General features: G+C 47.3%; 7 protein-coding genes and 1 pseudogene across 14 annotated transcripts; 3 read left to right on the top strand and 5 right to left on the bottom strand.

Moving 5' to 3' along the window:
• The first annotated feature begins 4,659 nt into the window (after nt 1-4,659).
• Nucleotides 4,660-10,764, top strand: LOC114511074 (annotated as a pseudogene).
• A 51,210-nt stretch (nt 10,765-61,974) lies between these two features.
• LOC114511357 (cytochrome P450 2F1-like) lies at nt 61,975-80,706 on the top strand. Its single transcript, XM_028530070.2, is given in 16 exon segments — nt 61,975-62,341; nt 62,422-62,584; nt 65,145-65,308; nt 67,578-67,733; nt 68,022-68,058; nt 68,061-68,089; nt 68,092-68,211; nt 68,621-68,742; nt 69,423-69,528; nt 69,530-69,586; nt 69,588-69,647; nt 70,274-70,415; nt 73,305-73,464; nt 79,830-79,880; nt 80,044-80,158; nt 80,425-80,706. Coding segments are annotated over 16 exon segments (1,956 nt in total). The 5' UTR covers nt 61,975-62,149.
• A 122-nt stretch (nt 80,707-80,828) lies between these two features.
• EGLN2 (egl-9 family hypoxia inducible factor 2) lies at nt 80,829-90,594 on the bottom strand. 2 transcript variants are annotated; one of them, XM_028529418.2, is made up of 6 exons: nt 90,346-90,587; nt 88,226-89,301; nt 82,463-82,582; nt 81,961-82,097; nt 81,702-81,769; nt 80,829-81,468 (listed from the first exon to the last, which is right to left on the bottom strand). In XM_028529418.2, the coding sequence occupies exons 2-6, from the start codon at nt 89,060-89,062 to the stop codon at nt 81,413-81,415; spliced, it is 1,218 nt and encodes a 405-aa protein (XP_028385219.1). In that variant the 5' UTR covers nt 89,063-89,301; nt 90,346-90,587; the 3' UTR covers nt 80,829-81,412. The 2 variants fall into 2 exon arrangements, with proteins under 2 accessions (XP_028385219.1, XP_035867840.1); XM_036011947.1 differs by lacking the exon at nt 82,463-82,582 and having other exon boundaries at nt 90,346-90,594.
• A 1,326-nt stretch (nt 90,595-91,920) lies between these two features.
• On the bottom strand, nt 91,921-100,265 carry RAB4B (RAB4B, member RAS oncogene family). 2 transcript variants are annotated; one of them, XM_028529751.2, is made up of 8 exons: nt 100,078-100,265; nt 98,743-98,823; nt 98,349-98,463; nt 96,915-96,977; nt 96,670-96,824; nt 95,512-95,607; nt 95,294-95,424; nt 91,921-92,300 (listed from the first exon to the last, which is right to left on the bottom strand). In XM_028529751.2, exons 1-7 carry the CDS (start codon nt 100,091-100,093, stop codon nt 95,309-95,311), a joined length of 642 nt encoding a protein of 213 aa, XP_028385552.1. In that variant the 5' UTR covers nt 100,094-100,265; the 3' UTR covers nt 91,921-92,300; nt 95,294-95,308. The 2 variants fall into 2 exon arrangements, with proteins under 2 accessions (XP_028385552.1, XP_028385553.1); XM_028529752.2 differs by lacking the exon at nt 100,078-100,265 and adding an exon at nt 99,825-99,911.
• Nucleotides 100,266-100,554: 289 nt separating this feature from the next.
• On the bottom strand, nt 100,555-104,065 carry MIA (MIA SH3 domain containing). 4 transcript variants are annotated; one of them, XM_036011949.1, is made up of 5 exons: nt 103,148-104,065; nt 102,221-102,330; nt 102,002-102,135; nt 101,420-101,534; nt 100,555-101,069 (listed from the first exon to the last, which is right to left on the bottom strand). In XM_036011949.1, exons 2-5 carry the CDS (start codon nt 102,267-102,269, stop codon nt 101,035-101,037), a joined length of 333 nt encoding a protein of 110 aa, XP_035867842.1. In that variant the 5' UTR covers nt 102,270-102,330; nt 103,148-104,065; the 3' UTR covers nt 100,555-101,034. The 4 variants fall into 4 exon arrangements, with proteins under 4 accessions (XP_035867842.1, XP_035867843.1, XP_035867841.1 ...); XM_036011950.1 differs by having other exon boundaries at nt 102,221-102,292; XM_036011948.1 differs by lacking the exon at nt 103,148-104,065 and having other exon boundaries at nt 102,221-103,141.
• A 1,065-nt stretch (nt 104,066-105,130) lies between these two features.
• On the bottom strand, nt 105,131-116,743 carry SNRPA (small nuclear ribonucleoprotein polypeptide A). 2 transcript variants are annotated; one of them, XM_028530280.2, is made up of 7 exons: nt 116,659-116,743; nt 116,108-116,202; nt 112,548-112,720; nt 110,346-110,525; nt 108,225-108,398; nt 107,703-107,791; nt 105,131-105,505 (listed from the first exon to the last, which is right to left on the bottom strand). In XM_028530280.2, exons 2-7 carry the CDS (start codon nt 116,178-116,180, stop codon nt 105,346-105,348), a joined length of 849 nt encoding a protein of 282 aa, XP_028386081.1. In that variant the 5' UTR covers nt 116,181-116,202; nt 116,659-116,743; the 3' UTR covers nt 105,131-105,345. The 2 variants fall into 2 exon arrangements, with proteins under 2 accessions (XP_028386081.1, XP_035867839.1); XM_036011946.1 differs by lacking the exon at nt 116,659-116,743 and adding an exon at nt 116,336-116,433 and having other exon boundaries at nt 105,346-105,505.
• A 266-nt stretch (nt 116,744-117,009) lies between these two features.
• On the top strand, nt 117,010-123,768 carry C12H19orf54 (chromosome 12 C19orf54 homolog). 2 transcript variants are annotated; one of them, XM_028529851.2, is made up of 8 exons: nt 117,010-117,093; nt 117,183-117,278; nt 117,495-118,074; nt 119,609-119,677; nt 120,169-120,293; nt 120,644-120,773; nt 120,859-120,929; nt 121,803-123,768. In XM_028529851.2, exons 3-8 carry the CDS (start codon nt 117,758-117,760, stop codon nt 122,123-122,125), a joined length of 1,035 nt encoding a protein of 344 aa, XP_028385652.1. In that variant the 5' UTR covers nt 117,010-117,093; nt 117,183-117,278; nt 117,495-117,757; the 3' UTR covers nt 122,126-123,768. The 2 variants fall into 2 exon arrangements, with proteins under 2 accessions (XP_028385652.1, XP_028385651.1); XM_028529850.2 differs by having other exon boundaries at nt 117,063-117,278.
• Nucleotides 123,508-139,222, bottom strand: ITPKC (inositol-trisphosphate 3-kinase C). Its single transcript, XM_028530266.2, has 8 exons — nt 137,919-139,222; nt 133,930-134,029; nt 131,852-132,065; nt 130,473-130,677; nt 128,172-128,273; nt 127,321-127,392; nt 123,591-125,232; nt 123,508-123,559 (listed from the first exon to the last, which is right to left on the bottom strand). The coding sequence occupies exons 1-7, from the start codon at nt 139,077-139,079 to the stop codon at nt 125,029-125,031; spliced, it is 2,058 nt and encodes a 685-aa protein (XP_028386067.1). The 5' UTR covers nt 139,080-139,222; the 3' UTR covers nt 123,508-123,559; nt 123,591-125,028.
• Between the last annotated feature and the right edge of the window lie 825 nt (nt 139,223-140,047).

Here is a 140,047-nt window from a genome sequence, read left to right as displayed (position 1 = left end):
GGGCTGGAAAGCAGTATCCAAGTCATGAAAGGCAAGGACCTACATCCAACATTACTCTATCCAGCAAAGCTTTCATTAGAATGGAAGGGCAGATAAAGTACATCTCAGATAAGGTCAAGTAAAGGACTTCATCATGACTAATCCCTTATTATACAAAATGTTAAAGGGAATATAAGTAAAAGAAATAAAAAATAGAACAGTAAAATGACAGGAAACTCACAATTATTAACAACCACACCTAAAACAAAAACAATAGCAAACTAAGCAAACAACTAGGACAGGAACACAATCACAGAAATGGAGATCACATGGAAGGTTGTCAACAGGGGAGAGGGAAGAGGGGAGAGGGGGAAAAGGTACAGAGAATAAGTAGCATAAATGGTAGGTAGAAAAACAGAAGGAGGTTAAGAATAGTATAGGAAATGCAGAAGCCAAAGAACTTCTATGTACAACCCACGACATGAACTAAAGAGGGGGAATGTGGGTGGGGAGGGTATGCAGGGTAGAAGGGAGTGAAGGGGGGAATGGAACAACTGTAGCAGCAAAATCAATAAAATATATTTTAAAAAAGAGGACAGAGTCTCATGGAACTGCAGAACACCATCAAGCATACTAACATACGTAATGGAAATCTCAGAGGCAGAGGAAAGAGAAAAAGGAGAGATACTATTTGAAGAAATTACAGCCTAAGTTTCCTCAAATTGTTTGAAAGACATACATTTATGGATAGCAGAAGCTTAGCACACACCAAACAAGATAAAGAACTCACATGTGGCACCTTATAGTCAACCTTCAGAAAACCAAAGAGAGAGAAAAATCCTGAAAGCAGCCAGAGGAGAAATATGACATATTAAAGGTAGAGTTTATGTCCTGGCTGGTGTGGCTCAGTGGACTGAGTGCTAGGCCTGGAACCAAAAGTTTGTCAGTTCGATTCCCAGTCAGGGCACATATCTGGGTTACAGGCCAGGTCTTGGCTAGAGGCATGCAAGAAGCAACCAGTTGATATATCTCTCATACATTGATGTTTCTCTCCCTCTCTTTCTTGCTCCCTTCCCCTTTATCTATCAATAAATAAATTAATCAATTAAAAATGATAGAGTTCATTATGATTTGAATGTCTGTCTTTCTCATTAGAAAATATAGAGGCCAGCACAGTGAAAAGTCATCTTTAACATACTGAAAGAAATACTCTCTGAACCCAGAACCAGTGTGACATTAACTCCAAGTAAGTTGGAAAAAGTTAAAGCTGTTTTTGTAATCTCAAGAGTACCACTAAAAAAAAAACAACAAAAAAAAACAAAGAAAAGAGGTGTATAGCTAAAATGCAGCTGATAAATTAAAATGTCATTGTATGCATTTAAGTTTTATGTGTATAAAACTTTAAATCACCGAAAGAAAGCAAGTAAGGGAGAAGAGCAATTCATAACAGGATCAAACAGAACCAAGTATTTAATTAGGAACTCTACATACAGATGAATCAATAATTGCATTAAATGTTAATGGCCTAAACGCTCACAATAAAGAGTCAAAGATGACCAGAAAGTATTAAGAAGCAGTCCCTGCTGTATGCTGTCTACAAGGGACTCCCCAAATATGAAGACTCAGGAGGCTTGACAGTGAGTGGATGGAAAGTTATACACCATACAAATAGTAAGCACGAGAAAACTGGAGTGGCTATGTCAACAGAATAAAAACAAAGAGTATGGCCAAGAGTAAAGAGGAACATGTTATAACAGTAAACAGGGCAAGTTATCAGGAAGACTTAATAATCATAAGTGTGTATGTGCCTAACAATGCCACCTCAAAATACATGAGAAAAAATGGATGGAAATGAAGTGAGAAAGAGACAATGCCATGATTATAGCTGGAGATGTGAACATCCATGTTTTAGTATTGGACAAACAACTAGACAAAAGATCAGTGAAGACCATACACACCATAAACTATAATCACATAAAAAAAATTTAAGTTTATTCACCGAGACAGACCATACACTAGTTTGTAAAACAAATCTCAATAAATTAGGACTAAAATCCTGCAGAGTATGCTTCTGATCAAACGGAATTAAATTAGCAGTCAAGTACAACGGTCAGACACACAGCAGTTCCAGGTGCTTCATCCTCTTTCATCACCACCATCAGTGTCTCCCAGGCCTTTTTGCATCAGCCCCAGGGGGACGATGAGGGAGGAAAGTCTGGGGGCCTCCTACTGAGTTATTGCTCCCTGGCATCGTGCTAGGTGTACTAGTTTGCTAGGGCTGCTGGAACTAAGTACAGCTAAGTGGCTCAAACAAAAGAAATGTGCTGTCTCAGGTCTGGCAGCTACAGGTCACAGTTCAACCTTCTGGTGGTTTGCTGGCAATCCTGGTGTATACAAACATCAGCTTGATCTTTTCCTCCGTCTTCACATATCATTATCTATGTATGTGTGTGACTTCTGCAAATTTCTCTTTTTTGTAAGGACATCAGACACATTGGGTTAGGGACCTGCCCTTCTCCTGTATGACCTTGTCTTAACTAATTGCAACTGTAATGACCCTACTAACAAATAAGCCTACATTGTGAGGCACTGGAGGTTAGGGCTTCCCTGTGTGAGCTCTTGGGGAACACAATTTAACCCATAACATGAGTATTCCTTACCCAGTTCTCCCTGGGAGAGCTCTGCTAATATTTCCACCCTCTTCCAGAATTGGCCTTTGGCTGACCTCACTTCACGTGTCCCTCCACTGTAGCCCCAGTGACTGTATCCATATTCCTCCATTTGACTGTGCTTAGGATCTCTCTGGTCCATGCTTACTCCCTTCCTCTGTCTTCCAGTCACACCTCAGAGACTGTGGTTGCTTGCATCTGCCTGTTTTACTTCTCTTTGGCTTATCCTTTCCCCAAATTCTCCTGATACCTATTTCTGAATGGGCCGGTGATCCCATTCAGCCATCACATCTACAATAGATACTGGTGGCATGTCGACTGCTCCATGCACATGCATGAATACACGTGGGAGTCCCCACTCAAGGTGCTGTGGAGAGGGATCTGCTTATCCAGCTTTTTCTGAGTCACCATGTTTCAAATACCCTATTTCTCTGGCCTAACTTTTCTCTTGGCTCATCAGCTCCCCACTCTACTTCTATCCCTTGACTCTGCTGCTCAGATTAGTGAACCAGAGGTGAATAAACAAACCACATGCTGGATTTTATCATGACCCTTTTACAGACTGTCCTAGGGACTGCACGTGGTTGATGTGGTGTTGCAAGTTCCGAGAAGGGAATTGCCCATTTTCTCATCCTTGCCAGGCTGGGATTTGGTATTCTAGGTGCCGGACTGGTGCCTGGATCAACTGAAGTTTTGATCCTTGCCCAGGTAATCTAAACCTTGCTAACTACATTGGAATACAGGCTCAGGATCCCCCACCAGGTAAGTAGACGTTAATCAGAGCTGTGCTGCCTTGTGTTGCATTGTTGGTTCCTATCGAGCTTCTGTTATAGATTTGGCTGGCCTGAGCTGAAAGTTCTACTAGTTAATTAGCATTTAGGGACAGGGCTATAGTGTTTGGGGCCTCCTCAATATCACCCTGGGTCTTTTGTCTTATCCTGGACCTATTTCTGTTTCTTAGAATGAAGCTGTGATTCACACTGAGCTCAGGGCAAAGACTAGCCTGTGACCATCAGTTGTGTGTCCAAACCGACTTTGACCCCTCATCTGTGGAGCACTCGGAGGAAAGACCCTGTGTTGTATAATATATGGACCCATAGGGTGGCCCCTCATGAAAGGTCCTTCTTTAGGAAACTCAGAGGGTGGGGGACACAAAGAAACTTCATTTAGAATGCTGAATGCTAGCATTTAGCTGAATGCTTCATTTAGCATGTACTCCTCGGAGCAGTCTACTCACCAGGACCCATATATACTCCTGCTGCTTCATTGGCTGTCCATGCCATGTTATAGCAGAATATTCAAAATGAAACTACCACTTTGAATTAATACCTTAACTGTGCCAGGAGTGCAGTGAATGTTTTTCCTTATAACCATGGGGATCAGAAATTTGCGGCAGCAGAGGCATGGGCAGCAGCAGCAGAGAAATACATGTATTAAGCTCCTGTTCAGTAGCCCACTCTCAGAAGTCAGATCTCAGCATCTGAAGTTGCTTCTCTCTCTCTCTCTCTCTCTCTCTCTCTCTCTCTCTCTCTCTCTCTCTCTCTCTCTCTCTCTCTCATCCTCACATGTTTAAACCTACATCACCCCTCAGAGGAGCACCCCCAAATCCACAGCACACATTTTGTCTCATTCCAATACCCTTAAATCTTTGAGTATTCTCTCTCCAGACCACAAAACCCACAAGTTTAGGGTTCCTTCTAACTCTGAGACCCAAAATCAGAAGTTCAGGGGCTCACACATGCAAAAAGTCCAGAATCTTGCAGTTTGTAATATTTCTACTATCCCTGCAAGTTCATAGCCCTGGTCAAACACCTCACAAGGAGTCAAAAATTCAATCTTGGGCCCACTCCCTGTTAATCCACCAAGGAGGACCTGCCTCGTACATTGGCAGCTCCCCAAACTATGCTGGGGAGCACAGTGGGGAGTGTAGTTGGAACATAATATGACACAGTTACATAATCAGAACCAACATCCACCCTTCTGTTCCAGGAGGTATAAGGGCAAACCATCCCAGCCATCACCATCTCACCATCACTCTCAGTGCCACTATGCTGGCCTCAGGGCTGCTCCTGGTGGCTTTGCTGGCCTGCCTCACTATAATGGTCTTGATGTCTGTCTGGCAGCAAAGGAAGCGCTGGGGAAAGCTGCCTCCTGGCCCACCCGCATTGCCTTTCATCGGGAACTACCTGCAGCTGAACACAGCACAGATGTACAACTCCCTCAAGAAGGTGTCAGGAGGCAGGGAGATGGGTGGTAGGGTGGGGCTGGGGGCCTCTGCAGGCTGGCTGGGACTTGGTGGCAGGGGATTGGAAAGGGTGGACTGAAATCTTAGAAAACTCTTAGGAAAGGGCATTTTCAATGTTAGCATCAGGGTCCTAGCCAGGAAAGACCAGATCTTGGGATGTCCAGTCCTTGACTGTCAGAACCTGGGCAAAATGCATGCCATTCTGTGAAGGCCGTGTACAGAGCCTGTTGAGACTTGAGGCTGCACACACTCACCACTACCGCCCCTCTCCTTCAGATCAGGGAGCGCTATGGTCCAGTGTTCACAATCCACCTGGGCCCGAGGCCAGTCGTGGTGCTCTGGGGCCAGGAGGCTGTGAAGGAGGCTCTGGTGGACCAGGCAGAGGAATTCAGTGGGCGAGGCGAGCAAGCCACCTTTGACTGGATCCTCAAAGGCTATGGTGAGGGGAATCTTATGTGGGGGAATGTGGTTAAGCAGACTTAATGGCTTCAGTTTCCCCAGCATTCTTCTGCCAACTGACCCACTCACTCAGGGCTGTGTCAGATCCCTTCCTCTCCATCCCTGTCTCCTTCCCTGTTTATCCCTGTGATCCCTCCAACTTGTCTTAGTGTGTCTGCATCTCCCTGCTTCTCTCTACCCCATCTCCCAATTCTCTTCTCTCTGTTTCTCTTAAAAGCACTTGGGATTTTGGCTTTGGAGCTCTGGTCCCATATCTCCACGTTGCTTGTTATCTTATTCTCCTTCTCATTTTTTGTGCTTCTTCATGTTCCTCTCTCTATCTCCCTGCCTCTTTTTTCCTCTGTCCTAGAATCTCACTATTTCTCTTTCAACTTCCTCATAGCCTCCATTTTTTGGTAATAATACTCTCTTGTCTCCAGAGCTTCTCAGTTTCTCCCTGGTATATTTTTCACCATTCTCCACCTCAGTTTTAGGATCCTTCTCAATTTTCACTTCCACCTCCCAGATCTCCAGATATCTCACTTTGCCTCCTTACCTACACTTCTCTCCCTCTCTTCATGTGAGTGTCTCTGTATCTCACTGCTTCTCTAGGCACCCGTCTTTCACCTTTCCTTCTCATTTCCTTCTAACTTGGTCCCTTTTTATTTCTCCATGTGTCATTCTCTCTCTTTCTCTCTCTCTCTCTGGAAGGGCCCCACACCCCTCTTTAAGCCCACTCCCCACCCCTACCCTCCCTCCCTAAGGCATGGTTTTCAGCAATGGGGAGCACTCCAAGCAGCACCGGCGCTTCTCCATCAACACTCTGCGGGACTTTGAGTGGGCAAGCAGGGCATCGAAGACCGAATCCAGGAGGAGGCAGGCTTCCTCCTGAGGCCCTTCAGGCCACACGTGGTGAGCTGGAGACCCCAGGGTACTGAGGAGGAAAACAACCTACTGAGAAAGGTTCTTTCTGACCTGGGAAGGGAACTGGGTTGAGGGAAGGTGTTCCTCAAATTCACAGAGTGGCATCAGATCACCAAGTTCACTCTCCCAAATCCCTTCTCACTCACCGACCCCACACCTCATTCCAGGCACTTTCATAGGGAGGTTTCTTCCTGAGCCGAACTGTCTCCAATGTCATCAGCTCCATTGTGTTTGGGGACCGCTTTGACTACGAGGACAAAGAGTTCATGTCACTTGCTGAGCATGATCCTGGGAATTCTTCCAGTTCACAGCTACATCTACAGGGCAGGTAAATGGTCCCGCCCTGGCTCAACAATGGACCCTACCACAACCAACCATCTACTCTCCCACATGGACTCAGGTGCCCCAAATCCTATCCTCCTACAGATACCACCCACTCAAAACCAGTCTCCTCCTTGCACAAGTGAATGCAGAAGAGGTGCCCTAAACCTGCTCTCCAATACCTGGATATCTCAGCAATACTTGCCCTACAAAAACAGAAAGGGTAGGAAGGGAGGGAGGGTGGCAGCAAGGAAAGGACAGAAGAAGGGAGGGAAGGAGACAGGGAGGGTGAACACGAGGGAGGAATTCCTAGATATGGATCCCAAACCAATTTACCTAAATTCTAGGACAAGGGACTTCAACATTTAACTCACATGAAATTTAGATATATAAGCCATCCACCCCATCTAAATACCTAAACATCGAGACAGGTGCCTTTAAACCAGTGCCTCCCTTGCCCTGAGGCAAGTCCCAGTCCAATTTGATGATGTCCATTAACACATGTCCTTCCCTTCCTTCTCCATGCCCCACCCTCAGCTATATGAGATGTTCCACTCAGTGATGAAACACCTGCCAGGGCCACAGCAACCATCACTTAAGGCACTTCAGGGAGCACTTTATAGCCAAGAAGGTGAGCAATACCAATGCACACTAGATCCCAACACCCCACGGGACTTTACTGATCCTTCCTCATCCGCATGCAGGAGGTACATGTCAGCAGCTAGTGGTGAGAGAGAAGTCACGCAGAGGGTTGGGAGGGAAAGAAGCCCATTATTTTGTCCACTACATCATAATAATCCTCACAACTCCAATCAATTCACCATCACTGTCTCTCTACTGACCCCTTACCCATGGGCTGGAATTGCATGTGCAAATCATAACCCACAAGCACATGTATAACACTGTCATGCAAACAGGCACTATTTTAAACAACTTTATTCTTTTCACCTATTTAACACTCATACCAGTTCTTGTAGAGGCTCTACTATGATCGTGATTTTAGGAAAGAGGAAACTGAGACCCAGAGAGTATAAGTGCCATGCCTGAGGTCACACAGTGAGGAAGCAGTGGAACCTAAGCTCAAACCCTGGCCTCTCAGACTCTAAGGCCAGTCTTTTGGGCCACCATGCTCTTACCTTTCATTCCCTGGTTATAAGGTAACCTGTGTGGGACAGGTGACCTGGCTTTACTATGTGACACCTGAGGGTCCCTACTCCCAGCTGGATGTCAATCTCCTTTCTGTGAAGAAAGGAGACAGGGCTTTATGGAGTCTGAAGTTCAAGAAGAAAGGAAAGGGAGTGGATTCTCCATAGTAAGCTGCAAGGTTTTCGGGGAGGGAATACTGTACAGCTGCTAAAAAGTCTGTCTGTGTTTCAGAAAATATCTCTTCAACTCTCTCTGAGGCAATCTATCATAGTCTGTCTACCTCTCTTTCTCATTCACTGTCTGTCTCTACCCCTCCCTTTCTAATATTTCTACAATTAGAAAGTGGCAACTAAGATGGTAATTAAAGGATAGATAGTCAGCTGGGCAAAGAGTGTGAGAAGAGCATTTGGGACAGAACCAGCAGCCTGGGAAAAGGCCTGGCACAACTGGGGCCATTCTTACCACCTTTGAGAGCAAGGGTGGTGGGCTAGGCCTGAAGCTGCCCTTCCCTGCAGGAACAGAAGAACCCCAACACAGAGTTCTACTTGAAGAACCTGGTAGTGACCACACTGTCCCTTCTCATTGGGGGCACTGAGATGGTCAGCACAACCCTGTGATATGGCTTCTTCTTGCTCATGAAGCACCCAGATTCTGAAAATTCCTCTTAACACACTGTGCATCCTCACCTCTCAAAGCCCTGGGCCCTCAAACACATCCTGCTAAACAAACACTAGGTCATGATATTCAACTGATTAGTAAATAGCTCCTATGCTGAGCCCAGCAATCCTCAAGTTTCCTCCCTCACAGCTTGCCCCATGATTCTGGCACAACCAGGTTATCAGGACCCAGTGCCAACAATGTCTGTGGACACTGTTTTGAATGCTTTCTCAATGTCACACACGAAATCATGCATGTCATATATCCAGTTGTAGAGATTTGGATTATCATCCTGCCCAGACACCCCTAGGTACCTAAACATATTCTCCCCTATCCCCCAGCCAAGGTCCATGAAGAAATTGACCAGGTGATTGGCAAGAACCATCAGCCCAAGTTCGAAGACTGAGCCAAGATGCCCTACACAGAGGCAGTAATCCAGGAGATCCAAAGATTCGGAGACATCCTCCCCATGGACCGGGCTCGTAGAGTCACCAAGGACACCAAGTTTCAAAACTTCTTGCTCCCTAAGGTGCTGCTCTTACCTGGTCTACATGGACCTCAAACCTGATCCCTCTGACCCAACACCCCACACTCCTTACAAGCTTTCCAGTGCCTGTCTGACTCCCTCAACTGCAGACTTCCTCAATCACGTGTCCATTCAACTTTTCCACTTAGAGACAACTGAATCCCATGTCTACCTAAGACCTGTTGCCTTAGGTCTTAGGTACATATGAACTCCATGTCCCCCAAATTTCATTTCTCAAGCAACATTAACCTCACTTCCCAGGCCTGCCTGCCTCTGGGACATGACTCTCATGACCCTCTATATCCTGTCTTGAGAGACATGACCCCATGACCCCCAAATCTGCTGCCCCAGGAGACACAGACCCCAGGCTCCCTGAACTATTGGTCACAGGGACATAAAAGTCATGTCCCACAAAGCTCCTACCTCAGGGAAGACCCGGACTCCCCTGCCTCCCATTTCTCCTCACCTACAGCACTCAAATACCCCCTCTGGCTCCATGAGCTCTCGGCACACACATCCCCCTCCCACTTATCAAATCCCCTTCCACCTCCCCACCAGGGCACTGACGTATTTCCAATGCTGGGCTCTGTGCTGAAGGACCCCAAGTTTTTCTCCAATCCTCTTGATTTCAACCCCCAGCACTTCCTAGATGAAAAGGGGCAGTTTAAGAAGAATGATGCGTTTGTGCCCTTCTCCATTGGTAAGAGTCCACTGTGTGATGCCAAGCCACCAGTCACACCAACAGGGGCCCCTTCATCCCAGTTCCCCTCTCTGAGGTGTAGCCTAGTATCTTCCTCCAGCTCTGAAGTCCCTCTTATGATCGACCCTGCAGCCAACCAACTGCAAACCTCATAAATACCAAGTACCTGAGCCCAGGCAGAAAGAAAGGGATGATTGTACCCATTTCAGAGATGAGAAAAGTCAAGGCCCACAGTGACTCAGAGACTTGTCCAAGGTCACTGAAATTCTTCAGAGTCCTAACAAGGAGATGGCAACACAGTGGCCATATTAGTGTTTCAGAGGAAGGGTCATGTAAATTCCCATTGCTACATCTTGATATGATTCACCACCATACCACATTCAAGGGACACTGAGGATGAGGGATGTTAGGGGCTTCTCTGAAGGTCTCTCAGGCCTCAACAGAACACCCCCTTCTCCCCAGGAGAATACATCAGGAATTGGGAGAGCAGTAGGCCTCACCTCCTCCCACCTGTCTTTTCAGGAAAGCGGTACTGTTTTGGAGAAGGCCTGGCTAGAATGGAGCTCTTTCTCTTCCTCACCACCATCATGCAGAACTTCTACTTCAAGTTTCAACAGTCACCCCAGGATATCGATGTGTCCCCCAAACATGTGGGCTTTGCCACCATCCCACCAAACTACACCATGAGCTTCCTGCCCCGCTGAGCTAGAGTTGCCACTGTCCCCGACCAAATACCCAGGGCTAGTGGGAGGAGAGAACAGGTGAAGAGGGGTGGCCTGGGTGGGGCTAGCAGTAGGGGTGGAGATAAGAATGGTAGGCAGAGGGCTGGAGGAAAGGAAGGTGGATAGGAGAGGAAGAAAAGCAGATAGGCTCTCTGTTCACCTTGCTAGACATTGAGCCTTCAGAGCTGGGATGAAAGGAAGGGAAACCTTACACTGTACCATGAATGATCATAATAACAACAGCAATTAGTTATTAAGCATGTAATCTGTGTCAGCCTATAAGCAAATCATTACCCACTCAAACCCCCTGATGCTCACAAACCTTTGAAACAGAAACTGTGCTTGTGCCCATATTATGGGAGATACAGCTGACACTCAGAAAGTCTCTAACTGAGATCTGACAGAACACAATAAATGCTCAGCAAGTACTTGAACTCCGATCCACACAGGGAGGGCTATCCTAAGTTTGGTAAGAACCTACCAAACTTTGGGTAGGTTCTTAAAAACAAGAAGTTCCTTATGTTTCAGAGTATTTACCTCCCACAGTTTTCAAGGGTCACACTAAGTGGAAGGAGCCTCCATAACACAGGTATGTCTTAAGAGCATTCTGAGGTAAATCACTCCCATTGGATCAATTTAAATATTCTCTCAGAAAATTCTTCCTCCCATGGTATCATCACCCCCCACCCGACTCCTAAGCCACTCAACAAATTTAACAGTCATTCAACCAGTTTTTACTGAACCCTCTACTTTTGTCAGCCCATGCTAGGTGATGCTGAGGACACAGGAGTGACCAAGAGAGTCCTGGGCCCTGACCACATGCAGCTTTTACTCTAGAGGGGAGACAGACCAGTCACAAGGCAGTGACAGCTCAGAATGTATAATGCTGGGATGAGAAGGCACAGGCAGAGAGGTCAGCTTGGGGTAAGGGAGCACAGACAAAAGGATCAGGGCAGGATCAGGGGCATAGGCAGCAGGCTCAAGGTGGAAAGGGAAGGCACAGGTAGAGGGCTCAGGGATTGGGTGGGGCATCTTAGCAGAGAAATCAAGGCAGAATAGTGGGACACAAAGAGATGGGTAAGGACCAGGAAGGGGGACTCAGGAAACTGTAAAAGCCAAGAAATGGCACCTGGTCAACCTTGTAGGTTCAGGGTAAGCCTCTAAAGGGCCAAAAAGGATTTTCAATGGAAGGATAGACAGTGTTGTGAGGGAGAGTTGCAGGCAGAGGAATAAACTTGTATCAATAGGTAAGAGCCTCAAAGAGTAGGGTTGAGAGCTCTTAGAATAGAGATCTGGGGCCTTGTTCACCCTTGAAACTGGAGCCATCAGCAGAAGTCAGACCCTATGGAGCCTTATGCAACTTGGTGGGGAGTTTGCAGTCTGTTTGGAAGAGTAGGAAGCCACAGAAGGGTTTTAAGCAGAGGAAAAAATGATCAGATTTGTGATTCAGAAAGGTTTATTAGATTTTTGAAGAAGCTGAGGCTATAAGCTAAGAGATGAGGAAGTGGCGGCTATATGTAAGAGAGGAGCTGAGGCCATGAGGATGGAGAAGGAGCCAGTGAATTGGAGAATGATGCAGAGGGATGAATGAATTCTTACTTGGTTGTATGTTGGCTATGTGGAGGCAAGGGAGAGAGGGTGGAGTCCAATGTGGATATATGGAAATGTCATTTACTGTTTTGGAGACACAGATCAGGAGCAGGTTTGAGGCAGATAATGACTTCAGCTTTGGACATGGTGAACTAGGCACAGTTCTTGTTCTTAGGGACTTCTTAGTGGAAGAGCAGACCTGAATAAAGTCAAGTCCTCAAGGATATTATTAGTATTAATTAGTAATTATTAGTGATAATATACTACTTTGGGTTGAGGATTGGGAAGACCTTTTAGAAGAGGTGTTATTTGAACTGGGTCTTGTGGGATGAGTTCACCAAGTAGGGGAAAAAAAGAGGGAAGTCCAGGCACAGAGAGCCACAAGCCAAGTCTTGGACATGGGAGATGGGGGAAACAGAACAAACATATTTGACAGCTACCTCCTGCCCCCTCCACCAACCTCACCAACAATGTTCTATCCTCTACTCTCCAGCCTGACTCAAAACTCTCAGGAGAAACTTGGCTCATGCTCAGAAGTGCACCTGAAACTTCTGGCCTTCTTCCAAATGAGAATCTTTCTTATGGCAAGTTCACATAACATAAAAGTAAGCACTTTAAAGCAATTGCTGTTCAGTTACCTTTAGAAAATTCATGGTGTTATGAAACTACCTTCTCTAACCAGTTCCAAAACATTTCCAAATCAGGATCTTGGTGAGCTTTCTTGTTTTAAATGTAAGTAATACTGCCAGTGATGTCATTCATTGAGCATATTACCTAACTGTGTGAAGTTTTCATGAGCACAGCCATATTAAACTCTTCACAACAAGTCTACGAGGTTGGTTTTATCATTCCCATTTGCAGTCAAGTTAAGTAATGCCTAAAGGGTGGGAAATAAATTGCTTTGGATTGTACAGTCAAGGGTAGAGCCTGACATGTCCTTATGTGACTCTGAATTTCATGCTCTTCACCCATTCTGTGGACTGCCAAGCCCTCCCTTTTTTCTTTATGGAATATAAGGAAACTGTCCCTCACATTCTCTTGTTCTTGAAAAACTTCCCTGTAAGCCTGATACAAAAGATTCCAATTTTTTTTAATTTTCTTAAAGGGAGGCAAACTTGCCCTTCTATCATTTCCTCACTTCTTGTAACATTAACTGATGACCTGCTTAACCAATGCTACTGCCCAGGCCACTGGCAATGAGGTGGTGAGTGAGCTGGGAGAACAAGGGATTGAAGAATTGTGATCAAAGTGAAATATTTGTCTTTGAGACTGCAGGGTGATTAGGATTATGGTGAGACTGTTGGAGTCTTGGCTCAAATGGAGTGAAGGAAAGGGCCAAAGAAGACAAGAAAGTCCAGGTACTTTCTAATTGTTTGGACAACTCATGTCCATGACCACTGAAGTGCTTCTTTCCCATGAAAATGGCAGGGTTTGGGGCTGGACAGGGGAAGTTTGGTAGATAACAGGGATGAAGGAGACTTGAAGAAGAAAGGATTTTTTGTATGAGGGTAGAGGAGTCATACTCTAGAAGTGGTCTGAGGAGTTTCTGATTTGGTAATGACTGAGTAACTCCTATTGATCAAGTATCCTAAAAATAACAGCCACAAAGTAAGAATAAAATATTTTTTAAAAACCAATGCCCTGAAATTACTGATGAATGAACAATATCAAGCAGATACTAGAGGGGGTTGGAAGAATGGAATTTCCTGCTTATTATAGCTTTTGGCCTAAAGGCAGGCCTTGGACAGTGCCTTGGAGATGGCTAAAACCCAAGTAAAAACTTTGTGGTTTTGTGACTTGAAGAACCAGGGAACAGAGTTCAGGATGATTATAGCACCTGGTGGTAGTGGTGGTAGAATCTCAAAATTGAGAGAGCTGGGGTTGGGTGGTTGGGGTGTTGGGATCCCTAAATTCTATGTATAAACTCTGTCCAAATTTGTTTCTTTATTTAGTTTTGTTTAATTTATTTATTTATTATTGCTCAGGTACAGTTTTCTCCATTTCCCTCCACCATCCCTCTTATCCCATCCATGCCCACATTTCACCCTTGATCCTACCCCCCTGTGACTTTGTCCATGTGTCCTTTATACTGATAATTGAACTACCAATATGCTAGAAAACTTCACGGTGCCACACAAGGCCAAAAGAACTGAAATGAAATTTCAGAGTTGAGCATTTGAGCTTAGTGAAGTTAACTGCTCCCTGAAACAAAACAAAACAAAAAAAAATAAAACAAAACAAAACAAAAGTCAATATTATTCAAAAGAATATAACAGAATCCAGAGTCTCTATGAGGTATCACTTGTAATATTCAGGATAAAATCCAAAATTTCTAGGAATATGAAGATATTGAAAATGTGACCATATTCAAGAGAAAAAAATAGTTGATGGAGACTGACCCTGGCATGACCCTAAGGCTGGAATTTAGCTGACAAGATTTTAAAAGTACCTACTATGTCTATACTCAAGGATGTCAACGTGATATTCAGGAGCAAGAGGTACTGACCCTATCTTCTGACCCTGAGGCTCACTTTATTTTTTTTTATTTCAATCATTGTTCAAGTACAGTTTTCTCCCCCCTACTCCCGTTCCAGCCCATCCACCCAACCCTCCCCCCTTCCCCCCATTACCCCCCACCCCTAGTTTTTGTCCATGTGTCCTCCAAATTTGTTCCTGTAATCCCTACCCATTCCCCCCTGAAATTCCCTCTTCTCTCCCCTCTGGCCACTGTCAGACTATCCCCTATTTCAGTGTCTTTGGTTATATTTTGCTAGTTTTTTGTTTCGTTTTGTTTTGTTGTTTAGATTCCTGTTAAAGGTGATATCATGTGGTATTTGTCTTTCACTGCCTGGCTTGTTTCACTTAGCATAATGCTTTCCAGCTCCATCCATGCTGTTGCAAAGGGTATGAGCTCCTTCTTTCTGCTGCATAGAATTCCATTGTGTAAATGTACCATAGTTTTTTGATCCATTCATTTACTGATGGGCATCTAGGTTGCTTCCAGCACCTAGCTATTGTAAATTGTGCTGCTATAAACATCGGGGTGCAAAGGTTCTTTTGTATTGGTGTTTTAGTGTTCTTAGGATAGAGTCGCAGCAATGGAATTGCTGGGTCAAAAGGCAGATCCATTTTTAGTTTTCTGAGGAAGTTCCAAACTGCTTTCCATAATGGTTGTACCAGTCTGCAGTCCCACCAACAGTGCACTAGGGACCCCCTTTCTCCACATGCTTTCCAACACTTGTTGTTTGTTGCTTTGTTTATGATGGCCATTCTGACTGGTGTGAAGTGGTATCTCATTGTGGTTTTAATCTGCATCTCTCTGATGGCTAGCGATATTGAGCATCGCTTCATGTGACTTTGGATTTTCTGTATGTCCTCCTTGGAGAAGTGTCTGTTCAAGTCCTTTGCCCATTTTTTAATTGGGTTACTTGTCTTCTTAGAGTGGAGTCGTGTAAGTTCTTTATATATTTTGGAGATTAAACCCTTGTCTGAGGTATCATTAGCAAATATGTTTTCCCATACAGTTGGTTCTCTTTTTATTTTGGTACTGTTTTCCTTAGCTGTGCAAAAGCTTTTAATTTTGATGAGGTCCCATTTGTTTATTCTTTCCTTTATGTCCCTTGCTCTAGGAGACAAGTCAGTAAAAAAGTTTCTGCATGAAATATCTGAGATTTTCCTACCCAGGTTCTCTTCTAGGACTTTAATGGTGTCATGCTTTATATTTAAGTCTTTTATCCACCTTGAATCCATTTTTGTATAAGGTGTAAGTTGGTGCTCGAGTTTCATTTTTTTGCATGTAGCTGTCCAGTTCTCCCAACACCATTTGTTGAAGAGGCTATTTTTATTCCATTTTATGTTGCTGCTTCCTTTGTCAAATATTAATTGACCGTAGAGGCTTGGGTTTATTTCTGGGCTCTCTGTTCTGTTCCATTGGTCCATGTGCCTGTTTTTATGCCAGTACCAGGCTGTTTTGATTACAGTGGCCTTGTAGTATAGTTTAGTGTCAGGTATTGTGATTCCTCCTACTTTACTCTTCTTTCTCAAAATTGCAGCAGCTATTCAGGGTCGTTTATGGTTCCATATAAACTATTGAAGTGTTTGTTCTATGTCTGTGAAATATGCCATTGGTACTTTAATAGGTATTGCATTGAATGTGTAAATTGCTTTTGGTAGTATGGACATTTTAATGATATTAATTCTTCCAATCCATGAACACGGTATATGTTTCCATTTGTTTGTGTCTTCCTTGATTTCTCTCCTCAGTGTTATGTAGTTTTCTGAATACAGGTCTTTTACCTCTTTGGTTAGGTTTATTCCTAGGTATTTTATTTTTCTTTTTGCTATTTCAAATGGGATTTTTTTCTTGATTTCTGCTTCTGCTGTTTCAATGTTGGTGTACAGAAATGCCTTTGATTTCTGGATATTGACTTTGTATCCCGCTGTTTTACCAAATTCATTTATTAGGTCAAGCAGTTTTTTGGTGGAGTCTATAGGATTGTCTATGTACACTATCATGTCATCTGCAAACAGTGACAGTTTTGTTTCCTCCTTTCCGATTTGGATTCCTTTTATTTCTTTTTCTTGTCTGATTGCTGTGGCTAGAACTTCCAGTACTATACTGAATAGAAGTGGTGAAAGTGGACATCCTTGTCTTGTTCCTGTTCTTAGTGGAAAAGATTTTAATTTTTGCCCATTGAGTATAATGTTGGCTGTAGGTTTCTCGTATATGGCCTTTATGATGTTGAGGAATGCTCCCTCTATTCCCACTTTACTGAGTGTTTTTATCATAAATGGGTGCTGTACCTTATCAAATGCTTTTTCTGCATCTATTGATACGATCATGTGGTTTTTGTCTTTGCTTTTGTTTATGTGATGTATTACATTTACTGATTTGCGTATATTGTACCATCCTTGCATACCTGGAATGAATCCAACTTGGTCATGGTGTATGATCTTCTTAATGTACTGTTGGATGCGGTTTGCCAGTATCTTGTTGAGGATTTTAGCGTCAATGTTCATCAGCGATATTGGCCTGTAGTTTTCTTTCTTTGTTGTGTCTTTATCTGGTTTTGGAATTAAGATGATGCTGGCCTCATCAAAAGAGTTTGGGAGTCTTCCATCTTTTTGGATTTTTTGAAATAGTCTGTGAAGGATAGGTGTTAGTTCTTCCTTAAATGCTTTGTAGAATTCTCCTGTGAAACCATCTGGTCCAGGGCTTTTGTGTGTTGGGAGTTTTTTGATTACTGCTTCAATTTCTTTTGCTGTTATTGGTTTGTTCAGGCTTTCTGCTTCCATTTTATTGAGTTTTGGAAGGTTATATTTTTCTAGAAATCTGTCCATTTCATCTAGGTTTTCAAATTTCTTGGCATACAGCTCTTTGTAGTAATTTGTTACAATCCTTTGTATTTCTGTGGTATCTGTTGTAATCTCTCCACTTTCATTTCTGATTGTGTTTATTTGGGTTTTCTCTCTTTTTTTCTTGATGAGTCTGCTTAAAGGCTTGTCGATTTTGTTTATCTTTTCAAAGAACCAACTCTTGGATTCATTGACCTTTAGAATTGTGCTTTTAGTCTCTATGTCATTTAATTCTGCTCTGATCTTGGTTATTTCCTTCCTTCTGCTTGCTCTGGGCTGTCTTTGTTGTTGTTCCTCGAGTTCTTGTAGACGTAGGGTTAGGTTGTTTATTTGAAATGTTTCTAACTTTTTTAGGTGGGCCTGTATCACTATGATCTTCCCTCTCAGGACTGCCTTGGCTGTGTCCCATAAGTTTTGGGTTGTTGTGAGTTCGTTTTCATTTGTTTCCAAAAACCGTTTGATTTCTTCCCTAATATCATTCTTGACCCATTCATTGTTTAATAGCATGCTGTTTAATCTCCATGAATTTGAGTGTTTTGGGTTTTTTTCCTTGGGGTTGGTTTCTAGTTTCAGTCCCTTGTGGTCCGAGAAATTGCTTGGTATGAATTCAATTTTCTTGAAATTGTTGAGGCTTGTTTTGTGTCCTATCATGTGGTCAATCTTTGAAAATGTTCCATGTACATTTGGAAAAAATGTGTATTTAGCTTCTTTGGGATGGAGGGTTCTGTAAATATCAGTAAAGCCCAGTTCGTCTAGGGTATTGTTCAATGCCACAATATCTTTGTTGATATTTTGTTTGGAAGATCTGTCCATTTTTGATAGTGGGGTGTTAAAATCCCCCACAATAATTGTGTTGCTGTCCATATCTTTCTTGAAGTCCTCTAAGATTTTCTTTATGTATTTGGGTGCTCGTATGTTGGGTGCATATATATTTACTATATTTATGTCTTCTTGGTGAATTCTTCCCTTGAGTATTATGAAATGACCTTCTGGGTCTCTCTTTATGGATCTTCTTTGGAAGTCTATTTTGTCAGATATGAGTATTGCTACCCCGGCTTTTTTTTCCTGTCCATTTGCTTGGAAAATTTGTTTCCAGCCCTTCACTTTCAACCTGTGCAGATCTTTTATCCTGAGGCGGGTCTCTTGTAGACAGCATATGTGTGGGTCATGTTTTCTTATCCAATCAGCTATTCTATGTCTTTTGATTGGAGCATTTAATCCATTTACGTTTAAGGTTATTATTGATAGGTACTTATTCATTGCCTTTTATGTACGTGTGATACTCTCTCTTTTCCTTTCTTTCCTTAAAGCAGTCCCTTCAGCATCTCTTGCAGAGCTGGTTTAGTGGAGGTGTATTCTTTTAGACTTCTTTTGTCTGAGAAGCTTCTTATTTGGCCTTCTATCTTAATTGAGAGCCTTGCTGGGTAAAGTAGTCGTGGTTGCAGGCTTCTGGTTCTCATTACTTGTATTATTTCTTGCCATTCTCTTCTGGCTTGGAGTGTTTCCATTGAGAAGTCAGCTGTTAGCCTTATTGGGGCCCCCTTGTATGTTACTTCCTTCTTCTCCCTTGCTGCCTTTAAGATTCTCTCTTTGTCTTGAAATTTTGCCATTTTAATTATGATGTGTCTTGAGGTGGGCCTCCTTGGGTTCCTCTTGATTGGGACTCTCTGTGTTTCCTGTGTTTGTGTGACTTTTTGTCTCATCAAATTAGGGAAGTTTTCCATCATCACTTGTTCAACTAGGTTTTCTATCCCTTGTTCTTCTTCTTCTCCTTCTGGTATCCCTATTATACGGATATTATTACGTTTCATATTGTCTTGCATTTCTCTTAATCCCTCTTCATTCTTTCTGAGCGTCTTTTCCCTTTCTTGCTCTTTCTGGGTGTTTTCTTCTATTTTGTCCTGTAGCTCGCTGATCCGATCTTCTGCTTCATCGATCCTGCTTTTCATTCCTTCTACTGTGTTCTTCATTTCAGAGATTGTATTCTTCATTTCCTCTTGGCCCTTGTTGAGAGTTTCTATTTCCTTTTTTATGCTGATGTAGTTTTCATTGAGTTCATTGTAGCTTCCCTGTAGTTTCTCGTAGCTCATTGTGAGCTCATTGAGCTTCCTGACAATCACTGCTTTGAATTCAATATCTGATAGTTGAATTGCCTCTGTTTCATTTAGCATTCTTTTTGAGGCTTCCTCCTTTCCTTTCATTTGGGGAGTATTTCTTTGTCTTCCCATTGTTTGTGAGACTCTTCTTGTTCACCTCAGCTTATATTGATCTGTTCTGGCTCCCTGGGTTTATGATGTGAACTTCTTTAGTAGAGTAGCAGTGAGTTTCAGTGGTGCTGTTTCCTTGATCTCCCAAGCTCGCTGGTCTTGGGCTGTTGTTTAAGTTGGCTTTGTGTTTGCCTTTGGGTTCTGATTGTTGTTGAGTCTTTCTTTGGTGGTTCCTTCCCGCCAGCTGGTTAAATGTGGGTCACTCTGTCCACCACCTTCTGTATTTTGTTGTGCTGGTGAGGGCAGGTTGTGTTGAGGCTGGTTCTTCTGTGTGTACAAGGTTTAAAGAAATCTTGTTCAGTTGTTTGTATTGGGTACTGTCTCTACTGTTTAGTTGTATTTCCAGATAAGTCCTGGATTGAGGTTTGTGTGGTTGCTACTCCCTCCTTCACCTTCTTCTGCTGTTATCTGTTAGTGGTTCCTTTGTTGTTGGGTTTCCTCTTCCAGTGGGTATCCTGGTGTTCACCTCCTCCACCTATTCTTTTTTCTCATCAGATGGAGGGGAAGGCAAAATGGTTTAAGACAGCAACCAAGAATTCTATGCTATTTACAGTAGTAGCAAGTAGGGAAGATATAGGAGATCCTTTCACTATGTATAGTGTTAACCATGGTCTTCCACCCAGCTAGCTGATTTTTAGAAAGGATGGAAAGAAGATAAGACTCTTGTTGGGGGGAGGAAGGATTGTGAGTTGGATCTATAAAGCAGAGAGGTTGTGGGCAGTCAGATTCTGGGGTAAGGTGAGAGTAAAGGATAGTAAATAGGTGTAGTGTGTGAGAGAATAGAGTTAACCACTACAGTAATAGAGTTCAGGAAACTTTGAAATGGGCTAAGATCTGGGGCGGGGGGGGGGTGTTGTGAAGTAATTACAATTGCATGGAACAGCAGTTATTTACAATAATATTATGGCAACATTCATATGGCAGAGTCTATGAAATCTAGGTAATAAGGATAGGGAGTACAGAACATTGAGTAGTATGCTGATAGGACACAGGTGAGTTAATGGACAGTGGATTAGTAATACGGTATAGAAAGAGATATCAGGGGAAAGCTGTCAGGTCATACAATAAAACCAGCCTAGCAAAGCAGGCTATACAAAAATAAGAGGGATATAAAAATACTGTTAAAAAAAAAAAAGATGTAGGAACACTGGAAAAATAATAATAATACAAATATGCAATAACTTGCAGGTTCTCTGTAATAGCAGAGTGACATTTATCTCATTGTCCCAGCTGTTGTGATGCCCCTTCTTTGGGTTCAACTTTGGTCTTTTCACTGATCCAGGATTTTGTCTCACTTGTAGGTATTTAGGAAAAAATTTAAAAAAGAAAAAAATAGAAAAGGCAGACGAAGGCAGGAAGAAGAGATAAAATTGGAGGACAGGAAGGAGGAAGGAATAAAACAAGAAATCAGGTAAGAGAGGAAAAAGAAATCAAAAGAGAATAAAAACAATAAAACTTAAAAAATTAAAAATTGTTAAAAAAAATAGAATCAAATTAAAAAGTCTCTTGATTTCAAAGTGGCCAAACCGGTTTTTCTGCTCTTGCTGCTTGAGACAGGCTGAAGGATGACTTGTTTGGCTTTTCTTCCTAGGCCCGTGGGGTTCACACTCGCTCCTCAGCTTTGGGTCCTGGGTGTGGGAATCAGGTCTTTCCCCAGGGTTACTGCTGTGGGCTGGTGTGCGGGGATGCTCCCCCCACAGGCACCGCCCCCGAGCCGGCGCTCCCGCGAGTGGACACGGCCCGTCCACCCCGGCGCGACCACAGCCCGTCCACTGCCAGCGAGACCCGCGCTCCTGTGAGCGGGCGCAGCCTGTCCACCGCCCGCGCTCTCACAGCTGGGGAGCAGACAGGCCAGAGCCACTGATCACTTCAGGAGAATTCCCCAAACAGTGTCTGTGTCCATTCACTCCTTCCTCTTGAGAAATTCCTCCCGATCGAGCCCGCCGCTCTCCACAGTGGCCCGGCTTCTCTCACTGCCAAAGCTCCAGCCAGAACGGTGACCCTGGGAGTCCGGGTCCCAGTGCGACTCGGCTCTGGTGTTCACCGCCTCCAAAGCTGCTCGCCACCTGGTGTGTTTGCCAGCACCTGGATTCCTCCCAGAGCCGCTCAGACCTTGCTCGGCTGGGGAGGGAGCAGTTGGCCTGGCTCTCTCCCAAAAACCCTATGGTAAACCCAGCCGCGGCCCCCGGGCCTGGGGCTGCAGCCCCGGGACCACACGCCTGTCCTGGGAGCCTACCTCGATGCAGCACTCCCCCTAGGATCCGTTCTTTGTTCTTTTGGTTCTGCCACAATCCTTGGTCCTCTGTTTTCAAAAATGCTGAAATATGTTGGTTGCTTGCCTTTCTACTCCAAAGATCGGTCAGGACTCTCTCCCCTCAGCAGAGGAAAGCCAAATCTGCTCCTTCCTACTCCGACGCCATCTTAGATCCCACACTCATATATATTTGAAACTTCAAACTTCTTTCTAATGAAGTCAAGATGGCCTTGAAAAAAATAGATGTGTACCTCGAGTGGCCCCCACTCGGCGAGGCCTCCAAAGTCAACGGATGCAAGATGCCCCTTCGACGCAGGGCCGATCTGGGTCCCGCAGTCTCCGGGTCCCGTGGGCTCCGAGCACGCCAGGCTCTCAGACTAGCCTCGGCACTCGGACAGGCCTCTAGGCGGACGGCCGTGTGCTGGAGAAAGCGCTGTGCCGAGGGTTCGCCCGCGCGCGGCAGCTGCCAGGCTCCCCTCCGCCGCCACACCCGAGGCTCACTTTTAATGGCTGAATGAGTAACCTTAATTAGAGAGAGGGTTAGGGAAAGCTGTGATCTTGAAAGGAGAGCTTACTCTGAGTAAGATTGGAAAGTAAAGAGAAAACTTGGATAAGTGGTTCATTTACTAAGCAAAGGTTAACAGACACCTACTGTGTACGAGGCACAGTTCTAAGCATTGAGGATATAGGAGTCAACAAGACTATCCATTCTCTGACCCTATAGACTTTACATTCTGAATGTGTCCAGGAATTTAGGCCAAAGACATTCTTCCCAGGAACCTACTTCCTACTTGGGAATGGAGAATGGAAGCAGGAAAAAAAATAAATAGCCAGCTATTAAAAATAACTATATTTATTACTGTAGTTAATGATTTATTAAATACCATCTGCCAACAACTATGCTGAGTGGTCTACATGCACCAGCTTGCTTAATTTTCCCAACAACTCTGTAGATATGCTATTATCTAAAGCTTCAAAATGAGGTCACCAACTAGGAAGCCTTAGAACCAAGACTGAAATCTCAGTTTGTTTACAAAGCTAAATCTCTTAATCACTACATAATATTGTAGCCTACCAGGCAAGGTGTTGGAAATATTAAGAGGAAGAACAGACTGGTTTGAGTGAAATCAGTTCACATAAAGCTCAATTTGCTAACAACACATTCGCTTAACTTTAATCCTTATATAAACTGAAGAACTCATTTATGAGAATGATCTCACCAAAAATGGCTTTGGGATCTATTATAAGGAGTTTGACATAATTTCTGGTATCTTTTGTACTTTGTCTTCTTTTTAAAAAATTTATTTTATTGTTGTTCAAGTACAGTTATCTGCATTTACCCCCAACTACTCCCCCCGACCCCAGCCATCTCCACCTCCCTCCCCTGATTCCACATCCCCCTTGGTTTTGTCCATATGTCCTTTATAGTTGTTACTGAAAACCCCTCTCTCTTTTTCCTCATTATCCCCACCACCTCCCCTCTGGTTACTGTCATATTGTTCTTAATTTCCGTGTCTCTGGTTACATTTTGCTTATATGTTTGTTTTGTTGATTAGGTTCCACTTAAAGGTGAAATCACATGCTATTTGTCTTTCACTGCCTGGCTTATTTCACTTAGCACAATGCTCTCCACTTCCATCCATGCTGTCACAAAGGGTAGGAGCTCCTTATTTTTGCTGCATAGTATTCTATTGTGTGAATGTACCATAGTTTTTTTTTGATCCATTAATTTACTGATGGGCACCTAGGTTGCTTCCAGCAATTGGCTATTGTAAATTGTGCTGCTATGAACATTGGGGTACATAGGTTCTTGTACACTGGTGTTTCAGAGTTCTTAGGATACAATCCTAGCAGTGGAATTACTGAGTCAAAGGCAGTTCCACTTTTAGTTTTCTGAGAAATTGTATGCTGTTTTCCACAGTGGCTGCACCAGTCTGCATTCCCACCAACAGTGCACTAGGGTTCCCTTTTCTCCACATCCTCTCCAACACTTGTTGTTTGTTGATTTATTTATGATGGCCATTCTGACTAGTGTGAAGTGGTATCTCATTGTGGTTTTAATTTGCATCTCTCTGATGGCTAGTGATGCTGAGCATCTTTTCATATGTCTCTGGGCCCTCTGTATGTCCTCCTTGGAGAAGTGTCTGTTCAAGTCCTTTCACCATTTTTAATTGGGTTGCTTGTCTTCCTGGAGTGGAGTCATGTGAGTTCTTTATATATTTTGGAGTTTAAACTCTTGTTTGAGGTGTCATTGGCACATATGTTTTCTATACAGTTGGTTCTCTTTTCATTTTAATGCTGTTTTCTTTAGCCGTGTAGAAGCTTTTTATTTTGATGAGATCCTATTTATCTATTTTTTCCTTTATGTCCCTTCCTCTAAGGGACATATTGGTGAAAATACTACTGCATGGAGTATCTGAGATTTTCCTGCCAATGCTTTCCTCTTGGACTTTTATGGTATCACGTCTTGTACTTACTCAATTTATACATTCAATACAATACTAATGTGGATCCCAGCTTGTGGGGTCTACAGCATTATGGATGAGACAAGACAAATTCACATGGTCTACCAAGTCCTGTGGAGGAAAAGGAATGGTGCAGCTTCTCCCTCAAAAGGAGAAAAAGCCTCTGCCCTTGCCTTGACAAGCTTTTATTGCTTTTCTGGGCACATTACCTGATGGCCCTCATTTACTATGCACAGGCTCACTTTAGGTGGTTACCTTTTACAGAAAACAAAGGAGAGGATGCCACTAATCTCATCACAGAAGAAGGATATTTGCAAATGCAAAGAGAAAAGTGGTTGAACTGGTTACACTCATCCTTGGAAGGTATAGCATGGATTTTAGGAAGTTACTTTAAAGATATGCAGTAAACGTTTGCTGCCTCAATTCAGGGTGAGGGAGTGTTAGCAAAAGCAAGTCTCATAGCACTCTAGGTACAATGCATGCCTAATTCCCTAAAGTTGAGCCTGTCTATGGGCGTGGGTCCTGTCTGAGTCCATGCCACACAGAATGGTCTCTTGTACAATACCTATTAAAGTACCAATGGAATATTTCACAGATATGGAACAAACATTTCAAAAATTTATATGGAACCATAAATGACCCTGAGTAGCTGCAGCAATTTTGAGAAAGAAGAACAAAGCAGGAGGAATAACAATACCTGATGTCAAACTGTATTACAAGGCCACTAAAATCAAAACAGCCTGGTACAGGTATATGAACAGACGAACAGACACATTGACCAGTGGAACAGAACAGAGATCCCAGAAATAAACCCAAATCTCTGTGGTCAATTAATATTTGACAAAGGGGGCAGAAGCATAAAGTGGAGTAAAAATAGCCACTTCACCAATGGCATTGGGAGATCTGGACAGCTACATGCAACAAAATGAAACTCAATCACTAACTTACACCATGCTCAAAAATAAATACAATTTCTGAGCCATATTTCAAATCTGAATGAGCGTTGGTTTTAAGGAAAGTCAGAGTTTGGAGACCTTGGAATCTTATAAAAATGCAAGTGTACTCCCTGTAATTTGAGGATTAGGAAGGTCATTTTATCTCTCTCTGTCTTTATGTCTTTTCTGTTGGTCCCAAGGAGATGGGTAGAAAGAAGTCAGGGGCTGAGAGAGAAACAGTCCCTGGATGGCATAAAGTTAAATATTAAAAATCTAATTATAAGACTCTTAAGAATCAATACTAACATGTTTAAAGGATGTATGGAGAAAGACAAAGGGGTAAGATGGAGGGTGAGAGGTGGGCCAGGGAGGTGTGAAGGAGTGGTGAGGGGGGAAATGGAGACAACTGTACTTGAACAACACTAAAAAAAAAAAAAATAACATTACCTTGAAAAAAATCACTAATAACAAAAAAGACAAACCAGGGTTAAATAGGGCAAAAAACACAAATAATCATTTCACAGAAAAGACAATATAAATGACCAATAACATGTGAAAATATTTAACTTCATTAGTAATCAGGGAAATGCAAATTTTAGTCAAATTGAGATACCATTCTGATACCCAGAGAATCAGCAAAATCTAAAACTATCTCATAATAGCAACTGTAGAGAGGATGTAGAACTCTTTCCACTGATAGAAACTATAAATTATGTGATATGGTTGGAAAAGCTTGTCTTTACTGAGCTAATTTGAATCAACAATATCCCTTCTAAATGTGTATACCTTAAAGATATTCCTGCAAATTTACACCAAGAGACGTAAAAATATCATGAAACAACTCCAAATGCCCATCAACAATAGAATGGACAAATACACTCTGGTGTTTTCATAAACTGGATTCATTCACATGACATATTCATCCATGAAACAAAATGAATTATAGACACATACATCAACATGGATAATTGCAGATACGTAATATTGAGTGGAAAAACCCCAAATCACAGAAGCATATATATGACATGATTCTATTTATCTAAAGCTTAAAGACAGGCAAAGCTAAGGTAATATAACAATGTATTGTTTAAGGATGATTTATATTTGGTAAAATTATGAAGAAAAGCAGGAGAATGATAAAAAATTCAGAAGGGAATTTTTTCTGGGGTAGACAGGGGCTATAACTAGAAAAAGATAGACAGAGTGGGCCTCTCCAATATTCATAATGTTTTATTTCTTAGGCTAAGTGGTGAGTGTTCATTTTCTTTTCTCAAAACAATTCATATACATTTTATACACTCACTTGTGTGTATGATAAGTATAGGGACTTGAATGGTGGCCTTGGGAGAGAGTCCAGCTCTGATGACTTGATTTAGGACTTCTGGCCTGCAGAGTTGTGAGAGAATATATTTTTGACCCAGTTTGTGGTAATTTGTTATGACAATCTTTGTTTCTGGAAAGATTAAGCATTTAAAAACTGAACAATAATGTGTGTGTGTTATGTACTATTGAGTCGGCTCTGAGTCCTGGAGACCCTGTGAATGAGTGATGTTCACAGCATCCTGTCCTCAGCAGCCCTGCTCAACTGCTGTAAACTCATGCCATCATGTCTTTTGTGGAATCAGTTTATCCCCATATTTGGCTATCCTCTTTTCCTGATGCCTCTACTTTTTTCACCTTTATTGTCTTTTCCAGAGCCCTGCCTTCTCATAATGTGCCTGAGGTAGGACAACTTCAGTTTTGTCATTTTGGCCTGCAGCAACATTTCAGGCTTAATTTGCTCCAGGACCCATTTGTTTGTTTTTCTGGTGATGCAGGGAAGCTGTAGGGGTCTCCTCTGACACATTATCTCAAAGGAAGCAATTTTTTTCTCACAACTTTCTTCACTGTCTGACTTTCATATCCTTACATAGTAATTGGGAATATGAGGGTGTGTATGATCTTAATTTTGGCTTTTAATGACACATGTTTGCTCTTAGTGATCTCTCCCTAATTCTCCCATTGCTGCCCTTTCAAGCCTCAGCCTTCTCTGGATTTCTTGACTGCTGTCTCCATTTGAATGGATGACTGAGCCAAGGTAAGCAAAATTGTTAGCAATTTAAATGTGTTCATTGTCTATGTTAAAGTTGTGTACTTCTTCTGTGGTCATGATTTTGTTTTCTTGATGTTCAACTGTAGTCCTGCTCTGAAACTTTCTTCTTCACTTTCATTAGCAGTCATTTCAGATCATTGCTACCTTCTGCCAGTAAAATACATCATCTTTATATCCTAAGTAACTGATATTTTTTCTACCAACTTTCACTTCGCCTTCCTCTGAACCTAGCTCAGTTTTTCAGGTAGAATGTCAGTCCTGAGTTCAGATTAAATAAGTGGAGAAAAACACACCTTGTCTGACACTTTTGCCTAGAGGAAACCATTCTATCTCTCCATATTCTGTCTGCCTCCTATCTACAATACAGGTTATGCATCAGGACAATAAGGGCTGAGGCACACCCATTTCTTTGAGGCACACCCAACTCATCACTTTTCTTGATTCACACAGAGGCTTTATTAGTCTATAAAACAGACTATTTTTTTGAAATTCTTTGGAGCAATCCAGTGTCCAACAAATGTTTGTCATTAGTTCTTGAGTGCCTCTTCCTTTTCTGAGTCCAGCTTGAACATCTGGCATTCCTTGCTCCATCTCAGGTAGAAGTCTTTGTTGTATCACCTTGAACATTGCTTTACTTGTGTGAGAAATAAGAGCAATGGTCCTACAGTTACTGCACTCCTTGGCCTTTCCTTTCCTGAAAATTGGTATGTATATTAAACATTTCCAGTCTGTAGGCCATTGTTTTGTTTTTCATAGTTATTGACATATTCTTGTTAGGATCTTGACAGATTTAGTCTCTGTGGCTTGAAATAATTCTCTCAGTATCCCACCTACCCCTGGTGATTTATTTCTTCCCTATACTTTCAGGGCAGATTTCACTTCACATTTTAGAATTTCGGGTTCTTCCTCATAGGAATCTTCTTCAAAGGTATCTGTCATCCTTCCCCCTACTCTTTTTCTTTATACACAATTCAATACACTATTTCCACCTTTTCTTTGTTTTCTCCTGTATAGAAGCTAATGTGCTTTCTTTTTGGTCATTCAGCATTCCTCATCTAGGTTTGAATTTCTCCTTCATTTTTTTCATTGTTCAAGTACAGTTGTCTTCATTTTCCCCCCATCACCCCACTCCACCCCACCCCACGCATCCCCACTTCCCACCCTCGATTCTACCCTGCTTAGGCTTTTTCCATGGGTCTTTTACACATGTTCTTTGAGGACCTTTCCACTTTTTAACCCCCATTTTCTGTCTCCCACATCCCCTCTGGTTACTATCAGTTTGTTCTTTATTTCCATGTCTCTGGTTATATTTTGTTTGTTTGTTTGTTTGTTTGTTTGTTTGTTTTGTTGATTAGGTTCCACTTGTAGGTGAGATCATATATTATTTGTCTTTCACAGACTGGCATATTTCACTTAGTGTAATGTTCTCCAATTCTATCCATGCTATCATGAAGTGTAGGAGCTCCTTCTTTCTTTCTGCTGTGTATAAATGTACCATAGGTTTTTGATCCACTCGTTTATTGAATGGCACTTAAGTTGCATCTTCACTTGGTTATTGTAAATTGTGCTGCTCTGAACTATGGGTGCACAGGTTCTTTCGAGTTGGTGTTTCAGGATTCTTAGGGTATAATCCCAGCAGAAGAAATGCCAGGTCAAACAGAATTTCCACTTTCAGTTTTCTGAGGAAATTCCATACTGTTTTCACAATGGTTTCACCACTCTATTCAACATAGCATTGGAAATCCTAGCCACAGTGATCAGACAAGAAAATGACATACAGGTATACAAATTGGAAAGGAGGAAGTAAAACTGTCACTGTTTGCAGACGACTTGATGGTATACATAGAAAACCCTACAGACTTCTCCTTTATTTTTTGAATTTTCTTGTAGATAGCTTGTGTTTTTCTTTTGTGTTTTTCTCTTCTGTCTCCTTACATTGACCATTATAATAGTTCTCTTTCTCTGCAGTTGTTGAAAAACTGCATTTAGGATTCTAACCCTGCTTTTGTCACCTTTTACTTTGGTCTCTCACCTGTTTTTAACAATTCTTAGCACTTCTTCTGTCATCTATTTCAATTTATCTTTCCTTTTTATTTTTGTCTTTTTGCATTCTTCCCTAATAATATTTCTGGTTTCAGTTCATAGTTCTGATTCTCAGTCAATTAAGTTAAACAGTGTGCATCTGTTTTTCATATGGACTTCAGGCTGATCAGGAATTGTTTTAAGGCAAATTTTCACAGATGTGATCTCACCTAGAAGAGGAATGTTTTTTACATTGTATTTTGGTACTATGATGCTTTTGGTGCTCTTCCTCAGCTTTACTCTAATATTTTTTATTAACATCTAGTGGTCAAGTTCTGGCCAAGATGGAGGTGTAGGTAGAAACCCTTCACTTCCTCACACAACCAAAAGGAGGATAACAACCAACCTAAAAACAATAAATAATCAGAAGTGCCAGAAAATCAAACTCCATGGAACTCCAACAACCAAGGATTAAAGAAACAGTCAACCAGACCAACCAGACTGGTAGGAGAAAGACAAGGGAGATGGACAGATGGAGATGACAGCTGCAAGGTGCAGACCTTGCAAGCAGGGCTGGCTGAATGGGAAACTGAGACTCAGAGCTTACTATGGACTACAGTGGGGGGTGCCATGGTGGGAGAAACTCCCAGTCTCACTCAAGAGTTCATTGGAAAGTGGGGCTAGAGGTGAGCAAGCAAGCTTCATTGTTCCCTCTCTGACCCCTTCCCCACAGACACCACAACAACGCAACAAAGAGGGTTGCTCTGCCCTGGTAAATACCTAAGGCCCCACCCCATTACAACTTAACAGGTGTGCTGAGACAAAGAAATATGGCCCAAATGAAAGAGCAGAGCAAAACTCCAGAGAAAGAGCTAAGTAATGAAGAGATAGCCAACCTATCTGATGGAGAGTTCTAAACAGGATGCTCACAGAACTGATTGAGCTTGGTCGCAAAATGAACAAATGAAGGATATCCAAAGTGAAATAAAGCAAAATATTAAGGGAACCAACAGTGACAGGAAGAAAGCCAGGACTCAAAACAATGATTTGGAACAAAAGGAAGAAATAAACATCCAGCTGCAACAGAATGAAGAAACAAAAATTTGGAAAAATGAGGAGAGACTTAGGAACCTCTGAGACAACTTTAAATGTTTCAATATCCAAATTATAGAGGTGCCAGAATTAGAACAACAGCAAGTAATTGAAAACTTATGTAAACAAATAATGAAGGAAAACTTCCTCAATCTGGTGAAGGAAATAGACTTCCAGGAATTCCAGGAAGCTGAGAGAGTCACAAAGAAGTTGGACCCAAGGAAGCATACACCATGGCATATCATCATTACATTACCCAAGATTAAAAATAAAGGTAGAATCTTTAATGCAGCAAGAGAAAAGGAGAGCGTTACCTACAAAGGAGTACCCATAAGACTTTCAGCTGATTTCTCAAAAGAAATCTTGCAAGAAAGAAGGGGCTGGATGAAATATTCCAAGTCATGAAAGGCAAGGACCTACATGCAAGACTACTCTATCCAGCAAAGCTTTCATTTAGAATGGAAGGGCAGATAAAGTGCTTCCCAGATAAGCTCAAGTTAAAGGAGTTCATCACCACCAAGCCTTTATTACATGAAATGTTAAAGGGAATTGTCTAAGAAATAGAAGAAGATCAAAAACTATGAACAGCAACGTGACAGCAAACTCACAACTATCACCAGCTGAACCTAAAATAAAGAAAAAACTCAAAAACAAAAACTAAGCAAACAACTAGAACAGGAACAGATTGAGAGAAATGGACATAATATGGAGGGTTTTCAGTGGGGAGGGGGAGAGGAAAGATGGGGGGAAGGTACAGAGAATAAGAAGCATAACTGGTAGCGTTAACTAGATGGGGAGGGGTTAAGAATGGTATAGGAAACAGAATTTAAAGAACTTATATGTCCAACCCATGGACATAAACTAAGTGAGAGGGATGCTAGAGGGTTGGCAGTACAGGGTGGAGGGGGGATAAAGGGGAGAAATTTGGGAAAGCTGTGATAGCACAATCAATAAAATATACTTAAAAAAAGTTAGTGGCCAATACTACAACCTATTCTTGGTCTTGCTTTGGCAGAGGGAACACAGGAAAATAATAGATATTGTCTCTTCTCCTTTGTTGTAAACCCAAATGGTGGGTTTATTATTTTTTCTGATGCTAAAATCATATATACTTGTTATTAAAATTAATAATAATCACATAAAAGTATAAAGAAAAAAGTAAAAGTCACCTTTATATATGATTATTGTTTAGAAATATTTGCTTTTTCCTCTTCTCAGTCCCCATGGACACTATGCATATCTTCACACCTTGATTTTGGCCATAGACCTTTGACTTGCTTTGACTGATGTGGAGAAACCAGAGCCATAAAAAAGCACTTGTACAATCGGGCTTTCCCTCTTACCCTCCTGCCATCACTGCAAGAACAGAACTAGGTTAGGATATAGACAAGAGGAAGACGAGAGGCATGTAGAGGCATGTAGAGATGCAACCCTAAATCCAACCCATAAAAATAAGACTTTGTACTTAGGATACTTTTTCTTTCAGACATTCTTGAATGTAAATAAATAAACATATGCAACTACATTTACTGTTCTCTGCCTCCCCCCATATTTTGTGAAAGGCTATTTTATAACATTTAATGATTAACAGAAGTCAAGTTTCACCACAGCTTTGTTGAGATATAATGACATGTAACATTGTAAGTTTAAGGTGTACAAAATGATCATTTAATACACATATATTTCAGTATATTGTAAAATGATTATCACAATAGGGTTAGTTAACACTTTTACTTCTTTTTCCTGTTTAACTGCTCTGGCTAAGACTTCTAGTACTGTGTTTCATACAAGTGGTGAGACTATTGGGCATCTTCTCTTCTTGAACTTAGGGGAAAATCTTGTTACATTTATGATATTAGCTATGGGATAGTCATATATGGCCATTATTTTGTTTAGGTACACACCTTCTATGCCAAGATTTTTGAGAGTTTTTATCATGAAAGGGTGTAGAAATTTTATCATACATATTTTATCTTTCTGTTAGTGTGGTATATCACACTAATTGATTTATGTGAGTTTTTATTTTCTAGAGTTAGGAGTTGATTTATTAAAAAATTTCAGCCCTGGCTGGCGTAGCTCAGTGGATTGAGTGTGGGCTGCGAACCAAAGTGTCGCAGGTTCGATTCCCAGCCAGGGTACATGCCTGGGTTGCAGGCCATAACCCCCAGCAACCGCACAATGATGTTTCTCTCTATCTCTCTCTCTATCTCCCTCCCTTCTCTCTCTAAGAATAAATAAATAAAATCTTTTAAAAAACTTCAGTTACAGTTGACATTCAATATTATATTACTTTCAGGTATACACCATAGTGGTTAAACACTTATATAACTTATGAAGTGATCCTCCCAGTAAGTCTAGTACCCACCTGGCACTATGCATAGTTGTTTCAATATAATCGACTATATTCCCTATGCTGTACTGCACAGCCTCTGGATGTACCTGAGTTGCATAAGGTGGATACAAACTGAGTCACCAGGTAGGGGTGAGTGGTTGTCCTGTGAGGGGGAGGTGCTGGTTAAGCAGGCACTGTTCTAGGAGCTGGAGGTGCAAAGGTGAACAGGCTGGTGGGTCACAGATTCCAAATCAACAACAGACCTATTTGTTACTCACTCAGCAAATGCCAAGAGTCACAGTGGTAAGGATAACACACTCAATGCACATCCTGTGCCAGATGCTGCACCAACTATTACCTCATTTAATCCACTTCTCCTCACTGTCTCCAATGGAAGAAAACACAATTTTAGCAAACTATCACATTGTGGCTTATTTGTGCAAGAATAAGTCACAAAAATGTTTAGAGTTTTATATTTAAAAATAATTTTCATGATGGTTAAGGCTAAATACAAGAAGTACATTAATTTAAGGCTCATGTCTAATTTGCTTTTTAAAAATATATATACTATTGAATATGCTATTAGAGTTGCCTCAATTTTCTCCTGCTTCTCTCCTCCACCCAGCACCCACTACATACTGAAGCAATTCCCACATAATTGTTCATGTCCATGGGTCATGCATGTAAGTTCTTGGCTACTCCATTTCCTATACTCTAATTTACATTACCATAGCTATTCTGTAACTGCATACTTGTACTTCTTAATTCCCTCATCTCTTCACCTATTCCCATCCCATCTGGCAACCACCAAAAGGCTCTGTATCCATGAGTCTGTTTCCATTCCAGTTTGCTAAGTTTGTTTTCGAAAGATTGTTGAAAGACGTGTATTTATTGCCATTGTATTGTTCATAGCTTTTATTTTTTTAAAAAATACGTCTCTTTAACATTTCATAGAACAATGGTTTGGTGATCATGAAGTCCTTTAGTTTTTTCCTGTCTTGGGAGTTCTTTATCTACCCTTCGATTCTAAATGATATTTTTGCTGGGTAGAGCAATCTTGGCTGTAGGACCAACCCTACTGTTCATGACATTGAATATTTCTTGCCAGTCTCTTCTAGCCTGCAAACTTTCTTTTGAGAAATCAGCTGACAGTCTTATGTGAACACCCCTGTAGCTAACTGCTTTTCTCTTGCTTCTTGTAAGATTCTCTCTTTATATTTAACATTTGGCATTTTAGTTATGATGTGTCTTGAAGTGAGCCTCTTTGCATCCATCTTGTTTGGGACTGTCTGTGCTTCCTAGGCTTGCATGTCTATTTCCTTCACCAAATTAGGGAAGTTTTCTTTCATTATTTTTTCAAATAGGTTTCCAGTTTCTTGCTCATCTCCTTCTGGCACTCCTATAACAAGAATGTTGGAATGCTTGAAGTTGTCCCAGAGGCAACTTACACTATCCTCATTTTTTAAATTCTTCTTACTTCTATTGTTTTGATTAGTGGGTTGTTGCTTTTTTTTTTTGCTTCCATATGTTCTGAATCATTGATTTTATTCTCAGCTTCATCCACTATACTGTTGTTTCCCTGTAAATTGTTCTTGAATTTAATTAGTGAATCCTTCACTTCTGAATGGATCTTTCTTTATACTGTTGAGGTCCTCAACCTTGAGTAACCTTATAACCAGTATTTTGAACTTTGTATCTGATAAATTGCTTATCTCATTTCGTTTAGTTTTTTTACTGGAGTTTTGATCTGTTCTTTCATTTGGGCCATATTTTTTTGTCTCATTGTTTTGGCAGCTCCCTGTGTTTGTTTTTATGTATTAGGTAGTGGTGCTATGACTACCTATCTTGGTAGCATGACCTAATGTAGTAGGTGTCCTATAGGGTCCAGTGGCACAGCTTCCCCTAGCACCCAAGCTGAACATTCTAGGTGTGCCCTTCATGTGGGCTGAGTACACCTCCTGATGTAGTTGAGCCTTGATTGCTGTTGGCAGATCAGTGGGAGGGATTTAGCCAGGTCAGTCAACTGCAATGACTGGCGGTGACCACTGACCACCAATTGTCACCCTCCATGGAGGATCAGCAGTGCAGGGGCAGGGTGGTGGTGCTCTGATGTGGTCTGTAGCTATTCACTAGATGTCCCTGCTCTGGGGTTTCCTGGGTGGTGCAGGCCAAGGTCAGCCCCCACCTGTGTTTGGCCTGGGGCCACCCTGCATGAGCTGTAAAGCAATCTGCAGTTTGTGCTGGGCTTGGAGATTGCCAGATGAAACACACCTGTGAAACTAATCTGGTTGCTGCTAATGCTCTCCCTGGGGCTCACTGAGGCCAGCTGTTGCTTGTTTGATAAGATTTAGGAAGCTTTGAAGCCTGAGCCAAGACCAGTTATTCGTATGTAAAAGCACCTTGGGTGGGCCTGTAAGTTGGGTGAGGCAGAGTCTCTGGGGATCTCCAAGGCAGGTCAACAGTGTTAGCCAGGTTGATGGAGTCTCAAATATGGCATCAGCCTGCTGGTTGTGTGGGTCTGTGGTGAGAGGACTCAGAAAATGGACAATGGCTTCTGTTTGCCCCAATGCCAGACCCTTTAGTCTCTCGTGGTAGGCCACTGGAGAAGTAGGCACCTCTTCTAGTCTTCACAGACTTAGAAAATCCCATCACCTGTCAGCCCTTGCAGAGAGTCTGGGTGGGCCATCTGTGGTGTCCCATGGGTGGACTTGCGACTGGAGTTCTTAGGCAGGCAGGTCTGGTTCCTGGGTCAGCAGGTAGGAGGATATGATGCTAGGGTTTATGGACGCCACTCTGAGATCTTAGTCTGTGGGTTGTGCCTAGATTCACAGTACAGAGGACATGCAGTTGTGGGGCAGGCTGGGAGTTTGTGGGAGCCAGCTTGGTGCAGGCCAGTGTTGGGGTCCATGGGAAAGTTAAGCACTCACTTCACTTTCCCTCCTCCATGGGGAGTGAGTCTCTCTGTCCAGTGGGCTCCTGAGATGATGTAAAACTCTCTATCATACTCACCTCAGTGCATCTTTTTTTTATTTTTCTGCCACATCCAGGTGCTATAATATCTTACTTGGAATCCTCAGATCTTGTGAAGATATTTTTCATGTGTGGTTAGCTGTTCAAATTCGTATTTCTGGGAAGGAACACGCATTAGAAACTCTTAAACCACCATCTTGCAGAGTTTCTTCCAAGAGCTGTTCTTTTGGCTACCCTTTCATTCTTCTACTGTAAGCTTTTGTTGATGTGGGGTTTTTTAGTATATTTTATTGATTATGCTATTACAGTTGTCCTGTTTTTTTCCTCTCCTGTATTCCCCTCCACACTGCAACTCCCTCCCACCAACATTCTCCCCCCACTTTAGTTCATGTCTATGGGTCATACATATAAGTTCTTTAGCGTCTCCGTTTCCTATACTACTCTTAACCTCCCCCTGTTTCTTCATTCTGTTCTGGTTGAATAGTTATTTCTACCTTATGTTCCAAATCATTGATCTGAGTCCTAGTTATTTCACTTTGCATAGCCTTCACTTTTTCCTCTATTTTGCCACCATACTCAACTATTTCTGTGAGCATCCTGATTACCAGTGCTTTGAACTCTTCATCTGATAGGTTGGCTATCTCTTCATCATTTAGTTGTATTTGGGGGTTTTGATCTATTCTTTCATTTGGGACATATTTTTTTGTCTCAGTGCACTTTTTATCTTGTAAGAGGCAGAGACTTAGGTATTCACCAGGGCAGGGCACCCCACATTGATGCGTTGTGGTGCTGTATGTGGGAGAGGTTTCAGAGGGAACAATGCTGCTTTCAATGCCTCATGTCCGGCTTCCAGTCACTTCCTTTGCTATCCACAAGCAAATTGGGCCCTTCTGGTGCTAATTCCCAAGCAGGTAGGTTTGTGTACATTCTAGGACCCCGTGAGTCTCTCCAATGAACTCTCCTGTGAGGCAGGGAGTTTCTACCACCACTTCAACCCCCACAGGTTTTAACAGCCAGAGGTTTTGAGGCTTTTTTTTCCCCATGCTGGATTCCTAAGTTGTACTGTCTGTCTCACTCTCCAGTTGTCCCTCCTGGTTTATCCTTACACAAATATGGAACCTCCCTGTCTGCCATCTGCCACCTTGCCTGAACCTGTCCACAAACTGCCTCCTTGTCCTCCTGGTCCTCCAGCTGCTGCCTTGCTGTGTGTCCTCTCCACCCTGGCTGCCTATCTCTGCCCCATCTACCAGTCTCAATGAATATTTCTTCTTTAACTCTTTGGTTGTTGGACTTCCATAGAGTTCGATTTTCTACCAGTTCTGGTTATTTTTTGTTTTTAAATTTGTGTTGTCCTTCTTTTGGTTGTGAGAGGAGGCAAAGTGTATCTACCTATGCTTCCACCTTGGCCAGATGTCCTGTTTATATGTTAATTTGCATTAATTTGTCTCCTGATCTCTTACTGGAATGTATCTCATTCACTCCCAAATCCTCAGTGCCTGAAACAGAATGAATACACAGTAAATAATGGATGAATGAATGAATTAATTAATGAGTACAACTTTACATACATTGGAAAATATAAACGTGCAGTTTTGGTGTCTTGGTGAATACATGCACTCTGTGATATTTTTCTTTATCTGAAAGAATACATGTTTCATAAAACTTAAAGTAATATTCTTAGGGCAATCTACTATAAGGCTGAGCCATTCCTTTGCCCACATTTAATTTATATAACTTATGAAAAAGGGAGGAAATAAGAGCATGATGTACTATGAAATTTTTACATATTGCTCTCTGTCCTGAGAAAACATGATACATATTGGCTTTTCTGTTATAGTTCTTCTAGAGCAGCTATTGTTCAATAGAAAAATAATGCAAGAAGCTTAATCAGGGACTTCCGGCAAGATGGAGGAATAGGTGGTCACACCGTACCTCCGCGTACAACCAAGATTAGAAAACCAATAATTTACAACAATAATTTACTATCAGAATAACACCCAGATCCAGCAGAGGATTTATCTGAATGGAAGTCGGGCAGCCAAGAAGTCGAAGTAGACGCGTTCATCTGGACTGGTAGGAGAAGACGAGCCGGCGGGCGCGGGGCTGGCTCGGGTCGGCAGCGGGCGGAGGTCGGGGGAAGGTTTGGCGCAAAATCGGCGCAAAAGCCATCGGGCGCGTAAGAAGGCAGCGGTGATCCCTGAGTACGCAAGCTGCGGCTGGCAGACCCAGAGGGGCAGCAATTGTGGACCAGGGCAGAACTCGCGGCCCAGACAAGGGTCTGAGTCCAGGGGAACGGAACTACCGCCATTGTTTTCTCCCGCCCCGCTCCCGCTCCCACCCCGCCCCGCCCCCACATATAATGTCACAATCTAGCAACTGGGGTGCCCAGCCCCGGTGAGCACCTAAGGCTCCGCCCCCCACCGTAACAAGAGCAACCAGACGGGAAAAAAAAAAAAAAGGAGAGAAAGAGGGAAAAAAAAACCATGTTTTCAACAGAGCAAATCAGTCCCCCAGGACTCATCCTTTTGAGCGACCAAGAATTAGCCAATCTATCAGATGCGCAGTTCAAAACACTGGTGATCAGAAAGCTCATGGAACTGGTGGATTTTGGACGAAATTTAGATGAAAGAATGCAGAGTACCATAAAACAGATGCAGGAAGACACGCGGAGGAGAGCCAATAGTGAAAGGAAGGAATCTGAGTCTCAAAACAATACAGTGGACCAGAAGGAAGATAGAATCAACCAAGCAGGAAAGCATGATGAAATAAGAATTCAAAAAATTGAGGAAAAGATTAAGAGCATCCAAGACACCTTTAAATGTTCCAATATCCGAATTATAGGGTACCAGAATTGGAAGGGGAAAAGCAACAGATTGAGCACGTATTTGAACAAATAATAAAGGAGAACTTCCCCAATCTGGCAAAGGGAACGGTCTTCCAAGAAATCCAAGAAGCTCAGAGAGCCCCAAAGAAGTTGGACCCAAGAAGAAACACACCAAGGCACATCATAATTACATTAGCCAAGGTAAAAATGAAGGAGAGAATCCTAGAAGCAGCAAGAGGTAAGGGGACAGTCACCTACAAAGGAGTTCCCATCAGACTGTCAGCTGATTTCTCCAAAGAGACCTTACAGGCAAGAAGGGGCTGGAAAGAAATATTCCAAGTCATGAAAGACAAGGACCTACATCCCAGATTGCTCTATCCAGCAAAGCTCTCATTTAGAATGGAAGGGCAGATAAAGTGCTTCTCAGATAAGGTCAAGTTAAAGGAGTTCATCATCACCAAGCCCTTATTTTATGAAATGCTAAAGGGACTTATCTAAGAAAAGAAGATAAAGAAAAGACATGTATAGTAAAAGGACAGCAAACTCACAAGTATTAACAACCACACCTAAAGCAAAACCAAAAGAAACTAAGTAAACAATTAGAACAGGACCAGAACCACAGAAATGGAGGGCACATGGAGGGTTAGCAGCAGGAGGGTGGGAGGAGGAGAGAGGGGGAAAAGGTATAGAGAATAAGTAGCATAGAATGTAGGTTGAAATTAGATAGGGGGAGGGCAAGAATAGTACGGGAAATGTAGAAACTAAAGAACTCATAAATATGACACATGGACATGAACTATAGGGGGAAATGTGGGTGGGAGGGGGTACAGGGTGGAGGGGAGAGAAGGGGGGAAATGGGACAACTGTAATAGCATAATCAATAAAATATATTTTAAAAAAAGAAAAATAATGCATGCTGCATGTGTAATTTAAAATTTATTTTTTTAATTTACATACAGTAAAACCCATTTTTTTCACATACAGTTTTATGAGTTTTGGCAAATGCATAAAGTCATGTAATTATGATTACAATCAAGATACAGAACAGTTATATCACACCCTCAAATTCTGCCTTCCACACCCTCTGTGGTCAAATTCTCTTCTTACTCCTGATCCTGGGTACCACACATCCATTTTCTGCTCCTATTATTTTTTTCTTTTCTGTAATTTTTATAATGGAAGCATATAGTGTGAAACTTTTCAGTCTGGATTTTTTTCACATGGCATGCTGGATCCATCTCATAAAATGTATCAGTACTTCATTTTTTTTATTGCTGAGTAGTATTCTATTATATGTCTATGCTAAACTCCATTCACCCAACTCAAACAAGGGTTTGATCTACAAAATATATAAAGAACTCACAGGACTCCACACTAGGAAGACAAACAATCCAGTTCAAAAATGGGCAAAGGTCCTGAACAGACACTTCTCCAAGGAGGGCATACAAAGAACCCAGAGACATGAGAAGATGCTCAGCATCACTAGGCATCAGAGAGGTACAAATTAAAACCACAATGAAATACCACCTCACACCAGTGAGAATGGCCATCATAAATAAATCAACAAACAACAAGTGCTGGCGAGGCTGTGGGGAAAAGGGAATCCTAGTGTGCTGTTGGTGGGAATGCAAACTAGTGCAGCCACTGTGGAAAACAGTATGGAATTTCCTCAGAAAACTGAAAATGAAACTGCCTTTTGATTCAGAAAATCCACTGCTGGGATTATACCCTAAGAATCCTGAAACACCAACTCAAAAACTGCTATGCACCCCAATGTTCATACCAGTGCTATTTACAATAGCCAAGTGCTGGAAAAAGCCTAAGTGCCCATCAGTAAATGAATGGATCAAAAAACTGTGGTACATTTACACAATAGAATACATGCAGCAGAAAAAAAAATAACTCCTACCCTTTGCTACAGCATGGATGGAACTGGAGAGAGTATTATGCTCAGTGAAATAAGCCAGGTGGTGAAAGACAAATACCATATGATCTCATCTACAAGTGGAAACTAATCAACAAACAAACAAATGAGCAAAATAAAAACAGAGACATGAAAATAAAGAACAAACAGTCACCAAAGGTGAAAGGTGAGTGGGATAATGGGTGAAAGAAGGGGAAGGGGAAGAACATGAATAAAGGACCCATGGGAAAGACAATGGGGCAGGGAGTGGATTGAATGTGGGAGGTGGGGTGTGGGTAGGGCAGGGGAGAGTAATGGAGGGGAAATGGGGATAACTGTAACTGAGTAACAATTAAAAAAAAAGTAAAGTCCATTCACCAACTGAAGGACAGTTGGGTTGGATTTGGTTTTTGGCAACTAAAAATAAAGTTGCTTTAAACATTAGCATACAGGCTTTTTATTTAATTTTTAAAAATCCATACCAGAGGACTTGGGGTTTTTTTTCTTCATTGCTTGTAGAGGGAGAGGAATGGAGAGAGAGAACCATTGATGCAAGAGATGAGCATTGACTGGTTGCCTCCTGTACACAAGCAGATGGGATCCCACATGCCAGGACCTGGGGTTCAACCTGCAAACTAGGTATGTGTCCTGACAACAGTTGAACCTGCAACCTTTTGGTTACAGGACCAAGCACACTCCAAGCAACTGAGCTACACCATCCAGGGCATCATACAGGCTTTTGTGTGAACGCAAGTTTTCATTTACCACGTGTAAATACTTACGAGGGGGGTTGCTGGGTCATTTCATAAATGTATGTTTTGCTTTATAAGAATCTAACAAACTCTTTTCCAGAGTGTCTATACTACTATGCTCCTCCTCCTTCATCCAAAATAGGACAAGAAATTTTGTAATTAGGTGTCATTAAAGTCACTTACTTCAGTGCTTAAAAACAGAGTCTTGATAGATTACCCCTTGTGAGCAGTGGAGTGCTCATCCTCCTCCCTTAAATAGGAGCCTGTTTTGCACACTCCTCTTACATTGGGAGGCCCCCTGCAATGCTCAGATACTTGAAGCCAAGGGAGGAAAACCCAGAAGCAGAAAACTAAGAAAATTGTGCACTTACACCCTGGCTCATGTAGCTCAGTGGACTGAGCACCAGCCTGCAAACCAAAGAGTGAGGGGTTCAATTCCTAGTCAGGACACATGTCTGGGTTGCAGGCCAGGTACCTAGTAGGGGACGCAAGACAGGCAACCACACATTGATGTTTCTCTCCCTCTCTTTCTCCCACCGTTCCCCTCTGTCTAAAAGTAAATAAATAAAATCTTTTTAAAAAAAGAATAAAGAAAGAAAATTGTGCAGCTAACATCCAATTTTACTTGATTTTATATTAAGTAGAAAATGAAAGAGACTTCATTAAAACATTTCTAGTAATGTCTTTCTCAAGTTTGGAATTTTTCTCTTATTTAAGCAAAAGTATCAATTTATTTAGGGCCTGGTAAGAAACATAGTCTTCTATCATGTTTGTCCAAATATTTCCAGAAGGTAGTTTTATAACACAAATATTTCACCAGAGATCATTGTGTAATTCTATGTATCTAAATTTCAATTTTGATTTTTTATTGGTTACATAGCATCTCATTGTATGACATACAAGTCCCCAATAGATGGATGTTGGAAAAGGTTGTCTTGTGTGTACACTCTTTCAAACCCTGCTTAGCCACATTAGAATGTTTCTTGGACACTTTCTTATTTTTAGTACATTTTATTGATTTATACTATTATAGTTTTCCCAATTTTCCCCTCTTATTCCTCCACCCTGCACTTCCCAATCTTCCAGCATTCCCCCCTTAGTTCATGTCCATGGGTTGTACATAAAAGTTAATTGAATTCTGTTTCCTATACCATTCTTAATCTCTCCCAATCCATTTTAACCCTACCAATTATCTTTCATGTCCCTCTCCCCACTGAAAACCCTCCATGTGATCTCCATTTCTCTGATTCTGTTCCTGTTGTTTGCTTAGTTTTTGTTTTGTGTTTTTTTCTTTATTTTAGGTTCAGCTGGGGATAGTTGTGAGTTTGTCATTTTACTGTTCATAGTTTTTTTTATCTTCTTCTATTTCTTAGATAATTCCCTTGAACATTTCCTGTAATAATGGTTTGATGATGATGAACTCCTTTAACTTGACCTTATCTGGGAAGCACTTTATCTGCCCTTCCATTCTAAATGATGGCTTTGCTGGATTGAGTAGTCTTGGATGTAGGTCCTTGCGTTTCGTGACTTTGAATATTTCATCCAGCCCCTTCTTTCCTGCACAACTTCTCTTGAGAAATCAGCTGATAGTCTTATGGGTACTCCTTTGTAGGTAACTCTCTCCTTTACTCTTCCTGCTTTTAAGATTCTCTCCTTATCTTTAATCTTGGGAAATTTAACTTTGATGTTTCTTAGCTTGAGACTTACTTATCTGGGACTCCTTGAGATTCCTGGATATCCTGGTAGTCTATTTCCATTGCCAGATCGAGAAAGTTCTCAACTGTTTTTTCAAATAAATTTTCAATTTTTTGCTCTTCCTCTTCTCCTTATGGCACCCCTTTGATTCAGATGTTGGAAGGTTTAAAGTTGCCCCAGAGGTTCCTAAGCCTCTCCTCATGTTTTTGAATTCTTGTTTCTTCATTCTGTTCCAGCTGAATGTTTGTTTCTTCCTTCTAGTCCAAATTGGTGATTTGAGTCCCAATTTTCTTCCCTCCACTGTTTGTTTCCTGTATATCTTTCTTTTTAAAAAAATATATTTTATTGATTATGCTTAGTTGTCTCATTACTCCCCCTTCATTTCCCTTCACCCTGCACACCCTCTCTCATCCACATTCTCCCCCTTTAGTTCATGTCCATGTGTCATAAGTCCTTTAGCTTCTACATTTCCCATACTGTTCTTGCCCTCCCCTGTCTATTTTCTACCTACCATATATGCTACTTATTGTCCATACCTTTTCCCCCCCTCTCCTCCTCCCACGCTCCTGTTCCTAACCTTCCATATGACCTCCATTTCTGTGGTTCTGTTCCTGTTCGAGTTGTTTGCTTCATTTGTTTTTGTTTTTATTTTAGATGTGGTTGGTAATAATTGTTATTTTGCTGTCATTTTACTATACATGTTTGTTATCTTCTTTTTCTTATATAAGACCCTTTAACATTTTATAAAATAAGGGCTTGGTGATGATGAACTCCTGTAACTTCACCTCCTCTGAGAAGCACTTTATCTGCCCTTCCATTCTAAATGAAAGATTTGCTGGATAGAGTAGTCTTGGATGTAGGTCCTTGCCTTTCATGATTTGGAATACTTCTCCTTCCAGCCCCTTCTTGCCTGTAAGGTCTCTTTTGAGAACTCAGCTGACAGTCTGATGGAAACTCCTTTGTAGGTAACTGTCTCCTTATCTCTTGCCGCTTTTAGGATTCTCTCCTTCATTTTCACCTTGGGTAATGTAATTATGATGTGCCTTGGTGTGTTCCTCCTTGGATCCAACTTCTTTGGGACTCTCTGAGCTTCCTGGACTTCCTGGAAGTCTATTTCCTTTGCCAGATTGTGGAAGTTCTCCTTTATTATTTGTTCAAATAACTTCTCCACTTGTTGCTCTTCCTCTTCCCCTTCTGGTACCCGTATAATTCAGATGTTGGAATGTTTACAGATGTCCTGGAGGTTCCCAAGCCTCTCCTCACATTTTTTTTATTTATTTTTTATTTTTTTTAAAGATTTTATTTATTTATTTTTAGAGAGGGAAGGGAGGGAGAAAGAGAGAGAGAGAGAAACATCAATGTGCGGTTGCTGGGGGCCATGGCCTGCAACCTAGGCATGTGCCCTGACTGGGAATCGAACCTGCGATGCCTGGTTCGCAGCCCGCACTCAATCCACTGAGCTACACCAGCCAGGGCTATTTTTTATTTTTTTAAAGATTTTATTTATTTATTTGTAGGGAGGAAAGGAAGGGAGAGAGACAGAGAGAAACATCAATGTGCGGTTGCTGGGGGTTATGGCCTGCAACCCAGGAATGTACCCTGGCTGGGAATCGAACCTGGGACACTTTGGTTCCCAGCCCGTGCTCAATCCACTGAGCTATGCCAGCCAGGGCTTCTCCTCACTTTTTTGAATTCTTGTTGCTGCATTCTTTTCTGTTTAGTTGTTTCTTCCTTCTGGTCCACACTGTTGATTTGAGTCCCAGTTTCCTTCCCATCATGTTGGTTCCCTGTGCATTTTCCTTCATTTCACTTAGTGTAGCCTTCATTTTTTCATCTAATTTGTGACCAAATTCAACCAACTCTGTGGGCATCCTAATCACCAGTGTTTTGAACTGTGCATCTGATAGGTTGGCTATCTCTTGGTCGCTTAGTTGCATTTGCTGTGGAGCTTTGATCTGTTCTTCCATTTGGGCCATTTTTTTGTTTTGTTTTGTTTTGTCTCGCCTGTTACCTATGAGCGGGGAGCCTTAGGTGTTCACCAGGGTGGGGCAACCCAGTCGCTGGGTTCTGACGTTGTATGTGGGGGCGGGGTCCAAAAGGGAACAATGGTGCTTGCTCCTCTCTCCGTCGGACTTCAGTCCCTTCCACTGCTTCCCCCAAGCAAACTAGGCCTTTCTGGTGTTTTCCCATGTGGGTGGGCTTGTGCACATTCTAGGACCCCGTGGGTCTCTCCAATGAACTCTCCTGTGAGGCTGGGAGTCTCTCCAGGCCTCAATCCCCACAGGTATTTCCAATCAGTGCCCAGAGGTTCTATTTCCCAGTGCTGGAACCCTGGGTTGCATGCAGTGCCTTGCTTCACAATTGCCACCTTGCTGGGCCTGCTGGTTGCCAACCCATGCCCAGGGTCTGCCCACTTCAGTCTTGTGTGCCCTGGGTGCCTTATGCACCTGGTCCCACCACTCTTCATGCCACCACACCTCTCCTCCAGGTTGCCCGACTCCTCCCCTCCTACCGGTCTGGATGAATGGGTCTATTTTAACTCATTGGTTGTCTGACTTCCATACAGTTCAATTTTCTGTCAGTTCTGGTTGTTATTCTGTTTCTAAATTGTTGTTGTCCCTATCTTGGTTGTGCAAGGAGGCACAGTGTATCTACCTATGCCTCGATCTTGGCCAGAAGTGTGTCCTGTATATTTTTCTTTATTTCACTTGCATAGCCTTAACTTCTTCTATTTTGTAACCATACTTAGTCATTTCTGTGAGCATCCTGATTACCAGTATTTTGAACTCTCCTTCACATAGGTTGGCTATCTCTTTGTTGTTTAGTTCTTTTCCTGGAGTTTTGATCTGTTCTTTCATTTGGGCCATATTTCTTTGTCTCTGTGCACCTGTTACATTGTAAGGGATGGAGCTTAGGCATTTGGAAGGGCAGGGCAACCCACTTTGCTGTGTTGCGGTGCTGTATGTGGGGGAGGGGTCTAAGATAAAATTGCAGCTTGCTCGACTCTCACCTCACTTTCAGTCACTGCCCTCACTACCCACAAGCAAACTAGGACTTTTTGTGCTGATTCCAGGATGGTTGGACTTGTGTACACTCTAGGTCACCATGGATATCTCCAGTGAACTCTCCTGTGATACTGGGAGTTCCTCCCTCCACCACAACCCCCACAAAATTTTTGCAGCCTGAGGTTTTGAGGCTTTAATTTCCCATGCTGGAACCCTGGATTGTGTTGTCTGTCTCACTCCCCAGTTGTTCCTCTGGCTTATCCACATGTGAATATGGGACACCCCAGTCTACCAGCCACCGTCTCTCATGGCTGGTCTGTTGCATTGTCCCATGCCCTCTCCATCCGGATTGACTGTCTCCACCCCTCCTACCAGTTGAATGAATGTTTCTATTTAACTCCTTAGTTGTCAGACTTCCATATGGTTTGATTATCTGGCAGCTCTGATTGTTTCTTGTTTTTGAATATGTTGTCCTTCTTTTGGTTCTGTGAGGAAACAAAGTGTATCTACCTATGCTTCCATCTTGGCTGGAAGTCATCCTTGATTTTTGAATTGTTTTTCCTTCTTGCTGTACTGATTGGTTGTTTTTTTTGCCTCCTTTGTTCCACATTATTGAGTTTATTCTCGGCTTCATCATCTCCACTGTTGATTGCCTATAAATTGCTCTTTATATCAGTGAGTAAATTCTTCATTTCTTACTGGGTCTTTTTTTATGCTGTTCAAGTACCCACTGAGTTTCTTGAGCATCTTTATAACCAGTGTTTTGATCTCTGCATCTGATAGATTGCTTATCTCCATTTTGTTTAGTACCTTTTCTGGAATTTTTATCCGTTCTTTCATTTGAGCCATGTTTTGTTGTATCCCTGTTTTGGCAGCCTCCCTACATTTGTTTCTATGTATGAGGTAGACCTACTTTGATTCCATGTCTTGGTAGCGTGACCTAATGAAGTAGGTGTCCTGTAGGGTCCAGTGGCACAGCCTCCCCTATTGCCCAAGCTGGATATTTGACATGTACCCTTAGTAGGCTTAGTACACCCTCCTCTTATAGTTGAGCCTTGGTTACTATTAACAGATCAATGTGAGAGATTTCTCCAGTCCACTAAGCTGCAAGGATTGGCTGTGACCACTTAACACCAATGTGCACCCTCCATGCAGGATCACCTGTGCAGGGACAGGGTGGCACTCCTCCAAAGTGGTCTGTAGCTGTCCACTGGGTCCTCTGGCCCTGAGGGTTTCCTGAGTGGTGCAGGCGAAGGTCAGCTCCCACTTGTTTTGCCTGGGGCCACCCTTTCTGAGCTATAAAACAATCTGAAAAGGCGGCTGATTTGCTGGGCTTGGAGATTCCCAAGTGAAGTCAAGTTTTGAATGTACTCTGGTTGCTGCTAGTGCTAGGCCTGGGGCTCACTGAGGCCAGCTGTTGCTTGTTTGGGAGTGTTGAAAAAGAGGCTTGGGTGGGACCCTCAGTTGGGTGGGCTAGAGTCTCTGGGGATCTCCAAGGTGGGTCAAGCAGTGTTGGCCAGGATGATGGAGTCTAAGATATGGCACCAGCCTGCTGGTTCTGTGGCTCTGTGAGAGGAAGGCCCAGAAAATAGACAATGGCCTCTGCTTGCCTGGATGCCAGACACCTCAGTCTCTCCCAGCGTGCCACTGGTGTCTTCCAAGCTGCTACCCCAGTGCCAGAGCTTAGAGGCACTGAATCTGAGCAGGTGAGTCCTTGTGTGAATTCTTTCAGAGGAACTGCTTGGAGCTCCAGAAGTTTCTTCCACCAACTCAATCCCCACTGGTTTTTGCAGCCAGAAGTTGTGGCGACTTATCTTCCTGGCACTGGAACCCTGGAATGTGGGGCCTGGTATGGGGCTGGGACTCCTCTCTCCTAAGATATCCCTCCCAGATTTTATCCTCCACATTTATCCTTTCCTGATAGGAAATCACGAACACCTGAACATAGACACTGGTGGATAACAGGCTGGTGTAAGTGAAACTAGCCTGTCCCATGTCTGAACCCCTTCTACCAGTCTGCATGGGTGTGGTTTCTTTAATTCCATAGTTGTCAGACTTCTATTCGACTCAACTTATGAGTGATGGTTGTGCTGTATTTTAGCTGTAATTTTGATGTGGTTGTGTGAAGAGGTCAGTCATATCTGACTATGCCACCATCTTGACTGGAAGTCCAATAAATATGGACTCCCATGACCTGCTGGCAGCAATCAAGACTAAACTACAAGAGGAGGGGTGTCCTCAGCCACACGAAGGGCACACCTCAAGTACCCAGTAGGTATTAAGGGAAGCTGTGCCACTGGACCCTACAAGACACCTACTACATTAAGCCACACTACCAAGACACAGAGTCAAAGCTGCTCTACCTAATACATAGAAACAAACACAAGGAAGCTGCCAAAAATGAAGAGACAAAGAAACATGGCCCAAATGAAGGAACAGAACAAAACTCCTGAAAAAGAAATAAACAAAATGGAGATAAGCAATTTATCAGATGCAGAGATCAAAACACTAGTTATAAGGATGCTCAAGGATATCAGTGAGTACTACAACAGTAATAAAATGATCCTATGAGAAATGAAGGAGGCACAAATAAAACTAAAGAACAATTGACAGGGAATCAACAGTGGAGTGGATGAAGCTGAGAATCAAGTCAATGATTTGGAACATAAGGCAGTGAAAGACATCCATCAGTACATCAAGAAGAAAAAGAATCCAAAGAACAAGGATAGTGCAAGGAGGTTCTGGGACAACTTCAAGCATTCCAACATTCACATCATAGGGGTGCCAGAATGAGAAGAGAGAGAAAGAAATTAAAAACTGTCATGTTTGAATAAATAATAAAAGAAACTTCCCTAATTTGGTGAAGGAAATAGACATGCAAGTCCAGGAAGTACAGAGAATTCCAAACAAGATGGATGCAAAGAGGACCACACCAAGACACATCATAATTAAAATTCTAAACATTGCAGAGAGGATAAGGGGACTAAATGCTCATGGAAAAAAAATACAATAAAGATTAAATTTTTAGGAAAGAGAAGCTAGTCAGCCTCACAGATAATCAGGTATATGCAAATCAACACAATGTGAGATGCCACTTTTCACTCATCAAATTGGTGAACATTTCTGTAACTGATCTCAAGTGTTGGAGAGTATATGGGAAAACACAACTTGTTGAATATACTATCTTAGTATAACTATTGTGAAATTTTTGAGATTTCATTTTATTTTTTTAATTCCTCTGCTTTCCAGCATCTTCCCTCACACACATATAGAACAAATAAATACCAGCAGCCTAATAATTAAGTAAATAAAATGCCAAAGGTTGCTGATAAAGGAGAATCTTGAAATCAGCAAGAGAAAAGCAGATAATAATAACCTATGAAGGACTTTTCATAAGACTGTCAGCTGACTTCTCAAAAGAAAAATCTGCAGACTAGAAGGGACTGGCAAGGAGTATTCAAAGTAGTGAAAAGTTAGGATCTACAACCTAGATTACTCTATGCAGAAAAGCTATCATTTAGAATTGAAGGGCAGATAAAGTGCTTCCCAGGCAAGATAAAACTAAAGGAGTTCATCACCAAAATATTGTTATATGAGCCCTGGCTGGTGTGGCTCAGTAGATTGAGCACTGGCCTGCAAACCAAAGGGTCACTGGCTTGATTCCTAGTCAGGGCACCTGCCTGGGCTGCAAGGCCAAGTCCCCAGTAGCAGGGAGCATGAAGGGCAACCACACATTATAGGGAATCATTTCTAGTGACACAGGAATGTAGCCCTACTCCCACTAGGAAAAGCCAGTGGGAAGCGAGGTCCAGCACACAGGAGCCATGCCCACAGATAGATTCTCCCGTGGGGAATCAGGCTGCATTATACCTAGGCTGCTATGAGGCTTGCTTTTGCTAAAACTTCCTCACCCTGAATTGAGGCAGCAAGTGTTTACCGTAACTTCCTAAAATCTGAGTTAAACCTCCCAAGCCTGGAGTATAACCAGTTCAATCACTTTTCCCCTTAACTCTGTAACATCCTTCTCTGAAGTAATTAGCAACATTCTTTCCTTTGTTATCTGTAAAAGGTAATCACCTACAGCAAACCTGTGCATAGTAAATGAGGATCATCCTCAATGTACCCAGAAAAGCAATAAAAGCCTGTCCAGGCAGGGGTGGGGGGCCTCTCTGCTGAGAGAGAGAGAGAGAGAGAGAGGGAGAGAGAGGAGTCATGCTGCCCCTTTTTCTCCACAGGACATCTGTAGGCATGTGAATTTGTTCATTGTGGCCACAACACACGGACTTCTCAGGCTGGAGTCCACATCAACACTTTGCTCTTTTTCTCCCTCTCTCCTTCCCTTCTCCTCTCTCTAAAAATAAAATCTTTGAAACAACATTGTTGTATGAAATGTTAAAAGAACTTCTTTAAGAAGAAGAAGATCAAAACTGTGGACATTAAAATGTCAATAGACATGTAACTATCAATAACTGAATCTAGCCCTGACTGGTGTGGCTCAGTGAATTGAGTATCAGCCTGTGTACCGAAGGGTCCCTGGCTCCATTCCCAGTCAGGGCACGTGCCTGGGTTGTGGACCAGGTCCCCTGTTGGGGGCATGATGTATCTCTAGCACATCGATGTTTCTCTCCCTCTCTTTTTCTCTCCCTTCCCATCTCTCTGAAAATAAATAAAATCTTTTTTAAAAAATTGAATCTGGCCCTGGCTGGCATAGCTTAGTGGATTGAGCTCAGGCTGTGAACCAAAGTGTCGCAGGTTCGATTCCCAGTCAGGCCACATACCTGGGTTGCAGGCCACGGCCTCTAGCAACGGCACATTGATGTTTCTCTCTCTCCCTCTCTCTCTCTCTCTCTGTTTCTCCCTCCATTCCCTCTCTAAAAATAAGTAAATAAAATCTTTTAAAAGAATTGAATCTGAAAAACAAACTAAGCAAATAAGGAGAACAGAAACAGAATCATGAATATGGAGAGCATTGGTATTGTGGCCAGTTAGGATGGGTTCTGGGGGAATGGGGGAAAAGCTGAAGGGATTAAGAAGTACAAATAGGTAGTTACAGAATAGCCATGGGGATGTAAAGTACAGCATAGGAAATGGAGCAGCCAAAGAACTTATACACATGACCCACGGACATGAACAAAGGAGGAGGGATCACCAGAGGGACTGGGGGCTGCTGAGTAGAAGGAGGAAAGGGGGGAAAAATGGGACAACTGTAATAGGATAATCAATAAAATAAAAAATAATATTTTGTTTTAATTAATAGCAACATACTTTATGGGCTTGAGACTTGCATGAAAACATTATATAGCCCACTCAAACATTCCTGCAATTTTGAAATCATCCCACAGCAGTAACCATAAAACCAACTGTAGTGTGGCAGCTGAGCAGTGCCAGGACTGTCACTGACATGGATCTGACATTTCAGAACAGTAGTGAGTTGAATGCCTTGTAACACAGTAGTTATCTGTTCTTTCTCCCTGTGTTAAAGAGGCCAGCCAACGCCCCTTCTCTTGTGATTCTTAGAACTGCTCCTCAAGAACTTCACTGGGTCTCTGGGGCAGTGAGGAGGTCACCATCCTCACAGGCAGATTTCCCTGCATGGCTTACCTGTGAGTAAAAAGCTCCTACTAACTGTATTCTAGCTACATTGTTATATTACATAGTAGAATGAGGTGATATTAAAAGTGAACAGGTAATGATGATACATGTTAACATTCTCATAGCAGTGGTTAGAGAAGCTGGTGCCTCATTGCTACATTTTGTCATTACCTATTATCATCTAATGTTTCAGTGTATCCTTACAAAAATAAAGCATCATATTAATTAATTAATCTTTTCAACCTAATTAATTAATAGGTTAAAAAAAGACGGGGCATGTCAAAAAGAAACAGAAGCCAATCTGAAGGAGTTCCTCATGATCAAACCTGAAACAATTTGAGCAAAACAAAAATAAAGTGCTGAATTACAACCCATAGAATAGGTTATCCATCACACTATAGATATATAAATAAATATCCATCAGACTATAGATATATAAATAAATAACTGGATAACTAAATAAGGCAGGAGAGACCATTCTACACTGTGAAAGGACTCTAGTTATAGATGTAGGGGATGAGGGAAGTCGAAGCTGACTGTGAGGACGCCACAGCAACAGCTGTAGGCAAGGCCCACAGATGGGCGACAGCACTGCTGGGCAACAGTTTGAGGAGAAACAGAACTCTGTAGTCTCAAATACAATGTGTTCTTAAGCAGAGGGAAAACTAGTAATTTTACATGAGAAAATAAGTAAGCAAGTAATCAGATTTCACCCTGTCAACACCACGACATACCAGAGGTGACATCTTATACCCCTTGACAGGATGCGTTGAAGAAGGCAAAGCACTTCTGTGCTATTCTCGCCCAGACTGAATGATCTCAATATAATCACAAGAAAACACCAGAAAAACCCAAGTTGAGACACAGTCTACTGATTAACTGGCCAGCACTTTTTAGAAGTGTTGTGCTCATTATTCAATAATACTGTAACAACGTGCATGTTGCCAGATGGGTACTAGACTTAACGGGTGATCACTTCCTAACTTATACACATGTCTAATTGCTATGTTGTCCACCTGAAACTGATATAATATGGTATGTCAACTGTAATTGAAAAATACAAACATAATTTTTCAAGTATCAAAGTCATGAAAAAATGAGGAATTGTCCCAAATAGAAAGAGCTTTAGGAAGACATAAAAACTAAATGCAACGTGAGACATGGGATGGCATCCTGGAATGGAAAAGGACACAATGGAAGAACTGGTGGAATCTAAATAAAGTCTGTAGTTCACTAACAATGTTGTACCAATGTTAATGTTTTAGTTTTGATCATTGTACCATGGTTATGCAAGTTGTTATCATCAGGAGAAGCTGAGTGAAGAATAAACAAAACTGCACTATGTGCAACTTTTCTGTCCTTCTGAAAATATTTCAATATGTATGATATTTTTTTTAATTCCAGAGAGAGAGTGAGAAACATCCATGTGAGAGAAATCAATCTGTTGCCTTCTGCACATGCCCCAACTGGGAGCCAAACCCACAACCCAGGCATTTGCCCTGATGGAGATGGAAACCATGACCTTTCAGTTAATGGGGTAATGCTCCAGCCAACTGAGCCATGCTGGCCAAGCTGAGCCACACTGGCCTGGGCTCAGTCTATGATTTTTAAAGGTTTTTCAAATACCTGCCATTTCTAATTCTCCTCTGAAACGTTCCATGGATGGCATTTTTTAATCAGATAATAAAAAGGTATTCCCAAACTCTTTACCATCACCCCTCACTAATTACCCCAAGCCATAACTCCTCTGTGCCGTGTGTATTAACCATCCTTCACTGTACTCCTTATTTGCAACTTTCCCCTGAACTCCCATCATGGTACAACAGCCTGTAGGTAGGATGCAAGAGAGACTTCTGTAACCTCTTAGAACCCCCCTAGCTTCTATCACAGTCAACCTCTAATTTTGTTTTCAACATTAGGGAGAGATCATGTGGAGATAGGTGAGCAAGGCTTAAGACACTCCCACCCCAGGTCTTCACCTTTCAACATGTGAATGAGTATGAGATTTTTTTTAAACCTTCACTTTTACCATAATCTTGATCTAGATTCTTACAGTGAAATAAACTATAACAGCTAATAATAAAGACTTCTGAAATCCTCTAAAATCTACCACAGACACCAGCCCTTTGTTGTAAGCTCTTTGTGTGTGTTGTAAATTTTTCTAATGCCCCCATTTTAGTTGCTTCTCCTTGGGTCTCACTGCACCAAGCCAGTCTCCAGTTAGACCGAAAGATGAACTCTACACTCTTTAAATTGAAGTACACCATACATAAAATAAAATGTGTCTTTAAAGTGTAAAGCTTGAGGAATTTTTATATCTCTATACACCCCTATAACCATTACCCAGATCAAGATATAAAACATTTTTAACCCCCACAAAGTAACCACTATTGTGACCATTTTCACCTTTGTCTGGTCCTGAACTTCATGTACATGTAATCAAACAGTATGTTTTCTTTTTAATCTGGTCAAAGACATTTGAAATTCCTTAAAATTCCAGTTCCCATGTAACTCCAGCATTTTTTGTTTATTTTTTAATAATTGTTTCTTTTTACCTATAACTGACAGGTAACTGATTATGTTTCAGGTGTACAACATAATGATTAGACATTTGCATAACTTATGAAGTGATCACCTCAATAAATCTAGTACCCACCTGGCACCATACATAGTTGTTACAATATTGTTGACCATATTCCTTACACTGTACTTTTTCACATCCCCATGACTAGTTTTATACCTGCCAATTTGTACGTCTTAATCCCTTCTTCTTTTTCACCCATTCCCCCAAGTCCCTCACGTCTGCCAACCATCAAAATGTTCTCTGTGTATATGACTTTGTTTCTGTTTTGTTTATTCATTCTGTTTTTCAGATTCCACATATAAATGAAATCATATGGTATTTATCTTCCTCTGACTTTTTTCACTTAGCATAATACCCTCTAGGTTCATCCATGTTGCCAAATGGCAACATTTTATTCTTTTTTATGACTGGGTAATATTTCATTGTACAATATACAAGGTGTGGAGCAAAACACTAGAATTTGTTTACAAAATATTGTGTACTTATACTAACATGTTTAAACTTCAGCCACTTCCAAGTATTCTCCATTTGATGCAATCCACTGCCAAAACAGTTTTTGAACTCATAGATTTTTATGCCTTTTAGTGCTTCTGCCATTTTTTGTTTTACCTCTTCCACATCAACAAAACATTTTCCTTTGAGGATGTTTTCCACCCTAGGAAACCAAAAATATAGTCACTTGGTGTGAGACCAGGTGAATAGGTAGGGTGGGTCATGCCATTTTTGATTTAAAAAAATACTGAACATTCAGTGTGGTGTGCACAGGTGTGCTCATAAATCACCCATCATGAAATGGGCAAATATATTGAAAGTCTTCAAAAAAATTCACTGGAGCCAAATGCAACCTCTCACAACAATGCCAGTTGGTACACTGATAGAGATGGATTCTTAGAACACTCACCTAGCAGGGGAAACCAGTTTTTTGGGGTCCCCCTCATACTTTCTGTCCAGAAAATATCCAGCCATGTAATATTGGGGGGGGGGGCATTTATTGAAGAAGAACCAAGATACAAGAATCATTATACATAGGACAATGATAGCTCAGTGCCCTTCAAAGTAGGCTCCTTGGGATGTCAGTTCTCCCAGTGTCTCTTCCACTGGTCAAAACACTCAGAAAAATCCTTTGTTAGAATCACCATCAGATGCCCCATGGTATTTTCCTGTATCACATCAATGATCTGATTCTCTTCCCTTTCAAAGGTGACTTTAGTTTTGGGAAAAGCCAGAATTTGCAGGATGCCAAGTCAAGGCTGTAGGGGCCTGAGTCACCTGGATGATTTGATGTTTGGGCATAAAACTCTGCATGAAGTGTGATGCATGAGTGGGCTCATTGATGTGATGAAGCTGCCAATCAGTCCCTGCAATCATCCCCAAAAGCTTTCTGAATCATCCAAATAGTTTCCACAGAGGAATGTCCAAGCTTAATGAAAAATTTTAAAATCATTTTTAAAAGATTTTATCTATTTATTTTTAGAGAGAGGGGAAGTGAGGGAGAAAGAGAGATAGAGAAAAACATCAATATGTTCTCACCTCTTGAATACCTCCTACTGGGGACCTGACCTGCAACCCAGGTATGTGCCCTGACTGGGAATGGAACCAGCAACCTTTTGGTTCACAGGCTGGTACCCAATCCACTGAGCCACACCAGCCAGAACCTAATGCAAAATCTGATGCACATTCATTACTCTACTTGCTCAGTCATTTTTTTATTATTTTGTATTGATTATGCTATTACAGTTGTCCCAATCATTATCCCTTTGTTCCCTTCCACCAGCACCCCCACTCCCTCACAATCCCCACACCATCATCCATGTCCATGGGTCATGTGTGTAAGTTCTGTGGCTACTCTATTTTCTGTACTGTACTTTACATACCCATGACTATTCTGTAACTGCCTATTTGTACTTCTTAATCCCCTCACCTCTTCACCCATTCCCCAACTCCTCCATTCCATCTGGCAGCCATCAAAATGCTCTCCATATCCATGATTCTATCTCTGTTCTTGTTTGCTTAGTTTTTTAAATTTATTTTTATTTTTTTTGTTTTTTTGTTTGTTTTTTGTGTTCATCATTGCTTTTTTTTATTTTTTTAATATATTTTATTGATTATGCTATTGCAGTTGTCCCATTTCCTCCCTTCTCTCCCCTCCACCCTGTATCCCCCTCCCACCCATGTTTCCCCCCTTTAGTTCATGTCCATGTGTCATACTTACGAGTTCTTTACCTTCTACATTTCCCATACTATTCTTGCCCTCCCCCTATCTATTTTCAACCTACATTCTATGCTACTTATTATCTATACCTTTTCCCCCTCTCTCCTCCTCCCACCCTCCTGCTGCTAACCCTCCATGTGCCCTCCATTTCTGTGGTTCTGGTCCTGTTCTAATTGTTTACTTAGTTTCTTTTGGTTTTGCTTTAGGTGTGGTTGTTAATACTTGTGAGTTTGCTGTCCTTTTACTATACATGTCTTTTCTTTATCTTCTTTTCTTAGATAAGTCCCTTTAGCATTTCATAAAATAAGGGCTTGGTGATGATGAACCTCCTTTAACTTGACCTTATCTGAGAAGCACTTTATCTGCCCTTCCATTCTAAATGAGAGCTTTGCTGGATAGAGCAATCTGGGATGTAGGTCCTTGTCTTTCATGACTTGGAATATTTCTTTCCAGCCCCTTCTTGCCTGTAAGGTCTCTTTGGAGAAATCAGCTGACAGTCTGATGGGAACTCCTTTGTAGGTGACTGTCCCCTTACCTCTTGCTGCTTCTAGGATTCTCTCCTTCATTTTTTACCTTGGCTAATGTAATTATGATGTGCCTTGGTTGTGTTTCTTCTTGGGTCCAACTTCTTTGGGGCTCTCTGAGCTTCTTGGATTTCTTGGAAGACTGTTCCCTTTGCCAGATTGGGGAAGTTCTCCTTTATTATTTGTTCAAATACATGCTCAATTTGTTGCTTTTCCCCTTCCGATTCTGGTACCCCTATAATTCGGATGTTGGAACATTTAAAGGTGTCTTGGATGCTCTTGAGCTTTTCCTCGATTTTTTGAATTCTTATTTCATCATGTTTTCCTGCTTGGTTGATTCTATCTTCCTTCTGGTCCACTGTATTGTTTTGAGACTCAGATTCCTTCCTTTCACTATTGGCTCTCCTCCGCGTATCTTCCTGCATCTCTTTTATGGTAACCTGCATCCTTTCATCTAAATTGCGCCCAAAATCAACCAATTCTGTGAGCTTTCTGATCACCAGTGTTTTGAACTGCGCATCTGATAGATTGGCTATTTCTTGATCGCTCAAAAGGATGAGTCCTGGGGGACTGATCTGCTCTGTTGAAAACATATTTTTCCCTGTCTCTCCTTTTTTTTTTTTCTGGTCTGGTTGCTCTTGTTACGGTGGGGGGGCGGAGCCTTAGTTGTTCACCGGGGCTGGGCACCCCAGTCGCTAGATTGTGACATTATATGTGGGAGCGGGGGCGGGAGTGGGGGCGGGAGGGAACAATGGCGGTAGTTCTGTTCTCCTGGGCTCAGACCCTTCTCTGGGCTCTCGGGCTGCGAGCTCTGCCCCGGTCCACAATCGCTGCCTCACTGGGTCCACCAGTCGCAGCTTGCATACTCAGTGATCACCCCTGTGTTCTTGCTCCCCGGATGGCTGTCGCACTAATTTTGTGCCAAATTTTCCCCGACCTCCACGTGCTGCCGACCCGCGCCATTCCCGCGCCCGCCCGGCACGTCGTCTCCTACCAGTCTGGATGTACAGGTCCACTTCAACTTCTTGGCTGCCCGACTTCCATTCAGATAAATCCTCTGCCGGTTCTGGGTGTTATTCTGTCTGTAAATTATTGTTGTAAATTATTGTTGTTCTAATCTTGGTTGTATGAGGAGGTACGGTGTGTCCACCTATTCCTCCATCTTGCTGGAAGTCCTAATTTATTTTTATTTTATTATTGTTCAAATACAGTTGTCTGCCGTTTCCCCCCACCACTTCATCCCCCACCCCAGCCATCTCCACCTCCCTCCCCTGATTCCACCGCCTTTGGTTTTGTCCATGTGCCCTTTATACATGTTCTTTGACAACCCTTCCCCCCCCCCCCCATTATCCCGTCCTACTTCCCCTCTGGTTACTGTCAGCTTGTTCTTAATTTTAATGTCTCTGGTTATATTTTGCTTGCTTGTTTGTTTTGTTGATTAGGTTCCACTTAAAGGTGAGATCATATGGTATTTGTCTTTCACCACCTGGCTTGTTTCACTTAGCATAATGCTCTCCAGTTCCATCCATGCTGTGGTAAAGGATAGGAACTCCTTCTTTCTTTCTGCAGTGTAGTATTCCACTGTGTAAATGATCCATAGTTTTTTGATCCATTCATTTACTGATGGGCACTTAGGTTGCTTCCATTACTTGGCTATTGTAAATTGTGCTGCTATGAACAATGGGGTGCATAGGTTCTTTGGGATTGATGTTTCAGGGCTCTTATGCTAAGTGAAATAAGCCAGGTGATGAGGGACAAATACCATATGATTTCACCTTTAACTGGAACATAATCAACAAAAGAAAAAAGCAAACAAAATATAACCAGAGACATTGAAATTAAGAACAATCTAACGATAGCCAGAGGGGAAGGGTGAGGGGACAGTGGGGAGAAGGGTTTTTAGGAACTACTATAAAGGACACATGGACAAAACCAAGGGAGAGGGTGGAAGCAAAAGAGGAGAATGGGTTTGGCTGGGGTGGGCATGGAGTGGTGGGGAGAAAATGCAGACAACTGTAACTGAACAACAATAAAGTAATTTTAAAAAATTAAAAATAAAAAAAAATGTTAAAAAGTTGCCTTACAGCCAATTAGTTATGTGGCAAAATGTCTGCAACTAAAATGTTTGTGGCAAAGATGTCTACAGCAAAGATGCTACGGTGAAAATATTGGACATATGAGGGAGCTCCTGGCCTCCCAGACATTTTGCAGACACTCAGGGGCTCACTGCCCAGGGCACTGGAGTCCTCACCCAGCTCCATGTTTTGGCATCCTGCCCTTGTGACCTTGCCAGGAGTTAGGTAACTAAGTCCAGTTTCTCAGGCAGGGGCCAACAGCAGACACAGCTGGTGGGGGCCAGGGAAGCACTGTGTGTGGGCAAGGGGGAGGGTCATTCAGGTCTGATATTCTTTCTCCTGGGGCTTCCACCTGTCCTGTCCTTCTCCCAAACCCTGCTTCAGACTCTGCCTTCAGTCCTGCCCACTGCAGTCACTGGTGGAGGCATGAGAGACAGAAAGAAAGAGAGAGACCCTGAGAGTTTGAAGGAGATGGTGACTGAGAAAGTCTTACAGAAAGAGAGAAGCAGAGAGGAAGAGAAAGGGCGCAGACAGGATTAGAAACAGAACAGAGAGTGAGAGACAAAGACCCGGAGACACAGAGTGAGGGAGAGATAGCGACCTAAGCAGAGCCAAACAGACAGAGAGAGACAGAAGCAAAGTGAGACATACAGGACTTCAGAGACAAACTGTGAGGACCAGAGAGCAGTGGGACGAGCTATGGAAACAGGCCCTGGGGAATGAGAAACTCCTGCTCAAGACAGAAAGGGACTTGCCCAAGGTCACACAGCCAGTTGGGAAAATAGAACCAAGTACCCAAAACACCAAAGAGACCAGGCCCCCATCCCTGGTCTATCACTTTGCCACAGCCCCACAAACATAGCCCCCCAAAGCCAGACCTGGGCCCCAAATGGCAAAAGTGAAAAAGCCTTTTCCCCACTTCAGGGCAAATGACCACCACTGACCACAGTGAGAGGAGCTAAAGTCAGCCTGCTGGCCAAACTGGTCCAGGAGGGCAAAAGTCGTTCCCCAGAACAGCATGGCAGCTGAGTATGAGCCAGAAGAATGCACACAGGTAAGGAGGTAATGGTAAAGGTAATGGTAATCCCTTCCCATCTCTATGGGAAGGGATTAAAGATCACAGGAAGAAAAAGGGAAGGGGGCAAAGGAGCATGGAGAGGGGTGATTTACAAGCAGCCCCTGCCTTCCCCCACCTGCCCAACCCACCATTCTCACAGGCACAGGGCATGCCTGGAGCAGCCACAGGCAGCACGGGCCAGAACACACCTCCACTGCTCCTGCACTCTCCAGGTGAAGGGCCAGGGGCAGCTCCCAGGAGAAGAGAGGTGGCTCTCAAGAGAAGGGTCCCTGGCTCCATCTCCCTGTCTCTAGGACTGGCTGGTATCTCCCTCATCATCTCCTCTGAGGGCTGACTGGGTCTCTGGGTCAGTCTTTCTGGGGCTTTTTCTGGGAAGCTGTTGCTTCATTTGACCAGTGTTTTAGTCTTAGCCCTGGGGTTTCCATACTGTCATCTTTCTCTGGACTGTGAAGCCTTGGTTCAGACCCCTGATTCTTTTGTGTCTGCTAGTGCCCTCCCTGTCTCTGTCTAATGCTCCCTGTGTCTCTCATTCTCTCTCTCCCCATGTCTGTCTCTGTGCATCTCTCTATTCTGTCTCTCTGTTAACCTAAGAATAAAAGGCCAAAATGAGAGACAACAAGCATCTATTTGAGATCAATGAGAATAACTATTCAGGGACAACTGATTCAGCCAGGGCCCAAATGGTGTTCCAATTACCAGACAAAACCATGGGGTATTCACGAGAACAGCAAGGGGAACAATTATATCAATAGAGGGAAGGTGTTTCTAGATTGTTTGTTTTTTAATCCGAGGACATACTTATTGATTTTAGAGAGATGGGAAGGGAGTGGAGAGGAGGGGGAGAGAAACATCGATGTGAGAGAGAAACACTGGTTGGGGGACTAAACCCGCAACCCAGGCACGTGTACTGAAAGGGAACTGAACCTGCGACCTTCCTGCTGGTGCAGATTACACAACAGAGTGGTGTTAGTTCTAAAGAATCTATTTAGTTTTCAGTCTAGTCTTCATAATATCTGCTTTCTTGTTGTCTTTGCAAATAGTTCTTTGGGACACAGTGTGCAAAGGTTATTTTTCTCTGTGTTAATATTCTGGAGGTCTGAGGCATAAAAGGTGTGAGGCAGTTCCTCTAGGATGGCAGCTCAGATTCCATTTTATTTTCTTATTTTTCATTAGATTTTATTTATATATTTTTGGAGAGAGGGCAAGGGAGGGACAGAGAGAGGGCAAGAAACATTAATGTGTGATAGACACATGGATCAGTTGCCTCTCACGCGGCCCAACCAGGGACCCTGCCTGCAACCCAGGCATGTGCCCTGACCTGGAAAGGAACTGGTGCTTTGTGAGCTGATGCCCAGCCCACTGAGCCACACCAGTCAAGGCTCTGATTCCCTTTTAAAGTGGCTCTGTTGGTATTGTTCATTTACATCTCTGTCTCTATGTATCTATTCTTCCTTTCTCTGTCACGCTTGTCTCCCTCAGCTGTGTTTAGCTCTGTCTCTTCCTCTCTGTGTCTGTCTCTCTCATTCTTTCTCTCTCAGTGTAGACTTCTGTGTCTCAGGAAGTATATATCTCTGTCTTGCCATCTCTCTCTTCTGCCTTTCTCTAGATCTGTGTCTCTACTTCTGTCTCTTTCATTCTCTTGTCTCTCTGCCAACCCTCTTTCAATGGTTTTTCTCGGTCTGGCTCTCTATCCTGTGTTTCAGTTTGCCTGGCTCTGTCCCTGTGCCTGTCTGTCTTTACTGCTGTCTCTGTGTGAGGGTCAGTCTCATGAGTGATGATGGCTACATAGATAGACAGATGCCGGACCAACACCTAGAGATATTTAGATATTTCACTCTATTTAGATATCTCACTCTATTTTTCTGTATCCCTCATTAACTCCATGTGTATCTGTCTCTTAGTCTCTCTCTCTGTCCATCTCCATCTGTCTCTGTTTTTATTTCTGTCTCTCTTACTGTCTGTCTCTCTGTATTTTGACTACCTCTACCTCTGTTATCTGACTGTCTCTGTCTCTCTCCTCTTCCCTCCTTTCCCCACTCCCCATCCTCCAGCCTTTCCTTGTCTCTTCTACCCAGTACCTCCTTTCTTCTCTCCATGTGCCCACATTTCCAGGATCTGGGGAAGTGTGTTCCAGAGGAAATGAGGAGTGAAGAGATCCTACTCCCTCCCCGGCCCTACCCTCTCCCACTTTGCCCCTCCCTCAGATGCCTGAAGCTGCCTTCACCATGGACAGTATAAGCACAGCCATGCTGCTCCTGTTTCTGGTTTTCACCTGTCTGTTCCTGACCCTCAGCTCAAGGGGCAAGGGGCAGCTGACGCCAGGCCCCAGGCCCCTCCTATTCCTGTGAAACTTGCTGCAGCTTCACTGGCATGGCATGCTGACCTCTCTCACCAAGGTGCAAGGGCCTAGGCTTGGGAGAGGGGAGGGGTCCCATGGCCCCAGACACCCCTGTGACCTCTGGCTTCCCACTCCCAGCTGAGCAGGGAGTATGGCTCTGTGTATGCAGTGCACCTGGGGCCCAGGCCAGTGGTGGTCCTCAGCGGGTACCAAGCCATGAAGGAGGCCCTTGTGGACCAGGCAAAGGAGTTTGGTGGCCATGGCAGCTACTGCACCTTTTTCAACTTTGTTAAGAGCAATGGTAAGCCTGCTCCCCATCTCCTCCACCCCCAGCCCATGGATACAGGGGATAAGGCAGGAGACTGTGCTCCCAATTTTGGTGGCACTCAGAATCACTGAACTCACTGATGACACCAGATGGGGTGGATCCAGGCAGTACAAGTCTAGGGTGAAGTATGGCCTGCCTCTCCCACCCCCAAATCCTATCACCATGACATTGAATGGCACTTCTGTACCAATCCCTATCTCCATCCGACTGCAGCTCCACTCTCCTCCCAATCCCTGTCTCTACCCCAATCACATCACCAACTTTTCATCTCAGTCAGGTGACCCAATGATCTGGCCCTAGTTCATGTTGTCCACTTCAACCTAAGTCCAACAATCCTGCATCTGTGTCCCCCATTTCACCCTTAACTCTGTCTCCACCTGCAAGACTGACTGCATCTCACTCCAACCTCCATTTCCATTATGAACCCTCTCCCAACCCCCATGTTAAAGTATATCATCAACCTCACCCTAATACTTTAGTCAAACTGAACTCCACTATCATTCTTCCCAGCCCTACCCCATCTTCTATCCCAATCACCTACTGAAGTTGTCAGTACCCAGTTCCCATTTCAAACCTGAATCTTGCTACCATCACTCAAAACAACCCCATCATATATCTATCCAACCCCAAGCTCAGTCTCAATCCCCATCTACCAATTCTTATTCTACCAAACTCCATCCCCACCACCAAACTCAAACCAAATCAATCATCAATTCCCAGACTCCCTCCAAGCCCCACTGCCAGACCCATCCCAAGCCAAACCCAATTCTATCCCCATCCATCCAGCAGTCATATCATTAACTACAAACCCATCCTGTCTCAATATTCTGTTCTCCTCAGGCTTGAAAATCACTTCGTCTTATGGTTTTTCTTAGATTTTATTTATATATCTATTTTTTTAGAGAGGGGAAGGGAGGGAGAAAGAGAGATAAATATCAATGTGTGATTGCTTCTCACATGGTCCCCATTGGGGACCTGGCCCACAATCCAGGCATGTGCCCTGACTGGGAATCCAACCAGTGACCCTTTGGTTTGCAGCCTGAGCTCAATCCAGTGAGCTATGCCAGCCAGGGTGGTTTTCTTTTCTTTTTTTTTTTTTAAACATAAATCTTTTAGTCAAAGGAAGACATATAACAAGGATCAATAAATGAGGGGGGTGGGGAGAGGGAGAGAGAAAGAAAGAAAAAAAGAAAGGAAAGGAAGAAAGAAAAGCTGCTCTGATTTTAAAAAGGGGTCCTGGAGCCCTGCATCCTGTACTATTCTTCTCCTCCTAAAGAATCCCCAGGAGCTAGCATCTTCACTAGATGGGTCCCAGGTACCCCTGGATTTTGAATTGAAGAGCTCTGGAAATAAATAAATAAATCAATAAATCAATAAATAAATCTGCCACCACTTATGGTATATTGAATATACTTTCCTCCCTTATGTCCCCTTCCCTCGGCTTGATCTTATGACCTCACCTGTCCAGATATACCAGATGCAAGGAGGTGAAGACAAGGCAGTTGAGAAACTCACCTTGATACTTTTGCACAGAAAACATCTGTGCATACATCATCCATTACTAAAAATAACTACCATCTAATGGTTTGATACAGAGCACAAAGGGTAACATTGAGGTCCAGCCAATTATTACCTGTGTACCTTTGGGCATGTGTGTCGTCCCCCCCTCACCTGTGCTACCATGAGAAGGTTGTTATAAGAAATTGATGTGATAATGCAATTTTTCTTCCTTACCATCTAGTTCTCTACTCGTTCCAAAGGAATTAGAAATAAACATACCCAAGGCCTTATCCCATTGTAGCTCCCATCCAGTAGGAGACACAGCCCCAATACCAGACTGCTGCAGCCCAGAGCCACAGGCAGGGCAGGGATGGGGGAGGGGGCGGTGGGGGGGGGCGGCGCATCCAAGAGAAAGCACCTGACCCAGCGGGGAGGGAGGGCCAGGAATGGCTCCCTGGAGAAAGAGACCTACAAGCTGAGACCTAAAAGATGAACGCGACCTGTCAGGGGCTGACAAGGGACGAAGAGTGCTGTGGGAAGAAGAGCCGGCCTATGAACAGACCCTGAGACCAGGGAGAGAATGCAGTAGGGTCTTTTTAGCTTCCAGATGAGTTCAGAATGTCTCAGTGTTCCTTTTTCTTGCTTCTTTCCCTAATTCATACATTCATTAATCAATAAGCTATCAACAGCACCTCCTGTGTGATAACTCCTGCCCTGGACAATGCTAGTAACACGGTGGTGACCAAGGTAGGCCACCACTGTGCTTTCACAGTTTAGTGAAGGAGGCAGCCCCATCACCTGACCATGACAGCCCAGGGTGATCAGGTCTGTGATGGGAAATGCCCAGGATCCTATGGAAGCTCAAAGGAGGCATTGGACCTAGCTTGGAGGCTCAGGGAGGGCTTACCAGGAGGGGCAGGGAAGATGGCAGATTCATAGTCTCTCTCCTAGCAAACAACAGGAAAGGAAAGTCAGATGGCAGTGGTCTCAGAGACAAGTCAGAGGTTGAGTTGGCTCTTCCTCTTCTCCCCAGGTATCACGTACTCCAATGGGGAACAGTGGAAGGTCCTCAGGAAGTTCTGTATCCAGATTCTGTGGAACTCCAGGATGGGGAAGAGGAGCTTTGAAGAGCAGACCGTGGAGGAAGGCAACTTCCTGCTGGTGGAGCTGTGGAAAACTGGAGGTCAGGGTCCCAGAGTGCTGTCGTCCATGTCCCTCAGTCACATCTATCCTACTTAGTGGCCAAGACTGTCAGATACCATGACTTGGGTGTGAACAGGAGGCTCCTCGCTTAGCCCTCAATAAGTGGTGACCCCTGGAGGTGGATCAGCTTGGGGTGCTGCGTTTCCCTGAAGCTCAGGGACAGAATATGTTACAGTGGTGGCCACTCTGCTGCGCTTTGTGTGGTACTTTCAGCACAGCTGGTGGGTGATCATGATGATGATGCTCATGAGACTCACCGAGCGTGGGGCCCTATGTGAAGCACAGTTCCACACATAGGCCCCTTAAGCCTTGGAACAATCCGTTTTCCAGGTGAGGAAATGGAGGCATGTGGAGGTTTAGTGATAGGCTTGAAGTCATAAAGCTAGTAGGTGGAGGAGCCAAGATTTAAACCCATGTCTCACTGACACCAAGTCCACACTCAACACACTCATGCCCACTTATCGAAGCACTTATTGGATACCACACACTGTGCTAAACTCTTCACACATGTTAACCTGCATCACCCTCCCCACAAGCCTTGGCAGTTGTTATAGTGACAAAGCTGAGTCCCAGAAAGGTTAAGTCATATGCCCAGGAAGTAGCTGAGCTGGGATACAAACCCATGGGAAAAAGTTAATAAAATTTCAAGCATTTACACCATGCCTACCATATGCCAGATCTGTCCCAAAAACTTGATGTATATTACTTCCTTGAAAAATCACCCAAGACTAAGAAGTAGATCCCATTATAAGCCCCATTTTATAGAAGAAGAATCTGAGGCAGAGAAGTAAACAGCACTCTTGCCTAATCTCCAAATCCTGCTGGTTTGGGGTGAGGGGTGAACTGTGGTAGGTGATGCTGCAGAGGTTAAGTGATGTGAGGTAAGTAAAAGGATAATTGCCTGTATTCGTTTCTTATCGCTGCTGTAACCAATTGTCACAAATGTAGCAACTTAAAACAACACAAATTCACTGTCTCGCAGATCTGGAGTTCCGAAGAATAAAGCAGGTCAGCAGGGCTTGTTCTTCGCGGAGGCTCTAGGAGAAAACCTACTTCCTCGTCTTTTCTAGCCCCTGGAGGCTACCTACATTTTTTGGCTCCTGGCCTCTGTCTCCATCTGCGAAGACAGCAACATAGTATCCTCCAATCTCTCTTTCTCTCCATCATCCCATCATCTTTTCTCACTCAGACTCTTCCACCTCCCTCTTGTAAAGACACTTGTGATTACATTAGGCCAGATAATCCAGAATAATCCCCCCGTCTCAAAAGCTTTAACTTAACCACATATCCACAGGTTCTTGGAGATTAACACATGAACATCTCTGTGGAGCCATTACTCAACCTATTGCAACCCCCTGGTCTGCAACAGGCTCACGATGCACTTCCCCACCACACACTCCATTGTAACAGCCCCATCAGAAAACTGTCATCAAGCCCACCTCACAAATGAGAAAAATCAGGTTCAGAGAAAGGCAGTCAGTTCACTCAGGTCACACCAAGACAAAAAGGCCAAGCCAAGATCCACACTATACCTACTTAACTCCAGCCCTGGTTTTCCAGGCTCTGCTGTTATGTAGTGACTAATGTGTTGGAGTGCGTGTTGTTTTAGTATTATCTCCTGTGGTCTAAGTTTGGTTGTCGGATCACGGGTGCCAGGTGTGGTGTTGCTGTGTGGTGTTGCTGGGTGAGGTTGTGGTGCTGCCAGGTCCTGCATGTAACACTGTCCTGTGCTGTCTCTGTAGCACAGATGTTGTTACGTTGCTGTATGCTGTGTGTCAATCTATTCTCTGCCTTTATTGTACGTGTTGTGATATCGCACACAGCATGTTCTGCGCTATCTGCTGGTTTGTTGTTGTTTGTGTTGTGAGATAGTGTAGTACTATGCAGGTGTTACATGTCAGTGTCTTTTGTTGCCGGGTCTGTTTCTGGGCCAGCTATTAGGTCACTGTGTGTTATGTGTGTTGGCATGAACTGGGGTCATATTTACTGGGTGTTTTGCCATATGTTATGTGTTCTACGATGCTTGATGATTGCCATGCATTGGTGTACTGTGCGTTACGTCAGCAAACACATTTTGGGTGTTGCTATGCTTAGCGTTGGGCAACCAGCAGCACACGTTCTGTGCTGCCAGTCACCGAGTCCCCTTATCACAATTGGCTGGATGGTGTGCAAACTGAGACTGTAGCTGCATGGGGCCTGGTGTGTGGCTCATATGTTTCCTAAGTGTACCCCGGACCCCCTTCACCCCCCACCTTCACGGGAGCCCTTTGACCCCACATTTGCACCCAACCGCTCAGTGTGCAACATTATCAGCTCCGTGGTCTTCAGCAGCCACTTCAACTACAACGTCGAGCGTCTGCTCACCATTATCCACCTCCTCCATGACACCTCTCAAATCCCGAGCAGCCCCTGGGGGGAGGTCAGGAGGCCTAATTATTTGGGGGACAGGGAGGCGCGATGGGGCAGCATTTAGCCCTGCCTGGCTGGTCCCTTCTCATCTGACCCCTGCCCCAGGTACAAGGTCCCGCCCAGCCACACCCAAGCCCGCTCCACGGCGTCTCCACCTACATACACAGCCCCCCATCCCCAACCAGCCTCCCCAGAACTAGCCCGTCAAGACCCCGTCCCTGCCTCCCGACCACCCTGACCTTCACTCGCACACACCCTGCCTGCTCCTCCAGAACCCCCGAGTCCGCCCCATCCCCAGTGGTATATCTCTCTGAGTCTCCTGGACTGGGTGCCCGGGCGCACCGAGGCCTTTTTCAGAACTTCAGGCGCGCATGAAGGACCCCATTGTCCGCAGCGTCCGCGACCACCAGGCCTCTCCGGACACCAGCTCTCCCCGAGACTTCATCGATTGCTTGGAACAAGATGGAACAGGTAAGCTCTGCCTGAAAGTCCCACCTTTGGTCTGAACTGCTTCCCTTACCTGAAACCAACAGGGATCCCAGTTGAGCGGGTTTGCGTGTGACCTCTCCGCATTGGGATGCGAAGCTGAACAGCGGGTTCTGCTGCGCTGGAGCCCGGAGCCATTCCGCGAAGCTGCCAGTTAAAAGCTCGCTGAGAAGTCATTAGGGATCTGTTGATTGTGGACCCTGCGGCTGAGATTTTTCCCTGCCCCGCCCACCCGCGCTCCCAGCTCCCCCGAGAAAGAGAAGTTAAACAGAGGAGGGACTGAACTGACGCCCAGTAGCATCTGCATAGCTCTGGGGGGAATGGGGCCCCCAGGCTCCGAGCGCGTGGTCAGTGCGGGGCCAGGGTCTCCAGATTCTGGCTCATATCTCCACTGATTTACCCCCGCAGGAGATGCAGGATCCGCTGAGCCACTGCCCCACGGATACCCTTCTGATGACCACACGTAACCTTCTCTCTGGTGGCACCGGGACCGTGAGCACCATGCTGCGCCACGCACTCCTCGCGTTACTGAAGTCCCCAAAGTGCTAGGTACGCGCGCCCTCCCTCGCCAGGAGATGCTCCCGCTGAGCCGCGCCGCCCACACACAGCGAGCCCAGCAGGCCTGAAAGTCCGAGCCTCCTGCTTACCCTTGGTCCCACAAACCCACACGGAAGCTGGCCCCACCCAAGCGGCCCCCACGGACCACACAACCTGCCTCACCCCTGGCCCCGACCGCATGGCATTGCTTTGTGGGCCACCTCTGACCCTGTCCACGCTGCCACCGAGCCCGTTCCCACGCCCAGAGCCGGCCCCTGAGCCTCAGCCACGGTGCCTGCCCGAAAACTGACCCCTCCCACACAGTCTGGCCCGGCCACACAGCACTGTCTGCGACCCCTTCTGCCCAAGCCCAGCCTCCAGGTCTATCCCGGGACCTTGGCCTCCAGGACTGCGTCCAACGGGGCTCTCGCCATCTGCCGCACCCCGATCTCTGAATCCCAGCGAGTTCTGGACACCAGCCCCCACACCCCGAAGTCCCGACTGCACCAGTCCCTGCACAAATCCGACTTTCTTTCGCACTTACCGCCTTCTCTGAACCCAACCCTCCCGCCGCCCCAAGACCTCGGCTCGCCCTCACAGGCACCCCTGTGGTAGCCCCCGACTGGGGAACGTGGACTGCTCCCACACACGCACACACCTCTGCCCAGCCAGGTAGAGCCCGCTGGTACCCTCGATTACATGCCCGTCTCCCTCGCCAGCCCGCGTCCTGGAGGAGATCGGTCAGACGCCAGCGGCTGCCGGCTCTGGAAGACCGAAGGGCCCACGCCTTACACAGATGCTGTGATCCCCGAAGTGCAACTCTTCACAGACGTCATCCCGCATAAACTTGCTGCGCCACATCACGCAGGACGCGACCTTTCGAGGCTGCCTGCTACCTGAAGTTCGCTGGGTACTCGACAAACGACATTTGATACCGTAAAAAGAGGAGTCCCAGGCTCTTGCAAGAAGGATATCAGACCCTAGCAATCCACACCACAGACCTTAACAACTGGCATCCTCACCAAGCCCTAGCAACAGACATCTGAGGCCTTAAATCCAGAACTTCAGCCCCTGCCCAAGACCCTGCCCACACTACAGTGGGTCGGACCCTGTCCTGAATCCCAGACCTCTTCCCCATAACAGGTCCCCTTCCTAGGACCCCTCTCCAGAATCCCCAGGGTCTGAGACTTTGTCCTGGGGATCCCTTGCGCCTCAACACTGTTCCCAGAGACTTGATTCCTCCCCAGGAAACCTAAATCTGTTCCCTCAAGGTGGGTAGGGTATCCCACATCCCTGCCTCAGACTCTAACAACACAGCTTTCAGCGTTCATCACTGGAAACACCATCGCTGGGAACCCCAGACACCCAGACACATTTCCCAGACGCTGATGGAGTTCTATGCGCACGCGCGCGCACACACACACACCCCTCCCCCGCATCAAGTTCTCAGCCCTGTAGAGTGGGAATCCTAGTTGGGGAACCTCCCAGCTCTCTCTGCACCATTAATCCTGCCTCCCACCCACACACGGCACCAAAGCCATCACCCTCCTCCACACAGTCCACTACAACCCTAGCCAGTTCCTGACACCCCAGGAATTCAACCCTGAGCATTTTCTGGATGCCCATCAGTCTTTCAAAAAAAGCCCTGCCTGCATGCCCTTCTCAGCCTGTGAGAGTGGTGGGGACACGAGTCAGTCATTCAGACCCTTGATTCCCAACTACACTACCCAGCCCTCCAAACCCTCTCACTTCATCCCACCCATCCTCAGCGTTGGATGAGACATCCCTTCCCCCTCCCAACTCTGCTCCTACAGGAGCATAATGACTGAAATGCTTGTGGAGGGAGGTAGAGAGGAAGAAGAGTAATTTCACTTGAAAGCAGTCACTCAGTTTCTCCACTGGGTGGCGCAGACGAGGTGGTTCTAGTTTTTCTTGGCTTCCATCTTCACTCTGCTAAAGAAAAATCTTTCCTATGTAAGTCAGCATTACAGAGGGGAAAAAGTTGGGGGAGATAATAATAGGTAACTTAGCCTATTGCATATTGTGTGCCAGGCACTGCCTCTGAGAAGGACTTAAGAGTGGTGGTTAAGTACTGGGCTTTGCAGCCAGACTCCAGCTCCATCATCTCCAAGGTGTATGGCCTTGGAGATGTTATTTCACCTCTGTGCCTCGATTTCCATATATATGAAATGGAGATCATAATAAGGCCCACCTGTCAGAGTTATGAGGGTTAAGTTAATTAATAACTGTATAGTGCTTACAGTAGTGCATGGCACATGCTAAAACCTACATAAGTATTATTTTCTCGCCGCTTTATCTGCATTTACCATTCACAACAACCTACTGAGTCACTATTATCCCCATTTTAAATACCCAGAAACTGGACTTCCAGCCAAGATGAAGGCATAGGTAAACACACTGTGCCTCCTCGCACAACCAAAATAAAGACAATAAAAATTTAGAAACAAAAAAAAAACAGTACTGACAGAAAATTGAACTGTATGGAAGTCCAACAAACAAGGAGTTAAAATAGACACATTCATCCAGACCAGTAGGAGGAGAGGGTACGCGGCAAAAAGAAGTGGTGGATGGCAGATCCCAGGCATGCAGGTGGCAGCTGGCGGACCCAGTGAGGTGGCAGATTGTGGAGGGGTGTGACGCACAAGGTGGCTGGTGGACCAGACTATCTCACATTCACACACAGATAAACCAGGTGAAACTGGGGAGTGAGACAGACCACACAACCCAGGGCTCCAGCAAGGGGAAATAAAACCTCAAAACACCGATTGAAAACACCTGTAGGAGTTGAGGTGCTGGGAGAGACTCCCAGCCTCACAGAGTTCCTTGGAGAGACCCACAGGGTCCTAGAACATACACAAGCCCACCCACATGAGAATCAGCACCAGAAGGGCCCAGGTGTTTAGGGGAAGCAGCAGAAGAAACTGAAATCCAGCAGAAAGTGGAGCAAGTGCCACTGCTCCCTCTCAGACCCCTTCCCCACAAACAGCATCACAACACAGCTAAGTGGATTGCCCCGCCCTGGTGAACACCTAAGGCTCCGCCCCTCTCTACATAACACACGCATCAAGACAAAAAAAAATGTCCCCAACAAAAGAACAGATCAAGGCACCAGAAAAAATACAACTAAGCGATGAAGAGCTAGCCAACCTATCAGATGCACAGTTCAAAGCACTGGTGATTAGGATGCTCACAGATTGGTTGAATTTAGCAAATTAGATGAAAAAATGAAGGCTATGCTAAGTGAAATGAAGGAAAATGCACAGGGAACCAATAGTGATGGGAAGAAAACTGGGACTCAAATCAATGGAGTGGACCAGAAGGAAGAAGGAAACAACCACTCAGAAAAGAATGAAGAAACAAGAATTTTTTAAAAATTAGGAGAAACTTGGGAACCTCCAGGACACCTTTAAACGTTCCAACATCCGAAATATAGGAGTACCAGAAGGGGAAGAGGAAGAGCAACAAGTGGAAAAGTTATTTGAACAAATAATAAAGGAGAACTTCCACAATCTGGCAAAGGAAATAGACTTCCAGGAAGTCCAGGAAGCTCAGAGAATCCCAAAGAAGTTGGATCCAAGAAGGAACACACCAAGGCACATCATAATTACATTAGCCAAGGTTAAAATGAAGGAGAGAATCCTAGAAATAGTAAGAGATAAGGAGACAGTTACCTACAAAGGAGTTCCCATCAGACTGTCAGCTGATTTCTCAAAAGAGACCTTGCAGGCAAGAAGGGGCTGGAAACAAGAATTGCAACTCATGAAAGGCAAGGACCTACAACCAAGATTGCTCTATCCAGCAAAGCTGTCATTTGGAATGGAAGGGCAGATAAAGTGCTTCCCAGATAAGGAAAAGTTAAAGGAGTACATCATCACCAAGCCCTTATTATACGAAATGTTAAAGGAACTTATCTAAGAAAAAGAAGATAAAAAACATGCATAGTAAAATGACAGCAAACTCACAATTATTAACAACCACACCTAAAACAAAAACAAACTAAGCAAACAGCTAGAACGGGAACAGAATCACAGAAATGGAGATCACGTGGAGGGTTAGCAACAGGGGAGTAGGAGGAGAGAGGGGGGAAAAGGTACAGAGAATAAGTAGCATAGATGGTAGGCGAAAATAGACAGGGGGAGGGCAAGAATTGTATGGGAAATGTAGAAGCTAAAGAACTTATGACACATGGACATGAACTAAAGGGGGAGAATGTGGGTGGGAGGGAGTGTGCAGGGTGGAGGGGAGTGGAGGGGGGGAAATGGGACAACTGTAATAGCATAATCAAAAAATATATTATAAATAAATTAATTAATTTTTTAAAACCCAGAAACTGTGGCACGCCCAAGATCACAAAAAATAGGGCAGAACCGGGATTTGAATCCATAAAGTTGCATTTGTACAATATCAGGCCATTCTGGTTCAGGACTTACTTAAAGCTTTCCCAGATCTTTGTCCTCGTATGCTTTCCCCTGGGAATTTGGGGCTGGAGCCCCTCACCTCCTCTTATGTCATCGCTCCTCCACTCCCACCTCTGAAGGATGCCAGCAGTGCCTGAGCGAGTCCTTGGTGCGCATGGAACCCTTCCTCTACTTCATCACCATCCTGCAAAACTTCTCGCTGCAGCCGCTGGGGGCGCCAGAGAACATCGACCTCACCCCGCTTACCTCTGGCCTGTGCAATTTGCCACGGCTGTGCCTGTGGGCGATGACACCCTATTCCCAGTTCTGGTGCTTCAGGCTTAACAACCCAACTTGGGGTTTAGATTCTACACTTCTCAGGAGGAACCTCCCTGCATCTGCTACATCTCTCCAGAATTTTAGCTACTGTCCATGGGAACCCAGCCAACTGTCATGCACCTCCACACTTCCTACCACTCTTGATGTGGCTTCTTCTGTCATTCTTTGGTTGTAAGGCTTCTCTCCAGCTAGTCTTCAGTTAGTTATTCAGGATGGTTTTTCTATAATTTCATTGTGAGCCCTTCCAGATTCGCATGTGGGAGATGAGGCCCGCCCCTAGAGGTTGTTCTGCTCCTCTTCTCCGTCCACTGTGCCCCCTCCCTCTCGCTGTCACACTTGCTTTCCCTCACTCTGTGCCTGCCACATGCCCATCCCTCATCCTCCCATCTTTCCCCCTCTGTGCACCCAGAGGCAAAGATTTGGGGAAGATGAGGTGCATGCCTTGTTTTACCCACAGAACTCGCTGTATTACACACCTTTTGGGGGGCTCTTGTATAATTTCCTAGTAAATTACCCTGCTGTGGTGGAATAAAGGGAGGAGGACAGGTCCCTAGGATGGAAAGAAGGGAGAACTGGCGGCAGAGAAAGAAGGCACCAACAAGTTTCACGCTTACCCTTGGGGCAGCTAGAAATTGGTAGAAGTTGTTACCTGGACATAGGCTGGAATATATGGGCCATGACGGCCCAAAGACAGAGAGACAGAGAAGCAAACAGCACCCAGAAAGACACTGAACAGCTCTGCAAGAGATGCAGGGCACTGCACCAAGATGGAATGTAAGCAGGGAGGAGGGGAGAGATGGGGAGATATAACAGACACAGAGACTGAGAAATAACAGGGTACTAACACATAGTGCCTCCCATTCACACAGTTCTAAATTCCTCATTTACATCTCCCTATGAGACAAAGCAATGTCATTATAGCGTTTTTATAGTTGAGCAAACAGGCTCAGAGAGGTGAGGTGACTTGCACAAAACAAGACAACCAAAGACAGGCAGAGCTGGGAATGAAACACAGACCATCTGGCTCCAACACTGCTCCTCTCAATCTCACAAAGCGGAAACACAGAGGAAAGCACCGAGATACACAGACTAAGAAGGGGGGGGGGGGGGGGCAGGTGCAAGAAGATTGAAGACAGAGACAAGGAAAGACACAATGACCAGAAAAAGACAGAGAGGAAGGGCAATGAACGTGAAAGTGAAGCAGCAGAAGACTGAAACTGTCCATTTCTCACCCTATTCCTTGGATTATTCCTTTGTTTGGCAATTCCTCCCTTTGGGGTTGGGTAGCAGGCCCAGTCCTGGGGGCTCCCAACCTGGGACTGAACTTAGCGCCCTGACACCCTGCTGACAGTAGCTTTTCTCCATAGGCTTTCCTGAACCAGAGTCAGGCAGAGCGGGGCTGGACCCCCAGCCACGGGCAAAGGTGGCCTGAGAGTCCCTACCCTGAACAGGGTCCCCCCAAGGCTGTCCAGAAGCAGGGACATGCTCTGTTGAACACTTGGCCAGCTAGGTGAGGCATATATGCAGTCTCCACATGGGGCATTCTCTCCCTGATCCCCATGCTGTTCCCACCATAGGCCAACCAGGGTCTGCCCTAGGGCCCAGCCATGGGAAGGAGAAACTCGGAGGTCTTGAGAAGGATGGAGAGGTGGCAAAGAGAAGCACATAGAGATCCCAAAAAAGAGGCAGAGAGGTGGAGAAAGACAGGAAGAGACTGAGAGACATGTAGAGACAACAGAAAGAGATCCTGAAAACCAAAGACAGGAGGGAGTCAGACAGAAAGAGAGACGGGGGGGGGGGGGGGGGGGGAGGAGAAGCACTGGGAAAAAGGGAGAGACAGAGATGCCCAGAGAGAAGACAAGGAGATTCTAAAACAGAGAGAAATTAAGAAGGAACAGAGAGAAAGAGAAACAGGTCTGAGAGGGAAGAAAAGGGGGAAATAGAGACACAGAAATCTCAAGAGATGAGACACAGAGACAGGCAGGAAGAGCGACAGTCACAGCAACTGAGCAACAAACAGAGACTGACCCCTGGCTGGTGTAGCTCAGTGGACTGAGCATGGACTGTGAACCAAAGGGTCACCAGTTCAATTCCCAGTCAGGGCACATGCCTTGCAGGCCAGGTCCCCAGTGGGGGCCATGTGAGAGGCAACCACACACTGATGTTTCTCTCCCTCTCTTTCTCCCGCCTCTCTCTCTAAAAATAAATAAATAAAATCTTAAAAAAAAAAAAAGACAGAGACTGAGAGCAATAGAGACAGAGACAGAAATCAGGATGACAAAATCACACATTCATTGAACAAACATGTACTGAGCATCCACTGTGTGCTGAGCACTATTTTAGGTGCAGAGGATGCAGGCGTGAACAACACAAATGCCTGCTCTTGAAGACACCCTAATAAATGAAAAGGATTCATTAGAGAGCCCAACAGACTGGGATGGGGTGGGGTCAGGGCAGTGCATGCTTGCTGTGCTCCCCTGTACCCCAACTGTCTGTGGAGTCGGCACCCCATCCCACAACCCCTCCCAGTCACCAGGTTCCTAGACTGAGGAAGGGTGACAGGCAGAGGCAAGGAGACAGGGAAGCACAAACTGGAAGAGTAAGGTAAAGACAAATTAGGAGAGTTACAGAGAGATAAAAACATATTCGAAAGGAGAGAGCAAAAGATAGAAAACAGACATGAACAGAGGCAGACACTGAGAATGAAACCAAGACAGAGAAAGAGAGAGATGAACAGAAACAGAAACACAGAGAATGAAAGGGAAGAAGACACTGAGGGATGAAACACGAATCAATGAAGAGACACAGAGACACTGAGAGGCACTCCTAGAGACAAGCCCAGTCCTAGACTCTGCACAGCACCTCCTACCCTCTACTCAGGTCTGGGCCCTGTGCTAGGCACCTGGCAAAAGGCTGGATCTGGCAAGGCAGGGGCTGGCAGGTGGTTGGGCCACATTTCTGAACAGTCTATTCCAAGTATTGGTTCAGCAATGGGCATGGAAATGACAAGGACTCAGGTGTGAGTCCCTGGAATCACAGTCACAGGCCACAGGAGTGCCAGCCTAATGACACATCACCAGGGGTGGTTTTTATGAGTTTAGGACTCAGGAGTGTATTTAGCAATCTGAAGTACAGTCATGCACCAATTAACAATGGGACACATTCTAGGAAATGAGAAATTTGGTGATTTTATCATTGCAAGGACATCACGAAGTCCACTTACACTGACCTAGATGGCACAGCCTGCTATACACCTTGGCTGCATGGGACAGCCAGTCGCTCCCAGGCTAAACGCCTGTACAGGAAGTTACTGTAAAAAACAACATGAGCTTAAGTCAAGGGCAAGAGAAAATGACGTGATCAAGAAACACAGTAAACACGTCTGCAGCTGCTGCTGGTGTGACTTGGCATACTGTTCTACAGTGGGTTGCTTCTAATACAAGTAGAAAGCAAGCACTCTAAAATAATGATTTTTAAAAGTGTAGTAAATACATAAATCAGTAACAGGGTCATTCATCACCATCACCAAGTATTATGTGCTTGCATGTGTTATGCTTTCAGACAACTGGCAGCACAGTAGGTTCGTTTACATCATCACTACAAACACGTGAGTGGTGGGTTTGTGCTACAGCTTACCACGGGCAACAGGAATTTTCCAGCTCTATTAAAATCTTGTAGGACTACGGTTGTATGTGTGGTCTGTCGTTGACCTAAATGTCCTTATTGGGTACATGACTGTACAGGGTACAGTTTTCAGGGGTCATGGTGCAGAGAAATTTAAAAATGCACTCCTACAGGCCAAATAAGAAGAACCCAAAGGTGCTAGGGGCTCAGGAAGGTGCAGCTGTTGGCTAAGTGTAATGACACAGAAATGCTGGTGCATGCAAATTGCCAAACAGGGCAAGCTGAAACTGGTACAAAAAGTCTAGGTGTAGCCAGGCAGAGCAGTGCTAGGTCTTTGGGGGCGGAGTGACCTTGGGTTGGAAAATCTGGGGAATAAGAGGCCACAGACGCCCAGCCCTCCCACTCTGCGTCCCCACTCCGAGACTCCAGGGGAATCAAATAGAGGCGAAGGCGTGCAGGCATCAGAAATCGAGGGCATGATGGCAACAAGAATCGCAGCACTGCTGTTTCTGCTCCTGCTGCTGGCGCTGGGCAGGCAAGGTTGAAGTGCGAACACTCAGACACAGAGAGCCCTATCTCCACCCCCGCCCCCACCTGGGGACCCAACGCCCTAACCCCCTGCTGGGGAATGTGTGCAGCGGGAGCCTGAATAGTGCACTCGAAGCGTTAGTCTTGACAGGGGGTGGGGTACAGAATTTTGGATTCATGGAGGTGGGCCTGGGACTGGAACTCCTGGTTCTCTGAATGAAGAGAACTGAGAGCTCCGAGTCCTGAGGAAGGTTAAGGGGCCTGGAGTCCTGCATTCTGGGAAAGGATTCTGGGTGGGGTGGGAAGCTGGGGGCCTGGACTTCTGGTTGTTTGGGAAGAGGAGGTGGTAGAATGGAGAGTGGAATTGTGGGGGAGTCAAATCTCCAGAGAAGCACAGTGTAGGCCTGAGCTCCCGTTAAAAGCAGAGTCGCACTCACTGCCCTATCCCCAACCTCCATTTCTGGGTCCTGAGGGAGGAGAAGCCTGGCGTAGGTAGTACAGTGAGAGAACGGGAAGCAGAAGGGTCTGTTCTCCTGGTTCAAGGCTGGGAGGGGGGATACTGAGAGTCCAGATGCCTAGTTTTGTGGCTGCAGGGGGCTGAGGATAGATTTCTAGATCCTGACGGAAAAAGAAAGCGTGAGCCTGGACTCCTAGGTCTGAGGCAGGAAGCTCGAGATATGAATTCCTGAGCCTGGAATAAGGGGCTGAAATGGGAACTCCTGGGTTTGAAGGGGGAACGAGTTGTGAGCGGGGCTCTGGGGTCTCTATAGAGGAGGGTGTCGGGATCTCCCACCCGGAATCCAATGAGCACCCGCTCTACGTAGCGCTCTGGCCGCTGGGCTCTCCTGTTCACAGGCAGCTGGGCCAGCGCCCTGCAACGGTGCTGCGCCGCTAGGCAGCGCTGTGAGATGTCTTAGTGCCCTTGCAGATACCTTTTATAGTTGCCAGCCGCCTTTTCACGAGCGGAAGTGACAAGTCCCAGGAACTGGAAGAGCAGACGTGAGCATTCCCTTGGGGTGCTAAAAGGACTGGGGCCAGGAAGTCGGGGCGGGGCCTAACAGAGACTCAGCGCTAAAGAGAGCACGTGGTGAGGGGAAGGTGGGGCGGAGCTAAAATGTAGGGAAGACCGGGGTTGGCTGCTTGTGCGGTGATGGAAGAGCCAGAGAGAGCAGGCGCTCGTCAGTGATCGGGACCAGCAGAGGTGGGGCCGATGTGTGCAGAGGGCGGGGAAGGCTGGGATAGCAACCAAGATGGCTGGGAAAGAAGTTGAGCGAAGGAGTTGCAAGGGAGTCTAGTTGGTGGCTGGACGCTTGCCTGAAGGGGCGTGGCCAGCTCCTGGCCTACCCCTTCTCTGCCTCACCCCCTGGCTGCTCGTTTCCCAATGGGCGGGGCTGGCGGAAGCTGAGCAATTTTGCACTTGGAATGCTTACGGAGTTCGGGTTGGGTGCGCAAGGCTGGAAGAGGCGGCTTTTCTGGCGAACTTGAAGCCACCAGTGGTGGGGCTTGTTCACAGAGGAGAGGGGCTTGGTGTGGGTGTGGCCAACGGACGGGAGGGGCTGCAAGAAGGCCTTTGAATGGAGCGAAGTAAGTCCGAGAGCTAGATGGAGGCGGAGCCAGAGCACTATGACCTAGTCATGCGACCCCCGGCGGCTACTATTAATAAGATAATGCTGCCTCTAATGATATCTGCTCCGTGGTCCTCGGGAACCCCTAGGGCTACAAGGACCCAGAGTTCCTGAGGCTCCTGGACCTCTTCAATGACAATTTCCGCTTGAGTTCCAGATGGGGCGAGTTGAGAGGACTGGCCCCAATCCCTCTTGCTGAGCTCAAAACTATGCCAAATCCTGAGTACTTAGACCTACCTAGAGTGGATCATTAGGATAGGACTTAGAATGTTGGAATGGGAGAGTTCTAGGACTTACATCAAGATCCTGTTCCCCCCAATGTACATTTCCCCTCCATCCTGAAACGTCTCCTGGGCCCACACCACCTAAACGTCGCGGAGCTTCGGATCTTCATCTGAGCCAATCCAGGAGGCACAGCAGCCTGGGGAGCCCTGCAATTTAATTGATTGCTTCCTAGATCAAATGGATAAGGTGTAGTCCCCTGCCATCCTAAATTCTATCCATGCTGCCCATGAGGAGGCACCTAGCACCCCTCTCCTCTATCCACAGAAACAGAAAGACCAAGTCACTTCCAGAAGGAAAATTTGGTGATGACCACAGGTAACCATTTCTCCCACAGCACGGAGACCACACACACCACCCTCATTCTCCAGTTCCTAGAGGTGGCATGTCTGCCAGCAGGAGCCCAAGTTGAGGGGACTGGGCTGTGGGGATGGCTAGGGGCAGGGTGTGCGTGGCTCTCACTTTGTTGGCCCCAGCCAAGGTGCAGAGGGAAGCTGGACACCACAGTGGGTCAGGCATGCCTCCCAGGCCTGGAGGACCACCAGCGCCTGCCCTACACCAACACAGTGCTGCAGAAGACCCAGCGCTTCATCAGAGTGCTGGGACTGTCACATACCTTCGCCTGTGCAGCCACTTTCAGCCCAAGGTATCCACTGAGTCTGGGGATTGTGTGCAAGACTCAGGAGCACCTAGTAACTGAGATCAGCAGGCATCAGCATGTGTGCAAGAAATAAGACCTCACCTTCCCCATGGCTTCTATATGGTGTCTTGGATGGATGAAAGGCAACCTTACCATGTTCGTTAACACTTGCAAATCCTCCTAGAGTACCTTCCTGATTTTTCTGCTTGTGCCTGCACACAGGGACCCTATCCAAGAATCCATACTGCTTCAACACCCCCGGCCAACTTTCTGAAGGGCCAGTTCCTAGGGTACATGGGGTTCTCCCCCCGAATCTGTATCCCCAAGAAAGTGGATGTGCTTGGGTACAGGCCTGGCCTGACTGGAGATCGTCCTCTTTGTCACTATCCCGCAATGTTCTTCCTGCTTCTTGTAGGGAGCCCCACCAACATAGACCTCACCCCGCAGTGCACCGGCCTGGGCAATGTCCCCTTAGCTTTCCAGCTCTACCTGGTGACCCGTTGAGGTTAGGCTCAGCCACCCTCTGCCCACCGATCTCAGCCCTCCATACTTTGTTTAATAAAGACCCTAAACTGTAGATGGAGGAATCTCCTTGCCAAATAGAGGGGGAAGGAGAATCAGATGCGTGCACCTCTGAGGTAAACTTATTTATTTCTTGGCTGACAGGACTTTCACACCCATGCTCCTCCCAGCACCTATTATCCTGCCCAAGCAGCGGCAGCCTAGTCATAAGGATGCCATGGCCAAAGGGGTTGGGAGTCACTTCACATTCCAGGCTGGAGGAGTGGGGGGCTTGGGGATACTAACCCCCACAAACCTTTGCCAGCAAGAGGCCATGACTCACCTCAACCCCAAATCCTGCATGCTAGTGGGAGGTGGCAATGCCCCCTTCCAGCTCTCCACACCTGAGAGGAGCATGGCCAGACAAGGCAGGACACAGACCCCCAGCTCCAGTAATGGTAACCCCCAAGTCACAGCCCCAGCCCTCATAACAGGGCAGCACAGGTCTCTCCTCCTCCTCCTCCTCCTCGGTCCTCAGCAACTGAGGAAACCCTCCACACCAGGCAGGACAGAGGCAAAGTCGGAAGCAGCAGCGGTGGCAGGGAAGGAGCAGACACTGAGACTGGTGGGCTGCTGGCTGGGCAGCACCGGCCCAGGGCTCTCCCGAAGTCAGGGCAAGCTTTCTGTCCATGCAGCTCTGCGATGGCCACTAGGTGGGCGTAGCTGGCTGAGATACAGGTACTTGGACACCTTTCTGTCCTGATGCTGGTCGGGGGGAGAGGGACAGGAGACAGTGAGCCATCCAGGAAGGGACAAAGAGGCCACAGAAAAGCTGGGGTACTGGGAGAGTGGCTGTCTGGGGAAGGTGGTCAGAGGTGAGAAAAAAGGGGGCAGAATTTAGTAAAAGACTGACAAGGTGGACGAGGCGACTCAAGGCCTGGTGAGGTCATGGAATAGGAAGGACTTGAGGGAGGGGACACTGTCTGGGAAGCAGGTACCTAGCTGATACTTGTCTTTGGCTGCTGCTCGCTCCTTGGCATCAAAATACCAGACGGTGATGGCGTACCTAGGAACCAGAGCAGTGCCAGAGGGCAGTGAGAAACCACTTTTCTCCAGTTCCAGCCACCATACCCACAGTAACATTAGAGTCCACCCTCCAAGCCTGATTCTGTTCCCACCTAGACCCCCCTCAGTACTGATCACGTCATAGTCATTCAGGGGGAGCACCTGGGCATATCCTAGAAGTATGGGTCATACCTGGTAGCATAGGCTGGTTTCACTTCATGGGGGTTCCGCCGGTCAGACCAGAAAATGAGCAGCCGGTCAAAGAGTGGCTCGATGTTGGCTACCACAGGCCGGCCCTCAGGGAAGATCTGCAGCAGGCCACCATGCACCTGAGGGCAGACCAGAGGATGAGGCAGGAGGCTGGCACTGCCTGCCCTCCAGGAGCCCACCAAAGGCATAGCAACAACACAGATCACTCTCCCACCACTCAGCCTCTTAAAAATAAATGACAGCCCAGAGTCTGTATCCCCATGGAGATGGGCAGGAAGCTACTAAAGAAGACAGGAAATGGAGGGGAGGGTTCATCAGGCCAGGGGATGGGCAGACAGTGCCATTCCCAGGGAAGAGCCAGGGGACAGACTGCCTCACCCGACTGTGGGCTGAGAAGAACCAGAGAAGGCCAGAAGCTGAGCTGGAAGTGGAAAACGAAGTGGATGCACAACACCCCACCTCCACCCTCAACCCCACACCCTACCTTGATGTCCCAGTTCTGATTCAGGTAATAGATACACGTGATGCAGCGCCCATCACCGTGGGGATTGTCAACGTGCCTCACGTACCCCAGCCCGTTGCCTGGGTAACACGCCACCATGGCCTGGCAGAGACAGATGGAAGTGGTTTATTGGAGCTAGGCAGAGACATTTGGGGAAGCAGCCATTACCTCCTCTTTCCTATCCTCCCTGCCCCTCATCTCTGACTCCTCAGGTGTCCTAGGCTCCAAAGGCTCGAGCTCCCAAACGTTCACCTTTTTTAGCCAAGCCTCTACCCACTGGAAATCTCAGCTCCAGGGGCTTAACAGCCCCTCCCTCACCCCATCCCCCAGATGCTGGCCCTCAGGGAAGGGGCCCAAGGAGGAACTGCGTGTTTCATTTTTTAAAGATAACCGACCCCACCTCAGACATTTCAGCAGAATAAAGCCAGTGTAAAGGCTGTCTGGTGTGCAGTGGTGTGGCCTCACAGTCCTACATCAGGGGTTCTTGCCCTTGGCTGCAGAGTGGAACCACCCGGTATGCTGACACCCAGGCTCACCTTAGAGGTTCTAGTGTACTTGGTCTAAGATGGAACCTGGATTTTTTTTAAATCACCCGTGGATGTGTTTATTGATGTTAGAGAGAGAGGAAGGGAGAAAGAAACATCAATGTGAAAGAGAAACATCAGGTGGTTGCCTCCTGTATGTGGCCAGACTGAGGATCAAAGCATCTACATAGATATGTGCCCTGACTGGAGATCAAACCTTTTGCTGTACAGGATGATGCTCCAACCAACTAAGCCACCAGCCAGGGCTGGAGTCTGGAATTTATTTATATTTTTAATCTTCACCCAAGGACATGCTTACTGATTTCAGAGAGAGGGAAAGAACAGTTGCCTCTTGTATGTACCCCTACCAGGGACCAAATCCACAACCTAGTCAAGTGCCCTGACCAGGAACTGAACCCTCGACCTTTCAGTTTACAGGAAGATGCACAACTGAGCTACAATGGCCAGGAATTCCAGGAGCCTCCAATTTTTAAAGGTTTACAAGGTAATTCTAATGCACAGCAATGTTGAGAACTGCTGCCCCTGACTACAAAGGGTCTCTACAAAGAGAACATCTGAACAAGTTCCAAAACCTACAGTGTAACTAGAATCTGAGATCTAATCTCAACTCCAAGGATAGCCTGCTGGGTAGCCCTCAACAGTCCCTATCACCTGAAGAGTCCTCAACTATCTAGTCTATAAAATGGGGCCAATAATACCTGCTCTGTTTACAGCAGTGGTGTTAACCCCTCTGAGAGCCTAACTTTGGATGTGTTGCTCCTGACAACACAGATCTAATAGGACTCATTCAAGGTCTTGGCTTCTTTGTGCACAGGTCTAGCCACAAGGTTCTCGCCTCCTCTCCCTGATGGCTGCCACTGCCCTGGCCAGCCCCACCCATACCAACACCTGGGCCTAGCCACTCAGGACCTGTCTTCTTATCAAGAACCTGACAAAAAGGTGGATGTGGTGTGAGGAAAAGGGCCCAGGTGTCCCTACAGACCTAACACCCAGATTCATTTCAGAGTAGCCACACGAGCATTACATTACAGCTCGTGTGAGGGCTCGTTTGAGGGCCTTCATGAGGGCATGAAGGCCCTCAAACTACTATCCAGCTGGAGACCATCTGTCTTGACACCCGAAACCAGATGGAGGCCAGGCCACTGCTCCCCACTAACAGGCCTCATGACTGTTCTCTGACCAGACCAAGCTCATTCCCAAGGCTTTGCAAAGGACTGGAACATTCTTCCCCCGTCCTTTGTTATTCCCATCTCAGGTCAAGGGGCACCTTGAGTACTCTAGCTGAAGGTACCTGGGCTGCTTTTCCACTCCACCCCTCAGTGTGAAATCAACACTGTAGGAAAATGACTTAACTTCCTGACTCAGGTTCCTCACCCATGACATGGAGCTGACAGCTACTTCGCAGGTTGTTGTGGGAACTAAACGAGATATAAATGGGAAGGCACCCAGCATGGTGCCTGCCACATGATAGAAACCCAAATCACAGGCTGAAATAAAGAGTTCCAGTCCTACCCTCTGCCCAAAGCCACTGGATGAGACAAATAAGGAAACACTGACATGAAGGCCCTTAAACTACTATCCAGCTGGAGACCATCTGTCTTGACACCCGAAACCAGATGGAGGCCAGGCCACTGCTCCCCACTAACACTCATCTATATCTGTGGGGCACAGTCCGGCAAGATAACCGTGAGATAAACATTACTGATCAAAAAGATCAGTGTCTCATGCCCAAATAGCTTGCTAAGCACCCCAAGGCAGGCCTGGTGGACTCAATCCCAACGCATCATTCCCGGGGCTCACCCTAGCACGGATGTAAACCACTCTGCCCTAAACGTGCGCACCTGATCCACCACAGCACCTGCCCTAGGACAGAGGCCAGGAGAGCTGCCCCAGGGTGAGGCTGCCAGGGAGTGGAGAGCACTCCTCTCCCCGGCGGCACCAGGGCACAGGTTGTGAGCAGCCCCCACACCACCAGGCTCGGAAGGAGCCCCTTCTTTGCACTGTTCATACCCTGCACATGGGTCAGCACTCTGAGCAAGCGCCTCACCAGGAAGAAAGAACACACTGTGGCCCAAGTGGCCTGGAATCAGTGAGTCACTGATTAGGGATGGGCAAGGCCTCCCAGTTAGAGTGAGAGCAGAGACTTTGCTGGTTCGGCATGAGGAGGGTGGCGAGAGGGCCTAACGCTGGGACCATTTCCCAACAACCCATCCCCAACACAGCAGTCGGAGGCCTTTTCTTCACCTCTTCATTATTCAGATCCCTTCCAGCACCCAATGCATCCCAGAAACATACAAAATACAAAGTCCTGACCACAGCCTCCAAAGTTACCAACTTCATCTCTAGCCCCGTCACTCTGCTCCAGCCTTTGGGGCCTCATGACTGTTCTCTGACCAGACCAAGCTCATTCCCAAGGCCTTTGCACAGGACTGGAACATTCTTCCCCCGTCCTTTGTTATTCCCATCTCAGGTCAAGGGGCACCTTGAGTACTCTAGCTGAAGGTACCTGGGCTGCTTTTCCACTCCACCCCTCAGTGTGAAATCAACACAAGTGCTTGTTTACCTAGTAATGGCCCCACAAGCAGCCCCATGGAAGCCCCAAGGGCAGGCCTGTCTCCCTGTCGCCCAGGAGGTAGCTGCTGACTGAAAGCACTCCTCTGGGCCTCTGGGCCTTTGGGCCTCCATCGCATTCTGCCCTGGGCACCGTGCAGCAGGGGTACCCTCTGGATACTGGTATGGAATAGGACTTGTACACAAAGGCTGGGCACAGAAGCAGCCCCTTTAAGGCCACACCCTGCCCCCACATACACATACCATAGGTAGTGGAGGGTGGAAGCGTACTCTGGCCCCAGAGAAGCATCTACTTCCTCCGCCACAAGGGAAAGGCACAACAAGCAAAGTGACATGGAAACATGGAAACTTGTTCCTCACCCTTCACCTCAGGGAAGGGACAGCTGGGACCAGAGCCAGCAAACTGAAGAGTTAAAGGCTATTGGTGACAGTGTGCCCAAAGCCACACACACACACACACACACACACACACACACACACCTGAAGCTGGAGACTGAGCCAATGACAGCAGGCCCCATCCCCAGGCTACTCTTAAAGGGGCAAACCAAGCCTGCCAGGCCCTCTCAGAGGTCCCTAATGCATGAAGGTCAACCCTCTCCCACCTATAGGCCAACTGAGCAAAGGGACCAGGGAAGAGGAAGAGCTCTACTCAGAACCACCGAGACAGAGCAGGCTGTTGCTGGCCCTAGTCATACAGGTGATCAATGTACTCAACAACACTATGGCCACCCACCCCAGCACCCCACACTATCTTGCTGCAGAGCCTGGGGAGGGAGCCTAGATGCAGCCCTTTGAAGGCAGAGAAGCCTGGAGTTGCTGTTTCATTGGGGCAGGGGAAGGTCCGAGAACTCCAGTGATTGGGTGGCTCCTCTCCTCCCTTCTCAGTCCAGCCTGGCTTACCTCCCAGGGCAACAGAGGTCACCAAGGGCTAAAAAAGTCCCCCCCCTCAAATCCTAGCCAGGGCCCTATCCCCAACCACATCCAAGGCACCAAGGAGGACAAGATCTGCTCTTCAACCCTCCTCTTCCCTCTAAAATGCTACAGATTAGCTGGGGACTTAACCTGGTTTTCCTACCCTGTGGATGAGCAAAGGCTCAGAGAAGTGTCCTGCCCTAGGCCATTCAGCCTTTGTGGTCTACCTCCTGTAAGGATAGGAGATCCTGGGGTGAAGCTGCTGAGCACCCTGTGACCAGGGAAACTCCCACTAATCTCTCCTGCCCTTGCAGGCCAGCCCAGGGATGGGCCCCCTCTGGCTCTCCAGCTATCAAGTAACAGGAGGGAGAGGGAAGTAGGACAAGTTCCAGCTGGGGTGGGGAGGACACTGGTCCTGGCCCCAGGGGAGCCGTGGTCCACAAGCCAGCTCCAGCCTGCAAGGGATGCTGCACAGAGGCAGAACCCGAGATGCGATCTGAGAAAGCAGGGAGGGGATATCAGGAGCACAACCTCATGCCTGAAGGGCAGAACACAGCCAGTGCCATCAGCCCCGCATCAGTGGTGGTGTGCAGCGGGCGCTCACTACAGAGCTTTTCCCAAATGACACCAAGCCTTGGACTCCAGGCCGGGGCCCTCACACCCCTCAGTGAAGAGCATTATTGTGTCAGCAGGCTGGAAAGGCCCTATGGACCATTGTCCTATGTGGAGCTCCTGGACCAGGTTCTTAAACAAGCAGAGCAGCTAGAGGCCCAGGAAACTCTTGACAAACTGCCATAAACTCTAATCAAATCAGTATTTTTCTTAAGAAAATAATATAAAATGGTAGACTTTCAGAAAAGCCCAGGGCCTTAAAAAAGATTAGTAACTACTACTTGAAAGAAAAAGGGACCATGATGAGACACAAAGGGGTTCAAGGAACAGACCATAGTCAGACAGGAAGGATGGAGAACAGAGACTAGGATGGGGAGGAATTCGAAAGATGGGGACATGACCTCCACCCCAGTCAGCAGACAGCCACCCAGTGCCACCCCCAGGAAGCTGCCCTTGACGCAGATGCCATAGTACGGCACACAGAGCACAATGCAGACCAGCACCAGGAGCCGCAGGCAGCACCTCCTCCCTCAGCCTGGCACTGGCCCCACTACTGCCACCCTCCCCCTCCTGCCTAGGAGACAACAGACAGACCAGAAACAGACAGGGGACAGGACAAACTAGACAGACAGGCCAGCAAATAGGAACGGATGAAAGGATGGGGCAACAGGGACGGATGAAAGCATGGACAGACAGGTGCACACAGACACACAGAGGCAGAAACATGTGCCTATCTGCATAGACCCTTCTTGGTCTGGGGCCCATAAACAGACATCAGGAGGCTGTGAACCCCAACATGGCCCATGCACAGATATGGGGCTATGAACATCAGCACCTCTCCTCGGGTTCTTCAAAAGGATCCTTGGAGATCAAGGAGCACTGTGGCTACAGGCCAAACCCCTGGTATATAGGTGCACAAGCTATGGCCCACAGAAAGAAAACACACAGAGCCCTAGAGTCTCCACAGGGAGTGAGAGCCCAAAGCGAATTCCATCATTCCCTCCACCAGAGCTGCCTAAATCCTTCTGTGACCCCAGAAGCATCTCCAAACCCACTGGTGCTAAGACCAAAAGGCATCCAACAAAGGCGTGCTGGGCAGCCTTACCTTGGTGCGCCCGTTGATGACGTAGCCGCCCAGCCGCCCAGCGCAGTGCCGGATCACAGTGTCCACATGGGCCATGAGGGCCCCGATGCTTCGGCAGCCTGGCTCATGGCCTTCCACCCAGGCAATCTGGTCCCCACGGATGCTGCGTGGCGGGATAGCCCGCTGGCTCACTAGCTGCCCATCACGCAGGCGCCCGCCCCGCTTCAGGGCCTCTACCTCAGCCAACACACGGCTGCCCAGTGCCGCCCCCAGAAAGTTGTCCTTGACACAGATGCCATAGTACCGCATGCAGGGCACAATATAGTCCAGGGCCAGGCGCTCAGGTGCAGCAGGCAGCTCCTCCTCCCTCAGGCCAACACTGGCCTCACCACGGCCACTGCTGCAGCCTATGCCACCCTCCCCCTCTTCCTCTGCTTCCTGGTTCTCCTGCCTGGCCCAGGGACGCTTGCTGGGTGCAGGCGCATCCCCACCATCCTCTGCCCATTTCCTCTTGGGGGCCTCAGGCCGAGCGCCCTGAGCTGCCAGTCGCTGGCACCCCTTGGTGACCAGTGCCGCAGCACCCTCGCTCTGCAGTGGCCGCAGCTCGCCACCATCCTGCCCACCGAAGCCTTCTGGCAGGGGGCTGGTTGTGGTGGAAGTGGCTGTGGCTCTGGGGATCCCACTCCCTGCCGAGGCCTCAGCAGGTGCTCCTGGACGGTGGTAGGAGGGTAGCAGGGGACATGGCAGGTACCTCTCCACCCCCATCCTGGACCGGCCAAGCTCCAAGGGCTCTGACACAGAATTCGGCAACTGAGGGAGAGCCTGACTCAGGGTCTGTGGCTGGCACGGGCTGTCCATGGCAGCAGCGTCTTCATCCCCCGAGCATGGAGGGCACGGCCCAGGCCCATGGTGCCACCCTCCTGCACTGCCTCCTCCTCCTCCACTTGATGCAGCCGGGGGCCAGGACGGCCGGGCCGGGTGTGGGGCAGGGTGAGGCAGGGCAGGTGGCAGAGGCTCTTCTTGTGCCCTGGGGGTGCTCGCTGGTCCCCAAGTCCTCTGCTGTCCCTAGGGGCTTGGGAAAGGACCTGTCAGGATGCCTGGAGGAAGAGAGAAAAAAAAGGGGATGTGCAAGGAGCTAGAGGCAGGCTGGCTGGTGGGAAGGGTGAGGAGTGGAGGGGCAGTAGAAAAGCAGACAAACTTGCCTTCTGAGACACTAAAACCTGAGCCAACTTGGGGAGAGAAGACCCTGGGAATTCTGGGGGAAATCACTGACAGACAAGAGTCAGTGAGAGGAACAGATGGAGGAGTAAGGCTGAGGTGACCCAAGACAGAGCACTACGTCTCCGCGGGGGCTGGAGAAGAGATCATCCTCAGACTGAGACAAACAGAAAAGAGGGAGGGGCCTGAAGTAAAAAAGAAACGGTGAAGGAGTGGGGAGCAGAGGTGAATAGGGGTGATTTTCCTGGGGGTTCCAGAGCAGCAGGAGAGGAGGTGGGGGCGCACAGAGGAAACTGGGGAGTTCAGAGACAAAGAGAACAGGAGGGGTTGTAGAGGTGGGGTGGGAACAGAGACAGAAAAACAAATCGGAGAAAAGCTGGGAGGGAGGGCCTGAGACGGTCCTGGGGTGGCGAGGTCGACTCTACCCCAACGAGAGGAAGCCTGTTGGGGGCTGACACACACCCAGACGGAAGGAAGGTCCTGAGACAGACAGACGGACGGAAGGGAGTCGCGGGAGGAGGGTGCACAGAGACAGAAAAGGCGGAGATGGGTTCACGCAGTCGGGGAAAGGACTAGGGAAAAAAGCACCCCCCTCCCAACTCCCTTCGCACGGGCACTAAGGCCCCGTCAGGACGCAGCGGGCAATGGAGGCAGGACTTAGGGGCCGCTAAGACCCCTGTCCCTCCCCTCCCCCTCCGCCAGGCCTGCGCTCCCCGCTGCCATCTCAACCTTCGCTAAAGCCGACACTCGAAGTGCCCTCGCGCGATCCCTCCCCCACGCCCCACCCCCATTCCCCCCTCCCCAGGGTCGCCAAGCTCTACAACTGCCAGCCCAGCGCCCCCACACCCTGGCCGGAACTCGCCGGCATCCTGACTCGAACACCTTCTCAATCCTGCTCCCTTCCCTTCCTGAGCTCTCCTCACCGAGCTTTTTCCTCCGACCCCGGCGCCGCCGTTTGTGCCAGCCGCCCAGCGCCGCACAGCGCGCCATACCCCGCCCCCACCATCCGTGGTGCTCCGCCCCCGCCTCTCCTGGTGGGTACGTGACCGCGCCCGAGCGGAGGACACAGTGCGCAGGCGCTAGCGGGGCGGGGCGAGGACATTCAGAACAGTCCCAATTGAAAAAGGGGGGGGTGGGACTGCAGACACAAGGCTCATTTGCATTCTACGCTCTGCCCTTTTTCCTCGCGAGGGAACACAGTAAAGAAACGACTGAATCAGGGAAAGGGAGCTGTGCGAACGTTATGCAGACGACATGGGAGGGGTATGCAAATAAGGCTATTTACATGGACAAGCCCATCCCCTCACAGTGAGAACGCTGTGGGATGAGTAGCCGGGTTGGGGTGTGGCCTGCATTTATTGGTGTAATTTACATGGAAAGCTCCACCTTCTCGCAGATCAAAAATAGGAATGAGATATTGAGAAATGTCAGCACAGGTAGTTGGGAAATGTATGTAAATTAACACATCAATGATAATTTACACAAGGCATTTATATAATGGAGGGAAAACGTGAGAAGCATCATTGAGAGGAGGGAGAGTGCATTGAAAGGGATGTACAGATATATCATAAGCCACTCTGTCCCTGCCCCTTGAGACAATTGTGGGAGTCAAAATAAAGCAACCTAGGAAAGCTATTGCACAGAAGATATTTGCAGGATAACCTCGTGTCTTCTAAGCACATTTTTGGCTACTAGAAGTGGAAGGACTGTGCTGATGAGGTCATTTAAATGCCCCGCCTCCTCCACCTCAACCTAGGCTGAGCAGAGATTCAGGCCTCTTGGGTGTGGGTTAAAGCTGATTTGGGGATGACAGAGCAGTTGGGAGTGTCCGGAGGGGACTTCACATGTCCTCAGCCGAGCATTTGGTGTGTGCGGTTCACCCACACAAAGATAACATGCCAGACTCTAGTATGCACGAGAGTCCAGGTTGCACAAAGGCCCACACAGTGCTGAGGGACACACACAGAAAGGGTTCATGGTCACCCACAGGTGTATCAAAGGAGCCAAATTTACATCAAAACACCGAGACCTCAGGTGCATACATGCACACTCACACACACAAGTCAGACACTGCCTGGGCTGTTCAGGCATTAGACCTGCATAAGTATTACGCACAGGCCTGAATTCTTAATTCATGTTGTTTGGTGTCCCAAGCAACACCAGCCTCATGAATACAATCACTGAAAACACAGTCATCACAAACAACAGTGTTATACACACAAACAACACACATGCCTACAGATACCATTAATCATGGCACAAACACAGGGACATCCATGATACACATGCAGGCCTGCAGCGCACATGGTCACAAAATGTGTACACAGAGACAGACTCCCTCTACAACAGGCACCTGAGTCACAGAGTCAGCGTGTACCTCCACACCATGTCCTACCCAGAAACATGGCTCAGAACATCAGGACCCTTGATATTCTTCTATCAGGAACCTCTTCTGCCTCCCCTCCCTCCTGGCCACCCCAACATGATGGAGGCCAAGACACAGGTATAAACAATGCTTTATGGGGGTGGGGTGGGGGGGACAGGCCTCCAGGTAATAAATAACTTGTACTCACAATGGCAGGGCCAGGGGAGCTGGGGCCAAATGGCCTTGGTCTCAGGCTTTGGGAACTCTTTGAGAATGGTTAGGAGTTCAGGGAGGACAGGGGGTAGCCAAGACAGAGGAAGCAGCAGCAGGTACGGATTCCCCCTTCCCCTGTGGCTCAGTCTTGCCCCTCAGCCAGGCCCCACCAGGCAAGGGAAGGAGGAGAGGTGTCCGGGCAGCTTCTGTGGGGCCAGGGCAGGTGAGGGGCTCAGCCTCCAAGGGCCTGGGTCTGGACCCCAGCTGGAAGGACAGGGCTGGTCCTGGAGAACAGGTGAGCTGAAAGAGAAGTGTAAGGTGAACTGGATATAATCTGGCTCTGTCCAGCCTGTGTATCTGTCTCATTTCTGGGTAGCCTTCTGCCCTCCTATCTGTACCTGTCTCTCCATACCTTTCTTTTTCCCCGAGTTTCTACATTATCTGTGTATCTTTCTATTTCTTATCTGCATGTAATTCGTGGCACTCTCTCTTGAGGGTTTCTCCCTGATTGTTTCCCTCAGAGAGCTGTCTCTTTGAGTCTGTCTCCTTGTGTCTAAATATCATATCTCCACATTTGTATCTCTGTGTCCTTCTACGGTCCTGGATCACACTGGGTCCAAGTTTCATCCCAGGGTTTTTCAAACTCAGGAGACACATTGTTAGTGTTTCTTGTTTTGCTGCAGATAGCATTACCTGGGAGCTTCCAGAAATCCTGAAATCACTTCAGAATCTCTGGAGTGAGGCCCAGGCTTCAGCAGCTTTTAAAGCTTTCCAGGTGATTCCAATGTGCATCACTGAACTAGTGGGGTAGGAAATCAGTTTGATGGGCCTTGACCAATGTTTTATTGAAAAAGAATAAAATGGAATACAAAGAAAATATCAGAGTGCATCATATGTAATAATACTGGTCCACAGAAATAGAAAGCAGATGAGCAGGTGCCAAAGGCTGGGGGAAATAGGAGTAACTGTTTAACAGGTGTGAGGTTTCCTTTTGAGGTAATGAAATGTTCTGGAACTATACAGAGGTGATGGTTGTACAATCTTGTGAAAATACTAAATGCCACTTAATGATACACTTTAGATACACTTTAAAATGTCTATATTTATGTTATGTGAATATCCCCCCAATTTTTTAAAAGAATATTGGTGCTAGGAAAACATGTGTATCGGTTTTATATGTGTGTGACTATGAGATTAATGCATATTTCCTCCTGCAGGTGGCAGTCAACAAAGTTTGAAAAAGCATCATCTTATATTTGATTCCCTGAGGGCAAACCCTGAAAACAGACCCTGTGCTAAGCCCTGGAGTTGAAGAGTATACACTCATCCATTTCTGCACAGCCAGAGTCTTTAAATAGATAAAAAGAAGAAAAATAATAAACAGCCCTTGTTTATGAGTCTTTACCAGTGTCAGTCCCTGTTCTAAGCACTTTACATGAATTAACTATTTATCTTCTCTCAACAGCCACAGAAGGCAGGTACTGTTACTGAGGAAACCAAGGCCCAGAAAGGTTAAATGATTTGCCCAGAGTCACCTGGCTACAAGTGACAGGGTTGGAGTTTAAATGCAGACAGTCTGACTCTGGACTCTGTGATCTGTCACACTGTACAAATAATAAATTGTGAGAACACAAAGAGATGGGTCTTGCAAGAGGGAGTGACCCCATTTGGGATAAAAGTTCTTGCAGCAGGAGTCATATTAGCAGAGGCCAGATGATGAGTGGGAGTTGGTGTAAGAAAGGAGGCAGGAGGCCAGGTGCACCCAGTGGAAGCACAGCAGATGGAAAAGCATGGAAGTGAAAAAGAGCACTGCCCAAAGAACTCACCCTGGACTCCTCTCTCTCAAATTCCATGTTCATTCATCAGGAAATCATGTTGGCCCTGCCTTCAAAGCATATTCCAGTATAACCCCTTTTCCCCACAGCCACTCTGGAGCTGCCAGTGGCTGTGAAGGGAAGTGGACATGAAGCACAGAGGGGAGAACTGGGAAGATATTCACACCCCCAGAGAGGTAAGGAAGGGACCAAATCCTGTAGGATCTTGCAAGCCTGTCAAAAAGTTTGAAACAAACAAAGGGCTCTGAAGAGACGGGAGGAGGTTAGCAGGAAAGAGAGGGAAGGAATGGTGTTCCTGGCAGAGGGAACAGAATGAGCAAAGACCCAGAGAAATATAAAGAGCTTCACTGTGGCTGCAGTGGCCTGAGAGGTGGGGAGAGATACAAGTTGAGGCAGGTGAGGGAGGAAGAGGCCAGCCCTACAGAGTCAAATATCAGGCTGAGGAGCCTTAGCTGTGTCCCATGGACCCTGGGAGCCATGAACAGTTTTAAGTAGGGGAGGGACAGGATGGGATGTGCTTTAGAAAGGCCGAGTAGGCCTTTCTAAGAAGGGACAAGACAGGCCAAAGAGAATAGGGAGGATACAGAACTTACCAACATCTCAACACTTCCTCTGCCCCCACCATAGTCCTGTCCACCATTGTCTCTCACTTTGACTTTGCAGTAGCCTCCTCTCTGGTCTCCTAGCAACCACCCCTGACCCCCACAGTACCCCGCTACATGCAGTCAGAGGGACCCTATGAACACCGAATCAGGTCCTATGGCTCCCATCCCACCCAGTGTTTAAGCCAGAGTCTTCCCTGTGGTCCAAAAGGCCATAATTGATCAGCTTGCCTCCACTCCTGACCTCATCTCCTGCTGTACCACCCCCTCGACACACACACTCTACTCCACTCACGTTAGCCTCCTTGGTCTTCCTCACCCATTCGAGGCATGACCCTGCCTCAGGGCCTTTGCACTGGCTGTTCGTTCTGCCTAGAACATTCTTCCCCAGGCCCTCATATGACCCCCTCCCTTACCTCTTTTGAGTCTTTGTTCAAATGTCACCTTATCAGTGAGGCCTTGCCTCATCATCCTGTTCAAAATTCCATTCCTCCACCTCCCACCCCTCCTTGCCCTCCAAAGCTTTTGTCTCCCTAATAACTATGTAATTTACTTATGTATTTGTCTGTCTTCTCCATGAAGGCAGGTACTTTTGTCTGTTTTACTAGTGACTTGAACAGAGCCTGGCACACAGTAGATGCTCAATAAATATTTGATACATTATGAATGGGAGGTCCAGGACAGAGAGCTAGCTACGGGATGGAAAGGACTTCCCTGTGGCTTTAACTCAAGTATTTTTGCAATTTTCTTTCTCCCTGTTTCTCTTGTCATCTTTCCTTTTCTGTCTCTGTCTCTGCTCCACATTTCCCCTTGCCAGGAGACCACCCCTGCAGTCCCTGAGTCCCCAGTATCCCACCTGGCTCCACAGGTCTCAGCAGCCACAGGGCTGAGGGGCCACAGCCTGAGCACTCCGAGGCTGCCGCAGCTGGCGAAGAGAAGCATCACCGTACTGAATGCCTGAGCCCATCCTCTCAGGGTCGAGCTCACCTAGGTGAGAGGGGAGAGGTCAGGACTGGCCTCTTAGAAACCTCTAGCTCCTGCCTTCCATTCCCACTCTGGTCAGTCAGGCCTCACCTGAGTCAATCTTGTTCAGGATAGTGCGGGCACACTTCAGGAAAGCCTCTTCCACGTTCTCCCCTGTAAGAGCGCTAGTTTCCAGGAACATTAGCTCTGGGGGCAGATACTCAGAAGGTCAGGGCCTCAGAATGTCTCCATTCTCCTCTCCAACCATAACCTGCTGCCTCTCACTCTGTTCCTCAAATGTGCCACTTTTGCCTTCATTCCCTGCCTTTGTAGGCACCATTCCTCTGCCATGAATGCCCTTCTCCCCACCTAACTCTTCCTTCATAGTTCTGCTTATACATCTTCTCCTCCAGAAAGTCCTCCCTGACCTCCCAGAATAGGTCAGGTGCCTCCTCAGGGCTCCCATGGGCCCCTGTGTCTCCCCCCGCCTGTGTCCTGACCCCTCTGGGCTGTCGCTGTCTGGAAATGGGCCTGCCCACCTATTCCCCACTAGACTGAGATCTGGGCCCAAGCCTATCTTCATCGCTGTGCCCTCAGCACCAACTAGCAAGGCATAGGTCCACCAAAGTCCACCTATCAGTCATGTGACAAGGCCTCAGAGTAAGTTAAAAGCCAGGATCAAAACCTACATCTTTCTGAGGGTAAAACCTCCTCTAAACCTGGAGGTTGCAAACAAAGAACGTGGACAGAGCCTACACAGGCAGACATCTGGCCAACAAAATGTCTTCAAATGGGTTTGTACTTGCATACCTTTTAACATGAGTGTGAGTCTTGTCCACTCCCCTAATGCCAGAGCCTGCTAACATGAGGTCAACCCCGTCCTATCTCCCTTATTCACCAAACATGCCTGTCCCTTAGGACCATTAGAATTTGCAGTCTCTACCTTAACACCAATACCTTGCACCTCGCCACAGTGGTTGAAACCTTCTTAGCAGCCATCATTATCAAGTACCTGCTCCATCCAAATGGTGCTGAAGGCTTTCCATGAACCATGTCCCTCACCCATCATGCAGGATGAGAGACAGAAACACTGTGAGCCCCACTTTCTAGATGGGGAAACTGAGGACCAGAGCAGTCACATGGTGCACATTTGAATGCACACCTCTAAATGTCCACATTCCCCTGCTGGGCACAGCCATAGAGAGCCAGGAGGTCCATGGACCCAGTGGATTGCCCTCTGTCCCTGCAAGCCCACCATATGGCTCTCACCATTCTCCTGGGCAAAGCGGGAGGCCTCCAGGAAAGTGACCTCACGCTCAGGGTCCAGGTCCTTCTTGTTGCCACAAAGGATGACCACAATGTTGGGGCTGGCCAGTGTGCGGGCATCAGTCAGCCAGGCAGCCAGTGAGTTGTAAGTCTCCCGGCTATGGAGAAGGGAAAAAGAGGGAAATGGGCACAGGAGTGGGGCTGCCCTGGCCCCACCCCACCCCACCCCACCCCTTTCATACACCCACCTGGTAATGTCATACACCAGCAGGGCTCCAGCTGCCCCTCGGTAGTAACTCCGTGTCACTGACCTGTGGGGCCAGGAGGACCCAGTCACCCTGGAGGCTGGGGTCTGTCCCAAGACTGCCCCCCTCTGCGGAGAGAGACTGGTGGTTCGAAGGCCCCCTTTCACTGCTGGCCCATCCCTCCAAACCTGGCATGGTCTGATCTCACTACAGTGCCTCTCTACCTTGCAGTCTGTCTCCCTCAATCTCCATCTCACCTAGTTCTCCATCTGTTTGCCTCTGAGTCTCTCCCTATCTTTGACTCTCTCTGTGTACCTGCTTTCTGTACTTCTTTACTGGTGTGTATGTGTCTTTAAATCTCTATTTCTCTGTCTGACTCTGGCTCTCTCATGTTCACTCTTGGTTTCCCAACCATTCATTCATTCATTCATTCAACATTTTTGGTCATCTCCTCTTTGCCCAGTCCTGGCCAGATGCTATGCAACTACATCTGCTTGTCCCTCTCCTGCTGTGTGGTCCTTTCCCAGTGTGGCCAACTGTTTGTATCTCCCTGTGTCACCATCCTGGGTCCCTCTGGAACTCATGCAATCATTCCACAAGCATTTAATGAGCAGTTACTGCAAACCCAGTTCATGTCAAACACCCGTCCTTCCTTTGCCCTCTCCCTGTCTTTGGCCTCTGTGCACCTCACATAGTGGACTAACACATGACTATTAACTTAGCAGCTCTTCTTCATGGATTATATTCCCTTATTCTTCTCTATCTGTTGCTCAGACTCAGGGTTTCTATGTGTCTATCACCTTTTCCCCAGACATTTCCTGAGACATTCTGTGCACTGAGCCCTACTCCTTTCTCTCCCCTGCCCACCAACACAGAAAGATTTCTCCATCTCTCTGCTACATCTGTTCACTTCTCCATCTCTGTCTCTGTCCTCTGTTTCCTTGTCTCCTTTTTCTTTATCTTCTTCTCTCTCAGTCTTTGTCTCTCCTTCTTTTTCATGTGTTCCATGCTCTTAGTCACTCTCTTTCCATCTCTACATTCTCATGCCCACCCCAAGTGTGTCTTTCTTTTCATACATGGTCTCTCTCCCTGGGCACAAGTCTCCCTCCATCCCTCCAGCCATGTGGCTCTAACTACCATAGACTCTCTGTGGCCTGTTAGTCTCTTTCTGGCTCTCTCACTCTTCATTATGCTTCTTTCTCCGTCTCTTTTCCTCTTTCTATCTCTGTCATACTCTCTCCAGGATTCCTTCTTTCTTTGGATATAAGTGCCTGCTACTCAGTTTCTGCCTCTCTCCCTCTGCCTTGCCTGCTCTCTGTGTCTCCTTGCTCCCACTGTTCAGCCTCCAAGTGTCTCTGCACACCTCTCTCTCCCATTTTCTCTCCTCTTTCCTCCCTCCCCCAATCCTCTCTCTCCTTGAAAGCCCAACCCACTTACCGAAACCGCTCTTGGCCAGCCGTGTCCCAAATCTGTAGTTTCACAGTCTTCCCTCCCACATTGACTACCCGAGATCCAAATTCCACACCGATCGTGTGGTTGGAGTCCTGTTTGACTGGGAGTGGGAGGGCAAAAAGAGGCAGTACAGAGGCTCAGAGGATTCCCTGTCCTCCAAGGCCTCCTCACCATATACAACCCCATTCTCATTGCTGGGGTGACTGAGGCTTAAGGAGGATCTGACATAGAGCATATACCATGGCAAGGACCAGACAGCCAGCACTGAAGTTGTACCTGCAGCCAGCCCTGCCCCTGCCCACCCCAACCGCTGCCCACTTGCCCACACCATGCCCATGCCCACTGTTCAGTACTCCCAGGATCACTCCCAGACACTCACATTTATTCTCAATGAACTGATGAAGAAGACATGATTTGCCAGTTCCTGCACTGCCAATCACCAGGAATTTGAAGAGGAAGTCTGAGCAAATGGAGCCAAAATCAGGAAAACCCAGGCAAAGAGAAAGATACAAGAGAAAATACAGAAACCAAGAGGCTATCAGAATTACAGGGAGCGAAACAGACGCCGTCAGAAACAAAGCAGTACATAACAAACAGCAACAGATAATTCTTATATAATGCTTACAATTTACCAGCCATAGTTCTAAAGTTCTTTACCTACATCAATAGCTCACTTAATCCTCAGGAAAACTCTATGAGGGAGATGCACCGATTATTATCCTCATTTTCCAGATGAGGAAACTGAGGCCAGAAAAGTTAACTGACTTGCCCAAGGCCCCACAGCTAGGCAGAGCTGGAATTCAAACCCAGGCCAACTGATTAGAGTCCAAGATCTTAGCTATTACATTGCTAAGGCCTCTTTTATTGAGGACTACACGGAGGATAAATGCAGACAACTGTAATTGAACAATAATTTTTTTAAAGGACTACAATCTTGCCCTTGCCCCTCACAGCTTCACCTCCTACCACTCTCTAACTTATTTACTCCACTCTAGCCTCTGGCTTTCAGTCTATTCCCTGAAGATGACAAGCTAGTTCCCACCTCAGGGTCTTTGCATTTGTTCCCTATGCTTTTCTCTCTTTTCTGAATGAACGTAGCTCCCTCTGACGGCTAAACTAGTGCTCTTTCTACCGCACCCTGTCCTCCCACCTCCTATCCATCCATTGTGATTTTCCAATTCTAAATCCCTCCTTCCCCTCCCTCTATCCAAGGCCCCTTTCCAATTCTCAAGCTTAAGTCCCACCCCTTGCTGTTGCCACTAGTCCCACCTTCTAATTCAAGGACAACTGATCCCCAACCCTATTCCAGACCTCTCAACCATAGCACTCCCAGAGCCCAGATCATCCCTTCAGGCGTCCCTCAGCCCATAAAATTACAGTCCTGCCATTCAGTCAGCTCCGCCCCATCCACGCAGGCTCCGCCCCGACATATTAAGGCCCACCCTCTTACTAAATGCCTACCCTGGTCCATCATGACTGACTCCTTCAAATCCCGCCCCAAACTATTAAACCCACGACCAGATCCTCAGTCTCCGCCAAAATCGATTAAGTTCAGCATCAGACCCACTAAGCCCCTCCCAGCATCCACCAGGCCCTACCCCATAATACCAGACCCCGCCCCCTAGCATAAAGTCCCGCCCCATTTCCACAGGCCGCATCCTTCCTGGGCCCAGACACCAGACCCCGCACCCCAGCTTCGGCCCACCGCCCTCACCATATGTTTCGGCCATGACTCGGTCGCGGCCGCTTAGGGCCGCAATATGGCGCCGCAGCCAAGCCTGCTTCTCAGTTAGCAGCCGCTCCACTCCGGCTGCAGCCCCGGCTCCTTCCTACTCCCGGGGCCCGGGCCGCCACTTCCGCCTCCACCCGTCCCTGGCACTACCCGCTAGGCCTGCGGGATACCCGGCCACGCTTCGCAAAGGCAGGGATTGGTGGACTTGGCGGCCAGGGGGTGGGACAAAAGGCACAGATTGGCGGTGTGAGGGAACCAGCCGAAAGGGGCGGGACTAAGGTGAGCGACTGGCGGAGCAAGTGGGAAGGGGCGGTGCAGAGACGCTTAGCGGAGCAGAGAAACGGATTTGGTTGAGTCCGGGGACAGAGTGGACACTCCGCATTGGGTAGCAGCGAACCTGGGGGCGGGCATACAGATGCAAAGAGAGGAGGTATGTGCAGAATTGATGAAGAGCCTAGCGAGTGCGATTTCTGACCTCAAAGGGAGGACGGATGAAAATTGGTATGATACGCTCAGTTTAACAACCTCCCACCTCCCTTTGCAGATAATCTTACAAGAAAATTTTTGCCGTGATTTGTCTTCCTCATGATCTGATTGGCTTATTCCCAATAGTTCCACTGTCTTCCTTTGGTCTTCTAAACATCACAATCCCCTACTGTGCTGTTCAGATTATTGCATCTTCCCAATTCGCTTGTGTGCGATATCTAAATTTAGGAGCCCACCTCTGGAACCCAGGTTAGAGCAGAAGGCATTTAGTCAGTGAAATTCTGCCTAGCAACCATTGACGTTTTTTCCGTCTGTGAGTTGATTGGGTAGATTCAGGAACCCGGGGACCCATTTCCTTTATAGATCCCTACCACAAAGACCACAGAGACTTGCAGTTTGCATTTGGCTGATGTATTTGCATAAAGCTGGGGGAAAAAAACAGCAGGGACGGCGTTAGGCGGAGCTCACTGACAGTAGAAATCCCATTTCTGGAAAAGAGAAAGGAAAAACAGTGGGGACAAAACCAGCAGTCACGCCGGTTTTGGCGTTGACCTAGGACCTAGTTGGCTTTAGCAAAGACTGCAGCTGCAGGGGCCAGGTTTGGCCACATAAACGCTATGCAAAATAGCCCAGAACCCTCTAATCTTACACCTCTCAACTGCAGCAAAACTTAGAAATCACATCCCATTTTGCAGATGAGAAAACTGAGGCAGAGAACTTGTCCCAGTGCACACAGCTAGACTGCCAGGGAGCCAAGGATAGGAGCCTCTTTGCCCCTCACCGAACCCAGGGGTCCTCCCTCCACATCCCTGCCACCCGCCCCCATCCCTCGACACACTCACATCTGTCTTCACATCGATTTTGCCAGGTTTCACGATCTGGTCCTCCCGTACAATGCTACTGGGGAAAAAGCCCAGGCGAGCAGCCAGGTCTCCATAGTAATCTCCCTGAACCTAGGCGGGGGAAAGGGTTAAAAGCCAGGGTCTCAGAAGATAGCAAGCTCCTGCCTGCCTCAGACCTCTAAACTAGCTCTTCGCGATCTCCACAAGTCTGGCTCATCCTTGTCAATTACGTCTCAGCTTAACATTACTTGTTCTGAGGCCTCTCTGACTGCCTGATGTAGTCAGTCACCCAGTTACGCTACATTAATTTTCAAAGATATCACATTTGCTGATATCTTTGATGGCTTCTCTTCTTCCATTAGAATAAAAGGGATTATTCAATAGTGTATCTTTGGTGTCTAAAATGGAACTAGGTACCATAGGAAGTGCCCTATAATTATTGCTAAACAGAGTGAAAATATCACAATAGCACCCCAAACTCTACTTCAGTTCACCCTGATTTTCCCTTTAGGTGGAAAATTAGGGTGTACTCCCACCCTACCCCATACCCTTTCCTCTTCTGTTCTCCCAAGACTCACACTGCCTCCCCAGAAGAGCCGACCCCGGCCCTTCAGCTTGGAAAAGACATACACAACTTGGCCCCTGTGTATGGTCAGGAAACGGCAGTCAGGGGCCACATAGTCCTGAAGGGCCACAGCCATGGAGATGGGGTCTGGAGAAAAATAGACAGGAATGACAGCATCCTCCACACAGGCTGGCAGCCCAAGCCCCCAGCCACCCCAGGCCCCAACTCTTACGGCTGCATTCCTCATCAGCACACAGCTTCCGGTCAGCAAGCTTGGGCATGGGGCGGCCCCCAATACTAGGTCCTAGTAAGGCAGACAGCAAGATGATACCGAGGAACACCCTGGACCAAGTCATCATGGACTATGAGCAAGAGCAACTAAGGCAGAAATGGGGTCTCCAATTTCCTCCTGCCCTCCCTCTCTCCAGCAATACAAGGAAACCTGTGTTCTCAGTCTTGTCCCCGCCCTAAACCAGTCCCATATTTTGCCCATACCACAGAGGTTGCTACCCAGCCTGAACCATTTCAAGGACAGGGTGAGGGCTACCTACCCAAGGAAATGCCCAGATAGAGCCAAAGCTGCTCAGGCCACTCCAAGTGACTGCTACCCCCTCAAGAATTAGTGAGGCCCAGACAGGCAGGCTGATGATATTCAATTCTCTCTTCTCGGTTACCTGGCTTGGTATTTCCTGTGCTGAGGGACAGAACAGACAGCCCTTTGAATGCCAGGAATAGCCCCAGCTCTCAAGTACTGAGTGAATGTTATATGTTGGACCTCAGGCTAGGTGATACCCTGCCATGACTATTTATGCTCACCAGCCACTTCCTGACTGAGTGACCTGGGCTAAGATATATTCTCCTCTTGGAGCCTCATCTTTCTCATCTGTAAAATAGGGACAATAAAAGCTAATCATTATTTATAGTCATTTTTATTATGTATTTTTATTTTACTAATTCAAAGGAATACTTTGCATCACTTCAAGAGGGCCTCTCAAAACCCCATTTTATGTGGAAATGGAAGGAAAGCCTTAAGGAAGTTGTACAAGGTTACAGAGCCAGAAGTGGAGCAGCTAGATTTGGTTCCAGGCCCACACTGAGCTCGGAGTTCAGTTGCCCAAGGTCAGAATGAGAAAGTGGAGGGTTTGAATTCAAGTCTCACCTCTAAAACTGCTTCAAAGAGAGCACCACATGCTGAGATCCTTCTCCTGAGCATCCACCTCTTTTTCTAGGCATTCTTTGCCTCTTGGACAGCAAGTCCAGATTTTTTTAGGGGGGGAGAGAATGAACACACACAGGTTTGGGGAGGGGAAGAACTCACAAAGGGGCATATAAACCATCTCTGCATACCCACACTCAGCACCAAGTACCATGAGAATATTAAACTAAAATGTCAATTCCTCTGAAGGGTCTTTCTGAATCACCCAGTCTGTTGCCCAGCCTTACCCTCTCATCACTCCACAGAATCAGTTTTGATTCTATCAGAACAGTGTTTGAAACTAGCCTGTCTATTCACCACTGCATATCCTATACAAGAACAATATTTAGCATATAAAAGGTACTCAGCAAGTATCTGCTGAATTTACTGAGTGCCTGCTAAGTGCCTGGCAGTGCAGGTGTATGTAGGGAGGAGTGACGGTACAAACAAGACCATAGTACTAACACAGATTTTTCTTTACACAAGAAGACTCTCGAGTGGGTGGGGGAACAGCTAGGGAGCCCCCTATGCAGACAGCAGAAACCAAGATCTGCTGACCTCAGAACCAATGTAGTGGGTAAGATGTTTGCACATGCCATCTGCAATAACACCATGTATTTTAGTGAAAAGGGCAGCCTCTTCCTGTTTCTAATCTTTCAGATCTCACAGGAGAAAAGTCTGCATTTGGTGCTACAAGTCTCATTTCACTGATGTTCTTTAATGGAAGAGCACAGCAGGGACAGGCCTATGCTTACTTAGGCTTGGCAGGAAAAAGCATTGAGTCTGTAACACAGAGTAAAACAGAGTCGGGGTTTTTTGTTTTGGGGTTTTTTTTTTAGATTTTATTTATTTTTAGAGAGGGGAAGGGAGAAACATCAGTGTGTGATTGCCTTTCACGCACCCCCTACTGCGGACCTGGCACACAACCCAGGTGTGTGCCCTGACTGGGAATCCAACCAGCAACCCCCTTTGGTTCACAGGCCAGGACTCAACCCATTAAGCCACACCAGCCAGTGCTTAACACTGTCTTACTGTATTTATTTTTGTGGCTAATTTTCTACTTCTGGCAAACAATTGAATTTTCCCACCCATATGGTACAAGAAAAGGTCTTAAGTAATATAAAATTCTCCATTAGGTGTGTGACAGATGGCTAAGGAAGGTCCCAAGTTCCATCTACCCTTATCCATAGTTTTAGCTGGAAACATAATTATCTAGCCCCAAAGTGCATTTCCCAGGCTCCCCCGCAGCTAAAGCAATGAAGATGAATTTGGGTCTTCTGGCTAGCGGCGGCAGGCAAGAGAGGTCAGCTGTGACTGAAGTGGCCACACTCCTTTACTAGTGTCGGGTCTGTACCTTCCCATGTGTGATGGAATCAGTTTGGGCCTCCTGTTAGCAGCAGCAGTGGCACCTTTCTGAACTCCAGACTGAATGAAGCTCAGTCAGGGGTTACAAACCTGAACTCAAGTGTCTCAAATCTGGAGTGCTGTTCCTACCACCCTTCCAGTGATTTCATGAGCACACAATCCCCTCCCTTCTCCCTAAAGTACCTAGAATGGTTGCTATGGGATTGTTGCTATAACAGAAGGTACTTCTGTGAGGACTAGAAAAAAGTGAAGGGTAATCTCTTCCTTACCACTCTATGTTAGACAATTACAGGAACAAACATACAAGCCCACAAAGTGAATGGTGTGCCATTCCAGGTAGCATTCTTACGTAACAGAAAACCTGCCCAACTGTACAAGGCAGCCTGGATTTCACTTTGCTACACTGGATGCTGACTGAGAGAAAACAGAAATCTGCCAAAGTAGTAAAGGTGACTTCGGCTTGGACAATATTACTACTACATACTCTGTTTTCCCAAGGTTGAGAGGTTCAAAAATTCAGGATATTCTGATATGCAGAAAAGAGAACCATAAAGAACAAGAAAATAAAACGACAAATGGTTGTAAAAAATCAAACATCAAAAAAACACTTTAATTCCAACCTAACAGCACCAGGTGCAATGTCTGGGGACAGACTCTGGGTACAATGCTGTGTGACCACTCACTCACACATGCGGCTCCAAGAAGGCCCCAAAGGGGGACTTACCTTCAGGGGGCCGAGCCAAGGGGAAGAGGGGAGGTCCCAAATAGGGGAGGGGGGCAGGCATGGGGAAAAGGTGCTACTTCTTGGCAAAAGATATCTTCATGGCATTGTTCTGGGTGATCTTGAAGCCCTGTAGGGCATCACGAGCTGCCCCTGCCTGAACCTCATTGTCAAACTCCACAAAGGCGATGTCGTGCCGCCCTGGAACCAGCCGGACCTCCTTGAAGCCAGGGAACCTGAAAGGAGGGGACAGACCGAGAAGATTTACAATCAGCATTTCCCTCTAATGTTGTGGCATCTGGTGGACAGGACAGGACATTTGCAAAACATCCTACAATGCAGAGGACGACCACAATAACAAAGAATTACCTGGCCCAAAATGTATATACCACTAAGTCGAGAAATCCTAATAAAAACAAGTGTATACAATATGAACATTATCACTTAATGAGAAGTTTTAACACAAATACCCACCAACCATAATCTAGGTCATGCTACCAAACACTGCTCTCCCCACCACCTACTCCAACTGTATCCCACCTACCTCTGCTCCAGAAACCACCACCACCCTTTTAGAATTTGCTTTTTCTTTCATCTCCCTCTTCTCATTCCCTAGTCCCTTCCCTAACCATTAGGCAACCACTCTCACCTTGACTGGGTATCCTTTTTTCCATCAGGGTTCTTACAAAATGTTTTGTTCTGTGGACGTGGTAAATGTGTGTGGTATTATGAGGTCTGTCTGGATAAATTCCAGCCATTGTTAATATAACGAGAACTATTTGTGAAACATCAATGTAACCTGGCAGCCAAGGAGAGTGGACTGGAATGTGCATGCATGAACAATGACAACTTCACTGTACTAGCCAGTGTGGGTGGCAGACCCCACTGAATGAGCACGTGCGCTGTGTGGCTGTTGTATTCAAAATAACTGAGTAGAACAACACACCTGTATCAAATTATGCATTAAACTTGAACATTCCTCCACAGAAACTATTTGGATGATTCAGAAGGCCACAGCTATGTACAACTCGTGATTGGCAGCTTCAACAAGACAACACACACTCACGCATCATGTCTTGTGTAGTCTTTTGGTGAAACATCAAATCATCCAGGTGACTCGGCCTCACTACAGCCCAGATTTGGTGCCCTGTGATTTCTGGCTTTTCCCAAAACTAAAGTCACCTTTGAAAGGGGGGAGATTTCAGACTGTTTGTGAGGTTCAGGAAAATAATACAGGGCAGCTGATGGCAACTGGGAGAACTATGTGAGGTCCCAAAGTGCCTACTTCGAAGGGGACCGAGGTATTATTGTCCTATGTATAATGTTTCTTGACTCTTCTTCAATAAATGCCACTATTTTTTTCATATTAAATGGCTGGATACTTTCTGGGCAGACCTCATATTTTTGTTTACCCAGTTTCTCAAATCTCCTCTCAGAACTATTACACCATGCCCGAGGCACTCTCTGTTCCCTCTAACTGCAGCACAGGCACCACGGTGAGGATCACCCTGACCCGAGCAATCCTCCATCATGACCACTGTGAGGAAAGTCCCCTCTACACCCCCTCGGGGCTCATATTAATAATTCCTTTAGTGCCTTTCTGGTAATAACACCCCCCCATGACAACACGCCGCTCCTGAAGGACCTCCTTCTTCCCCTTCCAGAAGAGAAGAGGAAACACAAGCAGCACCTAGTGCAGAGCCCCGGTTCCTACTTCATGGGTGTGAAAGCCCAGGACGCTGTAAAGTCATCACCACTGTCAGCCGTGCACAGACGGTGGATTTGTGTGTTGGCTGCTCCACTGTTCTGTCGGCCTCCAGGAAGAACAGCAAGGCTGGCAGAGGATGCTCCTCCAGAAGGAAGCAGCACTAAAGCACCTACCTGAATCAAGATGAGTGGGCAACCATTCCCATAAACACATTTTGTATTCATACACTATATATTTCTCTAGAATATACAATCAGAAGCAGAGCGAGCAGGTGAAAGCACGCTCCTAATTCACTAAGCAGTGAACAGTTACCCCAAGCAATGCCCATAGGGTATGTGTGCCATTAGCAGAGTATGGGGCTCAAACCTCTCCATCTCCCACACTTGCTGTTTCAGTGTGCTGACTTTTGCTAGTCTGGCCAGTGTTCAATGAGGTCATATAAGTCTTCTTTTACATGTATTTTGCATCCTACAGACCGGAAAGATGAGGCCCTGAGTCTCTCCACCCCTACCCCCATGAGGGTGGAGGATGGCACATACACCCTGGCCACTGCTGACCCCCAACCTCATCACCTCCACACCCCATGGCTGTGGGGTCTGGCCTCAACCTCCTCCTTTCTTGCCTGCAAAGCCTTAGCAGGAGCCAGGCTCCATCAGCAGAATTCTGAGGCCTGTCCCCATGGTGCCACCTCCTGGCCATCGGCCTCTGGCCCCAGCCCCACTTACTGGTTGAAAAGCATGGAGAGCATAAGCTCATTGGTCTCCTCTGGCAGATTGGTGAGGAACAAAATGTGATTTGGTGGGTTTTCTGAAAGCTGTGGGAAAGAGATAGGAGCCCATAAGTCCAGAGGGGGATCTGCAGCCTTCTTATTCTCCTCCTGCAACCCTGCTCAATTGCTTCCTAGCCCCCCACCTCCTGGTACTGCCTGTCTTACCCCGCTCTGCCCCCTCTAGACTGTGAGCCACATGACAGCACTGCTACACCCAGAAGCGGCTGCTTGGCAGAAGTTCAATGAATAAGAATCGAGGTGCTGGCCTCTAGTTCAGCCTCATCCTGACCTTCCGAAGCTCCTCCAACAAACATGCCTGTCACTTGCTGCCCCAGGGCCTCATCTCTATCGCCCAGCAGCAGCTCCTGAGGAAGGCCTGCCCTGACCACCCAACCTACAACAGTGCCCCGACCGGTCGGTCCCCTTTGATTGCCATGTCCAGACTATTTATGAGATCCCAGGGGGACCAGACACTCACAGGCTGAGCAGGTGGCATCTGTCCTGGCATAAGCTGCTGTGGTGGCATGGCGCCCGGTGGGATCTGGCCAGGTGCGAGGCCTGGAGGTGGGATCATGCCAGGGGGTGGCATGTAGGGAGGCTGGCCTGGCATGTGGTGCATGATGCGGGGCGCCTGCGTCATCGGTGGCATGCCCTGCGAAGAAAGGGAGTGCTGGACTGAGTGCAGCGGCCAGCAAGTGGGCGGAAATGTGCTTTCAGAGTCACTAGGAGGCACAGAGAAGAGGTTATTAGAGGAATGAGAAAGGGAGAAAGGCCCAGACAAAGGATACCAAGAAAAACAGATAGAGCAAAGCAGACTCAGGGTCAAGGACATCAAATTAGAAAGTTAAAAAAAAATCTAATATACAAAAAATAGCCAGTATGACCTAACTTTGTTTACAAATATGAGTGAGGAAAAAAACTGGAAAACTTCTAATTATTAACAATTGCTAACTAAAAAGAGTAGAAATAAACACTATAATGAGAACGCTATACTTTTGCTTCTAAAAATAAATTTTAAGGTAAAACCAAAGAAATGGATCCAGAGACCTACAGAGAAAAAAAGAAAGAACAGAAAGCAGAGATGGGCCCCAGCTGGTGTGGCTCAGTGGACTGAGTGCCGGCCTGCAAACCAAGGGTCACTGTTTCAATTCCCAGTCAGGGTACATGCCTGGGTTGTGGGCGAGGTCCCCAGTGGAAAGCACACGAGAGGCACCACACATTGATGTTTTCCTCTCTCTTTCTCCCTCCCTCTCTCCCTCCCCTCCGTCTAAAAATAAATAAATAAAATCTTTAAAAAGAAAGCAGATATGGACAGGGAGGATCAAGGCAGGTATAGAAAGAAATGAGAGGGGCAGCAGTGAGGGGATGAGGAGACAGCCCAGTGGCACACAGCACATACATTGAGGGGATGGAGAGGCCAGAGCGAGAATCACACCTGAACAAAGGTGGACAGAAAGCTGGGTGAAGAGTGGCGACAAGGTAAGAGTGGGGAAGCTGGACAGTAACCTGGACACCATTCCGGATGCCAGTGTGTGAGTCGGCATCAGTGCATGCCTAATTCAGTGAGCCCCAGAGACTTGGGACTGAAGTGGATACGATTCATCCATTTCTTCTTTTGTACATGTTTCTGTATCCTGTTTACAGAACACCCCTACTTTTCATGCCCTCACCAAGGCCACAAAGACATTTTCCTCTACAGCATTTATTGTTTTAGCTGTCACACTCAGATCAATCTCAAATTAACTTATATCTAGTTGAGGTAGAGCTAATTTTTTCCTTATAGACATCCAACTGGCCCAGCATCATTTACTAGGAAAAAAACGCCCTTTTGCCACCAGACTGCAGTGTTAGCTTCATTTGTTGAGTAGGCACACATGCAGAGCTGTGTCTGGACTCTTTCCTGTCCCACTGGTCCATCTTCCTACCCGTGCGCTAATTCCACACCATCCTGGCCACTGTAGCAGCACCCCCCACCCCGATTTATTCTCACTTATCTTGCTTTGCCTTTCCACAGACACGGAGAAACAGATGTCAGTGTCCCCAGGATTCCTGCCAGGGGTCTGATTGGAACTGTGCTGACTTTTCGTCAGTCTGGGAAGAACAGTGGGGAGTTTCTCAGGCCCTCTGCAGAGCCCACCTGCAGTCTCTCTCAGCAGCGTTCTGCAGTTTCAGAGTGGGGGGTGGGGGGTGCTCACACCTTTTGTTGGATTCACCCCTCAGCTATTTTTCGGTTTGCAACCTACTTGTGTATGGCTAACATGTAGAAATAAAACTTTTTTTTCCCCATATTGACCTTATACCTAGCAACCCTGCTAATCAACTAAACTCACTTATTAATCCTAACTGTTGATTAAGTAGCTTCCTCAATTTTCTACACAGAGAGCCAACATCAAGGTCAAGGAGAGAGAAACCAGAGACTGAGACACAGAGAAAGAAAGATCTTAAGAAAAGAGTCTGGCAGGCAGGGACAGGCACCCAATCTACATAAGGAAATAGAAGGGGGAGATGTCTGAAACCCCAAGCAGAGACCCCTCCCCACCCCACCACACAGCCAGGCCTCCTAGCAGAAAAGTGCCTGACGAAGAGGGCCCTAGCTTACCGGGACAGGGCCTGGGACAGCCCCCACTACAGGGGCGGCTGCCCCACCCTGCACAGCCTTCTTGGCTGCTGGGGTCTCCTGGCTCTTGGGCTTCCTCTTCTCCCGCTTACGGTCCCGCTCCACGAAGGTGCCCTTCATCTTGGCAATGATATCCGAGTCAGTCTTAGCATACTGGATGCGCTGCCAAGAGAGAGCCAAAGGGTTCATAGTGGCTATCAGAGCCAATTGCTTGGGTGTAAAAGCAGACCTTACCGGGAGCTCAGTGAGTGATATGAAAGAAATCACTGACCTTCAACATCTGTAAAGTGGGGTTGTGGTATTTCCCACTTCAAAGAAAGACTACAAGGACTACTTTAGTTAAAGTGACCTGAACAGCACCCGACACATGGCTAATTGGCGTTCAATGAGTGGGTTATTAAAATTTTGAAGGGAAAATGGGACAGCCCTGAGCATCAGGCCAAAGGCGGACTCACCAGGCAGCAAGCCAGGACAAGAGCACTTGACAGGGGGTTTCCAGTCATCCCTGCATTTAGTCTCCCAATCTAAACTTCATCCACTCAGCTGTTTGTGGGAACTCAAAAAGCCCTGCCCTCATGGAGCTTCTTCAGTGGGGAAGAAAAGACAAAGATTAAGAAGTGAACTGGAGAAACATTAAGTATTGAATTTTCCAGATAGGGTGTCCAGGAAAGGCCTCAACGAGGTGACAACAGTGTAAAGACAGAGCGTGGGAGCCTTGCAAACATCTAGGGAAAGAGCATGCTAGCAGAGGAAATAGCCATCAAAGAGCTAGGGTTTGTGCAGGGTATTCAAGAAGACCAAGGAGGGCAATGTGGATGAGGAAGAGGAAAGGCATAAGGTCACAGAAGCAACAAGGACCCTGAGGACCATGGGGAGAACTTTGTCTTTTCCTGAGAAAGCCAGGAGCTGTTTGAAGCAGGGGAGTGTTTCACAAAGCGTGCTGTGGCCACTGTATGGATGGAGAACAAACAAACTGTGGGGAGCAGGGGCTGAAGCAGGAGGGCCAGCGGGCAGGCCACTGCCACAGTACTGACAAGGAATGGTGGTGGCTGGGACCAGGTCGGCAGCAGGGGAGGGATGAGAAATAGGCAGCTAGTGGGTGTTTTGAAAGTAGAGTTAACAGGACTCCCTGACAAAATTCACACATACCTAGGTGCTCAATATGGTTCAAGCAGTGACTTGGGAAGAAAAGTGGGGGAAGGTCAACACAGAAAGATTTAGGGTTTATTAGCTCTGACCAGTATGGCTCAGCTGGTTGGGAGTTGTTCCACAAAGTGAAAGGTTACTGGTTTGATTCCCAGTCAGGGCACATGCCTGGGTTGTGGGTTTGGTCCCAGGTCAGGGTGCATACAACCTGGAAGCAATTGATTGATGTTTCTCACCATCAATGTTTCTCTCCCTCTTTCTCCCTCCCTTCCCCTCTCTCTAAAAATAAATAAGTAAAATCTCTTAAAAAAAAAAAAGGGGTTTATGCTTTTTTAAACTTCAAGAGCTAATTCCTATCAACTCCAGAAAGGTCACTGGAGATGTGGCAACTCTGGGCCTACAGACTCAGAGGTGGCAACAGAGGAGTCAAATCAATGGGGATGAGAGGGCTGGAGGCTGCTCTGCTGCCCCAGGGCCCACACTCACCCACCTCCCCCACTGAGGTCACCTGCCTAAGACCTGCAGGCACTGATGCTTTGCTGTCATCTCCCCAAGGAAATTGGTTCAGGGAGGCACCTTTCAAAATCTATTGAAGAAAAGGCCCAAAGAACCAGAGATGTCTGCCAGTGATCTGGCAGAACTGCAGCTCAGGGCAGGGACTTCAAGCCACTCCAGAACTCCAAGGCTGCAGCTCCCCTGGCTGTCCATTTGCCTTGGAACATCTGCAACCCACCCAGTTTGCCCAGCTCTGTGCACTTCTGCATCCCAGCCCTAACCCCCCACCCTGGGCTGTCTCCATCTGCTGACAGCCTCGTCTCTCTCACAGCTTTGTGGGTCTGAGGGGGCAGCACTGGAGGCTTCCTTAGTCACTGTGTGTCCCCCTACGCCAGTACAATGAACAATAAATGCTAAGAAGAGCCAAAAGTCCTGTCCTTATGAGGCTGCATTACAGGTAACAGGAGGTACAGGCCCACTCAGTCTCCGGCAGCACCTCCCACACAAGGGCACGCACATGCCCTCCACACCCACTGTGCTCACCATGGGCTTGTCGTAGAACGGGAAACCCTGCATGGAGCGCAGGGCATTGGTGGCACTGCTGACCTCCTTAAAGATGACAAAGGCCTGGCCCCTCATCTTCAGGCTCCGTGACACCAGGATATCCAGGATCTGGCCAAACTGGGAGAAGATGGCATACAGGGACTTCTTCAGCTCTGCAGTGGGGAACACAGGTCACATGTACAGAGAGCATATTGCAAATTCGAGCAGTTCTTTTCCTTGGAGCACCTGAACTGGGCCTGTGCCATGTGACTCTAGCCAACTTCTCCAACCTCATCTCTCCCTATACTCCACCTCACTGCGGCATCTTCCGTCGCACTGGCCTCCTGACTCTTACCTAGCCCATCATACCAATTACGCCTCAGGATCTCTGCACCAGCCACTCCCTCTACCAGCAACACCTTTCTCCTAATGTATACACAGCTGTCTCCTTCTAGTCATCCAGGTCTCACAGGCCTTCCCTAAACACCGTCTGAAGAAACGGCCTTCACGTCACTCCCCTCCTCATACCCTACTTGCTCTCCTTCCTAGCGTCTTCTACCTGCTGACATCATCTTTGTTTACTTGTTGTCTAGATTTCTTTCTGAAGAGAAACATTTGTTCATCACAATATCTCCATGCTCAGTTCTGATCGCAACACACAAACTTCTCTGAAAATATTTGCATGCATAAAGATACCACTGTTTTATGGGAAGTCACTAAAGACTTCATTTTGGGTCTGGTCTCTTTTTCACCAAGTAAAAACTCCAGAATTTTAAAAAATATTTTATTTACTTCTTTTTAGATGGAGAAGAGGGAAGGGAGAAAGGGAAACATCTACGTGTTTCTCCCTCGAGCGCCACCTACTGGAGACCTGGCCCAGAGCGCAGGCACCAGCCCACTGGACATGAAACCCACCACACCCTTTGATTCACAGGCCATCACTCAAGCCACTGATCCACACCAGCCAGGGGAAAAACTCCCAATTTTTAAAAAATAACATCTCTTGATTTGTAAACAAAACAAAACAAAACAAAAAAAGAGGTCACTAAATTCTCACAACTGCCCCATGAGGTAGCAACTTTAACGGTCCCAATTTGGCTAACATGTAAGCAGGTTTTTAGAGAATTTGTTACTGACCCAGGAGTATCCCAAGGGTTCTGGGAAGCCCCTACAGAGCCAGGACTGGGACAGACCCAAGTGCATCTAAACCTAGAATCACCACACCTCTCTAGTAAACCACCTTACTTGACAGCAGGAACAGAATACAATCTTATGCAAAGTGGGTATCTGAGCTGAAGATACTTGGTGAAAAACATACTAGGTGACAGAAGAAAACAAAATGTGTAGGGGCGGGAGGAATAGAGGGGAAGCAAAAATGTTTTGAAGCAATTAACCAAAAAAAATTCTGATGACATTTCTGGGTTTTATTTCCATTCTCCATCCCTATGAACCCAGTTTGGGCCTCAGTTGCCTCCCTGGACCTGGACCTCTCCACATTTGCCCACCTAGCCCCCTCCCTCCACTGTTGGGAAGATCTTTCACAACTGAGTTCCTTGCCTGGCTCTCCAGGCCCTCAGGACAGAGCTTAACGCCTCACCCAGCCCACAGGCCCCAAGAGCCACCAGTGCACTGCTCACTGGAATCGTCTCTGGAAGTCACAGGCCAGTAGTAGGACTCAGGCACACACACAATTTACTTGTAGTTCCCAGAATGTCCAGGGCTCTTGTCGCTAGACCAATGATATTCAACTTTTCCCATCTCGTGGCACACATAAACTAATTACTACAATTGTGTGACAAACCAAAGAATATGTTTTTTGCCAATCTGATGCCAAAAAAAAAAAATAGGTATAATTTTGATTCATTCACACCAGACAGCTATTGTTGTGTTGGCCATTGTCATTTTTTTTATTTGACAATCTATGAAAAAAAGAGATCAGTGCTCTTGACTACATAGTCAGCAATTGCATGTTTTAAAAATTCTTGCAACTCACCGGTTAAAAAACTGCTACCCTAGACATTTGCATATGCTGGGCCAGGTGAGGAACATTCTTCTCCCTCATTGCGACATAAATACTATATGGAGTGCCAACCTAGGTTATATGTGGATCTTCTACTGCATGGGTGGTCAGTGCCCCTAGCCTGCGTCGTTCAAGGGTCCACTGTACTGCTTCCTCCACCTGGAAATCTTTTCCAAACTATCTCCTTTTCTGTGAAACTCAATTACTCCCTCTTTCTCAGTGCCCAATCTCAGCCCTGTGCTTCCCCTGGCTACTCTGGTTTATCACCATCTCCTAGCAGGTCTCTCATCCTCACTGGACTTGTGGCTCCATGAAAGTAGGACCAGAACTGTCCCAGTCACCAGTGTGTCCCCAGCACCAAAAAGTACTGCCTGAGCAAGATGCCCTAAAAGCACACAGGCAATTTACATGCCTGATTTTGTTTTCAACAGCAAGTTTGTCAGTAACCTCAAACTTAATCCAACAAGCTTCTTTGGTTCTTCCCACAATTTTCCTGAGGTGATAATCAGAGCTAATTGCTGGATATCATAAAAAAGCACCATGCCCTGGCTGGTGTGGCTCAGTGGATTGAGTGCCAGCCTGTGAACCAAAGGGTCACTAGTTCAATTCCCAGTCAGGGCACATGCCTGGTTTGTGGGCCAGGTCCCTAGCATGGGGTGTGCAAGAGGCAACGGATCTATGTATCTCTCGCATGTGGATGTTCCTCTCACCCTCTTTCTCCCTTCCCCTCTCTAAAAATAAAACCTTAAAAAAACAAAACAAAACAGCACCACATGGAGTCTTAGCTAATTTAATCCCCAAAACATCCATACAAATAAGTTAATATGATTTTGCCCAGTTTTTAAATATAGTAAATATAGTTTAATAAAGATAATGACTTGCTGAAGGAAATGAAAAAATGCCTGATGTTAAGAAACAGTTTCTTTAGCAGAATTCCACACTGATGACCTGAACCTCTTTTCTTTGCTGTGTGACCTTGGAGAAGTCACATCACCCCTGAATCTGTGTCCTAATCTGGACCTCTCCACATTTGGATTCCTAATCTGAGGAATTGGAACAAAACCTACTTCCTGCAGGCTTGTTGTGAAAACTTTGAAATTAAACATTTTCATTGTGGGCTATCATTGAAAACACAACACTGACCAAGCCAGTCCCAGTTCTTCCCCTTACAGGCCAGTGAATACACAGACCCATGACAGACCAGAATCATCAGAACTTTGCAGGGTGGAGAGATGAAGCCTAAGGGAAATCAGGCAGGCTCCTCTTGAGAGGACAGCAGATGGGGAAGGCCTCCTGGAGGAGAGGGACTGTGAGCTGAAACCTTTAAGGATGAGCGACTATGACCGGGTTAGTAGACGGAAGATAAAATGAACAGGGGTAGTGTTAAAGTCAAAGGAAGCAACATGTGCAAAGACCGAGGGGTTAACTCTAATATTTTGTCTGGAAGACATGCCCGAGGAAGAGAAGTGGATGCTGGTGATAAACGAGGGGGCCGGCTCGTGTGAGATGGCATGAAGTCTGCACTCCGCTGAGAACTCACCGTCCTTCTTGATCTTCTCATTGAGGTTGTTGATATAAATAGTGTGGTTGGGTCGGGCCTCGGGAACTGCCATGTAGCAAGGTGCTGCGGTAGAACTGAAAGGAAAAAGGTACCTTCAGCCCCGGGTTTCTAAAAATCTTTTATCCGAACGCGGGCTTAAGGGGTTGCTCGGGGATCTTCCTTCCACAAGGAAGTCAGGCAAAGTAGGAAGGAGGGAAAAGGGTCCACAGTTTGGAAAACAAAGCGAACGCAGGACACCAGTTCCCCTCCCGCGTGGTGAGGGAAATCTCCAGAGGTTTACTACGAGTCCCAGGCTGCTCTGAGCGACTTAATAGGTGGAGCGTACTGAGTGGTGATCCCCATTGGCCCACGCGCTCGCAGGGCGGCCAGGAGAAGAACCCGGATGTACGTGCCAGTTGAGAAAAGAGGGCCAATTTTGTGAAGACCTGGCCACGCGCAACGGGAAAACCGTTTCCCCACACAAGGCTGGTAAAGACTCGGGTGCCAGGCGCTCTGCCCGCCCTTGGGCGCCTGCACCCACTATTACTCACCAACACGGACACTGGTCCGAGGACGAGCTCTCAGTACGTTTCCGAATGCCAAGACCGAAGCTCCCGCTCCTGGCTCCGCCTTTATTGTCCTTCAAGCCAATCCCTGCGCGGTAACTTGGTAACTTGACCAATCAGAGTAACCTTTCCCGACTTCGCCAATCAAATCTCGGGCCAGATCTTGCCAATCAATCTCGACATATACTTTGCCAATCAAAAGACGCCCTGGGTTCCCGCCTCTGACCTCGGACAATCGCGAAGAGTGCACTTTTGACGCTGCAATCTCTTCCGGAGGCAGTCCTTTGGAAGCCCCACCTCTCCCCCTACGCGCGGCGTTCTCGGTCACGTGATCGCTAAAAGGGCGGACAAGCACACGAGTCCCTACTACTTGAATCGCAGAGGTTGTACGCTGCAACCGCCATTTTGCGGGAAGAGGAGGTGCGTTTTACTTTTTAACTCCATACCGCATCCCAGCGGTATCTTGGATCCCAACTGCCTTCGATTTCTGAGCCTTCCTTATCCTACAGGCCTTTCTTGTTGCGCCTTGATTCCAGAATCTTCTCCACAACTAGGCCATTCTTCCTGCCAGGTGTCCTTTTGACCTCTTGATCTCTGACTTAAAGGTCAGCTCACAGATTCGGGCTTGCGGTGTATGGGGTGGGGAACGCGGGGGACTGGAATACAACCTAAATTATTACCTGGTCTTTAGCTTTGGGCCTCTAAATCCCACCCTTAGCGCCTCACGCCAGTGTGAGCCATCATATCCCAAAAACTGACCTCCAAGTTCCCAAATCTAGCTCAGATAATAAATTAACTCCTACTCAATTTCCCTCATTCAGGCTGGCAAACCAACTGCATACTACAAATTTGGTTTTGGATTAAAGGACACCACCCTGTCAACTCTCAGAGACCAACTGATTTGAGTCAGCCCCTATCGTTGCTCCCATGGTTCCAAATTTTAGCCCTGGTCCTTTCAGTGCCCTTGTTCAGTCCCCCAATTCCGGAACTTTGTCCTAAAATTTTCAAAATCTCCATCCCTGAGACCAATCCATTTTGGAGAATCCTCTTTCTCTTCCTTCCAGCGCATGCCATAGACTCCAGAATGATTTCTTCATACTCTTCTCCCTTAGAGCCCCCAATCCATCCTCCAGGAAACCCTTCAGGCCAGGTCCCCATCATCCCACCTCCCCTACCCCCACATCTCCAAGGCTCAGCCTCTCTACCCTCTTCCTCAAGTCTCCAGGCCCTTATTCCCCCACCACCACCACTGCCACCTCCACCCTCTGCCATGGGTGCTGCTCCCCCTCATGTTTTCGGCCTAGAGAAGAGCCAGCTTCTGAAACAAGCCTTGGAGAAGGCCGGCCCACCCGCCGGGAGCAGAGAAGACACGAAGAGGCTCCTAAAGCTTCACAAGGACCGGTAGAGTTTGTGTTCCCTGCCCCACCCATCCAGGGGCTCACTGAACCACCTGTCCCCGCATAGCTTCTTCCTCTATGTTCTCTTGGGGTTTCCCATTTCCTCAAGGTCAGACAGCCTGACTGCTTCAGCCATGAAGAAGGATCCTGGCCTCACAAGCACCTAGTCCAGTGAGAAAAACATGCCCTTCCCTCCACCAGATGGTGACAGCGAAGAGTAGGCAGAGGGAGTGATGAGGGAGTCCGGAGAGGGTGCCCAGCCCAGGCTGGGGATCAGTGGGGCCTGCCTGAAGAGGACCCCTGAATGCTATTGAGCAAGTTATCAGAGCTGTGGGGTGTGAGTAACCACATTGTGCAGAGACCCAGAGTGAAATGAAGATATGTTCTTTAACGGAACAGGGGCAGTGACAAGCACAGGGTTTGACAGTTGAGCAGGGAATGGAGGGCCATGTGAAGGAAGGCAACTGTCCTGTGGAGGGCTTTGCACAGCGAGGGAATGGAGGAGGTAGTGAGACTGGTGCCTGCGGGCCAAGGAGGAAGCTGGAACACCCAGGGACCTGAGCAGGAAGGGAGGGGCCTAGACCTGACTGAGCTGTGTGGACCCCACTTAACAATTGCCTGGCTGAGGGGAAGAGGGAGAAGTGACTAGTCCAGATTCATAAGAAACTTCTAGCTTTCTAGGGAAGTTGATAATCTTTCCTAAATGCCCCAACCATAGATGTCCAGCACTGTTTTTAAGTATTTATTTAATCCTCTCAGCAATTCCATGAGGTAGGAACTATTACCCTGTTTTCCAGATAAGGAAACTGAGGCTCAAGGCAGTGAAGTGACTTAGCCACAGTGCTTAACAGAGGAACAGCCCAGTTTGAACTCTGGGAGTGGGGCTCCATACTTTTAACCACCATGCTGCAGTGTCATCTCATTCCATCAGGAGGGTACCCCCCACCCCAGCCCCACTCGCTGGCCTGGCCCTTTCACTGGCCTTGGAATAGAAATTAAGCACATCTCCCTGACCCTCCCGTGCCCTGGAGGTAGAGGAATTGATTGGGATCAATTCTGGCAACTCTGAGTGGCAGGAGGGTGGGGCTCATTATCGAGATGCTCTCTTGGCCTGGAGCTTGTTACCTGGTTTTTAGTCAAAGCTGAGTTAAGGAATTTTCACCTTATTTAACAGCCTGCAAAACAGGTTTGAGAGGGGAAAATTGGAGTTTGGGTATAGAGACAATCTTCCAAGAAATTTTCTCTAATCACTGGCCCCTAGTTGCAAAGCTCTTGCACATCTGTCCTTTGCCTCTTCAGTAATTAGGAGAAGGAATAGGGAGCAGCAGGTGGAAGGGTCATTCCCACTGAGAGGATGAGAAATTGAGGCTGGGCAGGGAGGTGCCCTGTCATGTGAAGGAAGTCAGTGACTGAGCCCGGAGCCGAGCTCAGGCCTCAGGACTGCTGGGCCTGTATTCCTCCCCTTCACTACTCCCAGCCAGACCTCAGGGCACTGTAGGAACTGGTTCTCGTGTGACCTGATTTTGGCTCTGATTCAGTTTCAGAAGTGACTTGCGTTGGATCCTCTTCTGTGCAGACCTGCCCTCCCTCATCCAAGAAGGCCCTCAGTACGTGCCCTGATGTGGAACCCCAAGCCCTTGGGAGTGCCATGTGTCCCAAGCCTTTAACCTTGCTGTGCTTACTGAGGATGGACCCAGGAGGGTGGGAGGAGTGGGTTCATCTCATCCCAGTAGCCTGGGGAGGACAAGGGGAATGGAAGGAGAAGGGGAACTTACCAGGTCAGGGTTCTGGGCACATGCACAGTAAATGGTTGGAATCAGTGAGCAAGTGAGAGAACAAATGAACCTGGTCCATAGTCTCCAACTCTGCTTTGGCAGCTACTCATCCTGGAAGCCCAGGGGACATGTCTCTCTACCCTCCCTTCTCCTCACCTTCAGTACTTGGCCAGCCTCTCTGCCATGAAAGGGCATTGTCTCCCCATCCTGGGAGAGGGGAACGGAACTCCCCTGGGGCAGCCAACCTATTCCCCACACTCCAGCTTCCAGGGCAGAGGGGGCCGTGGACTCAGAGTCTGAGGGGCTGGGCTTGTTTCTCCCAGGTGTGGGCTGGTGGCCCTGTGGATGGCAGGCACTGTCCTGGTGCCCCCCAGTGGCATCCCCCTAGAGAGACTCGTGCAGATGGCCATGGAGAGAGGCTACACGGCCCAGGGAGAAATGTTCTCCGGTGAGTTGGGTGCAAAAGGCTCACAAGCCTGGCGTTCTTCACCAGCAATAGACTAGAGAGGCTGGGTGGGACAAGATACATGGGAGGGCCTTATTCCATTCCTTAGGCCCTTCCCCCACCAAGTGTTACAAGATAGACTCTGGAGCAAGTCTGCCTGGAGTCCCAGCCCAACTCTGCCACCTCCTGTTGTGTGGTCCTACATGAACAGCTTACCTTCTCTGTGCTTCATTTTCTGCATCCGTGCAAGAGGTGACGTTCACAGCAAGGATGAGAGGCATCGACCCCTGTGAATCCTTGAAATGGTACCAAGCACACAGTGATCCCTTATTGTATCTGCTGTGTCCCCACAGTGGCTGACATGGGCAGGCTGGCTGAGGAGGCACTGGGCTGCGAAGTGGAGCTGCTCCGTGGTGGCCTAGGTGGTCCCAACAGGGACCGTGTCCTACAGCACCTCGTTGCTGGACATCCCTTGCTCGTCCCGTATCCCAGGGCAGGACGGGAACAGGGGTGGGGAAAGGCGAGCCCCAAGGCCACACCACAGCTTTGGCCTTAACTCCATCACCAGCTATGATGAAGACTTCAACCACGAGCCATGTCAGAGGAAGGGCCACAAGGCCCACTGGGCAGTGAGCATAGGTGAGTCCCCCTCCCATGTCCCTGTGTGCTCACCCTGAATCTCCCCAGCCCTGCATCATCCCTCCTCACATTCTCACCCTTGTATTCACTGGGACCTCCCCAGTACTTGAGGCAGGGACAAGGACTGGGCCATCCCTGTCCGCACAGGATGCTGTACTTAGCAGGGACCTGGCAGGCAGCAGCGCCTCAGTGTCTGCCAATTGGGGTTTCCACAAACGAGCCCAGCTCAGGACTGCTGGGCCTGTATTCCTCCCCTTCACTACTCCCAGCCAGACCTCGGGGCACTGTAGGAGCTGGTTCCAGAGTGCAGATTTTTAGATCAACGTTCTGGACTCCAGGCTCAGTCCTGCCACTTCCAGGCCCTGACTCTGGGCTTCCATGTGCCTGTCTGGAAATTGAGGTGACAACAGAACCCTCCTCATAGGGTTCCAGAGCATGGAAAACCCTCAAAACAGTGGTCTCTAGCACATTGCACATCTCAGTAAGTATTAGCTGTGACCAGCATTGTCCTCATTTCACCTGCCTGCGAGGAGGAGGGATCCGTGTGCATCAGGTGGCCCAGGTCAAGGCTCTGCTGGACCTCCTCCTGGCTCTGGCCTTGAGGGCTCCACTCCTAGCATCTTCCTCCTAGGTAGCTGGAGACGACTGGGTGACAGTGTTTGCTCTGTTTAATGTCAGCTCTCCACCTCCCAGTGCTGACAGGCTGTAGGGGGCAGGACTTAAAGTGTCTGCAGCTCTGGAACCAGACACCCTGGCTCCAAATCCCAGCCCAACCGTGTGCTTGCTGACCCCATTAACTTCTCTGTCATGTGGGGACCGGCAGCACCTTCCCTGGAGGGCTGCACCACCACTCACAGCCTCTCCCTCTCACAGGGGTACTGCTTGGTGTGCAGTGTGTGCCAAGCTCCGGCTATGCTGAGGATGCTGAGCTGCCAGGCCTGTTTCACCCTGTGCCTGGCATGCCCTGTCAGCCACCACCGCTTCCGGAGGAAGACTTACAGGGAGCAGTCTACCTTCTTGCCAAGCAGGGCAAGAGTTGGCATTATCAGCTGTGGGACTACAACCAGGTCCGGGATAGCAACCTGCAGCTGACAGACTTCTCACCCTCTCGAGCCACTGGTGGCCAGACCTATGTGGTGCCTGCTGGTGGAGTACGAGCTGGCCTCTGTGGCCAGGCTGTGCTCCTCAGACCGTAGGACTCCAGCCACCAGTCCGCCGCAGCCCTGAACTGGGGGGTGATGGGACCCAGACCGCAGGTTTTCCTCTGTGTGACTACCCAAGGGCTTGGGTTGGGTCTCTTATGGGCCTCCAGGGAGAGATCCTTCACACAGGGTACCCCACACTCTATTCATTCTTAAGCCTGGGCTTCATCCCAACTCCTCCATCCTCATCCTCTGCGTTGGGCACCGACTGTGTGGGCTGGGGTTAGAGCCGGAAGCCAGACAGACAAGGTTCCTCTCCCAGGGGGGACAACAGCTTAGACACTGAGTCCCATCCACCCCAGCTGAGTGTTGCATCCACCGCTTCTCACTGGTGGCCACCCTCTTCTCAACCGCCATCTCTCTGGACATCTGCCTCCTCACTGGGCACCTTGCTGCCTGCCAGTACCTGTTCACGTGGGGTCAGGGCTAAGGGAACAAAAAAGAAACAACTTGGGCTCCTCGCAACCTTCCAGAGAAGCTTGTAGCAGTTCCTTTTTGCTCAGAGAATAGGAACTAACCTCCCAGCCCCAGCTCACCTCCTGCCACCAGCCCTACTGGCCTTTCAGGACTCCAGTGCACCTGCTGTAGCCCTCTGCTGATGATCATCTGTAATTGTTCCCTCAGGTTCTTCAACTGGTCTAATAAGTCTACGTGAGACCGGTTAACGAGAAAAGAACCAAATTTAATACGTACATAATGGGAACCCCACATACACGAGAGGTTCCAAGACAGGGAAAATGAGGTATACATGCCATTCTGAGCTAAGGTTCACCTTGGGGCCCCAGAGGGAGGAAGGTCACCGCAGGATGATAGGAGCAATTAGTTCACCCTGCTCTGTAGATGGGTCAGAAAAGTGTCTGATAATCTCATTATGGGAAAGGCCCCTCATTCAGACTGTTCTAGGTAGTTCAGGGGGAGGAGCCTTCAGTCTTGATTACCCTAGCTCACAACCCACATACCACAGAGGCACATTTTGGGGTGACTCATTCTGAACCCCTATACCAGCTTAACTCATCACAGGTTCCCTCTGTGTTCTGGTTTTTTTTAAAAGACATGCATCTGAGAGCAATGGAGTGTGCCAACCGGTCACCCTTGTTAACTCATTACATGCTTGAGTCTCGTATGTAAGGTACTTGGTCCTTTCCACGTTACAGAGGAAAGACAGGCTTGGAGGAGTGTAGTCATTGGCTAAGGCCACCTGGCTTGGCAAGTGGCAGGGTTGGGATTCAAACCAGGTTAGTACCTGCATAGATACCTAGATAAATAGATACATATTTTTAGGTTCGTTTAATGAATGAATATCTGAATATCATGGCGTGTTTTAGTCACTGCCATGTCTGTGGTACAAGGGAACTTTAGAGACTATAGTATACAAATAGTGTTTTGGGTTTTCTAGTGTTTCTAACCAGAAGTGAGGAACCCCCCACCCTGGCCCTGGGCCCTCCACCTGTGCCCCTACTTCCCAGCCCTAGCAGTTTGGCATTCCCGTGCACTGTCCTGCCTGAGCTGGCACAGAGCCGGGCACAAGAGGAGCAGCTCAGTGAGGACTCCAAGCCTGCATCTCTACTCCAAACCGGTCACTGTCCTATTACCCAGGCTCAAAGTTAGGTGCTTTGAGCTCACACCCCAGATGCAAGGAAAAAAAAAATTTCCATGAAGTTGGCTTTGAACGTCCTGTTTACTGGGGAGTTGTCACGGAGGGGATGGCAGTTCAGGGATGTTGCCGCCAGGTCCCCAGCACTGCCCCGTCTAACAACTACTTACATAAATAAATATAAAGGTCAATAGAATACGAGTGTGCCTCCCAAGTGCTGGAAGACCATGTTAGAGCTTTGGCTTCGAGAGGTGCTTTTCAGCCCCGTGGGCCAGGAGGCCAGTTACAGGAACAATGGGGCATGGTTGGGGCACCACGCACCTCAGGATGCTGGGGTCTTTGGTTTGGACAGATTGTGAGCCTGTGGTGACAGCAGCCCCACCCACCCTGAGCATCTGGCTCAAGCCAGGCACTTCTCACAGCAGGGGCCGAGGGTGGGATGGGGGCTACCCAAGAAAGGCAGTGCTGATACCCAAGCTGGTTCCCCTGCCCCTGAAAGCCCTTCTTGCCACCTCAGCTAAAATAAAGGGCATCTAAAAGGGTAAGGGGAGGACATGGGAAGTCCTGAAGCTGAGGTGGCACCCGAGGAGGAATGAGGTTGTGCTGGTCACAGAGCTGGCACGGGATGTGGCTGCGGTTTTGGTCTGCAGGGTGTCAGCAGAGTTCTCCCAGGAGCAGAGGCAGGAGAGCAGCGTCAGCTCTCAGGCCAGTCCCATGGCGTCACTCCCTCCAGTCAGTACTTGAAGGGCCCCGACCAAGTGATGGGCCATAACGCTTCCAGGCAGACACGCTGGCTCCAGCATTTGTGCACAAAGCGATCTGGTCCTCCCAGCACCACAGAAGCAGCTGCCTGGTCCCTGGCCTTGAGCCTGCTGATGGCAGGAGGAGGCCTTCAAGCCGTGATTAGAGTCATTCATATGGTAATAGCCATGTCAGGCCGGCACCCTGTACCCTGCAGCATCCAAACCGTTTTCTTTCAGGGTGTGGTTTACTTGTTGCCTCCAGCAGCACCTCAGGAATCTTCCTTGCTGGCCAGAGGACCCAGTCTGGTTCTTACTCAGTGGGATCCAGCCATGTCACGTCGACTCTCTAGCCCTTACAAACCCAGTATCAGGAAAGAGCTGACACTACCTGGTCTCCAAGGCCCTTCAGATCTTCTACACTGGGCTTGGGTGGTGTACAACACCTCTCCTGTCTGGGAGGTCAGGACCTCCATGGTCGACCTCAGGCCCCTGCAGAGCTCGGGGCTCCTCCAGCCAGCTGAGTACCATCCAATAAATAAACCTGGCAGCAGGCAAGTGGGTCAGCTCTGGGCCAGCCCCTGAAGAAGGTGAATCATGTTGTCCAGGCCCCAGAGGTAACCGTCCTCACGGTTACCCTCAGCCCAAGGCAGCCGGTGGCTGAGTGTCTGGTGGTCGGGCAGAGCCACTGTCTTGCCAAAGTCAATCATCCAAACCTTGGCCAGGCCAGTGCAGTCATGCACAAAGAGAAGGGAGCTGCCCACCACCTGCAGGGAGACAGGCAGCAGTTAGGGACAGAGCAAGCATCACAAAGGTCCCATCCCCAGGGGGGCATCTGAGCAGGGTGGGCGACAGCATGAACTTGAGACAAGGTGCCTAGGTTCAAATCCTGGCTCTGCTACTCATTGGCTGTTATGCCTTGGGCAGATGACCTAACTTCTCTGTGCCTGTCTCCTGATACACAAAGTGGGAATAATGGAGTAATAGTACCATTTACCTAAAAGGTTGCTGGGCATATTATATGTATGAATTAATCCACACAAAGCACTTAAAACGGGTGCCAATATAGCAAATGCACAGATGTTAACTGATATCCATTTTCAAGCTGAGTTACAAACTCAAATGCCTGTAGGATCCCGAATGGGTCAGGAGAGCCCCGTGGGGACTAAGAAAGTGGTTCACGCCTTCTCCATGGAAAGAGTTAGCAACTACACAGCCTTGGCAGATTGCTGCTGGTAACCACAGGCAAGTGGCTTCCTTTCCCTGGGCCTCAGTTTCCTCATCTGTAGAACGGAGGTGATGACCACAGCCCTACCTGCTGGGGTTGTCTGTAGCATTCCATGATCCGTGCACTTAGCAAGGGCCTGTGGGGCATGCCCACAGTCCTCAAAGATGTTGGTTTTGTTTTTCTAATTAGAAACAGTAGTTTCCTTGCCTTCACCTAACTCCATGTTTGCACAACCCTCCCTTTTCCTAACCTGGTTTGGAACCCCACGGCTGCCAGGGAGCCCAGATGACAGGGACCGAGAGCAGGTGCCTGTCTCAAGCAGGTGTCTGTGAGTAGAGGCAGATGCCACCCCGCTCTGGGGGGCTGTTGGGGTGTGGCAAGTGGCCCAGTGTTACCACGTCTCCCAATGTACCAAGGGAAACTGGAAACCCTGATCTGGGTGTGAAGTCTCACATTTTAAATGCTGGCAACTCATCTTTTAAAATGTAAGTCACCGAGTGGATGACACCAAACACAAAGACAGATGAGATGTGTGCCCCCCAACACTGGCCTCCTCTTTGCAACTTGTAAAGCATAAAGGCAGTGACAAGGTCAATGAAGGTGACTTTTGATAAGAAACGTGACGGTAACAGCTGGCACACATTGAGGGTTTCCTGTGGGCCACGCATTCCCTCTGTTAATCCACTTAACCTTCAAGTGGCCCAGGAGGCAGCAGGTGCTCCTGACCCCATCCTGCAGGCCAGCAGACAGGCCTGCAGAGCTGGGGTCCAAACCCAGGCCAGCCGGACTTCCGGATCAGGGCTCTCCCAGAAGTCAGTGATACCAGAAGAAGGAGGTGGGCGGTGTTGGGTGGGGGTGTGGGAAGAGCCTGTACAGAGGAGGGGAAGAAAGGATGCAAGGGGTGCTATCACCACTTGCCAGACTCTCTGAGACAGCCCCAGAGTGATGAATGTTTCTGAAGAAACAGGCTGCAGAAGAGGGAGAGGGTGAGGAAGAGAAGCACTGAACAAAGTATGCAGATAACAATAACTGTAAAAAATTATGATTACAAAGTAACTGTAAGAGCCAGGAGTTAGCACTGGCCAGGTTGCTCAGTTGATCAGAACATCGTCCTGATACACCAAGGTTGCAGGTTCAATTCCCAGTCAGAGCACATACAAGACGCAACCAATGAATGCATAAATACGGGGGACAAAAAAAATCAATGTTTCTTCCTCTCCCTCTCAAAAACAAACAAAAAAGAGCTAGATGTTAAATGCACTTCCATGCTCCAAATGGCACTCAACAGTTGCTCGTCTCACGCCTCAGCAGCCCTGTGAGGAAGGTAGCATTGCTCCTTCCCACCTTAGTAGGAAACCAAGGCCTGAGAGGTCACATAGCTGAGAAGTCACATAGCAGAGCCAACCTCATCCCAGGCTGCTTGGCTCAAGTCCATGCTCCTCACTGACCCACCTCCCTGAAATCCCCTGTGCTGCCTACTGTGAAAAAGCAGACCCCCAAATATGGAGTCTCGTTTTAATTGCTTTAGTTCTTTAAGCAATTTCTCCTCAGTGTGACCTGGACCCCAACCCACCCCCACTTCACACACACACAGGGCCCTCTGCTCCCATGGTGGCGGGACTCACACCTCATGGGTCTTGAAGAAGGGGGAGTTCTCCAGAGCTTCACGAAGTTCTTCTAGGCGTGCCACGTACTTTCTCTGTTTGAGAGGGAGAGTTTCTTGGTTAGCATAGGGACTTTGGGGGTCCTTCCCCACCTTGCGACCTGGCCTTATCCTATACCAGCTGTGGTGGATAAGGGGAGCTGTGGGGAAAGTGGGAGAGGAGGTTGGATACATTGGGGTGGTGCAGACAGGGGTAAGATTAGTAAGTCACTGAATACCCATACTTCCTAGAAGCTCCTCCCACCCAGAGGTGGAGTCTGGCCCTGGCTGGGTAACTCAATTGGTTAGAGCATCACCCCATGTGCCAAGGTTGTGGGTTTGATACCCAGTTAGGGCACATACAAGAATCAACCAATGAATGCATAAATAAGTGGAACAACAAATTAACATTTCTCTCTCTCTCTCAAATCACTAAAAATATTTTAAAAAGGTGGAGTCTGCTCCTCTTTAAGGTGGGGTTGGTCATGACTTGCCCTGGCTAAGAAACACAGCAGAAGTGATGGTGGCTTAGCCACCAAGAGGCCTTGCATTTTCACTTATTCTCTTGGCCAGCTGCTTCCACTGTGAGAACAAGCCCAGGTGAGCCTGCTGGATCATGAGAGACAAGTGGCCAAGTCACGATCCAAGACCACCAGACAAGTGGGCAGGGCCATCTGGGCTAGCCAGCCCTGGCCAAGCCACCCGTGACCACAGATGGTGAGCAACACCAACCAGTATCACCCAACCTCGGCCCTGAGGAAAAGACCACCACCAGGGGCAACAACAATGGCGGTGGCCCTAAACTGCTAAATTTGGGACATGGGTGTCCCACTCACCAGGATTCCACGGTTTCCATCCACAAAGTCCTCCAACACCTTTGTCACCTGCTCCAGTTCCTGTGTCTTCTTGAAGTTGGTGTTGCAGGTCCCATCGGCTTTCTGCAGAGCAAGGGTTGAAGGCATAGTGTCATCACTTTCCTTCTCACGCCCAACACCAGCCAGCCTCAGGCACCTCTTGGGCCACCTACCTGCCTCCATACTCACTTGCTGTTCAGCAGAAACCAACCCACCTGCCCAGCTCAGATCAACCCAGTCCCAAAGCACACTCTGAGCAGCTAGTCCTTCCAAGTCTAACCTTGAACCCCCTGCTTGAGCCAGTCTAGCCAAGTGGGCTCTGGAAGGGGGTGAATGTGGCTTTGCATTGTGACTCTGCTACTTCCAAGCTGGGTGGCATTAAGTGAGTCACTTCACCTGACTCAACCTCAGTTTCCTTGTGTGAAAGACGGGGATTGTGTTGGTATCTACTTGCTAAAAGCTGGTGTGGGGATGAGAGGACATTGGGTATGTAGAATGCATAGCACAGTGCTTGGCACATAGCAAGCAAGCACTCAGTAAATGAGACTAATGTTCTTTTTCATGTCTGAGAGGGGCACAGAGAGCCACCTGAGTCACACAACTGTGCTGTATCAGCTGGTCACTGCTAACATGGAGGTAACAGGACAGACACAGTCAGATGAGGGAGCAGATACTGAACAAGAACATCATGAAAGGAGATAAGAATAATGAAGGAGTACAGGAAGTTATGAGGAGGTAAAGACAGGGTTCTCATCTAGTAGGAAGGGCTTCCTGGAGGAAGTGAAATTTAAAAGGAGACAGGAAAAGACTCGGAGCCAACCAGGGGAACAGGACCCTTTCAAGGAAATGAAGTCCTTCACTGCGGCCTGAAGGTGGGCAGGGAGGAAGAGAGGGATGAAAGATGAGGCTAGACCCTGGAGGGCCCTCTAGGCCAGGAAACGTCTCTTGAGGGCCCTAGGGAGCCATGGAGGGGTTTCGAATAGGAGAATGACATAGCTGGATAAACAACTTATATCCAGCGAGGCTGTGGGGAAACAGGACCCCTCATACATTGCTGGTGGGAAGCACAGTGGTACAGCACCTACAGAAGGGGTGTGGCACTCTCTAGCAACATTCCCAACACACTTCATATTTGATCTAGTAGTCCTGCTTCTGGGAGTCTGGTCCACAGCTAAACCTCCACACTTGTAAACTGCGCCACTGAGATGTTTTTGTAATGGAAAACATGGAAACAATCCAGGTAGCCATCAATAGGGCACTGTGGCATATCCACAAAGAGCTATTGCAGTTGAAAGAAAGAATGAAAGAAAGGGAAGGAAGGAAGGAAGGAAGGAAGGAAGGAAGGAAGGAAGGGAGGTGGGAAGGGAGGTGGGAAGGGAGGGAGGGAGGAAGGAAAAAGGAGGGGGGAAGGGAAGGAGGGAGGGAGGGAGGAAGAAAGGGAAAAAGTAAAGAAAAGAGACTCTATGGAATGATATAGAAAACTCTCTAGGACAATGCTGCCCTTTGGGTAAGAAAGGGAGGAAATGTGGGGACATGCAATGCAGCTGTGTGTATCTGCAGGAAGAAATGTAAGACGCTGATAGAGCGGTGCCCTGTCAGGGAGGGGCAAAGGGACAGAATGGGAATGACACCAGCAGGGTTGGGGGATAGATTTTTCCTATACCCCCTTTTATAATATTATTTTGACTTTTGAACAGTGTGAATACTTATTCAAACAATTAGATTTAATTTACAAAAAGAATGCAAGCACCCTGGCTGGTTTCCAAAAGGTCACAGGTTTGACACCTAGTCAGGGCACATGCCCATGTCAGTCCCCAGTCAGGGCGTGTGCAGGAGGCAACCAATTGATGTTTCTCTCTCTCTCTTTCTCCCTCCCTTCCCCCATCTCTAGAATCAATACAAAAATTTTTTCTAAAGAAGGAAGGAAGGAAGGAAAAATCTTTCTCCATAAGGGGGAAGGGGTCCCGCTCTAGCTGCTGTACTGGATGATGCAACTGAGGAAGCTGGGGAAGAGAAGATGGAGCCAGGCCCGGACAGGGCCGAAGGGAGGGAAAAAGATGGAATTGGGGTGCTCAGAGAGAGAAACAAAACTCGGTCGCTGATGGATGTGGGGATGAGGGAAGCAGACCTTTTTGGCCCAATCTTGTCATCCTCTGCAGTCTCCTGCGCTCCCTCCAGATCTTGCTTTTGTCCAGTTTCCCTGACACCCCTGCTCCCCAAGAAGCCCTGCCTAGGCCTAGTGCCCAGACCTCTAGTGACAGGCTAGCAGCTCCTGGACCTCACCTTGATACCCTCAATCCGGAAGCCCAGGGTGGAGGTCGAGCTCACGGTCTCCCTCCACTGCATGTAGCGAGGCTTGGTGACGGCCCCCTGGGCATGCTCCTCAGGGGTGGGGGCCCCAGGGTCCACAGCCACCATCTTCTCATACATGTCCTTCCGGGGCCGGGGCCATTCTCGAGCCTTCACCAGCTCCTCCTCCAGGTAGGTCCTGGGACACAGAGAATGGGACAAAGTAGGCATTTCCTAAACACTAAGCTACTAACCATAGTGAAAAAAATTGACAAACTGGACTAAATTAAAAGTACTATGTTATCAAAAGACAATATTAAGAGAGTGAAATGGGAGGTTGGAGATGTGTGTGTAGGTATATGTGCATCTCCAGCAAAGGACTTGCACCCAGAACATATGAAGAATTTGAAACCAAAAAGAAGACAAGGGTATAGTGGGGATAAGTGGTGATGGACGGAGACCTGACTTGGAGTGGTGAAGGCACCATGCAGTGTGCAGATGTGGTGTGAAACTGTGCACCTGAAACCTGTATAATTTTGTTAACCAGTGTCACCTCAATAAATTCAATAAAAAGAAAAAAGAAGAAGAAAGAGGGGGAAAGGGCATAGGAGACTAAATAGTAATGGGAAAAATATGCAATAAAAAGGGCCCTGGTTGGTGTGGCTCAGTGGACTGAGTACCAGCCTGCAACCCAAAGGGTCGCCGGTTTGATTCCCAGGCAGGCACACGCCTGGGTTGTGGACCAGGTCCCTGGTAGGGGGCATGTGAGAGGCAACCACACATTGATGTTTCTATCCCTCTCTCTCTCCCTCCCTTCCCCTCTGTCTAAAAATAAAGAAAGAAAGAAGTAGGAGAAAAAAAAAGCCCAAGAGGAAATTGGGCAAAATATTCCAACAGGCACTTTTCAAATAGCCAATCAATGCTCAACACTTCTTTGGTCATCAAAGAACCAGAAATAAAGTCAAAATGAAACACTCACTGGAATGGCTAAAATTAATTAGATAGGTAATACCAAGTGGTGATGAGAAGATGGAACAACTGGAACTCTCACACACTGCTGGTAGGAATGTGTGTACAACCACTTTAAAGGTTTTACTTATTTATTTTTAAAGAGGGGGAGGGAGGGAGAAAGAGAGGGAGGGAAATGTGTGGTTCCCTCTAGAGCACCCTCTGCTGGGAACCTGGCCCTCAACCCAGGCATGTGCCCTGTCTGGGAATCAAACCGGCGACCCTTTGGGTTGCAGGCTGGCACTCAGTCCACTGAGTCACAGCAGCCAGGGCTGTGCAACCACTTTACAGGCTGACTTGGCCCTATCTTCAAAAATGCCCACCCCAACCCTCCACCTGTGCCTCATGGCTATGCCCGACCACACCTGCTGCCCATCTTGCAGTCCATGATGGAAGGGCCCTCGAAGTCCGCCAGGAGATCTTCCATCTGGTTGAAGGCCTGGCCATCCTTCTGCACCATGCCATAATAGGTTGGCACGAAAGGCCGCAGGGGGTCATTCATCAGCTGCTCCAAGCTGCGCTGCTCACACTGACAGAAACGCTTTAGAATCCGACCATCCTCTCCAGCCTGGAAGTTCCCTGTGAGAAGCACAGTGAGTGAGAGGGTCAGAAACTGTGTGAGCAAGAGCACCCCTATCTCCTGTAGGCATTAGGCTGACCACTGCCATTGTGCCGACTCTTCTGCAATACTTTCTCCCGCTCTCTGTGACTCTCAAAATCTTCACTGGGGCTACAAGGCAAGGGCCCATTTCTACTCTTTGTTTAAACACAGTCCTCTTCACAGCAGATTGTGCCCTCATTTACTTTGTAATTTTGGGTTGCGTGCTCAGAATCAGCTGTGGGAATTTTTGTGCGATCTAAGTGGAGAGCTGGACTGGCTAGAGCAGTTATGCATTTTCTTCTGCCTGGAGTCCCAGTTGCTAATGACTGAGGCCTATCAAAGTTAATTTAAAAATCTGGCATTTCCTAGACCACGCACATAGTGAAGATTAGAATTACAATTCTTATTGAGGTGGACTGTATTTCCAGATTATACTTTCAAAAGATGGTACAATAATAATTCCTGTTCCACATACTCTTCTAGAATTTTTCCATTCCCCAGCAAGAAGTGGAATCTCCTTCTTCTCCCCTAGGTTATAAAAAGAGGTGCAGCTTCCAGTGTGTTGGCAGAGATACTTTGCAGTCTTGACCTGCTATTTAAGAAATCTTGCTACTTGAGGTCACCATAGTGTGAGGAAGCCCAAGCAGCTACATGGAGAAGCCACACGTAAGCTTTCCAGCCAGCAGTCCCCACTGAGACACAGCCAACAGTCTGCCACGGTCGCCAGGCAAGTGACTGAATGACCCTCCAAAGGTTTCCAGCTTGCAGCCTGCAGCCTGCCCAGCTGAGTTCCCAGATATCGTGGAGCAGCAACAAGCCACCCCTGCCACGCCCTGTCTGACGCCCCAACCCCAAACCCTGTGAATGTAATAAAATGGTAGTTTTATATCACTAAGTTTTGGTTTTTACCTACCACTAAGTTTTGAGCATTCTGTTTGCTTGTTTGGTTTTAAACTCAGTAATAGAAACTAGGACACATATTGATACCAGGCCTGTGTTTACAGTTTCGGGGGGGCCTTGCCTTTTCTCTGACTCAGATCTACACATGAACAAAGCAAACGGGTTCCCCTCCTGTCTCTCTCTGCAGGTGGGCATGGTGCATCGAGTCTAGCCCACTGTGCCTTCTTGTAAATAAAGTCTTAGTGGGACACAGATGCACTCACTTGTGTATTATCTACAGCGGCTTTCATACTGCCACCAAAGAGCTAAGTAGTCTACTTATTATCTAGCCCTTCACAAAAGACACTGTCTGTGAGGCATCTGCTGTGCATTATGCCGCTATGTGCAGCAGGTGCTGTGCCAGGCCCTGGAGAAAACATTACAGTTGTGGGTTGTCGGGGGCCTCCTGAGCTCTGGACACAGGGCAAGGACAGGGAATAACAATTTCCATATATGAGGGGCCTATGTCTCAGTCTCAATATACATTTTGATAATAACCCTTCAGTTAACTCTGCAAGGAAGGGACAATTATCTCCATGTTACAGATAAGGACACTGAGGCCCAGTGAGGGAAAGTAAGTTGCCCAGGGTCACCCACAAATAAAGAGCAGAACTAGGATGTAAACCCAGCCCACTTGTCTCCAGGGTGGAGAACACATACACACACACACACCCCAACACCGACACTGGAATCACAGGGAAGAGCCCTCAACCCTGATGTATAAATGGCCCAGCCCAGGACTAAGCACTCGCAGTAACAACCCTAAGAGATGGGACTTGCACAAAGCCCATTTTACAGATGGGGAAACGGAACTATAGCAAGCCCCTCTGCAGCTTTCTGTCCCAGCCCAGGCATCCCTGCCCAGCCCTGTCCACCCTGCCGTCCACTGCCCCCTGCTCTCACCAGCATGTCCGGAGAGCTGGACCCAAGGGTAGTGTTTTCTAAAGGAGACCACAAAGGGCGAATACTTCAGAACTGTCTTCAGCTTCTTCCAAGGTTTGTTCTGTGTGGGGCAGAGCAGGGTAGGGTCAAGATGAGTCCAGGGAGAGAAGGGGATGCAGGTAGTGCCAGGAGACAGCAAGAAGGTGGACCTGCAGCCTTTTCAAGGCCAGGGGGCTTCCTGGAGCACTGCACCCAGGCTCGTTGGGGTGAGCCAAGCCCACTAGTCCAGCAATCACAGGCTCTCCTAGAGGCCTCCACAAAGGCGGAGAAGAGTGTCCATTTCTCCCTGTCATCACTTCCTTCCTGAGTCTCTCGGCCCTTCTCCAATGAGTAAAGATAGGCCAGGTTCTGTTGCAGTAACAAGCAACCCTCAATCCTCCCCGCCATGCATATTATACACACCAAAAACTTGGAAGCCTCATCTCTGTCCCAAAACAGAGTCAAACCTTCCTAGGACAATGACAGAGGCAGGTGTTGATGGATGGAGGCCGAATCACAGAAAGAAAAGAAACTGAGACAGATGACAGAGTGATGACAGAGACAGAGGGACATGGACAAAGAGACTGCAGCAGTCGTGAGAGCTGCTCACCAGCCCTCCCCCTCACAGGTATGTCCCTGTTCTCTTATACTTAGGGGTGTTGACTTGCTGTGGCCAGGGACACACAAGCAGAAGTGTCACTTTTGGGTGGAAGCCTTAAAGCCAGCACGTGACTCTCCACGTTCTTTTCCCTGTTGTGAAAAGGGTGGAAGAGAAATGGAGGCTTCCTCAGCCCCTTGCCCACCACAGACCACGGTCACTGTGAAGTGTGAACAAGAACCATCCTTTGTTGTTCCAAATCACTCAGTTTTGGGGTTTTGTTACTGCAGCAAATCCTGACCTATTCTGGATAACAGAGACAGACACAGAGTTACTAAAAGAGAAATACAAGACAGAATGGGAGACACAGATACTAAGTAATGGCAGAAAAAGAAAAAGACAGAAGCAGAGAACAACAGAGAGACAGAGAAAGCAACAGAAAACCAGGGAAGCAAACAGGAAACAAGGATTTAGTTGTTTCATGTTGACTCAACCAAGAACTTCTAGGGACTGGGTGTCTGACTCTGGTGCACGCATGCGCATCCACAGAGAGCAGAATTCATTCTTCGCTCCAAGCGTAGGGCAGGCCCTTAGCAGGTAGGGAGAATGGGTCATCTCCAGGGAAGGAAGCTGTGTGGCCTGTTCTTCCTACCCCCCACCATCCCAGGGTCAAGGCCACACTCTCGCCCACCCCCTCAGAGCCCAGCTACCAGCAGACATCTAATCGAGGTGGAAAGGTCAGGCAAAGTCATGGTGTTGAACTGCAGGATTCAGGAAGAGCTTATTCCCTACCCCCTCCAGCTGCCGGGAGTAGAGAGGAGGTGATTAATAAAGGTTCCTGTTTACTAAGCACCTGGAACATTCCAGGCTTAATGACAAAGACTCAGTGTCATAACCTACTTAATCCTAAACACACAACCCCAGGAGAATTGTTGACTGTACGGAGGAAGAAACAGAGGCTCAGAGGGGTAAAGTCACTTGCCTAAATCGTACAGTTCTACTTTTGGCCTGACCCCCCTGACCTGGACTTACCCAGCACACCCCCACTACACCCCTGCTAGACAACAAGCTCTGAGGGCAGGGACTGTGTCTCAGCCCATGGACCAGCACACAAAATGTACTCAAAAAATGTTGCTTGGATTGAAGGAGGTTGGTTGAAACCTTTTTTTATTATAAGCAGATTCAGTATCTTCTCTTTTTGCTTAGATCTAATGGCTAATCTGGGCTCCCTCAGATGGTCTCATGATGCCCCCTCCTCCATGAAGCCCTCTGATACCCCAGGTCTGGCCAGTCACCTCCTCTGGACTCTCACACCCCCCTGGTCTTCTTCCATCTCAGCCCTGACCGCTCTGAGCTGTCACAGACTGGTGACAGGTCTGTCTCCTCCACGGCCACGGGAGCTCCATGAGGGCAGTAGCTCAATCACTGCTCTGTCCCTAGCAAAGCCAAAATAGCGCCAGACATAACAGAGGCTCAGGGACTGTCTGTTGTCTGATTAGGAGGGTGAAATGAATGTGAGAAGGAAGGAAAGGAGGAAAGAGGAAAGGAAGAAACTAGCTGGACCTTTAAGGTCAAATGGAATTTCAAAATGAAGAGACAGAAGCAGGACTATTCTCCGCAGCAAGCAGCTTGAGCAATGCGTGGAGGCAGGATGGCGCAGGGTGTTCGAGGAACAGTGTGTACTCCGGCTTTGTTACAATAGTGGGGTGGGAGGTAAAGGGAAGCTGAACATGGTAAGAGGCCTGGAGACAGGAAGCTCTGAACACAGGACTGAACTCCTGATGGCTATCAGGAAGGCCCTGGGGAATCATCAGAGGCGCTGGAGCAGGCAAAGTTCAAAAGTTATCAGAGGTGGGCCGTGAATGTTATGGAAGGATGAGAGAATACTGGAGAGAGGGAGACCCTGGGGGGAAGTAAGTTAGGGACAGATCCGCACACCTCGGAGGTTAAAAATAACTGGATTTTAAACTCAGCCAGAACTGAATTAGAATCCTCGGTTCTGGATCCAATCAGACTTGGCCAACACTGAGCAAGTGACTTTACCTCTCTGAGCCTCAGTTTCCTCATCTGTAAAATGGAAGTAATAATAATCCCAACCTCATAGTGCTGCCATAGGAAAAGAGTTAACACATATAAAGCACTTAGAAAAATGCCTCAGTAAGGGTCTGAACCTTAGCTCTGTGTCTTCCAAGGTGTGTGACTTTGGAGACCTGTCTTAACTGCTCTGTGCCTCAGTCTCCTCATCTATAAAATGAGGTGATAACAGCATCTACCTCTTAGGGCTGCTGTGAGAATTAAAGGAGATAATATAGCAAGGAGGTTAACACAGGGCTGAGCATGAATGGATTTTCCCCCCCGCACTTCCAGCTTAGCTGCTCTGAGATGCCAAGGAGGTAAGAGAGCAGACAAAGGGAATGGCAATGGCAGACAGCCCACGGGTCAACTCCCTTGCTCCGGCATAGGCAGGCTGAGGCAGGTTTGCCTCTCACATTTGTGGCCACATGTGTGAGCACACACCTAAGGGAGGCATGCAGGGTGAGGAAGGCTCAGGGTGGACTCCAGCCAGGGGCCCCACAGCAATGGGAAGACCCATCGGGCAGACCCGCGGGAGGCTCCCACACCTGAATCTTCGCTCTCTCCTGGACCTGCCCTGCCAACCCTCCTGAATCACCAGGCTAGAACCGCACCCATGGTGGGGCTGAGGATGGAGGAGGTAAACAAGAGTATACCTAGGCCCCCTGGGAAGTTGGGGAACAATGTGATGACTGGAGGATCCCTGGTTACATTCAGGGGGTCCCTCACCATTTTGGGTTTACACAGCCCTTTGTGAATCTGATCAAAGCTGGGGGCTCACTCCCAACAAAAGCAAATGGGCTAAAGTTGGTGAAGGCACAGAACACCTTAAGGCAGCCACAGGCACCAGACTAGGAAATTTGGGGTAGAAAGTCCACCTTTTCTACTCCCCTAAACTAGTGGTCTTCAGATTTTGGGGCCACACATCCCGGTCCAGAGGATCCAACAGAAGTCATAGATCTTTGCTGGAAAAAAAATGTGTGTATATACACTCAGACTCACACCATCATAGGATTCCTGGGTGGCATGAAGTTGGCCAGTGGCCACCCATTTGAGACTGCAGGACTGGACGCAGTAGATGAGGGGGAAAGAGGAGGCAGAGGGTGAGGGGGTAGGAAGATTAGGAGGAGGGTACCTGGAGTAGGTTAGTAACCCAGCTGTCAGAGGGAGGAGGTAAGTGGATAGAAGAGGTGTCTGGAGATGAAATTGCTGGTAGTTGTTAGAGAACTTCTCAAAGCAAAGGCAGGGGAACAAGGGGTCTGAGAGGATGTGGCTTAAGGGCAGGATGGGTCCCACTCACCCCAGACCTGTCCTCGGGGTCGCTGGCACCTCCACCCCCGGCCACCACGTCATCCTCAGACTCGTCGAAAGAAGAGGCAGAGGAGAAGCCGCCACTGCCCACCTCAACCTGGGAGAGGGGTCCCACTGGCTGAGCCTCAGGCTCAGGGGTTTCAGGAGTGATGATGAGGCGGGGCACAGGGATCATGGAGCTATACTCCAGGTGAGAGTACAGGTGAGTCACCAACTCCCCAGGTTCTCGTTCTGCTAATGGGCCATCTTGGCTGGGGTCCCCCAAAAGGCAGTCTGTCCCAGGTTCTGTCTGGGGTCCATGAGTCTCTTGTGTCTGTGCACCATCAGTGCCAGTCTGTGCCCAGGAGCCATCAGTAGTTTGTTGTGTTGGGAAACCATCAGTGCCAACATGTTTCCAGGCTGTTTCACTATCCTGTTGTATCTGGGAGCCATCAGTGTAAGACTCTGCCCAGGGGTCTTCAGGATCCTGCTGTGTTCTGGAGACATCGATGTTCAGTTCTCTCCAGGAACCATCAACACTTGGCTCTGTTGAGGGACAGGCCCCCTCTGACCGAGTCCGAAGGCTGGACCTCTTCTGGTAGATAGACCGGTTATCAGCCCAGGGCTTGGACCTCTCTGGCTGGGTCTGTGACCCATGTATTTCTAACTCAGTCCATGACCCATCAACGCCTGGCTGTGTCCAGGGTCTGGCCCTCTCTGGCTGACACTGAAGATTGGACTTGCGTGGATAAATACAAAATCCATCTGCCCCAGTCTCCGTCCAGGGCCCGGCTGTCTCCAGCTCTGAACAGTGGCTGCTCCTTTCTGGATGTGTCCTGGGGCTGGACCTGTCTGGCCCCGTCTTTTGGCTGGGCTGCTCCGTCTCCACTCCGAGGCCAGCTGCTTCAGGATCAGCCTGTCTGTCTGTCCCCTGTTCAGGCCCGAGGCCGGCCCTCTGGCGTTCGGAATGAAGGCAGGGCCCCTTGGTCCAGGCCTGGGGCCCGCCCCCCTCCGGCCTCCCCGCCGGGCCCCCGGCACCGGGTCCTGGTCTCTGCTGCCCGGGCTGCCGCCGCCGCCCCCCTCGCGGCGCCTTCAGCCCCATGCCGGTCGACCCCGGCAGCTTCCCGGCCTCGGCCTCGTTCAGACTCCCCCGGCACGGGCAGCGCCTCATGCCCGCTCCCTTGGTTCGGATTTCGGCCCAAATCGTCCCCTCCTGGCCCTTTAAATCCCACGAGGGGTGTGGCTGCGGAACCCCGACTGGCAGGTTCCGGCCCGTGGATCTCCAGCCCGCCAGGCCAAGCAGTGGTTAACCGATACTCCCCCTCCGGGGCGGGGCGGGGTGGGGAGCCCTGAGGCCCCGCCCAACAGGACGTAGCGTAAGGGGCGGGTCTTTCCTGTCCCCGCCCCCTTCCCTTGAGCTGCGTAGATTCCGAGCACTTGGTACTCTTCTCGAGTGGGTCTAGGGTTCTAGCTGAGGGGCCGTGAGGCCCCTCCCTATATCCCTGCGATTAAGCTAACCTCCTTACACCCTCGAGGGGCCAATTTAGCCTCCTTACAACTTGGAGACGGGTCTAACAGCGGGCCCTTTCTTCCACAGGGCAGGGACGATGTTCCAAAGATTGGGGAGTCCCACGGACGTGTGTTCAAAACCGCCTCTCCCACTTCCTAGCTGTGTTACCTTGAACGAGTGACTTACGCTGCCTACCAGGGCTCAGTTTTGTCATCTGTAAAATAAGGATACATAATATTATTTGATTGTTTCGAAAAATGTGTGTTCAGCCTAGGCTGGTGTAGCTCAGTTGATTGAGCACCGGCCAGTCAACTGAAGGATCACTGGTTGATTCCCAATTGTCTGGTTCATGCCTAGGTTGCGGGCCAGGTCCCCGTAGGGGGCGCACGAGAGGCAACCACACACTGATGTTTCTCTCCCTCTCTCCCTATCTAAAAATAAATAAAATCTTTTTTTTTAAAAAAGTGTGTTCAATTCCACAAGAGCCAAGCACTTTACCAACAGGGAAGTTGAGACCCAGAGCAGTGAAAGAATTTGTCTAAGGTCAGAGGAAGATTAGATGAGGGGCAAAGCCAGGGCCTTATCTCTGAAGCTAAGATAACCTAGCCAAATCCTGGCTCCAACAGACT

Source organism: Phyllostomus discolor, chromosome 12 (assembly GCF_004126475.2).
Source record: "Phyllostomus discolor isolate MPI-MPIP mPhyDis1 chromosome 12, mPhyDis1.pri.v3, whole genome shotgun sequence".
Lineage (NCBI taxonomy): Eukaryota > Metazoa > Chordata > Mammalia > Chiroptera > Phyllostomidae > Phyllostomus > Phyllostomus discolor.
Note: the sequence above shows the minus strand (reverse complement) of the source record. Positions and strands in the feature narration are given on the sequence as shown.

Excerpts from the sequence above, each read along its gene's own strand:
- EGLN2 (XM_028529418.2), bottom strand. The coding sequence starts at position 89,062 with ATGGACAGCCCGTGCCAGCCACAGACCCTGAGTCAGGCTCTCCCTCAG. Across the intron at positions 82,098-82,462 it reads ATCAGAACTGGGACATCAAG|GTGCATGGTGGCCTGCTGCA; the intron begins GTAGGGTGTGGG and ends GTCTGCCCTCAG. Across the intron at positions 81,469-81,701 it reads CAAAGACAAGTATCAGCTAG|CATCAGGACAGAAAGGTGTC; the intron begins GTACCTGCTTCC and ends CCCCCCGACCAG.
- ITPKC (XM_028530266.2), bottom strand. The coding sequence starts at position 139,079 with ATGAGGCGCTGCCCGTGCCGGGGGAGTCTGAACGAGGCCGAGGCCGGG. Across the intron at positions 128,274-130,472 it reads TCCGGATTGAGGGTATCAAG|AAAGCCGATGGGACCTGCAA; the intron begins GTGAGGTCCAGG and ends CTTGCTCTGCAG. Across the intron at positions 125,233-127,320 it reads CCTTCTTCAAGACCCATGAG|GTGGTGGGCAGCTCCCTTCT; the intron begins GTGTGAGTCCCG and ends GTCTCCCTGCAG.
- RAB4B (XM_028529751.2), bottom strand. Across the intron at positions 96,978-98,348 it reads GCTGGCCAAGAGCGGTTTCG|GTCAGTGACACGGAGTTACT; the intron begins GTAAGTGGGTTG and ends CTGGCCCCACAG. Across the intron at positions 96,825-96,914 it reads CTGGTGTATGACATTACCAG|CCGGGAGACTTACAACTCAC; the intron begins GTGGGTGTATGA and ends CCTTCTCCATAG.
- SNRPA (XM_028530280.2), bottom strand. The coding sequence starts at position 116,180 with ATGGCAGTTCCCGAGGCCCGACCCAACCACACTATTTATATCAACAAC. Across the intron at positions 112,721-116,107 it reads TGAGAAGATCAAGAAGGACG|AGCTGAAGAAGTCCCTGTAT; the intron begins GTGAGTTCTCAG and ends TCCCCACTGCAG. Across the intron at positions 108,399-110,345 it reads CTGTCCCAGGCCCTGTCCCG|GGCATGCCACCGATGACGCA; the intron begins GTAAGCTAGGGC and ends CTTTCTTCGCAG.
- MIA (XM_036011948.1), bottom strand. The coding sequence starts at position 102,347 with ATGATGACTTGGTCCAGGGTGTTCCTCGGTATCATCTTGCTGTCTGCC. Across the intron at positions 102,136-102,220 it reads TGCTGATGAGGAATGCAGCC|ACCCCATCTCCATGGCTGTG; the intron begins GTAAGAGTTGGG and ends ATTTTTCTCCAG. Across the intron at positions 101,070-101,419 it reads CGATGTGAAGACAGATGTGA|AAATGGGATTTCTACTGTCA; the intron begins GTGTGTCGAGGG and ends TCTCTTTTCCAG.
- C12H19orf54 (XM_028529851.2), top strand. The coding sequence starts at position 117,758 with ATGATTTCTTCATACTCTTCTCCCTTAGAGCCCCCAATCCATCCTCCA. Across the intron at positions 118,075-119,608 it reads CTAAAGCTTCACAAGGACCG|TTTCAGAAGTGACTTGCGTT; the intron begins GTAGAGTTTGTG and ends GCTCTGATTCAG. Across the intron at positions 119,678-120,168 it reads CTCATCCAAGAAGGCCCTCA|GTGTGGGCTGGTGGCCCTGT; the intron begins GTACGTGCCCTG and ends TGTTTCTCCCAG.